We start from the raw sequence: 137,992 nt of genomic DNA, 5'->3' as shown, positions 1-137,992 counted from the left end.
TTTTCCCGGACGAAACCGGGTTGACGGCTCATCTTTCGAGCACGGTTCCGCAACACAAGTTCCGTAGTCGACCCCGACCGCTTCACACGCCGAAAAACCGTACCACTCGTAAACTAGTGCTATTTATATGTGCCACACTGTGTGCCCGAGAGTGGTTTTCCGCGCACTTTTTAAAAGGAGTATCGGTCGAAAGGATCATCCCACTCTCGTTTCCGTGGTTTAGTCTGCCAAGTTGTTCCAATTTCTATTGGCGCACACCCACGGGTTCGTTTTAAAGTATCACATTTCACCAAAAGATGAGGCCGGTTTGGGGAAGCGACAAAATGAGCGCCATCCAAGTTTCTTTTACCTTTTAGAATTTTCCGTCGAATTTTCCCCCCGTTCCAACACGGTGTGTGTATGCTGCAACCACTTGGTGGCGGTTTCGACGTTACGAGAGAAAACAGCATCCCGTTCTAAGCCGCCTACGCGTTCGTAGCTGCCTTCGTGGCCATGCCTGCGATACATAGATAGCACATACAACGGAACCAGATCCGCAATTGAAACGCCGGCTTCCGATGGGCATGCCTGCAGAACGCCTACAGATTCGCAACTCCGTTTGCTGAGGGCAAGCACCTCGAAGCAATCGAGTTCCATAATCAACCTGCTGCTGTGTCCTGCCACCGGTCTCCATCCAACCAAGGAATCGTCTTGTGCGCGCGAATCGCAAAACCGTACCTGCTCGTCGAAGTGAAATTAATTCCAATCCAGCTCAACACGCGCCCTGCGGCTTTGGGCCAGCGTTTTCAATCACACCTTCGAGGCTTCGAACCGTTCGTTCGAGCAACGCCAGGGAAGGTGGGCCAAAAAAAAAAAGATAACACTCCCAAAACATCTCGGGCCCAGATGACACGCCGTACGGCGAGTCCTCCGGATGCCGGCACGAGTAATGGAACGGTATTAATCTGCATCTCCCGAGTTAGTCCTTCGAAATGAACGGCACGACACGGCAACGTTCGTGAAGGACCGCAGGTAAAATGGAAAACATGCCGAACCATCCTCAAACTAAGCGCGACTATCCTCGGATGTTAGTTCCGGGAAGCGACTTCATTCGATTCTGCGAATCCCTGCTGACTTGCGGTACATATCCACGGTCAGTACTACATTGCGGGAAAACTCGCAGCGTCGTTATATGGACCGATGTTTTTCGAGTACTATTCAGATGAAATCTAAATATACGCGAAGGGTTCTCGGAATGCGTGAAAACCCGTTAAAAGCAACAGAACCATTAGCCTTTTAAAAATTCATAGCTGATCAACAGCTAGCTGAAGATTTGCCACATTATACACCGGCCTAAAACACGCGACTTACGGAGTTGACACAGTGTCTTTCTAAATGACCTCACAATCATTGGACGGTTAAAAGCTTTCCGTAGTTTATCATAGGTGGAGAGTAGGTCCTGCGTACGCGCGACTTTCAGTCGAGATTTAAACTCGAAACCATCATGTGTTTCGTGACGAATATCTTTCGGCTATCGAGCCCTCTAAAACTGAGCATCTAGTCCATGGACAATCTGCTACTAGAGTTCATGGATTCATGGGCAGCGGAACGATGGTGTACACATTTCTACGACATTGCCGAATCTCCCGGTCACGTATCGCGACATCAAAAAGCTCAAACAGCTCAAAAAACAATTTGAAAACATTCCCATCCAATCTGCGAAACGCAAAACGCAACATCTCGTCCATAATGGTTCATCAGCACCATTCCGTAAAGCTCTCTCCTTCTCACACACACACGGTACACGCACACGAGTTACGCAATACCGCGTTAAGCACAATCCTTGACACCATCCAGAAGTCTCCCCTAAAAAAGACGGCGACCATTAACGAGCTGGCACAACGAGCGAAGGAACCCGAGATGCCACATTCCCCGACCGTCGTCGTAAGTGAGACGTTCAATTGCTTCCCTCGAGCCTCGCGCACCAAGCGGCCTGGTAGATTGAGCGAAACCGGAACCCAGCGTTCCACAAGAAGCGAAATGGATCGAAATTGGAAGCGAAACTAGCGTACGGCAACACCACGCGGCCCTTCGATGCGCTAACAGCGGCGACATCCGAGATTCGCTTTTCGGGTTCGCACATACTTTCTCGCTTCGCCCGGCGCGATGAAGGTCCTCAGGAGGAGCCAATCCAGCCAACGTTCCGATGTGGGCGTAGTGCCGCCGCCTTAGGGTCCCGCGTATATCCTCCCACCCCGGGGGAAGCACCCGCGAAGGGCTCTCGGGCGACCCCTTTGCCAGACGCACGCATGCTTCAAATTCCCACCAGATATCGATTTCGCGAGAGGGCAGGTGATGTAATTAAATTGTGATTGAAATGTTCGCTGGGGAGACCTTCTCCGGTACCTCTCGATCTTTTCTTCGAAATAAAGAGAGAGAAAAAGAGGACAAAAAAAGCGCGACAGAGAGAGAGAGAGAGAGAGAGAGCGAGTGAATGGGTGGGGTGTGCAAGGTTTTCTCATTGAAAAAAAAAAGGAAAACGCGAAAAGCGAGCTTTTTGGGCAACTTTCTACGCATCGTTGTAGAGCCGGTTCTACGGTTCAGCAACTTTCAGAGCGATTATTTTGCGAACAAAAGCACCACCGAGAGGAAACTCCACCCCGCTGGGGAAGGAAGGCGAAAACTTGCCTTCTTTCTCGATGAATAAAAATAAGCAATAATACTGCTTGTTTGAGCTGCGCAATCATAAACATAAATCGAACGCCGCGGGAACACGCCGCTTTTATTCCAGCACGCGTAATGAACCGTGAAGTGGCTTCGTTTCAGGTGACTTCGGGCGCACGTTTCCATCAAAAGGCAAAATTTTCCGAGCGTTCCCTTGCCAAAACTCAAATAAAAACCCTTCCCCATCCGCGATCAGTCGCTGTGAAAATGTGCCGTCTTTACGTGTGTGTGTGTGTGTGTCTGGAGGCGGCTACTACTTTGGTTTTAGTAAAACGGCTCAATTTAAAAGTAACCCTTCGACTCCCATTTGCCCGAGCCCGAGACACCCGCCACTCCGTTGGAGCTAATCAACGAGAAACATGAACTACCCGGGGCATGAATTAGTTTATCCTCTGAAACGACCCAAGCACACGCCGATGGGATGCTCTCCATCGTACTTTCGAGAGCCAGTTACCGGTCTCCCCTAAAACCGAGCCCCCTGCGCACAAATAAGCAGCTTATCATAGCCGCCGGGGGCGGATTCGGGTGTCTTGCTGAAAGCGCGTTCGAGCATAAGACGACCGGGCTCTGGCACTTCGGTCTTATAGCACGCTCCGAGTCCGCTCCGAGCCCACCAGAAAAACTTTATTTTCCGATTCATACCGGGCGGCCATGTTGTCCCCGGCAGTTGGTCGGCGTTTTATCCGCCAACCGGCGTACAAAGCAGTTTCGGAGCTTTTGTACTTCAAAACAACTGTGGTGGTTTTGCTTCCACCGATTGGACGACACACAGCTGGAACGGCCAAAAAGGCCGCTAAATCCGCAACACTTCCCATCTCGATGCCTCCAAAAGGCCTTGGATGGAGCATTAGGCAGAGACAAAATTAGCAAAACGAGCTTCGGAAACCGTTCCGCACCAGCAGACAAGAAGTAAAAATCAGGATACGCGTGAAACAAAGCGCACAAGCGGATGAAACGAATTCCGCACCAAGCTGCGGCAACAAATCGTGCCCTCTCGTTCGAGGCTTTTTTTTTCAACTCTTCGAATGCTTGGTGGTGACATTAATCCACCAACATTAGTGAAACCCACGTCATTTGAAAGTCGATCCCAAATGCACATCCTCATCACCGCCTAGGCCCTCCCCAAAGGAGGGTTCAAAAAAGGATACGGTCGGTTCAATCAAGCCGAAGCACCGGAACCGCTATCAAACCGAGAGTGCGCGAGCACGTTCCTTTGAAAATGGGGAGGCATATCGTCCCCAAATGGCGCCCGGCGCATTGTTTCAAAAGACCCAAAAATCAGTTAATGGTCAAAGTGAAGGGAACTTTGTTTGCAGGGGAATTGTCACGTGGACCATGCATTTGCCATTAGCCTCGGGCCTTTCCATCGGGTCCCTTTATCGTTGATTCGGTAATGTGTGTGTGTGTTTGTGGTGCTTATATTTTCTTTTTCTATCTCATTTCAGATTGCTGCGTCCCAACTTCAAACCCACCCACAAAACACTGAATCTGGCTTCATATTGGCTGGCTGTTTACATCGATCTGATCTCGCGTGCCCTTTTCAGGACTTCCACACGGTAAACATCAGGCTCCATTAGGTCGCGTGTTTGCCTCGGTTCCTCTCGTCCACCGGATTGGGACCTAGTCGTACGCACGAAGGACGTGTTTGTTTAGCGTAAACGTGATTCTCGCATACCGGTTCAGGATTTGCCACCGAACGAGCCCAAACGTTGACACTATTTTGTTTAATTGTTTTCTGTTATTTTAGATAGACGTAAGAAAATGATCGTTTTCTCTGATGTGAAGTAACATTGCGAGACTTTAATGCGAAACCCATAGTGGGGTAGCATTTCAAGTACGTTGTGCTAAATTTAAAACGTTGATTGTTTCTTGCATCATTGAGCCCCTAAAGCTCCAAAGAAGACGAGCTTCAAGCTGTTTTATTTTTACCTTACTTCAAAGCTGCGTGGTATCATTCGACGTACATGGCGCGCCCTCTGTAGGTGATGTTTTCCTTTTAAAAACACAAAATCCATTGCGTCTATCAAACACTAACATTTATTCACGATTTGATAGCTATGCTAACATAAAAAATATGATAACATGTACGTCCTATAGTTAAGTGGAAATGGTAGGGGTGAGTAATAAAATCACAGATAAGGTAATCTTTACACAATGCCGGATCCCCTAGCATTGATAATAATGTTTCCCTTGTATAGTATCGTTCCAGTATAGAAGTCATAAATTGTAATTCGATGGACTACATATTTTTGCACATTACTTTCTTTGCAGGACGATATTGTAGGACCAACTACCAGAAAGCCATGCATATATCTTGCCTTGCAATCCATGAAAAACAATCTCAAGAAATATTTTATTTTTAATATTTTCTGCTTTTTTTCTTCACTTTCTTTGGAAATGTCAAAAACACGATATTTCATTTTTTAAGTAATTTAGGGTACGCTCGAAGAATTTGATTTTCTTTAATTCTCAACAACCGTTCTACGGCCAAAGCTTGCCTTTGTACGGCTTTAAATTTTCGCGGAACTGGATACTCAGTCCTGCGTGCAGGGCAGCATAATGGAGATTCGATACCACACGTGTAATTGTACCACACGCTAACGCTTCGGCTATCGAGCTCGTAGAATTTTACATAACTGTCCAAAAAAATCTGAGGAACATTCTGAGGAAACAATCAAGGAGCAAATGCCCTCAACTCGACCCACGGTCCGGTGGGTTTATTCAACTACAACCACACACATAACCCAAACCCCCAACGAGAGGAGGTGAAAGCAAAGCCAGAAAAAAATACGACCCAACGAACAGCTCGCAAAGGCATTTTATCCTTTTCAATCGTTTCCGCCTCTGCCCTTTTTTCCTCTTGGTCTGCCCGCACCAACCAAACGTCGTGTGATCGATGGAAACATGTGTATGCAATGTGGGGATGGTCAAAGTTTCCCCGGAGCGCCGCTCTACCTTGCTCATCGATTTGTCGTTCGATTTTTCGTACCCAGTTTTTCTCCGTGCCGGGAAATGTCCCATTTCCAGAGCACAGGCAGGATTCCAAACAAGCCCGTTTTTTGCTTTGTATTCCAAATTGGAATGCACGTTCCGAAATGGGTTATTGGTAGGGTAAGATTCGATGCTGCGAATATACAAAAAATACACAGCTTTCTGCTTTCCCCGAAAATGCTAAATAGAATTGTTTTCATTGGCTGGCCCGAAAGAATCATCCTCTAAAAAACAGAGCCCCTTCGCTGGACGAAGAGTATTTCCAATGTTACCACATCCTCAACGAGGTGGTTGAGCCTTTAATCGTTTAATTGAGTGTGAAAACCGTAATCGAAAAAAGGCTTCACCCACAAGCTAAACCGACAGGAAAAAAAATCGACTAGATATCTGCTAGAGCAAAACTGCCAAATTATGATAACCAATAAAAACGGTACCACTGCTCGGACCAGCCTGAGATGGGCACCCTTTTGTTATCGGTCATCAGGATTCATCTCCCTTCGCTTATCCCACACACGTCAGACCGCCGTTACATTCTGGCAATCGGGGGTCAAACCTTTTCCAGCCCGACCGGAAACCGGCAGAGTGACCGAAGAATGCGAATCCAACCCACCCACGCACCAAAGGAAGCATAGACCACGCTCGAATCCTTATCAGGATCACGCCAAGAAATGGTAAAGCCGAACCCACGACTATCGCATGATTGACAATCGCTGCACATTCGCTTCGCAGGCCAAGCATTCCACGGGCCACCGGAGGGTTGCTTATCGTATTCAAATAAATCTCGCCCATCGATGGACGACACGGAAGCGAAGGAGACCAGGCGCCAACATCGCTTATCTGCTGCCCATGTGGCCACAGCCGCCCCGTGGAAGGTCAACATCGAAGATGAGATTTACGGTGAACTATTTTGGAAAATTTCGTGACAAACTCCCCGCTCGAAATCCGCTGATTTGGGTTCTTGGTTCCTGCAATTTATGAGCTTCCAAGACAAGACTGACGTTTTTATGCTTTGACAAACTTGGAAAGGTACACTGGGGTAAAACTTTCTCCCAGAACAAGTCCCGCATCTGGAGGAACAATTTGATCCACCCGAAACGGTGCCCCACAGCGGGTGATTCTGATCTGTTTTATCCCTCCACGGCAGTTCCCGGGTCCGCACCGGGCTCCTGTACCAGCTCTAGGGCCGTTCCCAGGGCGTGTATGGCTTTATTTACATTTTCTAATCTCGATTCCGCTTCCATCGTCCGCGGACAAATGTCATTCCGGAACGCTGATGGTCGCGTTGGATGCTGCCCCGAGAATCGAGGACCACTAGAACGAACCGACCAGGGGGATCACGGTGAAAAGGCAAGACAAGGCAAGGGAAACAACACAACCAACACCACCACCACCGATTTGATCGGCTCTCGAGCGCACTTGAAAAGCCTTCAACACGCGCGCGCTCTCGGTCGCAGCAGCATCCGAAAGGGCCGAAGGGTGCGAAAGCGAGACGGCAAGCGACTCGCCGCGAGCTGCGCTGGAGCGAAAGGAAAGAGCAACAACCGCAAAACCCGTGTACACACACGCAACCAGCAGCTCGATGGGGTGACATTTTTCGGGAAGCAAACGGAACCGTATGCACGGACAGAGGCATCACTCATTTGCACGGTGGCATAAGCAGGATAATAACCACGCAATACTTACAATTTTGCGGCAGTAAAGCGACTCAAAAAAAAAAACAAACAAATAGATACAGCTCTAAGCCTACTATTGTTGTTCCGTCGTCACTAGGCAGCTCGTTCTCACGGCAAACTCTTCACTCACACTCGCTTCGCTCCGAGCGCTAGATGCTGCGGGAGGACTTAGATTCTGATTAACTTTCTTTTTTTGCCTGCTCTCTTTTATCGATTTTGACCACAGAACGGTGGCGGGTTTGTTTTCATCTACGTAATCGTCCAGAACAAATCGGCTGTGTTGAGGTGTTACGGGGCCTTTTTTAACATTTGTTGAGAATTTTACGCTCCATACAACCAAACTAACCGTTGCCACCGACGAGACGCATTAGTAACACGCTTGCATTTAGAATACAACTTTGTTTTCGCGGTGGTTTTGATTTTTTTGCGCGATGCACCCCGATAATGGTATTAGTGTTGGCTGGCAAGGACCAAGAAATCGCATACAAATGAAGAAACAAATGTTATATCCACCCCACAGCTAATCGCGAAACACAAACGCGCAATCGGACTGGAACGGATTATTCCCGTCAGGATCAGCGCCGTAAAGAGGCGGGTGGGACCAAGGAGGCGGCAGGACGACGCAGTGCCCGAAAAAGGACACGCACACACGTAAACGAGCGCGGTGATACGAAGCCAACACACTGGGGGAAGCGAAAAAGGACGATACGGACGAACATCCTGCCACTTGCACTAGCTCGCTCACCCATTCGCGAGTCCGCCCTTCGAAGGATTCGTTCGATCGATGGAAAGCACACACATACGCATACACGCACCAAAGCATACCATCACCGCTAACGAATCCAAGGAGGCACAGGCCATGCTCGAGGATGTGGAACAAAATAACGTGGATTTATTTGCTGGCGTTAAGGATTTTTCTAGGGAAATAGGAGCTTTGGGAAATAGGACACCCCTTCGCACGAGATTCGTAAGATCTTCGAAAAGATATGATTGCTATGAGAAAGTGTGGCTACTGCCTCGATAAAATCGGTTGAGTAAAATGCATCGATCCCGCCCGTGTGTACAGTCGTGTGCTTCTTATTCATAGCATTCACAGCAGCATTAGAACGATGTTGATGATGTAGTGGTATCGCTTGCGAGGGAACACAACACATGGCACTGGAGCGGGTCGCTGCAATGCCCGCAGCATAACGGCGATGTTATTATGCAGATGAAGGGCTTTCCTTCACCTTTCCCCCGTGACAGCTTTCTTTCCCTCCCGAACCCCGTTCGATCTGCGGCATTGTGGAACACTACCAAAAACACTTTTTGAAGCTAAGCCACCGTCACCACCCATTATAAATTACTATCGATTATTCGAAGAACTTACGGGATCGTTTTGTGTCAAAAGTTGCAACTTGACTACTTTTAGACATAGCATGCACGGGATTTCTTTTTAGCGCATTGTGTGAACTTTTGCGAGTGATTACGAAAAGGGCATTTCAGCGCGCGCCACAATCAATTTATATCCGTACTATTTCGATGTTTACACGCCAACAACACTCGAATGCAGAATCGTATTTAGCAAATCCCATCGACCTCGTCGGTAGGAACTTGAGCACATCACAAAAACAACACAGAGTGTAACATTAGCGCGGGTCAATAGTGTACCAAGTTTGTTTTATATACGAAGATATGAGAACTAAACCACACATCAGAAAAATTATTTACCAGCGAGGCGCTAGATAAGCACAACGCGACGCTGTATACGCTCAACACAACACTTTGTTCAACGAGTTAGAAATAATCAAAAGGTACAGCGAAGCTAACGCAACGCACCTCCGCACTCATCAGCGACTAACACAGTTTTGACAGTTTGCCCATGTGTCATGGGATCTGTCACATGGCACAAACTCCTGCTGAAGGCCAACGTACACGTTTGTTATTAGCTGTCAAAAGCGGATTCACTTAATTTGCGCCAAATGTTTGCGATAAGATAACACGTGTACATGGTGAATCGGTCGAACAAGTCTAAAAAATTAAAATTTTTATTGCAAAATTAACAATTTTGCCAAAGAAAAAAAATACAACCAATCTTTTATGACTATTAGCAAAATGTATTAATATAACAAAAGAAAGGATCAAAGCTTAACTGGCGTTGGACACATAAAATCGCATATAAACAACTAAAACAATAGAAACCAACATGGTTTATCCGCGTACTTCTTTCTCAGTATTTTTATTTATTCAAACCTTCAGTTCACTTTCGTTCCAGTCAAACGACCGCTATCTGACCAGGCAAATGTCAAAAGTAGTAGGGCACGGCTATGCAGTAAGCACGGCGTGAAACACCGGGGTATCCCCGGACACGTTGTCCCGTTCTTGCCCCATTTATTGAGGCAACGACCAACAGCTTAGCTCGCATTTCTTTTCTGGCCAACTTAACTAACAATGAAACTTAAATGAAGCTGTTTACTGTTCTCAGCTGATTTACCCTTTTTTGCAACACTATCATCAGACTTAGCCCTAGATACAATCTTCTCTCTTTCTTTTTTCATGTCCAACGTTTAAAATACTGATAAAATATTGATTTAACCATCCTTCGGATTTTGCCAGCATAATGTTTTGAAGTATTTAATACCAGTACTTATTGTAGCGTATCTTACACGTTTAAATATGGAATTATTTCGTTGAAATTTGCCCAAGACGACACTATACAAAATGGAACGAATACGTTGACATTCAAGGTTCCAACGTGCTCTTAAAAAACTAGGACAACAAACGTTTAAAATTAAATCTAACACCGCTACGCAACAATCATTTACTAATGGTGATGGTTTGTGTTTTTTTTTCTCGCATCTTGGCACTCGGATTCAGTCTCCCGCCACTTAAGCAACATGCCGCATTTAGACAAATAAAACAGCTTACTTAAGCCCGCTTAAGTAACCACCTCCGGTCAAACTCGCAAGCCCTCCTTGGACTTGGCCGACTTATCGCGTTCCTTCGATTCTCGATCCTCACGCCGATCGCGCAAGTTCGAGGCCGAACTGCCCCGGATGAGGCCCAGATTCAGCGGAGGCAACGCCGTGCGCAGGTTCATCAATCGTTTGCTGCGTTCCACGTTCCGCGAACGACCCTTCGCCAAGGAACCACTGCTCAGCGACAGCGAACCACTACTTCCCCCGTCATCCGATTGACCTCTCTCAACCGCATCCACACTGCGGCTGTTCGCTCGATCAATGCCAGCCACGAACAGATCCGATTTGCCGTAGTACCTTGGCATCGACAGGTCGTCCGTCTGCGACTGTCGGTTGATCCCGGCCGTCTGAATCGAGTACAGGCTAACCGACTCCCGGTACTTCTCGATGACGGGCGTCTCCAGGTAGTTCTTCGGCAGATTCGAGTACGAGATGGCAGGCACCTCCGGTGTCATGCTGATGGAGTTGTACGTGCTGCCACCGGCTGCACCGACGCCACCACCAGCACCCCCGCCAACGCCACCCCCGACGCCGGACGATATCGTGAAGATGTCGTTTTCGCTGGCCGGCCGAATCGAGAAGTACGGCAGTTCCGCCTGCAGATGGCTCAGCGTTTTATTACTGACGAGCGATTTGGAAAGGCTCAGCTCGGAGAAGTTGCGAGGTGGCCGCAGCACCACTTCGCCCTCCTGCGACTGGTCGTCCGAACCGTCCTCCTCCTCGACGATGGCCGGAATCACTACCTTCCGGCTGTCCCGTTCGTCTGAAATGCTTCCTGCAAACAAAAAAGCAACCATTTTAGCGTTAAAAGCTGCTTGTGAGAAAGTGTCCTTGAGGAGATCCTGCAAGGAGATCTCCGCGGGAAAGCTTAACTAGTAAATGAGCTTTTTTGTTCCTATTGAATGAACGTGTGTATGTGTACGTATGCATGTGTTCACATCAACCCTCCAAGCACTAAAGCGCTAGTACGGAAAGTACGAAGCGATGTGGTCTACGGTAACGTAAAACAAACGCCAACTAAAAAGTAAAAAGCAAGCGACATAAAAAAATACTTTCCACTATGAAGCGATTATTTAATACAGCAGTTCGACTGGGCCAATAAATATTTTTATTCGTGGACGGAAAGAGAGCAGGGGTGCCTTCTCGCGGAGCCTCAGAGAAACTGAGGGACCTTAAAACAACCTTAACAACCTTAAAGGACGAACAAAAAGACGCGTCACCCCCACAGCAATCAAATACGAAACAAAGTGCACAGTAAAAGGGACACTCTCCGGTAGGACATGATCCTTTTTTTTGTCGCTAGGCCATCCGACGGAAACTGGAGTCACAGAACGGGGTTTGAACCGACAACACATAAATAGGATAGCTTCGCCGCTGAACCGTAAAATTGAACGAAAGAACAATCCAACCCATGGTGCTCTCCGGCCAGGCAACCGTGTTGCACTTGCGCACGTGGCCAATGTCACGGACGGATGGATCGTTCGCTTTTCTTTGCCACGATTTACATCGCAACGTGATGCGTTTGCATTTTTACTACCTACCTAGCTAGCACTACATCGGGACCGGACTGATGTTTTTTCGCAACAGCCTTTTCTATGACACCACAAATCACAAAACCGTTGGTGGCGCAAAAAACACCCCTCAAGGAGCGTCGCACGGGTGAACTGTCAAAAAGGTAGTAGAAGCTTTCGAGCCAGCAGTCTCCATGGCAACTCACCATCTTACGAACCTTGGGAAAGCTTCATGTTAATTAAATTTAAATTAAATAACTCCTTTTCCCGCTGCTAACTGGCTCTAGCTAAGCGAGCCTTTGTACTGCAGTTACTTATTCACAAACGTCAAGTGTGCCTCGGTGTTGACCGGTAGGGATTTGAATAGGGAAAGCAATATGCAATTAAGGATATAATCAACAAAGCATGAAACAACAACAGAAAAAAAAACTAAAGGGTTAACCCGGCACACAGGCCAGGCCAGCTAGGGAAAGTTACTACGGCAAAGCCAAATACCAACGCAGATTTTTTTTGTTAACGGAAGGCGCCGAACATCACTTACCTGTACCGGCGGCCGATCGTCGCCTTTTCCGTTCAGAATTTCCTTCGAGCACAACCACACACAACCACTCTTTCCATACCACACCACACAATTTGCTAGTAAGGATCTACTACCTTGTGCCTTGTTCCGTGTTTCGCTCTCCCCTCACCCTGCGGGTTAGTACACAATCGCGGACGGTTAATATCGGACTGCCACCTGCGGAGTGTGTGGCCTTAAAGAGTGTGTAGGTGTTAGAAATGTCACGCTCATGCATGCGTATGAGAATGCAGGTTGCGCCAATCATCAGCATACACGCCCCGGCCGGACGTCCGGTTTGAGTTTTCCATCACTTTTCCGTACGGCACCGGTCACCACAAGTTCGTCGGTTCGCTTTTGTTCGATTGCGTTTGTGTTCTGTGTTATTGCAAATAGCAGCCCCCTTGTGGAGGGTGCGATCGTTGCGTCACCTTAATACTAGCTTAAAACGTTAGTTAGCATGCGATTAGAAAGTAGTTGGTACCGTAAATGCGACGTCGGTTTCTTCTCGCCCCGCAACACACCACCAGCGTCGACCAAGGCATGCAGGAGCCACAGAAAAACCCCCAAAACCACCCTCCCAAAATAGGAAAAAAAAACGATCCGGAATCCATTCAGCTAACCACGCTGCACGGAACTATTTGACTAGCCGTTCAAACTCGTTAAACTTTATGCCCGTCGGAAGAAAACGCTCTCTGCCCTGACATGGTGATGAAACTTTTTTGACCCACCCAACCCCTCACCCCGCCCACCCATAACCAGTTCCGGTTCAGCACGGGGTGGTGTATGGGACGCGCGAGAGATAAGGGGGTGGTTTTTGGCCAATTGTTCAGCGACGGTGCGCAGCTCTTTGTACAAGAATGTCCCGCTCGCGCGGGGTGGCCTCCATTTCGCCTTCGCCTTCGAGTATATGATGCATTTTGTGATCGCTTTGTTTGTTTGCTTGTATGTTCGCTGCCCTCACTATCGCATTCGGGTGATCAGGTCAATCAGGTGAATCGAGTGTACGGACATTCGAGCTTCTAGTTACCTTCGAGCCGCTGCAGGAGTTTATCGGAGCTCAGCTCCCGGCCACCGGCGTCATCGGTCACCGGTGGTTCATCGACGGAGCGCTTGCCGGTTACGGTTGGTGGTGTCACCTCGATCGGTGAACCGGAATCGGAAATGGCAAACTTCACCGACGTCGGTGAGGTCGCCTTCGACGTGGGTTGCTTCGGGGGCGCGCTGGACTGGAAAATTTGCGAATTAGCGAAGATGGCCATCACTTCCGGTGCCAGCATCGGCACGTTGGTTTGGATCTCGCGGCGTAGGTCGTCCTCGTGGATTTTGGAGCTGGTGACAAGAGAGTGAGAGAGAGAGAGAAGCGCAAATTTGTGTTAAATTATGTTGTATACACTCCCACCGGAAAGAATGGGTTCAAATTTGACAAGAAACGGTAGAAAAATGTGCTAAATTCCAATGGTATTTCCATATATTGCCTATGAAACTCCGCAGCTACATTCATAACCTCAAAAGAGCTTAAAATTAGCTACATTTACCTGATGTTGGACATGTTGCGACCAATACCAGCACCGGACGGCTGCCGACAGATCGGCGCGTTGTTGTTCTCCGCCGAGTCGCCGATGTTGCCATAGAAACCATTTTTGTTCTTGTTCTTGGCCACATGCTCGTCCTCATCTGGATCGTAGTTGACTGCGGTGCAAATAAAGGACGACAACAACAAGCAAAAAAAGAAGAAGCTTTAGAGCGGATATAAACGGAACGATAGAAAATCGGTCGTTCAACTACGATAACTAGAACATCCTGCGCTGCAGGACCTTCTCGATGTTTCCTGTTCGTGTGTACGTGTGCATGGTGACAGTTTGGTAACCGTCGCCGTTATCGTTGGTGGCTCCCGTTGGTTTCGATCGCGCTACAGATTCGACCAGTTGCTGCTGGACATTCTTCTTACTTAATTACGTGATACGAATGTAATTACGGTTGCTTAAACGCTCGCAAACCGCACTGCGAGGGCAAGAAGTGACTATCCTTGTCCAGGACCGAACAACCGAAGGAAGACCAAAAAACGAAAGAAACTTTCCTTTCCACCCTCGTGGCGTCTTTGCGGTTGGAAAATCGGACACAAGCTGTCCGGATCGATTCGTCTTCGCCGTTTTCGCCGAGCCACGAGTCCTTGCTCTGCAGGGATGCATCGGTTCGATTTTTCGCCGGCCACCAACTGCGAGGGTTTTCTCGGATTCTCTCGGTCCTAATTGAAAGCACCATGCACCGAAATAATTATCTCAGCCCTGTTTTCCACCGCCAGCATGCTCCACGGCCAATCTCACGTAATTCTTCTTTCCGGCACCTCGGACCGAAACACAAACGCAAGTGGAATTCCCGAAGAAGGATTGCCCTCGGCACAGCTGACCGGTTTCCCGGTTCCGGCTGCCCGGAGATTCGTTTGATAATGTCCCCATTATTTAGCCGAAACTAAAATAAAACAAAAGAAACTCGAGTGGAGCCAGCACCCGGTGCCAGGCTCGCCAGCAACCGGAAGGAAGCTGGCCGCCTTAGTTCTTCCCGTCTCCTGAAATTCTTCCCCCCACCCCCGCCGGGCTGGATCGAAGGGTTCATAATTTAGCGTCGGTTAAAGCCACCGCCGGCAATGGAGGGAAATCAATTTTCCACCCGAAAGAAAATTCCCCACAAACGGGGATAGATCGGCTGTGAAGAGGTTTAATCGACCGGCAGTGGAGGTTCGGTTGGAAGTGCGCATGGTTTTCCAAACCGACCGTACACCACCATTCCCATTGAAAAGCAATTAAAGAGAACTTTAAAAACACACCCTCCGCATCGGGATGAGCTTTCATGCTTTGGAGGACATGAACTTACTCAATGTTCATTAAAGTGTTTCACGGGCAATATTATGCATATTTCATCGTACGTAAGCGGGTATCATTCGACAACCGACAACGCGAGCAATATAATCCCTTATGGAAAGGTTTAAAAATCTCCCCGAAGCAAAAATGTGGTTAAGTTTTTGAAAAAAGGATAAAAAAAGTCCCAAAACCGCTACAAGAGCAAGAGCTAAATGGCTCCGAAAAAGTTGGTGGTTTGGCACAGCAAACGTGCAAAAAAATCCAGCGAACGTTTCAACGAGAGCGTTTCATTGATTATAACATTTTCCAAACCCGCAACTAAGGAAGGAGCAGCGATAGATAGCTGAAGAAGAGCACGACCGAAAGCCGAGAGAGAGAGAGAGAGAGATCCGAGTTTGCACGCCCCACAGGCACCTGGCTGGCGGATAAAAAAGTAGAGCAAATTTATCCTAAAACCACCACCGTCCCATGCCCGGCGGCTCTTCTGCAGCCACTCCCAGGATACGTCGCCAGCTTCAGAAAACCAGAAGGGAACAGGGCCGTGACAGAAATTAATAAAATCATTACCACGCTAACCGGAGAAAACGGTGCGCTATATCTATGTCATGCTGCCGCATGCATGTTTCGTTGCATGCGGTCGAAATGCGATCGAAAGGGACCGACTGAGATCCACCGGGTTGTGCGAACAGAAGCAAGAGAATAATTTCCACCGCCCTATCGTCATCACCATACGCACCCTAACCACCCCCGAGGGCTTGGCGCTGCACTTTTAACACCCGCCACTGCACTGCACTTTGCAACGTGCGCGGTGTGGTGGTGTTGCACCCGTTTGAGCTGGCGTTGCGGGATAAAATTAATTATCAGTTCAATTATCGTTGTACGGAAAATGTGTCCCGGGCGCGAGTGGGCAGACTCGGATGCGTCCGTGCAACCATAAACGGCCCAGCAATCCCGAACCGAAGCGTATGGCTCTCGTTGGCGAACTCGCACACAACGCCTGCCGGCTGCCGGTGACTGGGGCGCATTTTCGGTTCAAAATTAAATATCAACAGCATTGATCGGGAATTTCTCCACATCGCACCGCATGCGCCTTTGCGCGAGCGAGCAAATCGCTCCGCTGCACCGCAAACAGCTGTGGTTCGGAATAGGCAGCACACGGGGCGGCCAGCAATAATAGACAAAACAATGCAACGGCACATCAAACGTGAATGTTTGATAAACTGAGCACGCGAACGGGGGAGGGTGAACGTGCTATGCAAAAAAAAAACGGCCATGGAAAAGCCGCTTCAGATGCAACCCGATCCTGGGATAGCAACGATCACCGCGGGGCCTGAGCGCTACCAGCCAACCCAGGGATTGTCGGGTATCGGGTGTATCAACATCAAATGCTACTTCTATATCGATCCGCGTGCAATACCGGCGATGAGAGAATATGCCGAGCGCGCTTTACTGCGCGATAAGTGAAGGGAATAAGGTGGGTGAGAGTTTAAAATAACTGGCTTGCAGTTGAAAGTCTCGCTACCATTCGATCAACGCCCAAACGTCCCCAACGGCACGTCGTTCCAGTACACGTGTTTTGTGATTGCATACTTGTAGGCGTTTTGCAAGCTCTATCGCCAACGCGAACGGCGGATATTGTTTTTCAGCACCGACCTGTCTATTTGTTTGCGAGTGTGCTTGTCTAAAATGCTATCACCATTCATTTTGCCAATATTCCACCTAAATTCGTTGAAAATTTTCTTTACCATTCCATCGTACAAACTGCTCAATTACGTGGATTATTTCAAAACGCTGCCCCGGAATCCGAGCGCGCTTGTCGGTGCGTTTAGATGACGGTCTGTGCAGCGGTAGACCCGCGCCAGCACAGCCACCAGCCACAAACCCGGCAAACGTTGCCGAATTTCCCAATGGTACACTACCGCTCGCCTAGCCTCCTCATGCCGTTGGTGCAGGTCCGCAGAGAGTCTGCGTTAGCTGAGGCGTTGGTTCGATCAATTTTGTCATCAATCGATAATTTTCGGTAGGGCCGGCGCTGCTGCTGCAGTTTGTTGTTTCGGTTGCACATTCACGCACGGCAATTGTTTTTGGCTGGGTCTATTTTCTGCCCGCCACACACCGGTTCCGGAGGCTCTTTATCTGCTGCACAAATACCACCGCCACAAATACGTCTCCCATCCTGGTGTGGGCCAACTATTTCGATAACGTAATTTAGCGACCGACCCAGGGCTGAAGGTAGATGGTTCGATTTTTTTCATCTCCAGGACGAACACAATGATTTTATTAGTACCGCATTTTTTTTTTGGCGCGCACACAAACGCACCATGCATCCCTGAGAATTGCACCGTGTGCGTGCGTCATGATACCGACGATGAAGGAACAAAAAAAAAGCATTGCTTCAATAAGCCACGTTCCCAACAAACGCGACGGTGCATGAATAGCATAAATTAGGTTTACATTCATCAAGCTACTGGAACTGAATTATGCACCAAAAAACATGTTTTAGTGAAACCCTTGTAGTAAAGGGATACGAGAACCCCACCATAGAACAGCTTCTGCGAGCTTAAGCGAATTCCCAAATTATCTTTTATCTACTCCGTATCACGCTTCATCATGTTACCGGAGCAGAAAACGAGCGAAAACAAATTCGAAATTCGAAACATTTCAACATCGGAAAAATCGGACCGTTTTTATCGTATCAAATTTTCCAACCCTTCACCGATATAGGGCATCCGTTCAGGGCTTTAATTCCTTTGTCAATAATTGCATTAGCTCTAGCATTGACTTGAACTTCTTTCCACTCGAAAGCCATGCTAAAACAATGGACCGAACGAACAAAGAACGAATTTTTTTTTCGTCCTTTTTTCTGATGAATTTTTGGTGCGGGTTAAACAGCTCAACATCGGAGCTCTGGCCGGAGAAACACTGCCGCACTAATAAGAACTGATCAAATACTGTGCTACTTTTTCGACAATTCACCCCAACCTGCGGAGAAAGCTTGTCTGGCACTGGGGCAAACCGGAATTCGCACAGCTATACCGCAGTGTGCCAGCAGAACGATTCAGAATCCGCCCCGAAGAAAAAATCGATCAAAAACGAACCTGTAGAGAATATATATTTTTTTTCGTGTGCGTACTTTTTCAAGTGGCTTCAAGTGATTCGGTGCCATTCTGGCAAAAAAAAACTCACCTAACGTTTCGTCGAAGCAGAATTTCTCCTCGATGCAGTTCCAGTAGAAATCTTCCCAGCAGCTGAAAATACTGAAAAAGCATGACGGAATATTAGGTGCGATTCGAAAAAATGAACGATACCGACAAAGAAGCGAGTGTTACAAATTGTAAAATAATCTTACCATTTGCAGCAATTACACATTTTCACTGATGTGTCGCTTTTGCCAGAAAGCGTTCTCGTTGAGACTAATAAACTCCTAACTAAACACTGGCAGGAACAGCAAAAGCTTAGAATAATAACTGATCGGTGGTTGCAAGCTGCACTACGCTAATACTACGGCACTAATACACACGGTTGTTTGGCACGGTTTTGGTTACTGGGAAAAGGTACACGCAGCATTCAAACTTGCACACTTAGGTTTCGCGTTTTTCGCCGTTTTATCACAGCCCTACAGGACATTCACTGACTCACTGAAGAGGGTGCCTCTCAAACACACAAACCCCGGGGCGGAATATATCACTTTCTGCGTTTTCTTCGCGATCGACTGTACCTCATCCTTCGCTCTCACGATGGCGCACGACGAATATATGAGCCCTACGTAGCGTGGAAGAAAAACACGAAAAAGAAGATGTACCATTAATGAGCGATAACCAGCGTTACCTGCGTGCGGGAAATAAAATGCATCAGAGAAAGTGTCGCGTCATGAACCAAAAGTGGCCGGTCTGGTCTTTTTGCACCATTCTAAACCCACCTGTTGGTACCCTTTGTACGCACAGTCCCCAGACGCAGTAAATCAGTCACATGGCCTTACGGTCAGCCACAAGAAGGCGACACAGCCCGGAAAACACGCGTTGACCGACCCTCGAGTATCTCGTTCGAAACCGGCGACAAAACTACGCGCGCAGGTTCGTCGTGCCTGGTCGATATTGGGACGATGAGGTTTCCGTGTGCATGTTTGAGTATGCGTGCGAGTGCAATGTGGGCGACATATGTCACATGTACCACAATTAGGGGTGTGAAGACGTTCGAGTGAAATTCCATCAAGCAGGGGTGGGTTCCGTAGCCACCGGAGTCGACATTCATACGGCACGAACACACACGGGCGGTGGTATGTTTTTTTATCGACACCATTGGGTTGACATTGGCATGTGCTGCTCCTTTATCATTCCACTGGCGCAGCCCATTATCGGACGACGCCAGTTTCCGAGCGTATGGTGATAAGAGTCAGTACCCAAAAGGCACAAAGCACTGGGCAACAACACAAAAAAGTACAGGTGACGTTCGATGATCGTGCCAGAAAGCTGGCCCTTTTAAATATTTGATACGGCATGACGATGGATCTACGTCCTTTTACGATCGCCTTTTTGCGAACGATGCTCGCGATGGTAACACGCCACGGCAAACTAGATTTGGGCAGGCAAACGGAACGCAAATCCGATAACCATCTCAATCACCGACGAACCGTCGACGGACGGAAGAAATCCTCCCGTGACCCGGTGTTACACGGTTTCTGTTTGCAGCTAGATTCCTAATGGATAATTCATTCGCACCGAGCCCGAGTGCGCCATTTTTATTCCCTTATTTTCCCATCCAACACAGACACACACACGCCGCTCCATGCCATCATGCTACATCATCATCATCATCCGTGAGTGCTGGAATGCTACGATGAACATAAAAGTCAAGCTCGCCATCGCACCGTCGCCATGGCAATCAACGGAGTGTCCTAGTGACGTGTTGTCGGGCTGTAAACTTGATTCCTTTAATTACTGGCAACTGGCGGGCGCGAGCTCGAGGTCACACGCGACGACTCCGAACGCATATTCCAAGCAGGCCCGAGAAAAAACAGCCCAGTTCCGCCAACATTTCGCATGAGGAGTGTCGTCCTGGCGGCGCATTATGTGGGTCGGGTGGGTTTGTGCGAGATGCCGCCAGTGCACCGAAGTGCAGGGTTGTCTTTTTTTTTTCGCGCATAAGAGGAAACACCACCCCTTACCAGGAGATGGGGCGGTGTCGGGAAAGCGTTGTTTGTTCGTTTGCAGCCCGCAGTTAATTTGATTAGCGGTGCTCGGGGCCATATTTTTTGCGAGACTCTTGCTCACGCCAGGTTGAAACCGGAGGGGTGATACGGAGTGTGAAGCTGTTTACACACCGAAATCATGGCATTTGCGTTTGCTCAATGTTTGTCCCTGCTGGCCTGCAGTTACATTGACCAGGACCGTTTTTTTTCGAGTGGGAGGTACCGAGTAGGAGAAGGATAAATATTGAATTTAACAACTGCTTTCTGGAGGTTGGTTCTGTTCGATCCTCCAGGAGTCGCAAATGCTACTACAAGCCATTGGAAATGGTCCATATTTCGGTGAATAAAATCACACAAATTTATGAAGCTTCAAAACAATAAGCTCATTCCGATTGCTTCCACATCCGGTGTTTGATGGTTTCCCACAACACAACCCAATATCCTAATGCGCGTGAAATTCCACTACTACTGGCCAATAGTTGGGTTTTAAATAGTTCTCCAAAAATACGTCCCATTCATCCAACGGCAGCTAATCGTTCGGTTGCTAAATGCCGTAACGAAAACACAACGTGCTAGTGCGCGCCCTGTCCGGCTACGCGGGTCCACTCCAGAACGATAATAAAACCGCACCAAACGAGCTGACGCGATCGATAAGTAGTCTTGCACGACCCGCGTATTTCCGTTCTCCGCTACGATGGACACTAATTTCCGTACCACGCTCATCGTTCAAGGTCCGGTCTGAGCTCAAAACCAGACGCCAAAAATCTACCACCGCCACACCGGCACCGTTTGACATCGCACAATTCGTTGCTAATCAATCACACCGGGGTGGCCAAAGCCCTCGCGAACTATCGTGCGGACCGTACCCGTACGCGATCAACTTCCACGTAAGTCACGTGAGCGTCATTAGCGCGAGAAGAGCTACCGCAGGATGAAGGTGAGCGAAACAAAATCTCGCCCCATAGGAGGCTCGTTACTCGCTGCCTGGTTGAGGCATCGACCCTCTGCTGGGAGGCATCGAACGAACCGTCACCGGATGTGCTACGTGATCATGCCGGCTGCTTCCGGTGCGATTCTGGGAAGCGTGGAACGTAGGCCGCCTTTGACCGCGCGATCCGTTCTAATGGCTTGCTGTTCGGTTTGGTTATCCTTTCGGTTGGGCCGGGATTCTGGAGCGTTTGGGCGTGTTTGCTTATTTGCTCATTTATTTTTGCTAACCACGAACGGCATCCCACGCCATCCGTTTGGTAGCTTCGGAAGGTGTAACTGCATTTTCGCGGGACCAACGGTCTGAGTCAGCGCGCCTAAACGAACGATTTTTTTTGTGAGTGTGCCACAGAAATCACCTGCCGCCAATAAAGGAGAAGTTTGGTGTTTTATGGAAGCTATATCAACTGCATCACAAGGTAAAAAAACATAATGTTAGTTGCAATCAAGCCTGGGAAACGAATGCAGCAAATCCCGAGCGGTAAACTTGGGATAATAAACAGCTCTAGCATTGCTTATTTCGATTGCAGTAAAAAAACCCAGCCGTGAAACGATCGTCGGAGTTAATCATCGATCAATGATTGTGCATCAGCGGCCCCTAGTGACTCATGGCCGCCTTTGCTCATAAACGACAGCACAGCAGTTCGAACCAACTCGCTCGCTAGCATATGCTTTCAGTGTAACCTTCGGCAACATGCACATACGCACGCACCGCAGTTGGTAGAGAAATATGGTTCTTCCCGCGACTTCCCGTGCGCTCCCGTGGCACAAAAAGTATGAATATATTAATTATTATTATTAATTATGCATGTGAAATTTTAATGCTTTCATTAAACCCAGCAGCACGAGTGCAATCACCGCAAAACGCAAAATGCGAGCGGTGTCCCGATGTCCCGGGAAAGCCTCGAAATACGAAAAACGCCCCCCCCCCCTCCCCGCCGGAACTACCCTCAAACCCGCGAGGACAGTAAGGGGAAAATTCATGATTTCGTACCGGGGCATCACATTCCGTGTGTCCATGCGCAATTCTACAATATGGCTGTACATTTCCGCTTCCGGAAAGGGACTCCCTCACCACGTGCACCCGGTTTGTCGCCCACACGCACACAGAGAGACAGCATGGGGTCGCAGAAAACGGTGCCAAAAATGCTGGCGGACGCGTTTTCGCGCTGGCGTATAATTGCACACCGCACCGGGCGCCAGGTACGCCAGCGCAAACACGAATTAAACGGGCGAAAACGCTGGAAAACTGGGCTTCGATTAACCGGAAAAGCCTCCCCCTCCAACTTGGAACGCCAGGCCAACCCTGACGTAGCCGGAACCGGGGTGTATGATGTATATTTTAAAATGTTCACTGCGGAAATTACTCCCAGCGCGAGGACATTGGACGTGGCACGGCGAGCGCACAGCCATCTTTTTTTTTTTTTTTTTGCTTTTTGCATGCGTCGAAGCTCCGGTACGCGTTGGGAAATGGCCGGAACGTTTCCGGTGGAGCACAACGGGCAGTGGCACCAAACCCCGGGAAAAGCCGCTCCCTGTTTTGGTCGTCGGAAGGTGCAAAATAAACAGATATGACCGAGCAGAACGAGAACGAGTGCACCCACATTCGGTAGCACACAAAACAATCGCGCAAATCATGGCCTACTCGGCGTGTGTTCCTGTTGATTTTAAGCCCGGTGGCAGCGTCTCTATTGAACTCGCGAAAACACACTCCTGCGAAGCCGAGGTGTTTAATTAAAAGGATGTTGTATGGGGAGAAGAACTCTCTCTCTCTCTTTATTTTTTGAACGATAAAAAGAGGAAAAATTATCATCTTGAAGCTTGAGCATTTAAAATGAACGTGCTTCTCATAATGGTTTCAATTTATTTAATTTGAGTAACAAATATTCAGCACTTGGGGACCCCCAATTGATAACCGAACATATTCAAATTTAAATTGTTTTATTTCGAAAGCTTCGACCATACAAAACAGAGCTAACAGCATAACAAAATCAGGCCCATCTCAACAGCAGCCTATCGAACGTTCTTCAACCATCCCACTAGTAGTATGGCTCCACCGATGTGCCACCGGAAAACCGGAACTCCAGCAGCACTTCATCGCAACACCACGCCGAAGCCAAGTGGTTTCACTTTCCCGATTTTCCGATGCCAGCACAATGCTCCCCACCATACTCATTAACGCACAAGTGATCTCGCCCGAACCGAGAGTCCGTGTGCGGGCCAAAATCAAAACTCCACTCGGTGCGGTACTTCGCGTACGCTGCCACGTGATTTTAATGATGTTGATTTAATGGGTTTGCATTTTTTAGCTCAACCGGGCTCAACCGGGCCGTGTCACTCTGCCAGTGTCGCAGGACGAACGACGCACTCGTCCTGGAGCGGTGAAAATTAACACATTAAAAATAAATATAAACCTGCCCGCGGGAAATGGTGTCGCTTTTGCACGAGTGTGCTTTCATTTGCATGCCCCACACACATGCGTGTTCACGATCCACTTCCGATGGGAAGGGGTCACTGGGATAATGAAACGTTTCTATTCCGCGACGGTGTACCGACGAAACAGGGCGCTTCCGAAAATGGTGCGTTTTGTTAAGCTCCTGCCCACTTTCCGGTGGTTCCGCACATGCAAATAATTGTCGCTGGAAACTAGAAATGTACCGGGCGAGCCTTCTACCGCCCGCAATGTAAACGATTCTTCGCCCTTTTATTTGCTGCACCAGCGCGCGATCGATGGCTGGATGCGTTACAAAACCATCACCATTCCCATGGGATTGGTTTCCCGCCTGCCCAAAGAGACCAATCCACCATCACAACCAGCAAAAAGCAGCTCAAGCAAACCATGCACACGGTCACCACTGGTAACCAATGGCAACCGCACGAGCATCCGCGAAAAAGCACCATCATCATTTTACCTGCCGGCGTGGGAAATTTCCGCACAACATCGCTCACGATCGGGCCCACGTTATAATGTTCCGGTTTGCAATTGCTGACGCTTTTTGATTTGCTTTTTTTTGTAGTGTTTTGTTTGTGTTTGCGCTTTGCCTTCACCTCCACCCGCAATCCAATGGCGCAACCGAACTTGAACTTGGATTTTGCACCGCACCTTCCGGTGCTAATGCATGAGAAACCCACGCGGTTGCTGGTGCCCTATGGGCAGCGGCTCTTGTTTTCTGATCGTGCACACAAATATTAGCCGCCCGCCTCACGATTGTTCACGAAAAAGGGGAGCATTAGGGATGGGGTGGCACGGAGCTCAGTGGAGCTGGGTTGGCTCAAATAACCGCCGAGACCGAGGCGCACGTGGAACTAATACGAATTAAACGGCACCAGTGCGTGGCACCGTTGCCCGGCGAGCCGTAATTGTTGACCAAGGAAACGACCGAAACGACGCCCTGTTTTCGTGGGAGGGAGACGCGACTAACGCGGGAATAAGTAGCACGTGCACCGGAAATCCGGTTTGGATTGGATTCGGAATGTGACATTGATTTTGTGCCAGACGTTAGTTTTGTATGGTAAAATTACGCAGGAAGCCCAATTACTTTTTCAACTGCCAAACAAATTATAAACGACCTTAGTAGCTGGTTAGCAGACATTATGGAGTTATTACCAAATACGAAAAGCACAAAAAACTCTCTCAAAATCAACATCAAGCATGTTGATGAAAGTAATTTAAACTATTGAAAACATGTCACCAAACATGGCACATAGGTTAATGGTAGGTTTTTCGCTAGATTCTTGAATTAATTTCACCATATCAAATATCAACAACTGTTGTGAAATTGTACTCCATACACCGAAACGGCTCGGCGATCGCTTCCAAAAACCTTCCTCATGGCACACAAAGACAGCACACATCTCGTTTGCGATTGCCGGCGTTGCTTTCCCAAATGCCATCCACCCTGAAGGTCAGTTGTTGCTTGCGGAAAACGCAACCCCATTCCACAAACGCACGCACGAATAATGGCAGCCATAACACTGACGGATAGCGCCACCTCCAGGGCTTTGTTGCAGCGCTCGACCACACTCGATCCTGCAGCTGCAGGCACAGGTGCATCGGTAGGAATGTGGCACATTTTGGTTCGGCGAAACATGCCCGTCGGCATGGTCGGTTGGCCGAATTGTTTGACGTTTGGCAATTGCACGATTGCGAGACGTAATGCGCCCACAAAGCGGCATTAGCATTGAACGAGCGTAACCTTGGAAGAGGCCAACGGGCTTAGAGCTTGTCTCTTCGAGATCCCTGCCACCGGTAGGCGGTCATGTTGAGCTGGCTGCATGCAGTCTGGCTGCTCTGGTGGTTGCGATCTCGCAAACCCACGTGCCGGTGAATGACTTTCAGCGCGAACGAACGGAGGACGTAGCACTCGCCTGCGACGATAATTATTCGAAGAATTCATGAGCATCGTTCGATGCTCTTGAAATCCGCACCCGAGACACCGGTATCTTGTGGTTGAGAGAGAAAGAGAGAGAGAGGGAACGCTAAAAATGGCCCTGAAGATGGCTTCGCTATTTTCGGTTGCAGAAAGCGATTTGTCGTCTAGGTTAATTGCTGGCGTGTAGAGCATAATGCGCCAATTGAGACGCGCCCTTGTAGGGCTGGGGGGGCAAACGAGAAAATACCACTCAATGCCCTAAAATCGAGTGAAAACTCATCAATTTTCCTCGCCTGCGACCAAGTCCCAGTCGCAAAGCAGCGTGCCTCGGAAAAGGCTAACGATTGAACGCCATAAGGAGTTTAATCTCGAATCGGGAAAGCTCGGAAGGCTTGCGGGCTGCTGTCCCGATTGCCCGGTAGGCATTAAAATTCAATAAGGCAGTGCTGCAGTGCTGCTACGGTCAAACAACCCGGTCCAAAACCACCCGCACAACCGTCCAACCGGGGGGGTTTGATTGCTGGTGGCAATTTTCCGACCGTCCTGTCGGTTTGATTCCCGGCGGAGTCCTAAAATCGAACGCACCACCCACGCGAACGTGATTATTGCGCCCCGGCGTGGAAAAGTGGTGACGTTGCTGCAAAATTCACCTCACACCCCATTCTCCGCCCCCCCGCCCAGCATCTTTCAGCCACCAACCTTGCCGGGTTTTCGAGCCATTTCGGCTCTGCCAAATTGCCCGATCGCACGGAAAGTAACGAACGAGAGCATTGGGGTGGCACCTTGGGGGGAGTTTTTCCTACTTTTTTTTTGCAACCACCCCGCTCCCTTCCTGTCACCGAATGCTCCAAACGGTGGCCTTCCTTGAACCCCGCCGGTGGAATTAAATCGCGGAAATAAAATTCATTTCTCCCAAAAAAGCACTCCAAAATAAACGTTTCCCAAGTGGGTTCGCTTGGGGGTGCGGCGCACGAGAACCAAATCGTTTATGCGATTGGGTAACGAAGGGAAGAGGTGGAGGGGGGAACACACATACATAAAAAAAAGAAAGAGGAAAAAAAAGCGCACGCTTCAAATCCATAATCCAAACCTCGCGCACCATTTCACATGGCAGATCGCGGTGCAAGGTTGGACAAAAAAAAAGAACGTGGTGGCGAAAATCGGCGAGAGAACGAGAAAATGCGACACACACACGCACACACAAAGCTCGGCGCCGTGAAAAGCTTCCCCGAAACTGCCAAAGACACATTCGCATTCACGAGCGATTGCGGGCCAATGACTTCAGCATTAAATATTGAAATAGAACGCCGAAGAAAAGCAAAAGGGATTGGGGGAAAAGTTTTTAGTTTTTCCTCCGTCGCGAGTGGGGAAAAGCGCGCGAGAGAGAGAGAGAGGGTGTCTTTAGAGCAGGCACATTAACGGAAAATTCGAAAGGATAAAAAAAAAATAACATAAAAACGTCGTCCCAAACGTCGAGCGCAAAACGCAAAGCGAGTGTTGCTCGCTCGTGAGGATGATAAAAGGCACGATAAATGTGCTGAAACGCGAGCAAACGTCGAACATTCCAATTCTATCAACGTTTATCAACCCACCCCAAACTCAAAAGGGGGGGCCACCAGCACGCATCCGCATATAATAAATGGAAACAAATGATCATTGGTACAGAATTTATTCGTGTTATAGAAATTTAAATTTATGCTCCGGCGCTCGTATTTATGTTCGCATTCAGTTTCTCCCCACCCAGGATGCGATGCGATGGCCCCGGGGGTGGGCTGGCTGTAATCTGAGCCAGCCCCATTTGCCCCGAAACCGCCCGATTGGGGAGGTTTAAATGCATCACCCCCCCATCGAATCCCCTTCACGAAAGCTGACACGAGCAGTCCCTGGCCCTGGTCACATCCTTGCACACAAGCGAGGCGGTTCTCGTTTGCATAGAAACGATTTTTACCCACCACGAGGGGTGCCAATGCGCTTTGCTGCACACAATCGCTTCTGCACCAGTGGCCAACCAATCGGTGACCCCCAGGGAGTGGGAAAAAAACCAAAAAAAAAAAATACCCCAATCCCAATGCTTTTTCCCAGTTACGCAATGGCTCCACGAGCGTGTGTGTGTTGTTGTTGCGTTTTTCATGGGGCGAAATTATGCAATAGTTTGTTGAAATTACCCCCCAAAAGCGATAATGCGCGCAACGATGCATTTTTTGCGTGTGTATGTGTGTGTATGTGTGGCTTTGCCTATTGTCCTTCCTTGCCTATTCTTCCTGCTCCACGATCCACGATGGTGAAGCGTTATCGTGCCACCCGGCAATGATTATGCATCGAACCGCGGCATTTCCCGCGATCGCCCCGTGGAAAACCATCACCAACACCATCGCTTATGCATTCGGTGGTCCGAAATGGAGCCTCATTTGACTCTAATCCTGCTCGGGGGCTCCAACAACAACCCACCTACCCCCTATTTTGGATTGATATGTTATCGATCCAGGGGGGCAGGCGTTTTGTTCAATTTATTCACGCGCCAAACGATAACTATGCGGTTGAGATCGAAAAATGGGACGAACGGCGCGTATTTTATGTGCAAATCACTCGCTATTTTGCATTTCTTTCTTCTTTTTTTTTTGACCACAACCTGGCGCCGAATAGAGAAGACGTGTTTTCGTAAGGATAAAACTGGCTGCGTTTTAATGCGCAAATATTCATAGCGCCAGGACACCGAAGCGCTGCACCGTATTGAGCTGCATGAAAACAGATAAACAATCGAGGACTTGTTGTTGCGCTGCACGGAACTAAAACCGTGCCTCACAAATTCGCAATATTGAGCCACAATTGATTAACGCCTTGGTGGGCCTTCGCGCGGTGGGTGTAAATATTTAAAATTCAATCCCACTCCTCAGCGTTTGGCTGAAGCCGGAATCCATTCGAAACGATTATTGACAAAAAAAAACAAAAAGGTGCCGATGCCCGAGAGGCCCATCAAAACAGTTCTCGGGCGATTTATTTACATCACACTTTACCTAGGCGCGCTCGCTGTTGCTCCTCTCGCGTAACAATATTATTAAAATGTAAATAATTCTACTCGCGCACAAACCAACGTCCTGGCGAGTTCTGGGAAAGTGGAGAGAAAAAAAAACGGCCCACTGATAATGCACTGGCGCTTCCGTGGGCATTCGCCCGTAAATAACGCCCACGGAGAATCGCAATGCACGCGCTGAAATATTAATCGATGTCAAACATGACAAATATGCTGGCTGCGCTGATTTTCACGGACACTGCATACCGCAAGGCAAGCAAACAATTAAAATGCGGCTGCGGCAGAAAGCGAAACACACGCACGTACACGGACAATTGCAACAAAAAAAACACCAGGCGGCTCCACTCATCAGCGAACATCGTTGGGGGCATTTGTGTGGGGGGGGGGGGGGCTTTTTGGAGCGGTAGATGGCCTTTTTCGCAGCCTCCGAAACACACCCAACCGATGGGAGAGAATCGTCGGTGCATTTGGCTCAATTAGAGCCACGGGTGAAGGTGCTTTTTTGGGGGTGCGGAAGGAGACGAGAGAGATTTATTAAGTTGTGCAATCGACCGATCAACTGCGAATGGGATTTGCATACCGATTGATCAGACCCGCGGAAATGGTGCACATTCCGAATAGAAGATGTATGTTTGCACGTGGAATGCCGCCGGTGCGTTGGAAGGCAAATAAATTATTACAACCAAAAAAGGGGAAGCAAACGTTTGGTTTTAGGTAGCGATGATGGTGTTTATCGTGAAAAAAAATGTAAAATCAATCAAAAGACTGCTCACTGCAGGACCAACGAACATTCCAACCCCATTTAACACCATTTTAATTTCATAATCCACAGGCGATTAAAAAAAAAACATTAATTTCCATCAACACCCGTCCCGCTGGGGGTTACGAATTCCAACTCCATCGAAGATAACATTACCGTTTTATCTCCCTCTGTTTTTTTCTTTGCTTTCGCTCGCCCCAAAGGCGACCAAGCGATGCGAATAATTTGCACAAATCAGCATTTTTTAGCCGCTCGCTTATGCGACATATGGTGGTGGAATGCTAAATTAATTTTACACCACCATAAGTCATGATCAGACCTAGATTCACCAGGGAGGGACGGACGATATCAATTTAATGCATGGCTGCGTTCCAAACCAAACCAACCATCGAGGAAGTCCCAAAGCTTGCCCGTGGCACGAGTGTATGTAAATTGGAAAATGAGATGTTGATAAAAAAAAACAATCTGTTTAATGTATTTATAAGTGTGCCGTTAAGTTGTGCCGTATTTCGGTTGACCTACGAGCAAACGATCTTTAACGTCCACGTCGAAGTCCATAACGTGCTTTAAAAAGCCTTGCATGCTATCTTTCCATGGGTACGTTACAAACCCGGCAGCATAAAAGGGAGACAAAAGGTCGGCACCACTTGCGAATGCGAAACCGCGACAACAATCCACCGCCAGGGCCATTGTTTATGAATTAGTCAACCTTTTCCCTGGGCCGTGGCGAGCGAGCGAGTTGACGAACTGGTTGATGATTTAAAGCGATTGATTAATTTCACCCCTTGCGGGGTCCCGTCGGCACATTCCCCCCCCCCCCCCCTCTGGGACCACCCCATACCCCCTCGATCGTTCACAGTGTTCAACCAATCGTGACGATCACGGTCGCGACCGTCACGTCTAGCAAACGCACTACAAACGTCGTACCCACACACAAACACACACGCGCAGCTCACTGTTTTCTGGGACACTCCGTGGAAGGCACAGCATCACCGATGTGCCATTTGCACCCTACTCACCCTCTTCTTCGATATGCGTCCCCCCCACCCGTCGAACTCCCTCGAACAATGTGATAATTGCTGACGCCCCAAGAAGGGGTGGTGTTGCAAGTGTCTCGTGGTAACTGACGACAGGCGGCCTGCGCAATTCACCATCGAGGGTGACAGATCGCGAGATTCAAAGCTTGCACCGCATTTAATGCCCTTTTTGACGAGGCAGCATCACGTGATACTGCCCTTTTTCCTACCTGGAGTGGAAGATCTCGCTCGGAATTGGAGCGTAAATAGCGTTAAACGTCAATCAAATTTATAAAAATTAAGACGTGACACGTTTTGGGAACCTCTTCTTGGAACGCCTCGGAAACACGTTAAAATTCCGCCAATTTTCTCAAACGCCAAACACGCCCGGCAATACTGCGTTACATAACGGGATGAGCCGGTCACGCTGTCGTGAATAAAACCCCCGCGTGTAGTTCTAATTACCGGCGACATGCGATTCGTGCATGAAAGGATTTACCTTTTTGCACCCCATCCAGCTCCCGGCGTGTAGGGTAGTAAATTTGGTGCTCCCGCAGCGAAACATGAAACTTAAAACGATGCAAATACAATTATACCTCCCCCGAAAGAGGAGCGTGAGGCGCATGGGAGCGTTATTTTAAGACCCGTGCACGTTGTCGGGCACGTTTTGCGTGGAAATTGATGTCAATCGAAGTGGGATGCGGGAAAAAATGTAGCGCAATTAGGCAAAGCAGGCTGTGGACGATCGTGAAGCGGGAATAGGAAACCCGCCTACTTGGATGAGAGAGCATTTCATTTCGAACATGTATACAGGTGCTCGAATTTTTATACCACTACACGATACAAAATGTCAGCTCTTAGGCCGTTAACCTATTGAACGATCGATAAATGAGCTAAAAAAAAAAGATGCACCAAAATGGCGCAAAAAAAACGATTTCCCGACGCATGCCTGTCCGGTGTGTTAGGTTTCCAATTATGGTGCAGCATCCAATTCCACTGCAGAATGCACTTGCCGTCAAATCCAGTGCACACACCGCTGCACCAACTCCCAACACGTGATCCCATTGTACGTTTTATGCTAGTTTCGTATTGTGTGTGTGTGTGCATGGCCACCTCCACATGCGTTGACAATTTTTATCCTTTCTATTTTCAAACCACCCACACCCTTCCCCATACACAACGTGGTCGCGTTTTAATTTAACCGTGCATTATCGTGCCCCATCCCTACCAACGGCCACCATCATTAGCTCGTCATCATGATGCGAAAGTGCAGCGCCCCAGTAGCGCCGGAATAATTGTGTAATTATTTATAAATTTTCTGATTTCCGCCGGAATCACCTGGTGATGGTGGTGGTGGGGTGGGTTTTTCCGAGCAAACCACCAACATCAAGGGGTATTATCATTACCTCAACCCCGCTGGTTCTCCAACAAACTCGCACCCATCCACCCTTAAAAACGCATCAAATTGCACCCACTCTCTTTCTCTCTCTAACAGAACCAGCTAAGCCGTTATCCCAGTCACTGGCCCACTGGGGAGGGTTTTGCTAAATGGAACCGAACGCCACCGTGTGGTGGCCAATGCTGTTGTAACGATAGTGGTTGCGGTTCGGTGTTGACAGGCGACGGTGCTTATGGTGCTGGTTTTGCAGTTAGCATTGCGACGACATCGGGTGTTGGGCCGATTTTGGAGGGTGGTTTCCTCTCCGCCGTGCGTCCCGTGACATTTGAAATTTTAACCCCAAAACCGAGGCCTAATAGCGGCGCTCCAATTAAATGATTCGGAAATGTTTCGCATACTGCCTTAAATCAGCATCCCAGACGAGACATTCATGTACCCTCTGTGACTCATCTTATGCCATCTCGGATGAATAAATGCAACACACTCGGCAGGCATTAACAACCCACCGCAAGGAAGGCCCTCAATTGGCAACGGATGTTCTTCCTTCTCGTTTTTGTGTTTCATCATAAACCCAGCGCACGATTGTTTACAACACACAAGCGTGATGGCATTCTGTGACGCTTTCTCCTTAGAAGTAACCAAAATTCGCACCACCCAACGCAATCGCGCCACGTTGCAGTTTTGGGTGCTAAAAATAATACCGCATCATTATCGTGCTCCACTCCTTGCACAAGAGGTCACGATCGCGTGTTTTTTTTGTTTCTTTTCTTCAGAAGCACTGAAACAAATAGCAGAAAAAAAAGACACCCATCGAGAGAGCTTGCAACTGGCAAGAATTCACTCGTAATGTTCGGTTCGGTCAGGATCTCGAGCGACGTACAACATTTTGGCCGGTTTTTTCGCTCACTTAGCACTGCATTCAAATAATTCACTTTCGATTGCATCATACGCGAGGTACATTGGGAAGCGGGGTGGTGCTCGGGCTGAGCGAAATGTGGTGAATATTTGACCGATTAAATAAGCGACCCAACCGAAACATGCCACCATGCAACGAGCCTCCCTTTTGCACGGTGTAATCTCTTTCCCACGTGGTGCGTGTTTTCGCTTGGTTTCGCCTTCGATCGTACCATTCGATCGTAAGCATAATTATCGCTAATGCGTGTTATTGCATCCGAGCCGAGCCGCGTATCGCACAAACTGTGTCAGTAGTAATGCGGGCAGAAGACACCATTAAACCCGCCCATGGTGCTTGTCTATCGCGATTTTGATTGGCGGTGTGGTGTTTTTTGTTTCCGTTCATGTTTTTTTTTCTTTCGATCAAGCCCTCCACCATTGACGCAATCGATCAGCTGTAAGCCACCAGATCGATCGCATATCGGTTAACTGGTGAACGAGTACGAATGCACTTGCTATGCGAAAAGAGAGAGTGAGTGAGAGAAAGAGAGACAACAAGCAAAAGATGGGGTGCACTATCAACGTTATTGTGCGCCTCGCTCTAACGTATTTCGTGAACCTGATACGTGGGCTCATGGAGAAAAAATGGTAAGCAAAGATGGCAGATTTTTTTTCTCCTTTTAGTAGGACGGGCGACAGCGCATTTTCTACCCCTTTGCTGTCCGTTTTTCGAATACGGTTCAAGGCACGATCAACCAATGTTGAACTCGGGATCAAATGGCTATTGGTTGACGCGCATTTCAATACCCACTGCAAAGACTTTACATCATTTACCCATAAACGATCACGGGCGCCTTTTTCAGCACGCACGCAAGTTTGCTTTTCAATCGACAAATAAGCCCTTTTGAATTCACTTTGCACGCATTCATTTCCCATGGAGTGCCGTGTGTTCGTCCTATGGCGTTGTTATGACAACACACATGACAGCTTCCTTGATGGTATCTTTACCATTTACAGCAGGCATCGACATCGCTGTTTGTGATCGTGCGTTTGGTTTTGTTCACTTTTTTTTTGTCTAATTCAGCCCTGTTTGGCAAAACAGCAACTTACCCGGTTACGGTTTGATGTCCTTTCCGGCAGGGGGTTGTACCTTAGACACGAATCGATGACGAAAACACGGCAAAACACTGGTTAAGCGAACGTAAATTTGGTTTGGGAAGGTCTCCACGAGTTGCTTGCAAAGCGACTGGGGAGGCGATTTAACACACTTATTCACATGGCACTACGGCTGGCGGCTGGTAGAGAACCCGGCACAACAACAAACAGCAACCCGAAAAAAAGAAGGAAAGAAAACGATATATTAACGCGCAAGAACTGGTTTTTGGTTGGTTCGCTGGCACTCTTCTCGGTACGCGCCCGTGGATGACAGCTGCGTAAACACCGGAATCGTTGAGGAAGTTCGACCGGTGTGGAGGCCAAAATGGTGACATCGATCCGCGATCCTAACATGCCAGCTAGAGAGTCGCGAATTGCGTGTTTCTTTATTTTTTACTTGCGCACACACCATTCACCATGCGGACGGTGGGCTCTCTATTGCCCTTCTGCGTGGTTTTGAAGGTAAAACAACGAAAAACACAAAGCAACCGAGCCGTTTTCGAGCGCACTCTCACACGACTCAAATTGCTTTTGCGCGTAAACTTCGAATGCATCCCTCCCCTTTGATTCTCGGACGGCGGACATTCCTTTACGAGGGTTACTTTCTCCGCAATCTGCCCGGTACGCTTGGGACGATCGGGCGAAGGGAAAACCTTCCGAAAGGAGCACCTGGCACCGTTTTTCTCTTCTTCTTTATCAAATGTCTCCACCCGACCGCCCAACGTCATCCGGGGCCTGGCGGGACGCACACGTCCGGAACAGTTTATCAAAGCGCACACGCGTACCCACACACGTGAACCGCGAAAGAAAACGCGTCTCCGAGGGAGAAGGGGCACAACACACGGCAAAAAACAACAACCGGGAAACACGATAGAACGGGCGCCAAGGCGGAGGAACAGGACAACACGATCGCGAACGATCGATGTGCCTCAAACGCCTATCTCCTTTCGCGTGTCAAACGAACGAAACAATAGATCGATCACGTACACTTATCGATCACGAGTTCACACGTAGTTTGAGGGAGGTTAACACTGATAACAGATACCATTCGGTATGGGACTAGGTTCTGTTTTTAGCACAACTTGGGCTCGGAGGCTCCAACGCACACACACACACACACGGGCATAGACACTTCCCCCATCGAGTGGCAATGCGCACTTATCAAACGTTTCCATGACGTGATGGCCACACGGTTTGGGTCACGCGGTCGGTCGAGAGTTTTGCTTGTCACTGGCACAGAACGGTAATAATAGCGAAACCCCCGGGAGCCACAACTCACCGTAAACTAAAAAAACCCGTAGCCACGCGGAAGCCAACTTACATGTGTCTACGGACAGGTTGGAATTGAAAAATACACGGCAATTGCCGGACTAACGCGGGACTTGCGTACCTCGTGAGCAGCAAAACAATACAAATCGGTGGTGAGAGCGACGCACGCCGCGAAATAGCATGATCGCCTGCAACCGTGCAGTGTTCGCCTCTTGATCTGCAATCAATCGATCGATTGGACAAGTTATGTATAGAGTTGTTTTCGGTCATCCTCGTTCTACATGGATCATTGTCCGATTACAATTAATCAAGGCATTTTAAAAGCTAAGAGACAATGATAAAAAATAATCTTATTTAATTACGGCAGGAGTTGAGGGCAGCGAACCCTGCAGTAAACCTTGCTCGCGTGATCGTTCAGCATAAATTTATACATCTCTTACTATGCTCCCATTTTTTTCTCTTCTCTCTCTCTCTGTGTTTTTCGCTCTCAGCTCACTGAAGGAGGTTCATGTGATCGCGATCTCCACCGATCGCCAGCGGGTGATCGCCGGTTTTCCCGCGGAATTTTATCACATCCGCACGGGTGGTTATTTGCGAGGCCGTGATTGGTTTATGACTAATGGCTAGAAAGAAGATTTACGATATTTATAGACATTGATTCGCACTGTTGTGCGAAGTCTAGCAACCGAAACAATACGAGATACGAAAAACAATACTGTTTCAATGTTTGATAACGAACATGCGAAAAAATTAAATGTATCTGTTAAAAAACGGTTAAGCAACGCTAAGATAAAGCGCTTCAAGCTACTAATTAATTTAGCGATTCCCCTTGATTAATCAACGATAAAAGTTGTAATTCTGTCAGATGCATTGTGGCATGAATGCACCACAATGCATTCCGTGTTACGAATAGCACCGAATGTCTTTCTCTTATCACCGCCAGGCGGGGGTTTTAGATTTGCCGAACCTCTTCAGACCACTTGAGGACCTCTCAACACAACATTAAACCAGCGAATGATCGTCGACCCCACGGCCCACTGGCACTCAAAGAGCCTGCAATCGTTGGCAAGCCAACACACAGGTTTGAAAATGATATCAAGAACCCAATCGAGCGTCAATACGGAAAATTAATCCCAACTCAACACTCGAGTCCAACAGAAAAGGACCAACCGTCGATACTGTTTGTCCGCGAATGTTGGCACAGATTCACGCACCCGTCTGGTCGCGAGAGGACGACGTGACTCGTGTGGGTGCTCTTATCAGGCCGCGTCTCCTAAGTGACGAGAAATGATTGAAAATCGATTAACTTCCCACCGAGGACAAGCTAGCGACAACCTGTGTAGCGTTTGTAAGGGTTTTTTGGAAGACCATTCGTTGTATCACTGTTCTCTCTTTCTATCGCCCATCTATCTCAGGCGGCGATAAGGGGGATTTTTTTTTTGTTTTTGCTCTCACAATCACTAACCACCCCAAGTGCATGAATTCGATCGATTTGACAACGATCCCGGACCCCCAGCACGCGGCAGGTGGACAAGGTACCTTCCGGTTCAGCTATCAGTCGGGGGTTTAGTCGCTCTTTACGCCATGCTCGAACAGCATTCATCTAACGCTTCGCACGGCCAACGAAAAATAGGCAACGTTTATAGTGTTCTCGTTTTTAGTGCTGCCCCGCGAGTGCTGTTTAAATTACTTATTTCAACTACGCACAGTTAGCGAACGGACACACAAACGAAACGCACATCAATCGATAGGGAATTATTCCATCGGTCGTCGAGACCGAATGATTGCGTTTTTCATCCGATACCGCGGATTTCGGGCTGCTGCATTTAAATGACAGCCTTCTAGCAAGCGAACGGAATGTGATGGCGTGACAATTATCTACGGTATACTTGCTGAACCGGTGCAGTGAATAAAAAAAAAACAAATCCGCACCACGTGAAGTGAACCCCTGAGATCGGTCCTTTCAGGCGCAGCAGCAGCATAACTCCCGTAAACAGAAAAAAGGGCAGCCTTCCAACTACGCATCATAATTTTTATCACGCCTCCCGGTGCGCGTGTACCGTTCGGGCGAACAAACAGCTGCTTAATTGGGTGGCTGTGTGGAAAGAGTTGGGAAAAAAAGCCACCGCAATACGAACCATATTTATGCACAATCCGTTGACCTGCACAATCAACACCCAGTGCCGGTGGGTCTCGAGAGGTTTGGGGTGGAAGTGATAAGTAATTCGGTTCCACATACACGCACAGGATCAGCGGGCCAGTGAAAAAAAAAACAGGCCAGTTAAATCAGGCAACAATCGAAACATTACGCAAAGTGGATCAATTCAAAAGCGACAGTTTTTTGTTGGTTTAAATACACGCCGCGCATATATTGATATCACATCTCAAAACCCCCCAACCCGGTTCGGTGCAGTGGTGCAATAAGCCAATCCACTTTTCACCCGCATTGAATAGTCAATTAGCACCATAGGTGTATTTTTTTTTGTTCGTACCTTCAATTTGCATCCTCCGCTCGGCGCGCAAAAATCGCGTAATGTTCCTCTGTTGACTGGCGTTCTTTTTTTTTTAATTTTGTGCACGTGTTTTTTCATCCTCTCGTTTGTGCGTTTGTGTACACGCTAACGTACTGCGTGCGTGTGTTTACCCCACTGGGAACTATTGCACCCCGGAACGCGGTTTGCCACAAACAAACGGCAACATGTCGTGGGTATTTCACCTGCTGTGGATGTTCCTGGTGCTGATGCTGTTCTTTATCGTGCTGGTGAGTTCTATAGCGGTTACTGAAATGAAGGGAAACAACGATCATGAGATGCATCTGTGGGAAAATTCTCCACGTGGGATTCTAATTTTTTAACACACGATACATGTTTGTTTTTGCGGAACATTGCTATGTAGTTTTTTTTTCTCTAACTTATTCGAGCAACAGCAATCGTGCTTAGTCATTAGCTGATAGAACATTGATGCGTTATTGATATTTGAACCAATTAACAAGTCATAAAATTGAGTCAAACCCACAAATCGTAGAATTCATTCAACGCAACGTCTTTCCCAGTCAAGTATGTCGGTCAAATGGCACACGTGACGGGACGAAATTTCAATCGATTATTAAAAGCAATAAACGTTAAATCTCGCCTTTTAAATTTAATTTCAATCGCCACGAGCTGAATTGGCAAATAATTATAGCCACATCAGCTCATCGTGAGCACATGAACACCTCTTGATCGAAGCGCAATGATAAGGAATTCTCTTCAATAAGGCCAACATTAATGTATAACCCATACGTACCGTCTTAATTCTCGTTCATTGATTGACTCATTCCAGCGACGGATATACTATTTCGGCCTACACATGAACCGGCCAGCTCATCCCTCGCAAGTGACCAGCTTACGCAACCGTAAGAATTTTCCGCCCATCAACTTGCGACCAAATTTCGATTTACTCTCTGCCATATCCTGTGACTTGTTTCAGAAACAGGCCAACGCTTCACGGTGTTCACCATCTACCAGAACGATCGCACGGCGGTTCCTGCAGCTTCCGAGCGGAGTCAACCACCGGAATGTACGATAAAGCCAGTGGCAGGGCAGTGATACAACTGGCTTCTGACTCTTTTTATAACTCTCTTTCTCTTTTCAGACACGGAACCGCCGCCACCTCCGAAATACGACGATGTGATAAAGTCACCGAATCAATTTCCAAAACCTCCACCTTACGATGCGACTCCACCGGCGCAAAGCACGGCGTAATCTACTGGTTAAAAATATAAGCTAAACAAATTTACATCAGCCAACGAATGCGTTTAGTGGGTTAGTTTTCATTGGTTGTATTTTTTTTTGGATTGTCTACGATAGATTGATTGAGATGATGCGAATTTCATCGTACGGCTTGTCGGTTTTGGGGTTCGTTTTAGCGTTACATATGTTCTGCACCACTTCCATGCCTTTTTGCACGCGTCCGAACACAGTATGCTTATTGTCCAGCCAGGGCTAAAATGAAAAACAAAGTCACGAAAGCATTATAAACCGTGATTCCCCTTCTCGACCCGGTGTAGGGACGTACCGTTGGAAGCACGGTAATAAAGAATTGACTGCCGTTAGTGTTCGGTCCCGCATTTGCCATGCTCACTGTGTACGGTCGATCATGTTTCAACGTCGAGCAGAATTCATCCTTGAACTCGCCACCCCAGATCGATTGCCCACCGGTACCTGTGCCAGTTGGATCGCCCGTCTGGATCATGAAACCCTTGATAACACGATGAAACAGGTGCCCATTGTAGTAGCCGTTCTTGCCGTGCACGCAGAAGTTCTCCACCGTTTTCGGACACTCCTTGCCGAACAGGCGAAGATGCACGTCGCCCATCGTCGTATGAAGAACGGCATTGTCGTAGATCTTTTGCACGCCTGCCGTGGAAAAGAGAGATTAAAAGCGTGGTGAAAATCAGTATCAATTCAAGTAAATTTATATCTTCAAACGCAAACGAATGACAAACAACAGTATCTAACGAACAAAATAACATATTTAATTTTATATCTAATTTACCTTCTCCTGGTGGTAATGTTTGGCAAAATTAGCAGGGTATAAATATAAATGGGGATATGTTTAAGCACTTTACTGCATAGCAATACGTATGATTAACAGTAATGATGCGTAGTGACTTACCTTGACCTTCGGTAACCGATATAATATCTTCCTTCGAGGGCTTTTCGTTGAACACATCGCGTTCTATGTCCTGCAAGTCGGACGGCAGTCGTCTCGTGTAGAGGTAGAATCGTTGTTTTCTAGAAAAATAATATCATTTAATGCTGCGGAAAGCGTAACTAAAATTCGGGGTGAGTCCTTACTTGTACGCCGTACAGAACAGCGTCGGATCGTTTGGAATGGCTTGAGCAGCTTTGTTTTCGGATGCTTCCTGCTCCAGAGTTGTTGCTGCCTTTGAGAACTTCACTTTTCCCTAGAATTTAACGAATGATGGAAAACGATATACTCTTTATATTCTCGTCCTATAATCACACGAAACTTACCTGAAATAAGGCCACATTCAGCGGTCGCAAATTATCGTTCTTACCAACGATCTTCATACACCGATTCGTTTCGATGTTTACCACCTTGATTCCGAGCATCGTCGGATACAGTATGAAGTGTCCGCTGTAGTCAAATGCAACGTTCATGTTGGCAAACGCATCTGATTTCTCCAGATCGCGCTCATTGGCCATCCGCCGGCCAAATTCCATGTTCGACAGCGTTTGCGACAACTGTTGGCTCTCGCTGTAGCGGGCTAAGCTTTCGTCGTACACACGCAACAGTTTCCCGCTAAGGAAACCAAACACTCTCACCTGTCGATCGGTGGACATGGTAGCAAACTTCTTGCCATCGGGCGCGAAACTCAACGAGGTGACCGTTGTTTTGTTCTTCGCAAACTCGTACAAACTGGTGTCGAGTTTCGATTCGAAATTTACCAACTTAGAGGGGAACTTAAAATCGTGCCGTGGTCCGTACCAGTACTCCAGTATGCCTGCCTTATCGATAGAGACAGTTACTTCGAAGATTGGATTGTAGCGCATCATCACTACTGGTTTGGTGTGCAGCTTCTCCAGCGTATGCAACGGAGTATTTGTCCCCTTTCCATCGTAGATTCGAATAACGGGAGAATCTTGGTCCGCCCTGGAAGAGGCATAAAAAATTTAAGTTTATAATTATTATTTTCTCCCCCAAAGCGAGTTTTTGATGTCTTACACGGCCAGGTAACTGATCACATCGCCCATCCGATGAATCCACTCGACTCGGTACGGGACGTACTCTAGCTTCAGCATGTTGATCATATCGAAGTTAATCACGTCGAACACCTTGATGCTTTTGTCCACCGAGGCTGTGCAAAGGTATGTGCCGCTGCAGTTTGCTGCCAGATAACAGATCGGGGCCAAATGGCTGCGGAAATGTTTGACGAACTCGATACCCAGTTCCATCTTTTTCCAGAATTTTACATGCCCATCCACGCTCACGGTTACAATGAATTCTGACTTTGTCACAACCAGATGGGTGATGGTGTCACGATGCATGAAAGACTTTTCGTAACATTCCGCGTCGGGAAGATTTTCGACATACAACTTTTCAAACTCCAGCACTAAGAAATTGAAATTGAAAAATAAAAAATATTTTGATATGCTTTCACCAAGGATGTAGTAGATGTGTATCTTTACCTTTCCGTTTTTTGGGCAGTGCTGCTGCTGAAGGCATCGGTCCGATCCAACCACCTTCATCATCATCATCACCATTGTCTTCCTTGTTCTCCTCCGGTGTTGCTTGTTCCGTTTTTTCCTTGTGCGAAAGAGTGTTTTCTTCCGCTTCAGGCTCACTCGAAGCGCGTTTTCGACGGGATTTTTCCTTTTCACTCATCGTTCAATTGGAATACTTATCTATATTTACCTAACGACAAAGGCTCGTAGTAGAAATATCTACAGTAGGAAATAATCTGCAAAACAACATTAACTATTTACAACAACTCTAATTCGTTCAATTCGTAACAGAGATAGTTGGAACTTAACAAAAGTGATTTCGATTCGGAAAAACAACCGCTAGCACCATGTGGCACATCTTACTCACGATAGAATGGCAACAAGATTATTTCAATTTGACGTTGAAATACGCGCGGTGTTGATAGAGGAACCACTATACCAATGCGTTGTATGATAGCCTCACTGTTTTACAGCGATTAACCTTCGCTAGGTTACATTGAGCAAAATAATTGATTGAAGCCGCTAGCTTTATACAGAATGCGTACGTTCCATGAGCCCAAAAACATAATCCGGAAGCAAACTAGGAGTTGTTTACCATTAAACTAACTTCACTTTCTATGTACGTCTTTGCAATCATTAATAACTAAAGATGGACTGGTTACCTGCGTATACATACCTTTCAGTTAATTTGTTGGTGTTAACGTTATAATCCGGGATGAGAAAACAGATATTATTGAACTTCCGAAAGAAAACTATGCTTGCTTACAAGCTAACAACAATTCAGGACAAAACACTCTTCCAAGCCGCGCTCACGCTCAGCTAATGTCAAACGCAACGTGTCAGCCGGGTATGTTGATGTTTTGCTGCATGGGACAATCGATTTTCGATTTCACCGTTATTTCCTATTCCACAATGACGGTTTCAATTATTAAATTAATTTATATATAATAATCGAATTATACAAACTCAATGATAACTTATTTCAATATTTGATAAAATGCAAAAGCATCCAGATAATTTACCTTGAATTTATTTGTAATATCTACCTACGAATCAATTTTCCTCACTTATTCGATTCATTTAATAGAGGTATCAAAATGTACTTGTTACTCAACATCTTTGAGAAAAATGCATCTAAAATTGATTCCTCCGTATTTTTTACTCTATGGCACGATAATAGCATGATTACCTTATCAGTACTTCCGCTTCATAAGTGACACGTTGGGATGCTTTTTGAAATGCTCTTCAAATGAACCTTTCACATAGCTTTGAACAAAATTCAGCTCATTGAAGCTACACTCGATCAGACGGTTTGTTTCTAGTTGATTAGCTCGTTTACGGCGTTCTCGTTCAAGCGATGCCGACTTAATTTGTTCCTTCAGCGAATCTCGGTACTGCTGCACTGCAGTCTGTATTCTGTAATCGGCATTCTCGGCATCTAGGCGGTTCTTTTCTTGCAATTCGCGCTCACGAAAAGCTTCTTGTTGGCGCTCCTCACGTTCGCGTGCCTTTCGAGCTTCCATCTCTGCGATTTGCATCCGCTGTCCCTCGTGTGCAACCGATGCCATCTGTAGCCGCTTCTGTTTCTCCCGACGGCAAGCTTCTACCTTTTCCATTTCGAATTTTTCCCGCGTGTCATTGATCAGCTTATCGAGTTTGCCCTCGTCAAGTTGTCTTTGGCGGAGCACGTGTTTTGAATACTGGTAAAATTGATCCTTTTGCTTTTTCAGTAAGACATCTTCCGCTTTGCGAACTTGTCGCTCTTGTTCAAGTTCTTTCGCGGAAGTCTCGTTGATCATTCGAACAACCTTCTGATCTTTTTCGTCTCTTTGGCGTTGCAATTCTTTACGAAGATTAATTTGCTCGTTTAAATGTTCAGCAAGCTCGGCCTTTCCGAGTGACTTCAATTTTGGATCATGATCAGGAAATGGCAAAGAGGAACAAATAACCTTTTGCAGATCAACCTTGTCCTGGGCAGTCTTCAGCGATTTTTCCTTAATTTGAAGCTGAACATCTTGGAACGTTTTCTGTTCCATAAGTTTCCTTTCGTTTTTCTCTGTCAGTTCCTTTTGTAGCTTTAAAGAAAGTAAATTTCATTGCGATAACATAGCATATGGGATGCAAAATGAGCGAATTTACCTCCATTTTGTACTTTCGTACGTGCACTTCTGTCCACATGCGTTCTTCATCCATTTTAGCTTGTTTCAGTTTGATCCTGTCCTCTATTTGGGCCAGTTGACACTTTTTGGCTTCTTCGTGATACTTTTGTTGCAGAAAAGATCTGATTTCATCGCAATTATTTCTAGAAATTTATCAGAAAAATGTCGATGTCAAAGACCTACCACGTGGCCCACCGTTTTTCGAATTTAAATACTTACAACTTAAGTTGAGTCATTTTGTTTTTCACAAATTCTACCCTTTGCCTTTCCTCGTCCTGTTTAGCGGCGAGCAAAGCGTTAGATTTTTCCCTTAAACGCATTTCTTCTTCATCATGAAGTTTTTTCATGATTTCCTGCTCCTGTTGCTCTTCCTCAGATCGCAGCAAAGCTTGAAGCCTTATGTAACGGACGATAGAACATGAGTTGAGTGGTTATAATTTATGCTATAAAATTAATACCTTTTACGCTTTTGTTCCAACTGGTGGTCATATGCTCTATCAGCACAAGACATCTGAAACCCACAAGAAAACAAATTTAGACGAATATATGCCATCAGCACTCACGAGCGTATTGCTTACTAGCTTTTTTAATTCATTTTGAATACTTATTTCTGGATAGAAAAGCATGTTGATGGCGTATTGTACAATAGATAAACTAAATAAAACAAAATTGAATGCTTTCAATGTGAAATCTAGAGGAATTTAACAATTTCCGAACAAGAACAACCCCACTGCAATCCGAGCCGATATGAAAGGAACAAATTCGAAGTTGTTTACTTGGTGGTTGCTATGTTTTTGCTGCACGACCATCGGTTTCCAGGGGCAACGCGAAAGAAATGTACTTGTTGCAAGAACAATGTAACAACCGATTGTACGATGTTTTTGAACGTAAGCGTAAATTTATGTGTCTGTTCACGATATTAAGAAAGCCAGCATAATAATTAATTAATTAATAAAATGTTTCCTGTCTCGCAAACCAACAAATCACAACTGTCAAACCAAAATTCCGATGCCGCCGACTCTGTGCTGCCTTAGCTGACACTTGTTTTCATGTCGCTGCGACGTCAAACTAGTTTTCTCTGCTGCGTTAAAAAAAAGCCCAAAGCCAAATAAAAGAAAAAGCTGCCCTCTCCTAGATTAATGGGCCCAACTATAACCATTTTGCGTTGCTAAGTCCTGCCGCCCGCACTTATCTATCTTGAACCTCCATCCGCTTTCACGATAGTGCTCTTTGTTCGATGTGGGCCCTTGTCCATTGTAGTAGCGGATTGTGTGTAGCTGGCCCTCGACCTTATCCGAATGCTGACGTCGTCGTGCATCAAAATTTTGCAACGCTAGAGTGCGAAGGCCACGCAGGTTTGGGCCAACAGTGAGTGTTTGTACTCGTCGCGTAAATCCAGGAAAGTGTTCAAGAAAAAGCGTCATATCGCCACCCTAGAAGTGGCATCAGGTTGTGCGTTTTCTCCGATGGTTGGTGTTCGAGGGCGAGAAATATCCACTCTTGCACCACGAATGCCAGGCGCCAGACGACGTCGGGTACCTGCGACGGTCAGCCGAGCAGGATAGCACCGAAAGAAGGAAGAGAAGAGTTCACAATAAGCAACCACACAGTGTCTCATGCCTTTCTTTAGTTGTTTCGAAGCATCATATACGTCTTTCGGTTCCGGAGGCCCAAGTTTAGTTTCATTTATCGTTTATTTTCCCACACCCCGTGATCCTGCTGCCGTGTTGCTTCCTTGAGATGAGTGCAGTGATATTCGTGAAAATATCATATGTGGCACCGTAGTTGGTGGTGAAGTTTCGTTTTTTTCCCATCTTTAAGAAAGTGCGTGTGACGTGAAATCGGAAAATTTATGCAAACCGCACCCGTTCCGGAAAGCTCGATCGTACACCTGCCACTAGCAACGGTGACGGTGTGCTTAAAATTTCTGTGGGCATAGGGCACCGGAAACCACGCGTCCGTTTCAATGAATACCTCCGCCGTGGTGCTCGGCCTCGCCGAGTCGGAAACGGTCCTCGCCGGGGAAGGCAACACGGAATGGCAGACGCTACACTGCAGCAAGGATGCGCTGACGGATTTATTCGGCTGGTTCCTGCAGGGCATATTGGCCACTCTTGCCTTTACCTGTCTCATCGGTAAGTAGAACGTTACGGCGCCGGCTCATTAAGCCTTCAAACGTTTGCTAATTGGATTACTGACGAAAGAGAAGAGCGAACAAGAAACGCCCACTACCCGGTGCTAATTGAAACACGGCGCCGAAGGAGCACGGCATGTCACACAACTTTCGCAACTTAGCCTACTACTATTGCCTGTTCTGATTCCCTGTTCCTTTACGCGCATCCTCGCAAAGGATGATTGATGTGATCCTCTCAATCAAAGCAACATTGGACAGCTTTCAGTTACAGAATAGGCATTACCTATTACGCTTCATTATGGCGTTAAAATCCACCTTTTTCCTAGTACACAACTAGTGCTTTCCAAAGAAAAGGGAAACCCGAACTCCAGACGCTCTCTATGCCTCGGAATTGTGCATGGAGTATAGTTCTTATTACGCGCTATCGCACTTTGGTCGTGAGAAGAAACTCGCTGCCCACTCTACTGCTGGAATCTGATGAACGATAAGAGCACACGATACGGCGATCGATTAGCCATTTTGTAACGCTGTGGCCGAGCAGCTTGCACGGGGGTTATTGTTTTCAACGACGCTCCGTAGAGTTCAAGGGAAGCTTTTACACAGGAACATTTTTCCCGCATATCGTACTACTAACGACGATTACCTAACACCGAGTTCGTTCTTGATCGTAGCACATAATATGCAAACTAGTTAGCGTCGTTTTGAACCCATAAACCTTTGCCAATTTTATTTCACGCTACTTTTATGATACGTGAACTAGCAATTGAAGAAAGAGCGAATCATATAACTATGTATCGTGCCATAACAGCTAGTATTCGGCTTAAACTTAACGTATTACTTGCAGTAATTATCGATATCCGAAGGCACTGTGTTGCGAAAAAAAGCGAAAGCACCCGGAAAGTAATCACAGCTAACACCTCCTATCTCAATTATCCATTTTCTAACTGCGGGTTGTCTTTTGCGCTGCTTACTTTCAGCTAAACGCTTCTGCGAACCTCAGTACAACCGGCGTTCATGGGAAACCTGGTGGTACGATACTTCCAAGCAGGGTATCGGCGCCTTGGTGATCCACATGGCCAACGTTTATCTGGCTCCGCTTTTCCAAGGGGATCCCTGTACCTGGTAAGTGCTGCCTGAGAGGCGAACAAACATAAAAAATGCTTAAACTACTCCTTCAGAGGCCAATCAACACTAATGCTTATTTTCCTATGCTCCTTTGCAATGAAACACCGCAACGGATATGTAGGTATATCATCAACTTCTTGTTGGACTCCACCATCGGTTTGTTCATCATTTACATCGGCATTAAAACCTGTCAGTATTTGGCGCGGAAGAAAAAATGGGACGCCATCAACTTTGGTGAATATGGTAAGTCGAGTAGACTAAAAACGTTAGTTTTCCATCCCTTTGTTGCGGAGCCACGTGGAAATGGAATCTATTTTAAAGCTCCTTTTAAACACTCTTACCCCGTACGAATAGACGCATTATGAGGTCTCAAAAAACCATAAGCGCGTGTGCTTCGGTATATCGGTTTTCCCAGCCATAACAGCATGTTCTTTGCCTTGCAACACGTGGCTTATGGTGGGGACTCTGTCGGGGTTGTTATCGTCAGTCATATAAGCGTCGCCCCAGACCGGGTTGTCCGGCATGTGTCCATAACCAGAGCGGGCCCCTAACGCACGGACTAGCGTCCCCCGGTGTTAAACCCTTCGGGGGTGATGGAGCCCGACCGATCGATTCATCGATCGTGTGAGGGGAACACGGGCGTATGCTTTGGGCTTTAATTACGCGCCACGGTAACAACGGCTGCAGTGGCAGGGTGTTGGACCATACGCCGAAGGTGATGGCGTGCAGACGGCGGCAGACCAAACCAAGCCGATGGGGGTAGGTTTGCCCGAAAGAAAGATGCATCGCCATTTGCAACCGCTGTACCGATTATGAAATAGAAAGTGGTGATTTTTTTTCTTTCTTATATTGATTTGGATCGCAAAAGGAGCTGCTCTCTTGTAGCGCGAAAGAAGCGCTGGTGGGAGAGACGTGCAATCGAACGCAGATGTTTGTTACACTGCTGGCCTACAGTGGTCTATCGGTGGATTATGATTCAGTGCATGGTATATTTCGACCGGTTACACTTAGAAGTATAATATGCAACACTAAATAGCAAAGACTAGTGCAGACTCGCACCATTTTTTTGTACTTTAAGTACAATGGTTTGAATCACAGAATAATGAGCCTATCATTTTTACATTTAAACCCATCCATTGACGTGCGAGGGGCCGATTGCACCATCTAACGACGGTTATCGAGCAGGGCATTTTTGTTTCCCATTCTACAGCAGCTTATCTCTCGATCCAACCGCGGTCGTAAACCAAAAGGACGATGCGGCTGATAAGCAACTACCTTAACGACCAACCGCCGGCGTGTGTAAAATTGTTTTGCCGGAGAGCTGTTTGGACGATGACGCGTACATTATTTACATTTCCTCTTTACCTTCACAAGAGTGCTTCTATCGATTCGGCAGACGCACATCTCACGGGAGGAACAGATATTGTAAGAGTATTATCTGAAAATCATTTTTACGATGAATTGCTTTCGTTAATTCATACTTTTCACTAAATGTGAGAATACAGCCAGAACCCTAACAAAAAACAACTGGCAACAAGTGCGTAAAAATTAAAAAAAAACTTCGAGCTGCGCAGGTTCCACCGAGACTTGAACTCGGATCGTTGGATTCAGAGTCCAAAGTGCTAACCATTACACCATGGAACCACGTTGAGGATGGCGCGATTACGTTGAAACAAGAAAGTGTCATGTGGATTATCTACATTCAGGCGTTTTAACCGAAGTAGTTTGATCAGTTTAAATGTAAAGTGTTTACGATAGCATTTACAATCTTAGTTGTTATTCTGTTTCTCTTCGATAGGTGCACCAAAGTCGTGGTTCTATCAAACGTGGATATACGTGTGCCTGATGGTAGTCGTTAAGCTCATAACGACCCTAATCATTCAGTTCGACGTTTGGGACAACGTGAAAAACTTTGTCCTGTCCCCCTTCAAGGACCCACGGATAGAGTTAGCCGTGGTAATGCTCGTTATTCCCTTCTTTGTTAACGTAAGTGTTAAATTTATAAAAAATCACTGATAAACCACAAATATACCGACGATGTAACGTATTCTTTGCATTTCAGATTCTTATCTTCTGGGTCACGGATAACTTCCTGATGAGACACACGCGTAAAAAACGCAACACAACAGCCAGCAGCTCGCATCATGCTCACGGTCGGGAGCATAGCTTACTGCAAAAAGTAAGGGGTCATTTTCAACAAAAAACTAACGAACTTTAAAGCCATCTCTTGACGTTTACCTTTTACGTAAACTGCAGCTAGTAGCATAGCAAGGGTATTGTTTTAGTTGTATGTTGCAACTTCCGCCAGTAGAGTTAATTAGATCGTAAGTTTATATCGTCTTTCATACTTGTTGGTGCTGAGTATTATCCTTTTTTGCTATCGTTAAGATGTTGAAATTTCAAGCTATAGAGGCCTCGTGAAAAGATTAAAACATATTTCTGCCACGTATGAAACTATAATAGTAGTGTCTGTTGAACAATGGGTCATGATATTTTTCCTTAGGGTTTAATTGTTTAAGTGCCTTAGCTAGCTCGTAAGCCATTCGATACGTAGTTTACTGGCTGTTGCAGTGTGCGAATTTGATCTTTGGATAAACGAATTTAACACTCCCACCAAGGCTAAAAAAGACAGAAATAGTGACAGGGATAATGGACACATGTTTGAGGCAGAAGCTTTGTATGTCTGTAGAAGTTGCTAGATTGATTTTGAAAAAAGGGACACAAGACAAGCAGCAGGGGTCGGAATCTCTCACCCTTCTTCCTTGCCCAGAGTATTATATCTACTAGTTCGTCTAAATTCTTCATCAACACAAACGCACAACACACCACCCCAAATTCATTCAACCCCATCCAGTAAATAAATGCTCCCGCTCAATATCCTTGTCGCTTTCGAAACCTGAGTAACCGAGCTCTCTGACATGACCTCCAATCATCTTTTTGCAGGTAAAATACAAAATGATTCACAAAACCAAACCAAATGACTCAGAATCTGATACTCTTTTGTCAGGCGATGAAGAAATTTTAAGCTTCAGTGCGCCCAACGGTGGTGGTGTTGGTGGGGGTGGAAACAGGTCGGTCGGTGGGTCGGTCATGGCTCGCCACTATCACCACACCCATCAAGCTCCTTACCATCCACATCACCGTCATCACGCCCATCTGCAGACAACGTCGATCGCGGATGGTTCGTCGATGGTATCGATCGGCATGGGAGGATCTGGCAGCAGCAATAGCAGCGGTGCCAGCGGTGGAGGGTCCTCCTCTTTACTCACCCCACTCGATATGGACACGGCAATCATTATGACCTCCACACGGACATCACCGAGCTCGTCGAGCCGGCAGAGCACAGTTCAACAGCGCACCAGTGTCATTAACATTTAAGAACGTACCCACATTTGTGTTTCGTTCCGCTCACATACAACGTTAGCAAAACTAATGAGCCAAGTAGGGATACGTAGAGGATATATACACACACCATCACTTGTTATCTCATTCCTTATAATCCTCTCGCTCGACCGGGCGAAATTTCCTCCCCACAAGTTACATTGCCCTGAATTGCAACATAAAGTACCTTGAAACAACGAATGCAAATCAACAAGTCTGATCAAATAATAACGAAACCCCATCTAATAAGCCACCCAAAGAAGCCACATAATCGCGGGGAGCATATAGGAACGGTCGAGATCGGGTAAACGAAGTTGTTCAAACGACGATGGTGCGGACTCAGGGCTAAAGTTCTGTTGTGGGTGCGGTTCCGTGTTGTGGGTGCGGATAGTTGATTGTTGCTTATCCGTTGACAGAAACTAATTAAGACAGAGGAGTTGATGTTTGTGTCAACGATACAATATAGTAAATTGTGATAACAAGGAAAACGTAAGCTTTTCAAGTTCGTCCAGCAACCACTGGAAGTGAAAGTGTAATCAACGAAAGCGAGCAAGGCATAAAGAATTGATCCTTGCTTCAATAAAGCAAGTATACATCCCTCGAGAGTGTAATGGGGCTGCGTGGAGGGAGAATCGTTCGTAGACATGATATTTGGTGGAGGAGAAATCTTTACTAAACGCTAAGTCACTATCGAGACAGGTGGGAAGGCATTAGGGTAGTGAAAGGGATACGAATAAGAAACAACTACTTTCGCGAACATGATCAAAAGACAAGATTAAGGGACATGTTCAGAAGATAATGATATTGACATTGATACTGTTGCGGAAGTTTTTCAGCGATAGTTACGATGGACGACTGATGGATTACGATTCCTAATGTCGGCATGATTATGAGGCACGCAAGAGAAGGAAGTTGTAGCGAAAGGATGCATGCTTTTCGTGGAGGGTTTTTTTCTGCGCCTTTTAAAGACTTAAACGCGGCACAGGACAACATGGAAGATAGATCACGAGGTTGAAGCTCAAGCTGCATGAATTCCGTACTCTGGAAATGGTTAGAAAGGCTAATACTATTAAAGCTACTAGAGGAACTCGAGAAAGAGAGGAAGCAATATGGCAGTAGAGTTGCTTTTACCATTACTGCTGTTGCTGCTATTATATTATAAAACATATACACAAACACCCATACACTATACTATTGTTCTATTTTATACATAATTATACATAAAAAAACGAGTAATAATTAAGATGAGACAGGAAATTGTAGGCTACAGAATATGTATACACGGAAGGAAGTAAATCATTGGAAACGAATATCGGCTAGTTTTTCCATGTGCATTGAGATGACGCTGGCTGAGCGAACGGAAAATAAAGAAAGCTAGTGATTTTTATACCGAAAAACGTGCTGGTTGAGTATTTGCATGCTGCTCGTGATCCGAAAAGAGGCAACCAGATCATTTCGTTTCTATTGGCTAGAGATAAATTTCTAGATCAATAATAACGGTTCATTCGAAAAAGGAAATGGAAACCACAACGAAAGAACATCAGTCCTTCCGGTGAAGGGAAAAAGCTATTTCCTAAATTATCATTCAAAAAGACAATTTGGAGTTTTTTCGCCAATCTATTTCTATGCCATTTCCTAGCTTCGTGTTGGAGCAATATTTGAATGTGCGATTTAGCTATGGCACCAATTTGGAATTGCATCGTACGAAAAACAGAGATCAACAGAGACCCTCTGACACCAATTCGAGAGGGGAATCCGTCCGAGTGCTCGTTCTGCAGTACGCATAATGCATTTCTCAACGAATTCGTGGCAATGGAATCGTGCTATGGTTTGAAATGGTTGCATTATCGTTAGACATGAGAATGCTTAACGCGCCTGCCTAGCTTACGACCGATCTTTATTCCAGTTGCAGTGCAAACCGATGAATGGAAGCAGTTAGAAAATTACAAAATGATTACAAATATGTATGTAAAGGCACTATCCAAGCCTAAATTTGCACTCCGTTTCGATATGCTACATCAAAAAAGGGCACTCACAATTACACTTGTTTTGCTTATGCATCATCCGTGTATCGTTCGTGCGCGACGATCGCGAATGAAAATCAGTTAGAACAAAATGCCGGAGGCCACATTGGCACCATGTGCGTCATAAAACCGGATTCATCATTCTCGCTGGAATGTGTTTTTTTTCTCACTTTTTTTTATTGCAGTAATGTTTGCTCAACTGAAAACGATCGCTGTACAAACATTTGCGCGAGCAGCAATCCTCAATGCAAAATTGGACGATTTTCAAAGCATCAGAAATTAATTTCCCCGTCCACAAATAAGCAACATTTTGGTGTGATTTGTGTGATTGTTTCGCTTGGTTTAAAGTAGCGTGTAAAAGATTAAATCGACATGAAATTGCTCCCCCATTTACCGTCGATCATCGAAGGTCAGTAATATTCAATGTTTCCGCATAAAGTACACCATGATTCATCGCGACACTATTGCACGCAAAACTTCGCGCACACGTGGGTTGCCGATCACGCCTCTCCCGCTCTCTCGATCGTACGATCGTGCGAGCGACGGATACGGATGAAAAAACATCCCTTAGCTTCAAACCACCCCGAAAGACGATCAAGCAAAAAAATTAGACCCTAGCGGTACCGGCCGTCCCCAAGTGATCTCTCTCTCTCGCAATGCGCGATGGCGACGATTGGAGCTCCAGCGACGAAGAATGGAAGATTTGTGCGATAGCGAAAGCGGGCACCTCCACAAACCAACTCCGGCCCCCACGGTTCTGGAAGCGTCCGGAAGTCAGCGGCAGCTCAGTCGTGAAGGTGGGGAAGAAGGAAACCCGACGCCAGGATGGTATGGCATGGCGGGGGAAAAACCTGTTGGGTCTTCTTCATTCCGTGCTCAGCCAACGGCCACGTCGGTTGTGCGTCAGTGTCAGTGCCCAGAAGGGAGTAAAAGACCCGTGGTGCGCCCTGAAGCTGCTGGACGCCCTCTCTAGAGCGGTACGTGCCGGGAACAAAAGGGCAATTTGGTAGGAGGGCCGCGATAGGAGGTGCTTGTGTTCGATTTGCGGCAAAATTTTTCACCCAGTTCCTCGATAAACAAGGGAAGCGTGTTACCAAACGACAAGTGCATTAGCAGAACGGTGTCGTGTTATCTCGAGAAAGCAATCGAAAGCGCGGCGTGCGCGTTACAAGTCCCTAAACGTGTACGACACGCATCAAACCGCGTCAATATCGCTCGAAAGTTTGCGAGGATCTACGGTGGAATTGGTAAAATTCTGGATGCCCCATCGCGAGTGAACAACCCCGGGGATGGTCCATTATTTTCCCAGTCGGAAAATATGCTCTCGGTCGATCGGGATGAGCTGGTTTCCTCCATCGCATCATAATAGTGTGAAACGCTAACGGGGGTCTGGGTAACGGTTCTTCATGCTGTGGAGCATAAAAAGTGGCCCACCCGAGGGGGCCACGGCGCAACAGCAACCTGTTCTGGGGGATTTTCATCCCCTTCTTCTGTGGATTGTGAAATCACCCCAAATGCAGGAACCCGCTACGATCGGATTTATGTCATCGAACGACTGTTCTGACAAACGTGGGGCTGAACTTGCTTGACAACGTGGCGTTCTCGTGCCCAGTATAGCCTGGTGACCTTGGGGGAAAAAGGAGGGCACCTTACGCGCGTTCAACCCACAGCCCATTTCCGTCCGTCGTGTGCAGTAGAAATTGATAAATGGCATTCGCGATGGATGGATCTAACCTTTTAACAGCAATTCATCGTGTGGCGTGGTGTGGCTTACGTAAAGCAAATGCAAACATTTTCAGCGGTGGCTGGTGTGACCTAAAATTCGAAATGCCACTGCAAACGCGGTCCTCGAACGGAATCCGGTTTTTCGGGAATAGGCAAATGCCTTCATTTGCATAGACCAAAACTGGAACGGTTGCTTGGGGGGTGATAACAGCATTTTTTTAATTACTCCCATCTTCTTCTGGGAACGGTTCCCAAGTCGTGCTAATTTCCGTTCACAAAGAGCACGGGCACACAAAGAACTGATGATTAAATGCGTGAATCTTTACATCGATTTAAAGCTAATGGACGTACAGCACGAAGGTTCTTCTAACATCCACTCAACTATCAAGCATGCTTGAACGAAGCACATAACCTACGGTTGCAGCCACAGCAGGCCTTGACTTTGAATTGAACCGTCTCTGATATCCGGGACATGGTGATGAATATTGCATATCATACAGGGACTTCCAGATCCAGCAGAGAACGGCTCGGTATCTCCGTGGAGAAACCTTCTAGAAGCGTAATTACCGCAGATCAGCTTTCTTCGAAATGCTGAAAGGAGAAGTGCAACGCTCGCTTACGTAATGCCTCGCCTGGTGGAACAGAAACGCAATCACGAAGCTCAGCTCAATTACAAGTTCATTGACAACCAGGTTCACTGGACTTGGTCAATCGCTCAAAAACCTGTTTCTTCACTCCCGGAGCGTTCTCAAGTCATCTGTTGCGTGGTACTAATTAGTGCTCCTAGATTAAACGATGTTAACACGCGCATTTGATGATTTTTGGATAAAATGTCCGACAAAGTTATTGAGTTTCGTAACATTAAAATGCCCGTTGAGCAGTAAACTCAATTCGGATCCGTTGTTCAAACTCACCTTGCAGTCGAGCAATGAACATTGTTATGCGATCATGCGCAGCTTTTCTTTTTGTGTTACCAGCGGTATGTCAATGCCACAGCCACCTGTTGAATGGTGGTGCATATAAAATTCAACCACAAGTGGGGTCGTAATGAGCCTACAAAAGGTCAAAGGTCAGGAGTTATTTGGTGTTGTTGAACATGTGGACCATGAATTTCGTAAACTAGCATTGTTTAATCGTTCATTCATCACTTGAATGTCATGGACGATAGCACATGTTTATCAATCATCCCCTCTATGCTTCATTTCAGATCGCTCGTTCCCAAAATGGCAGATAGAAAAGGCACAGTCTTGGTGACCGGCGGTGCCGGATACATCGGTTCTCACACGGTCGTGTCGCTGCTCGAAGCCGGCTACAGTGTGGTGGCTCTCGATAACTTCACCAACTCCGTAAACTCGGGCAAGAATGAGTCGGTAGCACTGCAGCGTGTCGAGGAAATAACCGGCACGAAGGTGGATTTTTACCGGTGTGATCTGCTCGACAAGAACGCGGTCGATCGCGTCTTTCAAATGCACCAGATCGATTCGGTGATACATTTTGCGGCCCTAAAAGCAGTTGGCGAATCCATGACGAATCCTCTGCTGTATTATAAGAACAACATGATCGGCATGATCAACTTGCTGGAGGTGATGGACGGTCACGGCATCTACAAGATGGTATTCTCGAGCTCGTGTACCGTTTACGGTGAACCAGAGCGGTTACCGATCACCGAGGAAAATCCCACCGGCAACGTGACAAACGTGTACGGCCGAACGAAATACTTCATCGAGGAAATGCTTAAGGATGCCGTACGGGCCGATCCGAAGTGGAACATCATCGCACTGCGCTACTTTAACCCGGTTGGCGCCCACAAATCTGGCCGCATCGGGGAGGACCCGACGAAGCAGTTCACTAACCTGATGCCGTACATCAGCCAGGTGGCAATCGGCAAAAAAGACGTGCTGACAATCTTCGGGAACGACTATGACACGGCCGATGGTACTGGCGTGCGGGATTACGTGCATGTCATGGATCTGGCAAGCGGCCACGTGGCAGCGCTCAACAAACTGGACCAGGAACACCTCGGATTGAAGGTATTGAATAACCGGCGCACGCTGGAATCGATAACAGACAGGACAGATGTGATAATGGGGCTCAATTTACTTTACCTCTAGATGTACAACCTTGGCACAGGGAAAGGTATATCGGTGATGGAGCTCATACAAACCTTCGAACGCGTGAACAAGGTAAAAATACCGTACGTGATTCAGGAGAGGCGTGCCGGTGACATCTCGTCGATGTTTGCTAACGCTACCCTAGCCGAACGGGAGCTCGGATGGAAAGCAGTACACAGTGTCGAGGAGATGTGTAAGTGATAAAATTAATTGTTGGCGCGATCGGTCGATTTGGATGTAACATGCTTCGTATCATGCTTTCGTCCTTCGCAGGTGAAGACTTTTGGCGATGGCAGACCATGAACCCGAACGGCTACAAGACGGAACAAGCTAACGGGTTCCACCATTAGCACCGCATGAGAGCCTTTTCCTGGTGGTGCTATCATTTTACAGAAATTCGTATTTATTCAAATGCAATCAATCGTTTTCATCGTCTTCCATGGCCAGTTCGTACAGGCGTTTGTTTTGCAGTTTTAACACTTCCATTCCGTACGAGGTGCAGCCAGAGTAGAGGCTGCGAGCAAATAGTTCTAGGCAGTTTGCACTTTTTGGTATAAATTTTGATGTGAAGAAATCTGGGGACGAATAAAGTAAATAAATAAAACAAAACCATGCCCAACGTTCGTCAGCATCGATACGTACCTTGAAGGGGTGGTTTGTGGGAGTGCAGTGTGCTCGGCACGGAGTACAAGAACAGTTCGCGGGGAAACGTGTTCGCCATCGCGGAAGCGGCCGGAAGACCGATATAGATACGTTCATATGGTTGTTTTTGCTTCGGCTCGTTGAATTTGCACACCGGCTGGCCAGCCTTAGTGATCTTTATCCAATACCAAACACCTACCAATTCGACGCCCCACTTGGGGAAGAATTCCTTCGTAATCGCATCGATGTGCGTTTGGGCGTTGGTGCACCATACGACCACAAACGTGTCCCGGTGCAGATGCTGCTCTAATGGGATTTTCTTAATATCTTCATTCGCTAGCATCCGGTAGCCAATTTTGGCGTTGGCTGTCTTCACACGTCTTATGTATTTATTCCACCACGGAGGATCGAGCACCATAAGGTCGAACGTTTCGTCCTGTTTAATGTATTCGCTAAATCGATCGATTGTCGAGTTGACAAACGTTACCCGCGGTGGTATGATGAAGCTCTCACCATCCATTTCAGTGAGTATAGTGCTCTCGGTGGCGTTTTGGCCTCTGAAACAACGTTCGTTATCATAGTTGGAGGCATCGTTAAATGCATCAATAAACTCCAATGATATTTTGTTGTTTGTAGCATGTGGATTGGGATTTATGCTCAACTTTTCTTGCAACCGTGCATGGTTATCTGAAATCTAAAATAGAAAGATTTAGGCAAATATATAATTTAAACTAGCGTTAATTTTATAAACCTTTTGAGTGGTTTCATCAAAAGCTCCCACAGTTTTCAATCGTTTACGCTTCTTTCCAAGTTCTACATCATCTTGGGACTCTTTACGATCGTAAGGCACATCGATACAGAATAGCAGGCCATTCAAATGAGCTGAATGTAATTTTTGATCCAAGAAATTGTTATGGTACAACTGTTGCACGATTTTTGCATGATCTACCAGATAGGAATCATCACTGATCTGTTCAAAACCCCCCATCGTACAGGACAAAAAAGATATTTTACCAATCAATTTTTAAAATATGTTAGACTCCGTAGCCCATCCTCTTATGAATCAGCATTCGCGCCGAACTGACTGTAAACAAACCGGCCACCAGTATAAAAAAAAAATCACGTATGTTTATTTCTCCAAATCGACTACTGTAAACTGTTGCTTTGCAATCATTTTTTTAGTTATAAAGAGCATTATTGAAACTTTTACTTTACAAAAAGGTTTCAACAGTATAATAAAAATGTTTTTGATCATTTTAAATAGCATTTTAAACGCAAATATTTGCATATGCGCGATAAAGTACTATCTGCCGAAGTTTAATCGAAATCGATGAAACCTGGTCTGATCTGTCAAAAAAGAATCGAGCAAATTTATTAATTTAGCAAAAAATCACGTATTTTACGGGAGTAAATCAAAATGATTAGCGTTTAGCATAACGATTACGCAAAGTTTACAGGTAGAATATATATTTATTCCAATAATCGAAGTGCATTTAGCTCAATCTGTAAAGTGCCTGCGGAGGTAGTGGTAGTTGCCCTGTTAGTACACTTATTGGCGGTCATATTTTTGCCGGTGCATGTGTTATTGCAACGTGGTGCGTTTATTTGAATGCAGTTCAAAATGCAACACAAGACGTTCTACCGCTGGTTGTTTAATGCAGGTAAGAAGGGCACATGTGCGTTGTATGACGTCATTTTTAATTTTTTTTAACCAGAGAAAATTGAGTATCGATCTGTAAGCATGACTTGCATGATCGTCGATATCGTAATACCTCAATATATCTTATCTGATAAGCATCAACGTGGTGCAGAAAATGGTGTTAGTTGTTAGTCGTTATCTATTTCAATGGGACACAACTCCACATAACTTCTTGGAAGACCAGCTTGCAATCTCTAAATTAATCTAATGTATGCTGCTCTTCTATTGATGATTTTCGCTTGTGTGTGTGCTTTGCGGTTCAAGGCTAAATAAAAAAAAATGCCTCTGCCGGTGAAAGCATAAAGATGCTATTGGCCTCAATAGAACGGCTAGATGGGCGACTGCCATGCAAATTTAGCCCATTTGGAAGCAAACCGACCGAACAACGAATTGCCGCTGGAGAAAATTCACAAACGATTTTACCATTCGATCATTCGTCATTCGTCCAGCCAACCGGGAAGAGGGTATCCATCAAGATCGCGTTTCGTTCGGGTGCTTATGAGCTTGTGGTGGTTTGCTGGGCAATTAAGGTGGCCCCGCGATCGTCCGCTCTGTGTAACCCTGGTGTACCGAACCAGATCATCGAGCGCTTACATTGAACTCGAAGGCAAATGATCCGTATCTAAGGTGCTTGATGTGTTCTGAACGCTAGGCTAAAATACAGCCAACATAATACAGTCATGAATCATGTTAAGGAATTATGATGCAAAGTTCAAATCATTTCGAAACATAATTTTGTCGATCACTATGGGGTGTAATTTAAATAAAAATCAATTCTAACATTTGCTTTGCCTGCTTATATTCATCATCATCCTCCCTGAAACACACGGCTTTCTCCTCCTCTATTTGAATAGTTTAGATTTATTAGACGATCTTTCAGCATCTCGTTTCTATTGTTTTCGGTTTCAAACCATCTCTCATCATTCTAATGGCGTCTTTGATTTGTTTCGTTTATGAGATTACAATGCAAATCTTTCACCTTCCTGTAGGTCCAGCACGCTAGCACGTTCATAAATCGAACGCTTCGCTTCGATCGCTTCCAAACGGCGTTGGAAAGCAATCACATTTCAAATTTACAACCCTCTCGGGGGAGGGAAATAAATTGACATGGTTTATCGTGCGTACCGTCGGGCGTGGAAGCGCATGATTCAAATTCGTGGCAGCAGCTTGTGTGTCCGATGGGGGTTTTGGAGTGTTTAACGACGGTTCGTCATCCGCGCCTATTAGCATCATAAATGGGCATATTCGAATGGTCATTCCGGCTACGTGACCACAGCATAACCCAGCAGGAGCGACGCTATTGACAGAGTGGGGCCCTCCCGCTGGGTGGCTAGGTTTCTCCGGTAACACCAGGAACAGGAAATGTGTCACTTTCCGTACAAGAAACTCATAAACATCAAACGTTGTAGATCGCGTGGTCGCGTGTGTTATAACTCTCCCTCTGCTTGATCAATACCTTCCCCAATCAGTGCACCAAGAGCCTCAACTTGGCCGCCATTTGCCAGTCATCTCGACTTATCGGTAATGGGTTTTCGATAGAATATCGTCCGAACGCGTCTTCTGGCGTCTGCTTTCGAGTGGGTGCTCGAGCAGATTCTCTCGAGGGCTGAGAGAACCGGGCAGCTAGATAAACTATCCGGCTAACAAGCGCCGGTTGCGATTAGTAGCCGGTGCTGGTGTTGCAGCAATTTAATTATCCTAACCCATTTCCTGCTCGAGTGTGGTTGCTTTTTGAGTGCGGCAATTATGCTCTCAGGTTCCCCCTCGTGGAAGGGCGTACCCGGGTGCATCAGTGGTTGGGAACAAAAGATCTCCCCTTTTTCTCCACCCAACGCTGGCTGCTGCATCGTTGATTAATTTAATAACTCCGGGCTCGGTTTCGTTCGCTCGAGATATGTAACCCGACGCTCGTCAATCGATTTACAGGCGCTGCAATCATATGCTTTCGAGGGCCCAGTAAAGTGCACATCTTGCTGTTTGGGGCTGATCAAAGGCAGCAACCAAGAGGGGTTGCAATGTGAAAGGTTTCTTCGGCTCGGTTTGGATATTTTGGACTGGTCGTATTGAATATTCCACGGTATTGTTACGAACGAACCCGAACCCGATGGATTAAGCATTACAAAAGCAATAACGGGCCGTTACAAAATGGCCCATTAACAAACAAGCGTTTTATTTTCCGTGGAACACATATGTGCTCTTTTCAATTTTCAGCAGTGTGAAAATGGATTAATCCCCCAAAAGGTTTTATTTTTACAATCATTAGACCACGCTGCGGTTCAAAACCGAGCGAGTATTGCAGCAAAATGCCCGACGATCTGTTTGTTTTCTCGCAAAGAATAGCACAAAAAAACAATGTACACACGATCGTATTGATTGACAATATGGGGGCTCATTTTATTGCCGGTTTTATTTGCCTTCCAGCCCTACGGCTGGTGGTTGTAATCAATAATGCCCCGCTGGTATTACGAAACAAACCACGGCCAAAGAAATCGAGCTTCACGTGTTCCGTCATCAGCAAACTCTGGCGTTTTCATTCCGACCTCAAAAGGAGAGAGTGAGAGAACCTCGTTAAGATGCACTGAGACCGCCTTTAGTAAAGGCTGTGAAGGTTGTTTTTCTTTGCGCGCGAGAAATTAGGCCAACCAACAGTTCTTTACACTCGCATAATTTACTCCTCACAATTAGACGCTTAGCCTACTTTGTTCTGGGCGATGCTTTCGGAATGATCTCTTCAGCTGACGTTACTTCCCAGCTGTCAAAATTTGTTTCCGAAAGATCCGTGTCGGTTTCAATCGTGTAATATTAGTATATCCACTTTCCACTGTTTTGTTAGTACGCACGTTTCAACTTCTATTTCGATTTGCATGGTGACAAGCTCCTCCTCCTACACAAGAGATTGAGCCGGGATTCGGGGTACGTCCGTGTCGCGACATGTCCCTTCGCTTGTTACAAGGGACAACGCGAGATCACTCCAGCACTCCGTAACAACGATACACACACACACGCTTTTCTCATCCCCCCAAACCCCCGGGAGAAGGTCGAGCTCGGGATGAGTTTATTTTAATCACGAGAAAAATGTCTTCGTCACCATGCGTCCGCAATCCTCGACGTGATCCTCGGCACGTCTGGGGTTAGAAGTCATGCCACCCCGGCTAGACCCTTATTATTCCATTACGCCACTGGCGGTTTAATTGGACCCCGAGCCCGCTAACCCGGGTCGACCTTTAGGTCGGTTGTGGCCAGGATTCCGGACCAACGAAACGTACGCATCAAGAGGACGTGTCGGCCATTCCCGGCAGTGGCAATTTGTTTGTGGCGTCGAGCCGGCAAGGCGACGATAAAACAAAAAACCAACAATCGGCTACACCATTTCTTGCCGGACCGGACCAACCCCGATAAGCATCCGGGAACCGGCACCGAGCGGATTACTCGCTTAACACTCCGCTCGGTTGAAAAAGGGCGCCACATTGTGGGGTACAATGTAGGGTTCGTGGAGCGAGGCGGTTTTAGCTTGTCGCCCGGCTCTTTAGCACTCGTTTTTCCACGCACCCCCGAGTGGACAGGCTCGAGAACGAGATGGGCTCGTGATGATTTCATTTCAGCTCAAAATGTATTGCCCCCCTGGTTGATGAATGCACGACAAATTCGTTGAACATCGGGAGCGATTGTGTACCTTGCTAGATTTGGGATTTGGGGGAAAACAATACCAGATGACCGGAGAAAAAAAAACCCATAACACGACACACTACAATGGATGCTTTAGGCGGGTTACATGGGAAAATGGGTGATTTCGAGTCGCTCTCTTTCGTCGCGCTTCCGTTGGGTTTTGATTTCCATTTATAATGAAAAGTTCGTAAGAGTTTCATGAGTCGGTTTGAGCAAGCTTCTGAATGGCATTATTAGTGGTCAAATCCGTGTACCCAACGGGAATTATGGTGATTTTTATTTTACTTTTAATGTGTTAATTGTTCGAGCAACCGGCGCGGTGTCTTTGAAACGGCGATGTTGATAAGTTCATATTTGTATAATTTCAACCTAGCGAAAGGGGAACCCTTTTGCTTCTTAAATGATTTAATTCCGTCTGTCGGCCGTTTGAATACACTTGTTACGATATGTGCGCTTTTGGGTTTATTTATTTTTATGCAATTAAACGCAACCATATCGTAAGCATACCCTGCCGTTGCTTCGGGTTCGATGTATATTTTATAATGATTGTTACAACCCATCAACGAATGGCGTTTGCATACTGCATTCAAACCCTGCGTAATGCATTGCTGTTTCAGCCGGCCTTCAAACTAATTGCGGCCCCCGTTTTACGACCGGACGGTTCCTTTCAACAGATGGTTTTCCCTGGCGCCCCATTTTACGAGCCGGGATTATCGATTAGCAGCCACGTCCGATCGCGCGATCGCTCCATTGAGCCGTACGAGTGCTGAAATATTTTCCAGTATGGTGCCAGCTTCTATTAAACCCATCCTGAGATGCACTTTTCCACCCAAAGAAGCCCCATGGCGATGCATTTCAATTCTCGCGAGAGCTTCCACGCGATCGCCCCCAAATAGAAATCACATTCCATTGCCGATGGAACGTCCGTGAGGGCCCTTATGGGATTTATCTGGACCGCCCGGGGCTGATCGAGTGGATATTTTCCACTTTAACGCGTTCGAAACATTTTATTGAGAGATATTTGCGTTCTGAAGCGCAGCGCAATGCACGACATCGCTATGAAGGGTGTCAATGGCGATAGTTTCTGATCCCGTGTCTGGATCGGTTAAAATATTTATACTTTTAATTTATCCCTTCACCTCCGCATCACGGGTCTCGTGGTCTGCATCGCCAGCAAAAAAGTGCATCGCTCGCATGCAGCGATTGGAAGAGGGAAGAATTAAATAAAATCGATGCATTGTTTACCCGCGAAGCTGATGATTATAGGAATGGATTTTTATTATCCCGGCACATTCGAGCGTGCCAGAACGCCAACGACCGTGTCGATCGGATCGGATGAGGCAGTTTTTTTTTGTTTCGATCCCGTCCATTCATTTATTACCTCGTATCTTAAGCTGTCCGTTTTGATTCCACGCCCGTTCGATCCGTCGCATTCGATCATCGCTGAAGGAAGGAAAGCTCGACGTTGTTATTATCCCGGTGGATTTTGGTGCCGTAAATCAACCTTCAACGAGGCCGAGGTTGGCCGATGCAATCGTTCGTTCCAGAGATTTTTGATGATTTTTAAGTCCCACCTTCCCGCTTCCAGGACGCCTGAGGAAGCGTCTTAACATCATGCCCCCATCGCTCGAAACCCTCGGCAACCCGTAATGACATTCTTGGTGCTTGGGATTTTCCACCCCATTTTCCTTGTGCCTACGCTTCAGCCCGGAAGAATCCATGACGGGTTCAAGGGCGCAAGGACGACCGGGCCATGGGAAAGTCAGTGAAACGTTACGTGCAATAATAGATCGAGTAAAAATGATCTCTCCTCAAAAAGATGATTTGTTTTTTTTTTGTGTGTGCTCCTCCTGTTTGTTATTTTCCCTTCTTGGGCTCTGTTCGCATCGGCTTTACGCCTTGCGATAATCGCAGGTCAAAGAAGAGGTTCAGGTAGTCTCAACCCTGGCATTCCCTGCTACGGGAGGAGATCAGAACAGTCTGTTTTGGCAAAGGGATCTTTTCGGAGACCTTTCGAGCTGGTCCATAGTTCACGTGGCTTCGCAGCTATATCAGCGTATGGTAGACATGCGCTAACAGCTCAAAAGTTTTGCCCTTCATTAAACATACAGCCACAAAGGACGCGCTCTGCTCATTCTATTCAACGGTGCAAGTGTTTCGTCGATGTCGCAGTTGTGCCGAGTCTGCTTCCTTGGCATTACGTGCAGGCTTTCAAACAGCACCTCTAGATAAGCCTGCATCAGCAGGTATTAGAGCGGTCGTCTCTCTCTTCGACTACCGTTTTTTATTGTCTGCAATGGAGACGCAAACAGCACGAAACGTGTTTATTGCATGATTACATAAAGTGAAGGGTGATCTTTGTCGTTTTAGTCAAACGTGGAATAAATATTAGACTTTTTTATCCGAAAAATTTATATCAGTCTAGTCCCACAGCAAATACTAGTGCTTTAAGTAAATCTTACGGACAAAGATGATGGGGCATTATTGTGTCGTTTTGTGTGCGCTATTATATCCATAAAGCAAACTATGAATGGACCATAGATCTCGAAGGAGCTTGGAACCGAATGAAAGCCGACGATTCACAGACGGATGCAGACGTGTCAAATTCATATTCGATTTAAAATTGATTTTTGATGAATTTTAATATTCATTATATCAAATAACACTAACTTTAACATTATCTTATACACAGAAAATAAATATTATTTGCTTCAAAACAGAGTGTGATGATGGCACGCGAGACTTTCGCTTTGCCACTCCTGATCAGGCCACATATTAGGTGAAATCAAAAGCTCTCGCTATTTTCAAATTACTTTGATGCCAACAAATGCGAATGTATCAATCCGTCTATTCCAAGAAAATTATTAAAGTATTTAATTGCACGCTATATTATTTGAGAATAAAGCACAATTTTGTACTCAGCCGCAATGCTAGAGTGCATCTGGTAAAAACTTTCAGTCAAACCCAATAAAACTTCGGCACTTCATCGTGCCATCGGTGTCGAATGCACCAAGGGTAGTTTTCGAGCAGTTTAAGGGTTTAAGCAGTTGTAAACGAAACGTCCGCGCAGTCGGAGCTAACGTTGCGTGTGTCTCGTGCAGGATTTGAAAATAGCTCCACGTGAACGTGTCGTCCTAGCGCGTCAACCGTTTGTTTGGTACGAACGATACGCTTCATTACGCTTGTGACCGTAGCTGTTGAAGCGTTAGCTGTTGATCGCAAGCTATCGATTAAATCAACCGATAGTGGACGTGTTCGATTTGTTTTTATTTTGTGTGATCACCGGGACAGTCTCTTTGTGTGAGCGCGCGCGCGCGGAAAAGAGGACGATTTTAGTTCAACAAAATTCAAACACAACCGAGCATGCAGTACCGGGAAGCGAGTGGCTAGATCGAGCGCCGGGTTATAGATTACGGGAAGGTGATTAGTGTGAATTAAACTCATTTTATGGTCATCCAACGGCGGACGAAAACAGCGCAATCGAATCCCATTCTGCCAGCGTAGACGGATCCAGGAAACGTGGGGCGGTGGAGAGAACAACCTTGCGTTTTTTTTCGATAATTTCAACCCCCAAAAACAAAGGAGAAGACCCCAAACTAATCGGCATGGGCCTTGGAGGATCAAGCTCCATCAGAACACAGCCAACGAGAGATTAGCTATTTTGATCACTCCGGGAGGTTGTCGTCATCAGGCGGGCGCCTTCAATTGGATCCCGGGAAACAAACATTTCGTTAATTAATTAATGCCCTGGCCCAGAACCGGCAATTGAGCTGAGCAACAGGCACAAAAAGTAAACCAAAAAGCCACCGTTTAGCCGCCATTCGCGCGCAGCGTAAAACAACAAAATCATGCAGCGAGGATTTAAATTGATTTGAATGTTGTCGGTCGGCGAGATACGGCAGACCCCGGGATTGCAGTGTCCAGTTCTCTCGTTGACCGAGGGGGTCTTTAATACCTAATTTCCGTTAATCTTGCAATTGCGGGCCAGGCAGCTAATATACTGCGGGCCAATTGGTGGTTCCGGTATGCGAACTGGTTACCGCGAGCTGGAATTACTTTTGTGACAATTTGACCCCACGGTATCAAGTGCAGCGAGTAAGAGGAATTGCGCTTTGTTTGCTTGCCTTTTTCAACTCCTGCCCATCTCCCGAGTGCAGTGTACCTTGAGTTCCCCTCGATTTCGCGTACATCGTCAACACGAATAGACACCCCGGCCTGAGGGGATTGTGTTGTTTATTGGCGCAATCACAACAATCTGCGTGGTGCGTTTCACAGCCTCCTACGAAACACGGGTCCCCAAGCTGTCAAGCTGTCAGTTGTACAGTCTGCCGCGTGAGAGTGGATTTTTAGTGGATTTCGTGTTCGTTAATTTCGGTGATCGCGCTTGCCAAAAGGGAAGTGCTCGATTTGGGCGCGATTGTTTCCGTGTTGGCGTGGTTGATTGTGTGTGTGCGTGTGTATGTGCACGGTGTTCGGAAATAGGAGCAATGTGGCATGATAACGCCCAGTACCGATAGTGGTGGTGTTGCACTTGCGAAATCTGCGTAGTAGGCTAAGCGAACTGTCAAACCCGTGCGGTGTGAAACTTCGAACTTCGAGAGACATAACACCCTGCGAACCGAAAAAGTGGCCGAAAAGGAGTCGAAGATGGCTGACGTTGAGTCTCAGAAGATCTGCGGGAAGGCGAAATCCAAGATCACGCTGCCTGTGGCCGTCGACGGAATGATCCTGGTGCTAGGTAGGTGGTTGCGGGAATCTCACCTTTACGAACAGAGGGGAAAAGAACCTTTACGAGGAGAGAAAGACCGGAACCTTTCCTCCGAACGGGGTTATCTATAACCCACTCGGTGTTTGCTCTCGATCGAACGCGTGTTGAACCACCAGAATCGGCCAGCGATCAGACCGATAAGGATCGTTCACACGCGTTCAGAGGAGCATAGAAGCAGTCACGCTTGTCGATGGAACACCGACGGAGAGGGTTCCGGCCAGTGGCTGCCGTGCCGGCGGGAATCATAAACGGTGTGGGTCGGAAAATCATCAACCCCTTGCCGGCTGGACGGGCTCGTTAAATGGTGATCGCCAGTTTTGGAACTATGGCTCATCAAGAGCACTTCAAATCGTATTGGTTGAGTTGGTTGGAGTGATGAGTTTTTGTGCGTGGATGAAAAAATAACAACACCGAATTGATAATGCAATCAGGCCGGCGGGCTCGACAGAGCAGGAAGCCAATCCATTAACGGTGTTTTGATCTCGGAAAATCGTTCCGGTTAGCTGTGGAAGCAGCTTGTTAGCTTGAAGAGGGATCTCGTGTAGTAGGGACTTTGTTTTTGGTCTTCAATTATTTGTCTTGGAGTTTGTTTAGTTGAATTTTTTAAGCCATTCTTGAGACTTTCTATTCATTTTATCTAATTTCTATCAAACAATCAGCTCCATAGGCTAAATAGGCTTTTTTGTACAGCAAAATTCTCCTCGAATGGGAAAACCTCCACGTAATACTCCACGAAACTCGCACGCTCGAGCTGCAGCTCGGAACATTCAGGAGCCACCACCGTAGGCTTAATCTTATCAATGACATTTTTTTGAACACCCCAGCCAAAAATAAAGATTCATCTGTGACAACGTGAATCACTTTGGGGACGTGCACGCGCGCGAGGACATCGTTCGATCTTTCGTTCCAGATTCGTCCGAAGGCTTCTGGAGGCGATTATTTCGTTCAATAAATTGTCCATCCCACAACGGGCTGGAACGGCTACTGACAGCGACCTGTCAGCGGACCCTGATGCCCGTTTTCTCGATGCACATTACATCTTCTTCCGCTGTCGCAAGCACGTTCCGCATCGACAATAACAAATTGCACAAATTTTACATACAACCCATGGCGGTGATTCTTTCGTAAATGGGAAGACAGACAAACCATTTTTGCTCTTCGAATCACCAGGGTGTTTCGTAATGGAAGGATTCGCTTTCCACCCACCGACCCGAGTGGGATTTTGTCTTCATGTGCCCTTCGCAGCCATGGCAGTCGACTATCGCACGCGCACATAATGTCTCTTACGTCGCTTGTAAGCACGGTTGGGTGCTCCGTTGTCATGTTCGCTTATCATCATCGGGCATGCCTTCAAAAGCCCCCCCTTCTTGAGCTCCACTATCAGATAGCGCTTTTTGCCTGGCATCTTTTGATGGATGATACGCTCGGGGTCGTTCCTCGTTCGTGGCTTCTTTTATTCTTGCGCTTTTATGCTTGAGCAGCTCCCCCCCAATCGAATACTTTAACATTAATTATTTAACCAAACCTGGCAATCGGCCGGTTCGGGTCGTGTTTGTGCTAATTTTTATTACGATTGCCATCGCTCGCAATGTGTACCGTTTTTATGAGGAAAAAAACACTCCCTGTACACTGCCAAAAAAAAATCGTGAAATCAATCCATGTTCAAAATTTTACGATACGATCACGATACTCCTTTGCCTCAGATTTTGGCCCCGATCGTGGCGGCATGCCGCAGCTATTTCGCCTCATAAAACACTTCCCATCTTTCGCTCCCGGTCGGTTCGGAATTGTTTATTTGAATCGAGCCGTTTATTGTATCGTCATTCGTCGCCCGGAGTCAAATGGTGGCGCGGAATCAACGGAATAAGACATGGGCTTGTCAGTGGCCGGTTCCGACGGAAGGAAAACAGGGATCGACTTCTTGTGCTAATTCGCACCGGCACTCGTTGACGCGGCATTTGCCGTTTCGAGAATGCCGTGGCCTCTCGGAAGCATCCCTACCGGGAAAATGGCATTGTTTTGGCCCCTCCGAGAGGCTGTGTTAGAAGTCGTACATCTTCTCGCGGAGGGATTGCATGAGGTGTTATTGTTGTTTTTTTTTCGTTTCGCGTTTTTTCTTGGCTCCTTTTATTTCCACATTTTATTACCCTACCGATCCGTTGCTAAATGATTTAGGTGCCTCGGGTGGTAACAAAAAAAAATAACGACAACCAGGCGGCAGCACCCAATTCCTGTCCGGGGGCCGGATCGGATGTGATTGGAAAAGTCATGTTTTCGATTTTGATGCCATCTTTCTCACAGCCGGAGGGATTGTTTTTTTTTATTTGAGGAGGAATGGGAAGAACCGATTCCAGCCCGCGGTTGGAACCGTTTATGGCCTCGAAAATCGCACCCAACTCCTTTCGGGAACTGTGTGTGCGCGCGCGTGTGTGTATCGGTTTTCCCTTTCGGAAATCTTTCCCCCAAAACCTCGACTGTGGCCGGGGTTCTGGTTCTGTTTTTATCGCGCACTAGGGTTTGGACTATTTTCGTTCCATTTCAAACACAGCCCCCGGTGCGGGTTAGGCTAGGTTCCGTTTTGCAACTTTACGACTTTCCTGTGCCCGAGAGGATGCTGCCTTCTGCCCACCGGCGACGTGTTCTCGGACGCGTGTAAATCATAGCCACCGCCATTGGAAACCACGTCGAAGGAAAGCGATCATATTTTACAACCGTCGTTCCTCGACCGCGTTCCTTCCGCATTTGCCCGGTGGCCGGCAGAAGTCAAACATTTCTTTTCCGAGGGATTTTATTTTTCAGGCCACGACGAGGCGACGGTTTCATTGTGCCGACACCAAAACAGACCCATTTGTTATCGTCCCCGTGGCCCCCGGGCTGCATTAGCTGCAGTCTTTTAGCCTTTTGCCTGCGGAAGATCACACCCCAGCGCCAGAAGCTGGGTAATAAGTCTCCCTCGAAAATCTCTGCCCCCGGGCTGCCCGAAAATCTGCCCGCTTTCGATCGGTATCTATGCTAATTTCGTTTCCGTGTCGGTTGGACAGACGAGCCGGCTCGAAAAGAGAATCGAACAAACAAACAAAAAAAACTTAACGCCCACCGACATTTAATCGGCCATTTATAATTTTCCACCCTCACAAAATGCGTGCGTCCACCGTTCCTGATCTCCGGTACTGGTGGAAAGACAGAGGAGGAATAAAATATATCATAAAAAGTTTAACTTCAACGCCTGAGACAGTTCCTGGCAAAGACGTGCCACCTCACCGGACGTGCCGTTGGTCACCGTTTGTTTGGTGGCGACTCGAAACCGCCGGCGGATTTACTTCAAAAGAATCGAGAGAGAGAAAAAAACCACTCGCGATAGCATCGCGAGGTAGTTTGTTCGAACGCCTACAGTTGGCACACCTGAGGGCGCCATTTGGGGCGACCATCCCTCCGTATCTCGCCCCACCCACCAGGTGCGTCGGAATTAGCGTTCAACATTTGGCTTACCTAATTGTTCGCACTAGAATCAAGGCGGGACTGATGGACGGACTGAAGGGTGAATTCATTGTGGCGTTGAGCGCACGCAGGTCGTGCCGAAGCGTGAAGGTTTGTCTATGAGTTTTGTTATTTTTTTCTTGTTTTTTCCCCGCGCACTTCATTGCATTTTGCCGCCCGGGTTACGAAACGCAAGAAGAGCTTCCTCACCGTTGGAAGGACAAAATGCATACGAGGTTTAGTGGGTTTTGTTTTAACCCTTGTGTGTTGCGACGATTGTGCACCAAGAGGTTCGCTAAATTCAAGCGAAATGCTAAAAATGTTCAGTTTTCATGTTATATAAACGAAATTTAAAGATCATGCTAACGTTGATCGTCCAAAACCTCTAATTCGCTCCTTATGATAAGTGCTGAAGAGAAACAAAAAGGATCAGACGCTCAGCCTTGATCTCTATTTTGCTAGTGATTCTGCAAAATTCAAAATGTCAGTTTTTTTACTGTTTCTCCCCTTAATAAGCCGCTTCATCCGCGAACAACCCCCCCGAGGGGTTTAGATCTAACTCAAAACGACCGAAACAAAACAAAACTCGCGAGGCTCTCCCTGCGACAGTACGCGGCTTTTGTTTATGCTTGCCGGGTTCTTACGCAAACGGTGGTGTGCATTTCTTCTTTTTGTTTGACCAAACAAATCCAAACCCCCGGGGATGCAAAAGCAAACACCACGGGGACACGCTCGCTCGGTAGCCAACGGGGTGGCCAAGTGACATTGGGTGTATCAACAACGCTTGTGGCAGGCTAACAAACGAGACCAAGCGTTCGCTTTGGTGTCGTACGAAACCGTCGACGTGTAATCCGAGAGACGCTTTCTTGACGGTGCTCAAGCTCGGAACCCGATACACCCGCGACCAGATCGTTGTAATATCGTAAAAGTAGTGAAGAAACACCACTACGCGAGAGGTGCTGCGAAGAGAAACGAAAAACTCGCGATCGCGAAGTCGTTTTGCGTAAATGAGTGGCGATTAGCGCGCGTCGGGAAGCTTCCCTTTTTCTTTTCGCTGATCGGCAATTTTATACCGCGCTCTTTCATCTTTTCCCGGTCGGCGGGTGAACAAACTGCAAAGGGCGTCGTGAAGCCCTCCCGAGAGAGCAGGGAATAAGTCAGAAGCTGGACCAACTCAGAACGCAAATGAAGCGTTACGAAGCGCGTGTTTGTCACTCTGCGCCAATGCACTCGCTGCAGAAGTAAACGACGAGGATACGCATGCACTCGGGAAGTTGGCCCCTGTGCCTTGACGCACACACACACACACGGGTGCGTCTTATCAGGCCCCGTTTCGGACGACCAACAACGGCGTGAAAAATGGCAAAATGGTCCGCCATGTTCCATGCCCGGCGCGGCTAGATGTGGTTGTCGTCTAGCCGGCAATTAAATTTATGATTCTTTCAAGCGTTCCGACCGAGCCCTTTTCCCGAGTCGTCAGTACCTTTTGGCTCCTATGCTGCCATTGTGCTGGAGGAGCGATGAAAAATGGTCTGCGGAAACAGGGCTTGTGTGCCGTACCGGTGATGCCGCGAAGCAAATGCGGTTCCGGCGATTTCATGCAGTTTTGCGTGAGCCTTCTACCAGGGATAGGACTCTTTTTTTTTATTCGCTCACCCAAGCCCTGCTCGATTCGGGCCCGCCGGGTGGCATTGTTATGTGGCCGGTGAAAGGCACTCCAGGGCTCCGGGTTGCATTTATGCAGCAGTGCAGCACGCAAAAACCCACGTGACTAATCGTCACGAGGGGGTTTGGGCTTTACTTGCAAATTTTATTTGCACCTTTACACTGCAACCGCTGTAATGGTCTCGGGAATGTAAATGACGCATTGCTCATTTACTCAAAACCGATTGAAATGGAAATTTCCATCTCCATAGCAAGTCGTCTTAACGATGGAAAGGTATATTACAATTTGTTTCGTTTACGTTTTCAATCGCGGTAATAAAATTGTCACCAACAATAAGAAAGACACACACGCTTTTACTGCACCATTCGGGCCATTGTGCTTTGTTTTGTGATAACTGCATACTTTCCAATATCCGGGACCTGGGGTTTTATGGGTAAATCGTTAATCGATCTTCGACTCCCCTTCGATGGTTTCTCTTATCAAACGTGGGCTCGCCCCACGATTAGACCTCGACGTTCAGGCACATTTATCGGCGTCTTTTCCTGGGCCGGGTCGGATGATCCATCCATCATAAGGGCTTGCGGAAGATTGAAAAAGTAAAAAGAAGCACAACCCTATGTCGAAACACGCCGTTTTCGAGGCATTAAATGGTGATTAGAGACGGAACCGCCAGTTCTTTCCTTCCACATGCCACATCCTCGATGCTCGGGGTCCAAATCCCTAGGCGCCGTCACCGGAGTAAATGCATTTTCCATGTTAGAAGAAGTGGCTGCCTCCGGATGCCACCGTTCGGCCTAAACCCACTGGATGGCCATCATTAGCGACAACCGCACTGGAATGGCAAAACACTAGCCAAACAGGAGGGGTTCAAACGAACCACGTCCGCGCGCTTGGTTTGCTGGAAAAATTCCCTCGCAGGGAAAATAGCGGTATGTGGAAAACCGGCAACCCAAAACCCCGAATGACTGACGTGTCAGCAATTCATCAATCAGCGCCACGGAGAACCGATTGTTTGACCCGCGTCCCATGGGGTAATGATGCTCGTTGACACGTAGTCGAGTGCTACTGCTATTTTGCTGCTGCAGCAGGAAGAAAGAAATGCATTCCACGTGCCAGAGACGTGCTCGGGCTACGAGCGAACGCATCGATTCCTCGGAACAAAGTGGCTCTGTGGCTGCATGCCGTGGTGTAAACCGTCCGTCTTGGGATCGCGGGGGCTGGAATTTCCTAATACGCGGAGTCGATCCCGAAGCGGTTTACAACCCCTTTCAAGGAGGCGGGGATAATTAGCTTGTACGGAGTGTGTTCGAAGCAGCAGCATCGCGCTCTGGTGACATTCTTCAGCTGCTTGGCTGTGCCAGTGGTTCTCCATCGGTGCTTTAGCCCAAGGTCTTCTGATGCTCACCTCATGAAATATCCATTATGCAAGCTTAAGAGATTATGCTCCCAAAGGACATCGAAACCCCTTTTGTTTGTTTTCAAACCAATTCCTAATGATCGTTTAATGGGGAGTTGCTCTTACGGCGTGCTCTGGCCTGGTGCTAATCAGCGTATTTTATTTTGAAAGATTGTAGCTTAATTTACTCCATCCAATGGTTCTTATGTGCAATGCGCAGAAATTCTCCACAACGAGATAGATTCGGCTCCGAACGGCGAGTGGTTAAGATGCGCTGGAAAGCTGTGCCGCAGAAGGGTTAAAAATCCCTTACCATGCTGCGGGTATTGACAAATAAAGCATGTGTCTAGCTGAAAGGGCACATGTCGGCTGCGAGTCCCTTTCAGAAAAAGAGGTAACCAACGCGCGCGTGCGCCCGGTTCCGGCTGTGGTATGCACCGGTGCATCTCGTTGCAAGGAAATGCATCGTGATGGTGCCTCCGAAGGGAACAAACAAATAGATATGTTTGATTTGTTTGTTTCTTACCAAGCTTGGCTCACCATTTTTTTTCTCTTTCTGTCTCTCTCGCTGGACGAACACATGCGTTCACCCGGGTGTGATCGCGTCTTTCCGCGTCCGAGAGATGTTCGTGACGAGATCAGAAGTGCTAGGATGTCGCCAGCAGGAGCAGTGCCCTACCACGGGGCTCGATGATTCACCGGGTGGCTGGCAAGTGTGCTTTTCTTCGATTATGGCTCGATTAGCCGTTGGAAAACGCGCGTGCAAGCGATCGAGCAGCACCCGCGACCTCGAAGCGCCACGTCACTTGCGCCTTCCATCCAAACCGGCATCACGATCGGGAAGATCGCGTATCACCCGCGGGTGTGCGCATTTTATCCGGAATGGCGCGTGAATCAGGCGGTGACGAGATTCTCTGTTACTTTATCTTCAACCCCTCTCCCCCGTGACGACATTCCACGACCGCAGCCGTTCCGTGTGTGACTTCTAGTGTTACAATGACGAACCAACGCATGTGTGGTGGATGGCCATTTCGATGGCAGATGGATCACCCTGTTGAACCAGTTTGGTTTGGTAGTGGCTGCCACCGGGGACGGGCCGGGATCCGAGGCGATATTGATCATGCAGCGGTGAAATTGATCCACCCCCGATTTGTGCGATGCATACTGATTTGATTGATCGAGCGGAGGGGCAAATAGTTTTATCAACGCAACGAACCTTGAAAGTAGGGCTTTGTTTCACAACTCCATACCGATTCGAGTTGTGGTGAAATGTTGAGCGGGTTTGTACGGAGAAGCGCACCACCGAAAGAGATCGGTTTCATGTGTTGAAATGTTTTATGGATTAAAATATAACGAACCAGTTGATGGATCACCCTGTTGCGGTCGACTGTGTAAACACGCTTTTTTCTGTTTTGTTTTCAAGATGGGGCATACTTAATCGGATTCGTGAATATCCTTCTACAAAGGTTTAGATCATACGAGAAAACTGTGTTGAAAGCACCCTTTAGGTTTTTTTTGCGAATCATTTCAACCCTTCACATCCCGAAAACCTTCCCTTTTCACGCTGCTCTCCAGAGAATCGTGCGCATTTATGACGACCCAAGACAGTGCAGGCAATTGTTTATGGAAGATGCGTAATAATTCCCTGATGCTGCCACCTGGATCGGTTTCTGTTCTCACCCCTTTATTCAGCCAAGGAATACGGTATACACACTCACACACACAAAGGTCCTAGGGACGCACGAACGAAACTCGATCTTAACTGGGAAGAATAGGAAGGAGATGAAAAAAGGCTCTGTTCTCCTCAGGGATTGGCTCACGGTTCTCGTCACGCTGAGCGTTTCTTCGGCGGGGAAACTCTAGACCGGCGCCGTACCGGAATGATGGCCACCGAAAAGGGGTTTGGTCGTATTTATTTCCTTCAATCCTAACCGTAGTAATACGATGAGCATGATGTGTAAGCTGCTTTTATGTGATGTAATGGGATGATTGACCTTTCTGCAGCATGTCTCCCGTTTGGCTACGTAGCTTTGAAACTTAGAGCAAACTTTTCGTGTCGTTTTCTGGACGATAATTAGCGAGATTGGACGCCAAAACATTTACTCTACGTTTAGTTTTATAGTGTTTCAGGTTGGTGCTCAAAATTTTCCAAAAGAAGCTATATTCGTAACTGTATATGATCCGTTTTCGGTCCTTGATGCGCCGCAAACTTGTTGAACTAGACAGAAAACATGGCATTCGTTTCTTGTGCTATGTCTAGCACCGTGAGGCTCTTGCAAATATTTGTTTTTCCCGTTTTCCGTAATTAACATGGTGCGGCTAAAAGGCTAATTCCTCTACCTGTCGGCGCTAATTTGACGGGGTTCACATTCCACGGCAATTAGGAAAACAGACGGGTTGTTGTGTACTGTTCTGGCACATGTACAGACGTCTAGTTTGTATTGATTGTTTTCCGCTGATAGAATGCCAAACAAGCGAACGCTGGTCATAATGGCCCGAGAGCTGATGAAAATGTTAAATTTGAAAACGATTGCCTAACATAAAGGGGATCGTTTAAATTTGTAAAACAAAGTTCATCGCTTGTTCCTCGGGGTAAAATCGGGCAGCATGATAATCGACCATCCTTCGGGGTATAACCCAAGCTCACTGATCAGGCCGCCCCAATCGAAGGTATAGGGTTTATGATCGATTGCCATTTCCTGCGCCCATGGCGGATGTTCAACTTTCGATGTTACAAAAAGCCATCGAATCCTCTCCAATCGAATCTCTCCAGGTAATTGCAGCGAAAAATTCTCACGATCAAAGTCGCGGCATCATAAAAAAACAGCCTACCGCTCTACCGTATGTAGACCGGCAGGATATCGCGCCGATCAAAAGAACCCGTGTGATGTTTAGCTGTATGGAGCAAAATTATAGGCTTTACCGGGAAGGCGAGCATAATGGGGCATGAAATAGCACGCTGAGCGTGTTCTTTAATGTGTCGCCGCGAAACAGTACCAGTCGGCTGGGTTGTGAGTGTGGAAAAATTCGCAAATGGGCGACATATTTTTTTTTATCGCACTCATAAACTGCAAGCTTAGTCGGCATCGAACCGTAGGTGGTTGATGTTTTGTAGCAAGAGTGAAAAAATATACTATTATAATGTTGGCTTAACTTGCGGTGGCATATAGTTTATTTGGATTATTCGATGATGCAAATGGTGCGGGTTGGATTTTCGCACGAAACGAGCGAGCTCATTCGTTGGGATTTAATTGGCAACGAATCGGCGACACGATCTTGATCCTTCGCAGGGTTTCAAATGTGTTCGCCAGAAGCACGATAGAGCTAACGGGCGACTGATTTCATTTCATATTTTTGGTGTCATTTCTTGGCGTCAGCACCTGGCCATGCAAATGCATGCTCTGGGGGCTGAGATATGCGACGGACGTATCGAGTTTTTGCTTCGATATAATTCGAAAAAAAACCTAGTGGGTACCATGTGGAGATGAAAAGACATAAAATCGAATCAAAATTTATGAATAAATTAAGCATTGATGACAAATTATGACTAATTTTATATTTTTTTCTCTCTCATAAGCGCTCGTGCAGATTAACCAAAGGGGTCGCGCAGATTGTGTTGGTTTTTTTTTTGCAAATTTAAATGCTAATCCTCGTAAAGCAAATTATGCAAATAATTTTGGGACTGCAGCAATGCTGTTTCTTATATTTTCAACATACTTTTTTCGACCATAAATTTTAAAACTGACGATGTATAAATTCTCTAGCTTAGCGCTCGATCAGACCATTCCGAAATCGCTCCACAATATTCACAAACCAGAACATCTCAAGTTGCATATGAGCCCCCTGAGAGATGCCTCGAGACACATCGGTATGATGGTTGCTACAAAATTAAATGCGTCCCACCTGTGGTGCAGGGCCAAGGTTATAGCACAGCGCCAAGACATCGAAACGCCACAGGCCGTTTCGTTGCGTACCTATTTATTTTGCTTATTATTCGAACAACTTTCCCGCCAGAATTGATACCGTACGGTAAGGTGTGACACTTTGCTCGAACTTCGTCATTATCCCATCGCCCCTGTGGAGATAATTAAATGCTTGGTAATTTCGATTCCGCTTGCGTGCAGACACGGCACCAAGTGCGAACCGCGCGTACTCATTAGCATCGAACTGGGTGTTGCAGCTGCGAGAACACACGCCCTGCATGTGCAATACAATTATGATTTATTTGACGGTTTTTACGACGGCATAATTAACGACGTGTCGTTTGAATGAGTTAGCCGCTTAATTGTTATTTGATTTTTTTTCTTCATTCTCCTCGTTAAATTTACAGCACATTTAGCGGAAGGCGATGGGGTTGGGATGTTGCTCTGGTGGCATTTCAATTAAAACAAACGAGAGTTGCTTTGTTTTTCAGTTCAGATAAAAAAAATCGCATACTTTTTTGCATCCTGATTCATACCCACATTAGTTGCGATGGTGCACCAGTGAATGAGTCACGACGATGCATTAATGGAGTGTAATTCCTTAGCGCCGGAATGAGTCAGTGGAAAGTTGAATCCACTCCACTCGCGTGACATAGCTTCTCCGAGGCGGATTTTAATAAATGCTAAAAAAAACCCCGGGTTAAAAAATCCTTTCAATGAATCTTCCATCACGTGAAAAGGGCGTTCGATGGAAAATAAAACCGTATACAATATGACAACGCAACTGCCGAACATCATTCATGCACCCCGAGTGACTCCCGTAACAGTGGGCAAGCTGTTTATGAACCTCCGAGCGATAATCGTAAATTATTTGCGCAAATGAAAACCAGAAGCACACCCGTTCGGTGGCAGACAAACCCGGGTGATGGTTTTTATCCTTTCCGCGATAAAACCCGTCAAAATATGCGTTTCACCGAGTCGGAGAACGATTTGCGAAACCATCGCCTGGGTTCGCCTGGCTGTTTGGTTTCATATGGGTTCGTCGTGTGTGTTCCATTTCACCCCCTAAAACCTACGTTGACAGTATCACCGCGCCGGAAGAAAGCACGATCGTGGTCGGGTGAATAATAATAATAAAAAATGATTATCAAAAGCAAGGCCTAGAGCGTTTAGCACATAAATCAGGCCAAGCCCGTCACCGGGCGTAGGAATGCCATAACAATGTCCGCTCGCCAAAACGCGCGCCAAAATTAATGCCACACCAGCTTGACCTACCGGGACCCCGGACGGACGAACCGGCGATCTCGCAGGATCATTTCCCAACTCCATGTGCGCATTCCGACGATAGTCGTCGTCGTCTTCGTCGCCGGTTCGAGTGCGTAAATAGCGGTATACATAGATTCCATCTCCCCGTATGATCGAGCCGCCGATCGAGGGCGGAACGGCGCATAAATCAGTCATCGTTAAATACCATAATCGCGGGCGATGTCGCATGCGTCCGGCATCTGCTTCTAATTTCGAGCTCATTCTTATGCAGCCCGCGAACGGAAGAGGTCGCGGACGGAAAATAAATGATGAGCCGTCCTGTCGGGCCGGTGATGAACGTGGTGTTTGGGAGGGTAAGAGAAACCAACGCGGGTGGTGAGATGAAAACACTCCACCCACCGCATGGGACAATGGGAGGGTTTTTTTTCTTTCGACATCCGTCTTGGATTTATGTGACCGATCTGATTCTTCTTTGATGGTGATGGTTTTTTTTTCTTTTTTTCGTGCCATTTCGGAAAATCCCCTCCTGAGCCGAACACGATTGATAGCGTGAGCATGATCGTAGAGATTTGCTTTCGGAGTTTCTACATCGAAACATAGAACTAAACCCGGGGTGGGCTTATGTTTCGGAACGCGTTAACATTTACCAATGCCTCCGGATGGGGTGTGTTGAAATGACAAAATCACAGGCCAAACTTCGGTACGTCTTCATTAGTGCATATCCTCGCGAACGATCGGGCGGGTCTGCGGAGATCGTCGATGTGATTTAACATCCCTTTGGACGAGGCCTTCGATCCGTTCGACCCGTAACCCGATACTCGTTAATTATCCGCGAGTTCTCGCCGCAAAGGCGACTGCTTAATTACGATCATAAATCGCGTTCGTCGGTTCTCACGCAGGACGCGAGGAACATGGAATTCGCACGCAGGAAAACGATCGCCAGCGACACCAGATTGAGGCGATATTTTGCTTCCTTTTCGTGGCCTCTCCACCGCCATAATCGAAATATTTCGCGAAGAGATCATAAATTCTGCACGCCGTTTTGGTGCGGCAAGCAATCCTTGAATGTCGCATGATAATAAACCCGGCAGGGTTGCAAAAAATGCCATCTGGCGAAACGATCATCATCGATTTGTTTTTTTTTTGTGAAACATTTATTGCTCGTGGAGCTGGTAGTTTTGCAGGGTTTTTGTTTCTTGTTGGCTAGTGGCGCATAATTAAAGCAAACATTTCGAGATGTATCAGGCAAGATAGTTTTCCGATGGCCAACGAAATGAAACAAGCCGTTGTACAAATGTCAACTATCAATCAGTGGGTTTGAAAAATTAAAATCGAAACCTATAGAATATTCTTTCCCACGGCAGAATATACTTCACCCGGTCGCATAATTGTGGAACGTTATTTAATAAGCTAACATAACTGCGTTGCTGTGTCGGCTCACGTGAAATGTTTATCAAACACGTAACGAACTAATCCTCCACATGCCTCCGGCAAACAAGGTCCTGATTTTGTTGCAAGCGCGTATTTTTCCTTTTCGTCCCTGAAGCATCGAGGAAATCCTCACCCAATGCCACAGGCTTCCGCGTGCCCGGTGTTTCAGAATGCCCAGCTCCCGTTGGTTTCGCGCTTTATTACGAAACCCAACCGATAGATAATGCGCGAATGCACGTAACGTAACACGTTTCCAATGTCACCATGGGGAACGACATCAGCGGCAGCTGCTGGAACTGCGCTTCCATGGCTTTTCTCACCGTTTTTCCGGCCCGGGTGCCATCGCCAGGTGTAAACCTCGCTTGCCACGTCCGGTTTGGCGTGAAAACCGGTCAAGTTCGTTGTGGTTGCGGACACGGGGAAGATATTACATATATTTTTGCTGCACTGTGACGCTTCGATCGCTAGAAGTCCTCTGGCCTTGGATGGACAGTTTTAAACTCACCGTCCCTTCCATCAGCGGTGGAAAATTATGCAAGCAAAGCGTGTGTGTGTGCCTTTTTTAAGCGACAATGTGTTCAAGAAAACCCCCCTTCAAGCATTGAGTGCTTCGTCCTCTAATCAGTCGTCACGTCAGTGGCTCTAGGCTCTTGTGTTCATCACGAAGTGGCTTTATTTCAACTAGCCCATTTATCGTCCGCCATTGCTTATCTCTCTAGATGTTCACGTGAAGCAGAAGCCACAGTGCCGTTGGAGGCATGACTCAGCCCAACCGTAAGAAGACGACTAAATTGAAATTTTCCACACCGATCGACCCCCAACCAATAGAGCTGAGATTTTTATTTTTTTTCGTATCGCCTACTCTCGGGCGCATTGTGCGAGCGATAGAGGCAACGCGTCGTTTGTGATGATTGTCTTGTTTCATTCATCGTTACCAGGATAAGGGGATTGTTTTTAAAACATTACCTGATAAGGACATCAGCTCCCGTACGCCTACGTGGTACCTAGGAGCTGCTCCAGCAAGCACCAGAGGTCGTTGGCTTAGCTGGAAAAAAGGAGCTTCGGTACAAATCACGCACCACCTTTTTTGTGTGATGGGCCATTAATTGACTGAGTTTAAACGATTTTACAGCCCTCACGATTGGCGGTGACAAATTAGAATTCCGACACGATACACCCATTTTAGTTCCCATCAGTAGCCTCACCTTCCCATAAACATAAGCGGTTGATCGAATTTGGGCATTTTTGACGGAACAAAAAAGTCAGTCAATGTAATTTATTCCACACACACGCAACGGAAAGGAATTTAAATCGATCTTATCGTGTTGTTTAGAGCTGGCGCCAAACCGCCAAAACTTCCATGTTTGGTGGCCATTTCTTGAGACATTTCCTGCGGCATTCCAACCCAGAGTTTCTTCATCGGTGGGTGTTGTGATGTACATATGCAATCGTTTGTTTTAAAACCACCCTCCGATCGTGAGCGGAACACAAAACGCCGCTTCTGCTCGGTGACGGATGGGCTTTCGGCATCCCATCTGTGCAAGGGGAGTTGGATTTGGGCCGGCTTCCCGGAACAAGCTGCAACCCGGCTGGGAAAGAATGTACGGCGCCATCGCAGCCTGAAAGGGCTATTTTCTGGTCCATTTAATACGGCGGATCACGCCACGGAAGCGCGTGGATAAATCATGCAATGAAAAATCGATTCCCGCGCAATGGAGAAAAAAGTATGATGCAGCTAAGGGCGTGGAACGATCATCGAGCAGCTGTTGCACAACCCGAGCGTCGGTGGTGCGATTTTATGAGACCAAAACTAGAAAGAACTAACGTCAACGGCCAGCCACTTGCCCCACAATGTTAGACAAACACTGTGGGCAACTGGGTGGAGACTGATTGCACCATGCAACCAGATGCATTCAATGTACGTGAGGAACCTAACCGAACCCCTTCTTTTTTCTCTCGCTTTCTTCCAGTCGCCTGCTTCCTGATACTGACCGAGCTGGGCCTGCTGCCGCAAGTGGTGAAACGCGGGTACTACTGCAACGATCAATCGATCCAGCACGTGTACAAGGGTGACACGATAACGACCGTGACGATTCTGCTTAGCGGACTGGTGCCGATTTTTATGGTGAGTATTTTCAGCATTCCAAGCCAAGGTGCGGCAGCTTTTCTTTTCCGTATCTTGCGTGAGGTTACTCGTTCGTTCTTCGAACCACGCGGTGAGCCAAATCGTGCGATAAAACCACGATAAACGTAGACGTTTGTAATGACGAACGGCTAATCTAACCGCCTCCCCGGGGGTTTCGATAGAAGCGTATGGAGCTCGATGTTTTTCAAATTTAGTGGTGTGTTTCTCAAACTGCCCCGAAGCGCCAACGCGGAATGGTTTCATTTAAACATGATCCTAAACGATGGGCGGCTTGGAGGGAAATTGCCCAACAAACGCCCGATCGACCAAACGCGCAGCTTGGACTATGAATATTAATTTAAAGCCGCCCGTTCGGCTCAACACGTTGGGTGCCTAATTATAATAATGATGATAACCGGTAGGCAAAATTTTTCAAACCCGTATCCCTTGTGGCCATCGAAACCAACCGGCAATAATTGACAGCTTCACTGATCCAACTAAATCCACGAGGGCTTATCAACGACGTGCGACAACAAACAACAGGAATCGGATCGCCTATCCGGCCAAACGCACAATAGACGGCCAATCTTGTGCCACCCGCTGAGATGTGAGGTGCGTCTACCGGTTGCAGATGCAAATGCTTTAGGACAACTTGTCCGACAACCATCCGCGGGTTGTCTGGCGTTCCGGCTTGTAACATTGATGTCTCCGTCAGCCCACGGTTGGTGTGGTTGAAGCTTGCTTTTTGTCACGGGATCTTACCACGGACGGGTGATGAGGATCTGAAAAACACAAATCCAAATCCAAAGCCTAGGCGTCGCTGGCACACGTAAATCAACCTTGATTTGTGGGCGCTTTTCTCAAACCAGGGTGGCTTAAAAAATGCGCGATCCTCACGCCCCAACGCGGTTAGAAGATTAGGAGATTTAGCCATCGAAAAATTGAACCTTTACGCGCGCGATATGGTGGCCATAAAACTACCCCCATATCGGTAACGGAGCTAAGCAGCCCAACGATTTCGACGCCCCGGAGGTGCTGGAGAATTAAGATCGTTAGCTGTCGGTTTACGAGGACGACCGGCGATGAATCCGATCGCTTTGATCGATAAAGGGACGATGGGCGATGAATTAATTAAAGGCACCATCGACGGCGAGGCGGGCGCGTCTTGGATATATCGTGCTCGATTATCGCTTTAGTCAAATTAAAGACGAACGGGTTGTAAATTAGACTTTCCCCGCGTGGCCGCTAATGGGGATGTTATTCCGTGGTCGGTTATTGGGCATTGATAGTGATACATGCACAATTACTATTTGGGTGGTAACATTAATTCGATCGTAGCCGTTTATGGCTATCGCTGGACGATTCAATGCATCTTCTTGCGATGATCTTGGGTGTGTTGGGAGAATTTATGTATAACAGAGTCCATCAATCGTTAGGTTGATCATGATCGCAGTCCTGATAGCTGTAGAGGGTTTATGCTAGTATGCTCTCTAGCCGTCCTGCCAAACTCCCTAGGATGTCTCAATTCGTTTCGACAAAAACCCATTCGCATGAATCACATGTGTGATTTGAATTCCACTTAATGGATGTGAAAAAATTTGCATTTTAATTAAATTTATTTTAGTTATTTAGTCCCTGCCCTAGAGGTGTAATTTTTCAATTTCCACGTCACTCCACTTAAGCTCGTAGCCACCACTTTTGCAAATCATTGTTTGCCTAGCGCAGACGGAAGAATGTGGTTTTCACGTTGTACCGTAGTGCGGACTCGAGAGTGGCCGCTGGCTGATAAAATCAGATAAAGAAAACCCACCCATAATTGCCCTCATCACTCGTCTAGAGGCTGCTGATAAAGGCAGACTCGGTTGCGTAAATTGACCGCGCACAACGTGCACACTTTGATTTATCACGCGCTCCGTGTGGACGGGAAGGTCCATTTGCGAAGATGTTTCTTCATGCTAGTTGCTTAGAAGGAAGGTGTCGTGCGGAAGAATAAATGGCACCAAGAAAAGGGCTAAATACCTTTCCCCTTGAGATGCCAGCCATCGGGGCTATCGTCGCGGAAAAGCGCTCTCAACTATCGCCGTCACCGAAGAGGGCATATTAATCAGCCATCAACCGGTTGCTTAAGGGTGGCGTGGGCTCGAGGGTTAGTCGGGCTCCATGGCGTCGTCTCGAAGGGTGCCGTTTCAAGTGCACACGTTCGGTTATCAGTACACCGTGTATAATTCATATGGGATTTTCTCCACTCCTCTAGATATGGCTGTCGGAAGCGCTCCTCTACACGCCATCGATCAACAGCAGCAAAACCGAAACCGAATCCCGGTGTCGCGGATCCTGGCGCGAGGCATGGTACTGGTCGAAAAAGTATGGCCGTGGCCTCATCACCATGCTCGTCATCATCGGCACCGTTAAGGTAAGCGTCGCGTCGCATACACACAAAAACCCAAACACATCCAACCTAACCGGGTGTCTTCCTTTTTCACAATCCGAACAGATTTTCCTTGGCGAGTTGCGGCCACACTTCCTGAACACCTGCCAACCGGACGTGGAGTGCAAGGGCACCGAGTAAGTATCGTTCGGTGGCGCCCACACGCTCAAATTGAGCACAAACAGATGATGGAACTTTTACATCTCGATCGCGCAGCATCAGCACATGCTCTCGCTCTCTTTCTCCATTGACAAACACGTGTGTTGTGCGGCCTAATCTGCAGGCCCTGAACTACTACGTGCCGCAGGGAGTGCACTCGGAGCTAACCCAGAAAAGATGCTCCAGTTCACGGAGAAAAGCCGTAGCGCAGCTGAATGCACTTGTCGGGTTTTGTTTATTGGGTTCCGTTTCAATATTTAACACACGCGAAACTCAAACAGGAGCACGGGCGTGTAACAGCTGACGAAAAAAAAAAACGCCCTGGCATGGCGCATAAATTGTGCCACATGGGGGGTGTGTTTCTAACCGTATGTGCTGATGTGAGAAAAAAAGAACCAAAACCCAGCCTGGAATGAAGTGGATGATCGCTAATATTTAGCTGATCCTCGTTAGCAACCCCTAATGATGCACGGCAGCCTCGATTGTGGGGGTTTGTACACATCCGCATCGTCAAGCACGGTTAATGTAGCCAACCGCCATTATTACACGCGATCGTGGCTCATTGTTTTCACTAGCGCTCTCAACGCACTGTTGTTTGCGTTCGTCTCCAGCGGGTAAAATTCAATATTTAACTGGCCGGTTGGGTTGGCTCGTCGAAAATAAAGGTGCCCGCGGTTATTTGCGCAACAGCGCGACCGCGAAATTCCTCGCGGCAACACCTGAGACCCAATTGGGAGGATCGTTCTCGAGGATCAACGGGCGCGACATCGCAAGCAAGCGCCCCGTCGGTTCCGGGTGACAATAATTCAAAAAAAATGACGGCTTACAGCGAATATTAATGTCCCGTAAAAGGTGAGCATCCTCGTGAAGGTGCGGGAATAACAGACAAAAAAATCCCAAACAGATGGCCATGTTCCTTAGGATATTAAACAGCGCATCATCTCCCGAACCGGACGACAAAGGATCTTGGATCGTGGTGATTGTAGTAGCTTCATAATTGATGATCAAGACATGGACAAAGAATGTGCTGTCTAACATCTCCATCAGTTCTTCCGCGTTTCCAACTCCGGTTTATTTGGAAAGGAGTGGAACGATGGTGCAAAATTTATAATCCCCATTCGCTTTGAGAGCGATCATAAAATCGATCCTTATTAAGGCCACCCCGAATAGATGCTGATTGCTTGAAGCGGCTTTGCGCCGAAACACGCCGCTTGATGATCGTGTCTCATTGATGTGGGATTTTGAGAGAATTATGCTTATTAGAATCCATTTTCGGATATTTTAGAACCCTGCTCATTTTTGTGGTTACACAAAGTGCACGAATTATGACAACGTACCTGTTTTCTAGACCACCGGAGAGTTGTCAGTTACTATGGAAAAAGCTTAAACCAGCGCTATAAAGAATATATTCGCAAAATGGCACGTCATTTCGTTTTATGGATCTGCTTCATTGTAGCTCCTTGTGAAACCAGCATCCCCTTGTTCAGGGTATCGTTGCCCACGAGTGCGCGTTCAGACTTAACCTGTCATAATGGATTTAATAAAGCCATCCGCCAACATGCTTGCAGCGAGCAATAAAACTCCACGGTTCGTCACAATGCATTCACCTCCATTTTGCCAGCATTGGGTGTTAAGTGCACACGGAAATGGTTTATCTCGATCCGCTCTTTTTGTCGACCACATTCGAAGGGGGTCTGTTTGGGGGATATGAATGGGATCATACCTAGGTTGCGTGGCATTAATACGACGTATAAAACGTATCTATGGCGACGTAGTCATTTGAGGTCATACGGGATAATTCAGATCGGACGTGACGGGGCTCCAAGCAGACATTTTCCCAAAGATAGGCTACTTTTGTAAGCGTGTTTCGTGTATTTCTCTCCGACTAGGTATGTCACCGACTACACCTGCACGAACAGCGACGAAAGTCTGTACTTTATCCGCGATGCCAGCAAATCGTTCCCATCGGGCCACGCCGCCATGTCGGTGTTCGAGTCCATCTTTATGATATGGTACCTGGAGAAACGCGTGCCACGATTGCGCTCGCTATTCATCATACCGCTGTTCCAGATGCTGCTGATGTGCTGGGCCGTGTTCTGTTCGTTATCACGCATCACCGACAACCGGCATCACTGGTGGGACGTGTTGGCCGGATCTATTGCGGGTTTCATCGCGACCTTCATGACGGTACGGGTTTTTTCGATGGCGGTTGAAGAGCGTTTTGATTAACCCTCCATTTTCCTGCTATCTCTGTATCTGTTGCAGTGCCGATTCGGATGTCACAACTTCGACGCGAGCAAGCGGAAGCGGAAGTCATCGGTGTACACGGATCACGATCACAAGCTGATCAACACCGGTAGCGGCGGAAACACCATGGGCATGGGAACGCCACTGCACAAGGAAGAAATTAACCTCAATAACGTGATCCACGCCTGACCGCGCGAGTGGAGAAAGATCCTCGGGCAGGAGGCCGCCCTTGCTGTCCGGCATATTCCACACAATCAGTATTTTGCGCTATGTATTGTATGACGACACGTTGGGTGTGTTGAGAGTTAGTTCTAGCATTTTAGGTATTAGGGTTTCGAGAGCGAGTTCTCTGGCTTGCTAGCTTTAGCGCGCCTTTTGCAAACAGAAGGTAAAGTAACACGTTACGGTACGTAGCGAGCCAGGAGGAACCGCGCCTCTTTCATGTCCTTCGCGGGTAGAAACACATCCTGCGAGAGGAACCCCTCCTGTCGAACGGTGACGGCAATGTGATATTATTCCATAAGTAATGAGCGTACGTGCCCAATCCGGAAGAAAATCGTTTTCCAACGGGCCACAGCGAGTGGTGTTTAATTGAAAATTAAATTGAAGTATAACTATTACCGAACCCTTCAGAAGCGGAGGTCCGCGATGAAGCAAAACATGTGCCAAAGCTGAGGTCTGGCAAGAGGCATAGAAACTCAGCAAGTTAGCATGAAAAGTGCGACGAAAATTAAGCGTTGAATAAGGCTAAATTAAATTTTTCATCACAAAAAAAAAGATGATTCGAGATGCGTTTATATAGACATATACATACTTGAAAAGTTTTAAACCAGTCACTTACACCGTTCTGGGTAGGGAGCACGGGACCGAGGTTATATTCTATATTTGCTAAGACGAATCATAAAACAAGTAAACTTAAGTTTTATTATTTATAAACATAAAACGGCATCTGTGTTTTTCATTGAAAGAATAGTTTAAAAAGTAACAACAACCAATTCACAGATGTTTGGATCTTTGGAAAGGTATTTTTGTAATCCATTTAAACCAAGAAATATATAAAAAAAATTGAGAAAAATTAAAGGAACCTTTTTGGTTCGTTTACGGGTTTGGTTTCGTTCACCGGTCCATCGTTGCTTCCATCGATTGTCATCCGATAACGTAACGAAAATACGTTGTATTTTTTTGGATCTTTTTATAAACAAATATTTGTTTCCATTTATTGCCCATAGCCCCGGAATTGTGATTCGTGTCTACAACATGCCAACATGAACAATACCACCAATTAGTCGCAGTAATAACGGTAAAAGAAGAAAATGTGTTTTAAAAACAATACGAAAAGACGAAAATACTTTGCTTGCTGCATCGAAAAGCCATCGCTTTCGTCGCTCGCTAATCAGCTTATCAGTGCAGAGTACAGTAGAAAACGCAAATATAAAATGTGTCCAGTCACGCAGCACACATTCAATCTCCTGCTCCGAGCAGGAAAGCTTGACGTGCGCAGTATGTTCTTGCGTGAGTACGTTTTGCCGTGTCCCTTCGATTCTTTCGCGGTGTGTGACACGTTCATCACCATCCTAAAAACGTAAGATTACTTTGGAAATGTACGCACGGATCCCGATGTGGTAAACGGATCCCAACCAGCCGACCTGAGCGCTGGAAGCTGTATTACAGCTTCGCCTCCGTCTTCAGCAGCGGAGCCAGCTTCTGGGCCAGCATAATGTTGCCGGTGATCTTCAGCTTGCCCTTCATGAAGGCGGTCTGAGGCTGCAGCTTGCCAAGAGCCAGCTCGAGCATATCTGCATCGGCTATCGTCATTGTTGTGTCAGCCTTTCCGCTCTGCACCGGTCCCTCGTACACCTTGGCGTTCTTCAGGTCGAGCACTGCAGTGAACGTGTGCGCGTTAGAACCATGCGCTTGAAGCGATCTTTTGGTGACGACTTACCCCACTCCTTGGCCACTTTGCCACCGCTCGTGATCTTGTACAGGAACACGGCGTTGATGGCCTTCGCCTTCGCTTCGTTCTCCGCCACGCGGTCCTTGATACCGGCGAAGACGGCATCGCTCTGTAGGTCGGTTGCGGAAGTCATGTTCGGTTTCACGACGATCTGCTTGAAGTCCACGTACGCACCTAGACCGTATACGGCAAGAAAAAGGCACGGGAGTTAGACGGACGGAGCGTTCCTGAGTCTTTTGTCCTGCCCCAACGGGTGCTGTGTCGAATCTGTTGCCCTGGCGGATGTTGATATCGCACTCGAATGCATAATCGCCACCCATTCCCTCGTCAACCCAACCGGCCAAAGGTTCCCCCCACCTCCCATTGCTAATTCGCACTGATACGGAGCCGTTGTCAAGCCCTTTAACTCCGATAATCGTACCTTTGCCCCTCTACCACTTCTTATTGTGACCACCAAAACACCGGTTCCTTCGGGCACTGGAGTCCGCGTCGCCGGTGTGGTGGTTCCAGTCAAAAGTCGCTACTTTAAATAAATGCCCCATCACGCACAGCACGCAGAATGCCCGCGCGGTTCACTGCCCACAAACGCAAACGGATTATAAGGAGGGGTCTAGATGTTAGACCCGGAGCTCTCTTATCGGCCTATCCTGTTCTGTTCGGCTACAGCCAGCGGCAAGCACGAACGTAACCGCGTAATCTCAATGATTGCTTTATCGATTTTGTTCGGCCTCAATAACGCACAACCGCACCTTGTTCCCTCTTTCGTGGACGCCGCAATAATTGATAACCCGTCCACAAACGTACGGCTCACAGCGCGTTCTAGCTAGCTACTTATCAAGCAGCAACCCCCCAAGAGGAGTTCCACGAGCACGAACGAGGGGTAGTAGCGAATAAAGGTCAGGATCTATCCGCTGGACGATCAGACCGCCCGCCCATAAAAGGGAGAGACCGGTTGCATGAAATGCACAAAACAACCAAATGTATGAACATACCAAAATGAAATTGCGATAAAAACACCGGAATGGACAAAACTGTTAACTCACCCGGCACACAAACAGCATGAACTTTGACACGGACGGGAAATTAATGAGGTAGGAGAAAAGAAACCTTCCAGAAACACCGTTTGACCACTCGCGTTTGCTCTAGACTGTGCGAGATGTCAAACTGACAGTTGTTATGTTGCGCGAACAACATTGCACAACATCGCATGCTCTGGCAACCATGCTGTATACGACGAAAACATTATGATCTTCAGCCACAGCATGCCGTTTTTTTTGTTAAAGATGATATTAAACAAAATGGTTCGATACGAATTCATTGATTTAAACGTTTTTATACATTCCATAATGATCAAAACTTTGATCCAGAAAATTTTCATTAAACCGTACAACCATGTAAGCATGATCGCCTTAAACATGTTCAAATGGAAAGTAAAAATCAAAAAAAAATATTATCACTCAATAAACCCAATACTCACTGAGCAAATCAGTTCCGTGCTTTTTACTTGAGTATACAAGAGCCACTACGACGAAGCATGAGCCGCGCGTAATAGATCTCCAGCAAGCATCTTGACTGCAATTAATCCCCTCCACACACCAAGCGTCGTCGTAACCGTAAACGTATTGCAGTGTGAAATTGCAGTACGAAGCATTACACAACGCTGCTTACTACTCACGCGTACCGTGGATAGGTGGTCTGTTAAGCGACCTGTTTTGTAAGTAGGTATGAGATTCAGACTTACCCGATAGCACCTCCGTGTTCGTTTCCACGACAACCGTGCGGAAGCACACCCGGTTGTTCGGTTCCTTCCACATGTCGACTCGGAGCGTCTGGCCCGGCAGGACTGGTTTCGAGAAGCGCACCTTAGTCGCACGGAACAGGCTCGGATCGTCTCCGCCATACTGCTTCACGACCGCCTTCACCGAAACGCCCATCGTGCAGAGGCCATGCAGAATGGGAACCTTGTAGCCCGCGATCGCCGAGAAGCTGGGATCGATGTGCATCGGATTCAGATCGCCCGACAGACGGTACACGGCCGCCTGGTCCTTGTGGGTTGGCACCTGCACGGAGGCGTCCGGCGATCGCTTCGGATTCGGTACCAGCTCTTTTACCTCCGGCCCGGCTTTTGTTTTGCCGTTGAAGTTGCCGGCACCTACGACGAACGTCGAGCTCTGGTTACGGGCGATCAGCGTGCCGTGCTCGTCGTACGAGTCCGACTGCGTGATGACAAGCGCACCGGACTTCTTGTCCACTACGTCCAGCACGGTCGAAGTGGTCGTTAGCACACCCTCCGTTGGCGGTGGCTCGAAAAGCTCGATGTACTGTTCTCCGTGCAGGATCTACGGGAAGGCAAAGCAAAGATTAACCAATTTGAGCTGAGCGTGTGGGTAGCACCGTGAGATGCATACATTCGTAAGGTCAAACGTAGTGTGTTTGATAGCGGACGCGGTCAGACTCGATCCCATCACAGCCAGCAATCCCGGCAGAACGAAAAATGTCGGCAACACGGCAAAATCCGGATTGTTCTCGTACAGGAACTTCAGATCAGTTGGATCACTCACGGACGCTCCAACGCCAAGGGCGTACAGGATCGCATCCTTGAAGCCGTAGCGGAACGTTTCGGTGACGGAGTTTTCGTTGTTTTTCCCATCGCGCAGCTTTTCCAGCACACCCACCAAATTTAGGCTCGCTTCACCGATTGCGTTCAGATGGCGCGCTTCGGACATGTCCGTAACGCGGTGCCACACCTGCTGTACGTATTCGGGTGACACGCTTTCATCAATGGCCGTGCGTAGCACGCAGCCCTTGCCGCGCACGAAGTGAACCTTCGTGGCCCAACCAGCCGCACTCTCGATGATGGCTCCCGTATCTTCGCAGGACTCATGGCACAGGTAAGCCACTACCGGAGCAATCAGCTTGGGTTCTGTAAAATGAAAGTAAAGCTTGCATAATCAACACTCTTTTTGCCAACCGTACGTCATGGTAATGGAACTTACTTAGCTCGTTGAACAGAATGTCCGGCAGAATGCCTTCGGTCATTCGCGAAGCGGCCGTCGGCACGATCACATTGCAGTGGACGTTGTTTTTCGCACCCTCGATGGCCACGGTGTTGGCTAGGCCGACCAGACCAAGTTTAGCCGCGCTGTAGTTGGCCTGCCCAAAGTTTCCGTACACGCCCGAGTTGCTCGACGTCATGATGATGCGCCCGTAATTTTGCTTCTTCATCTCCGGCCAGGCGGCGCGCGTCGTCAGAAAGCTGCCCTTCAAGTGCACATCCTGAATCAGGTTCCAATCCTCGTCAGAGATCCGCGCAACGCTGCGATCCCGCAGTATGCCCGCATTGTTCACCAGCACATCGATGCGTCCGAAATTTTCTAGCGCCGTTTGGATAATTTTGTCTCCCTCGACCACTGAGTTGTAGTCCGCCACGGCGACACCACCGGCCGCACGGATCTCGTCCACCACCTTGTCGGCCGCGTTCGATTTGCCTTGGCCATTGAAATTACCTCCCAGGTCGTTCACGACGACCTTTGCTCCGCGCGATGCGAACAACAGCGCGTACTCCCGCCCTAAACCGGCTCCAGCTCCGGTCACCACGACGACCCGTCCGTCGTAACGCAGTTGCTGCGCGTTGTCTTTTGGAGCAACCATGGCGAAGAAGGAGATACGATTGCGGCTCACTTACAGCGATTGGCCTATTCGAAGGAAAGTTAATGTAAATGTGTTGTAAACTGCGATGTCTCAACAAGATTCACTTTCGATTGCAATTTGAATGGTAGTTGAGCTACGCTACTTCGTACGCAGTGGCGAGATGTTGATAAAACCGTAGGAACAAGAACAATAAATAAATCGCGTACTTATCTCACCGTCACTGATAACGGTTCATAACCGGCAAGAAGAAGCAAACCACATTTGCAAGTCATTCGCTTGATACCTTTCGTAGTCCATCAAGATACATATATAATAAGGCGGAGTTAGGTAAACCAACAAAAATTAAAACGCAACGATCTGATAATGGCCAAATAACTAAACAAAATACGCCTGCCTGGGGTAAACTTTACTAATTTACCTTCAATTGAACAATGTATCACAGCAAGCACGCCAGCTCCCCCAAAACGATCTTATTTGCGTAATTCCTTTGCATAAAACGTAGTAAACTGGAAAAACAAAAGCTCTTTCAGCAATTACGTTTGCACGACAAGAGTACAGAAACACGAATGTTGCTTTTATATGGTTATGCTACAGCAGAAGGGTCGAGAGCGGGATACGCAACCCTGAGATTCATTAATACATAGGAATATTGACCAAATAACTACTAAAGACTAACAATTCGTCGAAAATATTTAACAAACCTACAGAACTGCTGTCAGATTTTACCTATAAACAATAGTTATAACAAAATTTCTTTAAAATAACACTGATCAACAAAACCGATCACTAACAAGCACTCTCTGACACATCAAATGTCTCTCATACCTGCTGCTTTTCAAAATTTCAAATTTGTTTATATCAATCAACTTTCGCCGTTAAAAAGCTTGTTATTTCGTATCATTACGTTTAAAAATTGTCATGATTCCAATTACAAAAAGCAGTAATGCATTACATCACGCCTGAATTTGAAAAATTTCTTGTTATTCGGGTTTACTTAATTTTCGAGTTAGCCATTATTCCGTCGATGGCGGTAGTTCAGAAAAAGGGCACACAAATCAATCTGATGTTTTATAATAATTTATTCTCACTCAAATGTAATTAAAAATGAAAATGATATTCTTTCATATCATCAGGCGCACGTGTATTTGGAATCAGCATGCATATGTGCCTACCAAAAGTCGATTTTTAGGTGTGCAGCTTTCATCTCTTAATCGTTTTCGTTGCACACAGTATCCTAACTCCTCGGCTCGCAATGCACGGTCCCGATCAATCACATCCATACAATAGAAGCCTTGGTGAGCTTTCGCCACATTTGTTCGGTCACTAGCCAAATCGTGAGTTTGGTCCGCACAATGTGCTATGCAAAAGTATTCCTTCAGCAGCAAATCGGACGCTTGGAAAAGTGTACTGCGAGGGAATGTAATATGTTCGATGTTGTACAGTTTCCCGTAACAGCAGGGACAGCTAACAAAGCTAGCACGTTGTGCAAAGCACTTCTCCAGCACAATATCGGTTGCAACACCGCACGCGTGCAACGACACGCCAATGTCGAAATGAGTCGTAAAATAGTCTAAATTGCACTGAAAAAACATGATATTCTGTAGTCCGAGCCTCGCTACACGATCCATTGCTCGTTGCTGCGATTCCTCCTTATTTTCCAATAGATAAACGGTGCAACCGGGCAGCAGGTATGCTAACAGTATCCCCAAGTGTCCGGTTCCGGAGCAAAAGTCAACGATTATCGCCCCATCATGCGCCAACTCGATAACTTCGTTTACCAGACTTTCTAGCTGGTGACGTTTGCGGAGAATACGAGCTGGCGGAAGATTTCCTCCTTCCGGACGAGCATCCAGCGGAATCGCGTCCCAATCGAACAGATTTACATCCCATTCGTTCTGCCTGCTACCGATGTCGATGGGGATACGTTCTACTTTGCGTAAGATTTCCAACACCTCCTGTTGGTTGGTCGTCAGTATTTGATCCCCTTTCAGGTTCAGTTTTTTCGTATCTGACTTGTACAGACTAAACTCTTGGGGAATTTTTATATCCAACCCAGTTAACTCTAGACAGGGCAGTCGTTTTAGCGTTATGCAGTTTTCCTTGGTAGGCAACACTTCATTGCACACTTGTTGCAATTTTCCACCGTCATCATTCGCAACACGTTCCAACCATCCAACGACGTGGGGGCACTTGTCTCGAAGCACATCCTTCGAAAGTCGACGTTCCACCAACTCGAAACAGATGTAGAGGATCAAATCCGCCAGAGTTTTCTCGTATCCCTCGGCGAACTTATGATTGGCATGAAAATCGAATTGCTGCCCGACATCAACCAGCTGACGATGCTCTTCGTCCGAAGAAATACGCACATTGTTCACCTGGTTGATCAGTTTGTAAATGTTGTGCGATTTTAGAGGCTGCTGTAGGTGACTTTCGAATTGACCGAGCTCATCTGGAAGCGTATATTCAATTAACGAAGGCTTCATTGTCTCATCCGAGCACATTTTTAGCATATGTTTCACGCATCGGATCATGTCGATTTCACAAAACTTCGTCCAAAGAGAAGCGTCTGCAGGGGCAACCAGTGTATTGCCCTTAAAACCGAGTAATTGATCCGATGTTTGCGAGGTTGCAATGTGCTGCTTCGTAATGCGCCGGCAAACGCCACACAACCCGGACACTATAGTACCGGTTAGTTCGATCGAAATCGAAGGCAACTGACAAGAAAGGGCTGGATCAATTTGGATCTCCGCGCTTTCGGTATCATGTCCATCCGTTAGGTCGTCACTAAAAAAGTGAGCTTTTTCAAAGAATGAAGGTGGAAGCGCAACCGTTAAAACGTTCGTAGTTGCTTTGGATTGCACAAAATGTACTACAACGCTCGATTGGTTAATTTCTAAATAGTGGTACAACGCCAACACAATATAGCTCTCCATTGGTACTTGCACATGGCGTTTAGCATCTGAGCAATGTTCAGACACGTTCGCTGGTGTATTCCCGAGGCGGTGATAATAGAGATACAGTTTCATCACCATCGTGAGGACGTATGAAAGCGAGGAAGACTTTTAGGCACCTAGTTCACGTTGAATCTTTAGCATAGTTCGACGATTAAGCGTTTTCTGGCGCAGGAACGATATCGCTGCCGATAGGGTACCGACGATAGTCAGCGATATTTGGAAAGACCAGAAGTGTCGCTCATCCAACCACGCAACCCGATCACAGCTGAAAACATGGATACCAAAGTATCAGTATTTATCCTGCATTCACATGCTGAATGAATTATACGCCAAACAAACCTTCTTGTTACGATCTCGCCTCCGATACACTTCAGTACTTCCTTGTTGTGCGTATGAACACAAACGCCTTGCGATTTACTAGCGATTTCGAAAGCAGTACACGGGTGGCAATCTTTGATCACTTCATACGTCTCGCGCATCCAACAGGTGGAATTATTCTCGATTACAAACTCCTGTCGACGAGAACCTGCTTTCATCCATTTGGATTCGATGATTAATACAACTATGGTTAGTCTGACGGAACAGGACGGGAGCGTGGAAATATAAGGATATGGGGATGGTCAATTTATCGATTAGTCCCCATGTAGCACCCGCAGAGATCGAATCCACTCATTGTTTTCTCAAAACTTACAATATTAGACAACTGATGCCAAAAACCATACGCTTCTTGGACAGGTTTTCAATCATGATGAAATCATGGGTGAAAGTAAGATGTATCACGAAATTGCCGGGCGTGCACTTATTCTGCGATAGAATGCAAAAACTTCTTCAAAGCTAGTTAGAATAATTACTAGAAGTCTTTATTCCAGGGTATTTTTCTGTTGTCTCCGCTTCTAAAACTGAAATTGGAACTACTGCGATGTGTTTTCGTTGTTATATTCTTTAACCACGTGTGACGTTTCGCCATGCTCAAGGTATGTGCACGTGCATCGTGAATCACGGTTAATATAAAGATTTGAAAGAATCGTTTGCACAATGGTCTTGCCTATTTTTGAAACATGCGTTTAGAAAGAACATATTTATTATTTTTCATGTATTGCAGCAAGAATATTGACAAAAATGGGTAATGCATATTATGTATAGGTACGTATTATGTAGAGAATGTCGAGATTTATCAGTCGACACCATCATGGACGACAAAATCATATGCCTGTTGCTTCGATACTGAGCCTATTCGACTAATTCTATTTTGATACTTCACTCCGTAAAATTTGTTTGCATGTTCCAGAAGCTCCCTGCGAAAGGTAATTGTAATAAATTGAGAGTGTTCACTCAGCTGTTGTATCATAGCAGCAACAGCTTTGCGGTACTGGCTGTCCAAAGCTTGATCTATCTCATCGAACAGATAGAATGGTGCAGGATTGTACTTTTGAATAGCGAAAATCAACGCGATCGCAACTATTGTCTTTTGACCTCCGGAAAGTTGCCTCAACTCTTGCAAAGATCCTTCAGTACCATTAAATGATACCTCTATGCCAAGCCCCACGTAACGATCCTGATGGTCTGGGTGGTACTCGGCATCGACCTCATGAGCTACCACGTTGGAATCGTCATTTGTGTGCAGGATCAACTTACCGTACCCTGCGGGAACAAAGGCGCGGAATATTTCACTGAAGTTATTATTTACACATTCAAAGGTAGTTTGAATGCATGCAGTCCGTTGCTTCTGAAGATCCTTGAAATTAAGATCGATATACAGCCTGCTTTGCCGCAAATGCTCCATTTCTTTAACAGTCTTATCATAACGTTGCCGCAGCTTCAAATAATTGTCGGTGGCCTTTTTATTCACGTTACCATATTTGTTCATTTGCTTTTTTGTTTCTTCCAGTTCCTTCGTAAGCTACGATTAGAAATAAAATCTTTTATATTCTCCACGTAGTTATAAATCAGTTTAATCATCACTTACAGCCGCTAAAGGCATTGTCTGGTATATTGGATCAATGGCTGGCAATGTGCCGAGATCATTAATTTTTTTACCATATTTGTGACATTGCTTTTCCCATTCATGCTTTTGCGCCTGCTGTGATATCATTGCCGGATCTACATCCGTTATCGCGTTTTCTACCGTCTTCAATTTTTGCTGCCAGTTTTCCAGCTCTTCAGATATTTTTTTATCCAATTCCGTAGCTTCATTCAACCTGCAATAAATATATTGAAATTATAGTTTATTGCAAGACAATTTATCCATACCTTTACCTTTTATCAGTTTCATTTATATTTCTAAGCAAATGAACTATTTTATTGGTAAAAATTTCCTGATCTTTCTTAAGCGTTTGTAACTGCTTGCTCCGTTGTGCTATATCCGACCGTTCATGTGCTGCGACAAGCTCTTCTCGTTTGGGATATAGATTAGTATGCAACATATTCTCCAACTTGCTCTTTTCTCCCCGCGCCTTCAGACACACTTCAAACGTCTTATGCTGCTGCACACGCATATTTCTGATTTCAACATCGAGCTGTTGAATGGCTACCTGATCATCTACCGACAACTCGTCGAGAAGTTGCGAATTCAATTCCATACTCAAACTGTTCTTTTTCCTTTCCAACAAGTCCAGCTCGGTTCTGTATCTTCGTATCTTGCTTTCCATTTCTGTACAGTCCTCCTCAAGCTTGCGGCATTTCTCCGGCAAGGTACGACGAGAAGAAACAGCAGTTGATATTTCTTCTTGTATGTTCAACAGCGTGGCTTCTGAGGACAAGATCTCTTGCTCATGGGAGCTTACTAATATATCTGTCTGTTTTATATCGTTTTGCACATCATCCAATTTGTCTTTAAAATGCAAAAGTTTTTCGTTAGCTTCAACCCAGCGTAAATGGAGTTTCATCACTGATATTCTAGGGGCATGGTATCCTCCCATTATTATCCCAGTACGCGTCATATCCCCATCAGGAGTAACGCAGGTTAGTCCATACCTTCGAGTGGCCATGGACGCAATTTCGAGATCAGTACAGACTAGTATCTTGCTAAAGATCGTTCGCACTACGGGTTCGTAATTATTGCTGTACTGAAGCATAGAGATGAGAGGAGTGATCTCTTTATCCTTCGGGTATCTGAAAACGGGCGGCTGCAGTCGATTAAGTGGCATAAAATTAAATTCCCCCGGTAGCTTGTGCAAGTTGCACATGGCAATAATGTCATTTGCTACCGCATCCGTTTTTACGATGTGATGGTATAGTCTATTACCCGCCGATGTTTGTACTGCTCGATGAATATTCTCCTCGCATTGAAGAACTTCCAATACTCTCCCATAGTAGCCCTGTCTTATGTCTTCTGATTCGATCATGGACAACGCTTTGAGTATTGATTTCCAGCCCTGGAAGGTCGCTTTGCCAAATTGTTGTTGCATGCATATTTCCAGCCTGGATACCTCTTCCTCGGCCTTCACCAATGCATGCTGAACGTGATACCGTCTTTTCAATAGAAATTCGCGTAGTTCAATGCTATCTTGTACTTTCTTTTTTTTGTCCGCAAGATCGCTTTTACATGACTGCTCATCCTGAATCAATTTGTCGAATATTTGTTTCTCCGATTGTATACGTTTTTTGCTGTTTGCTAATTTTTCAGCAGTTAGCTCTAAGTTAGTCATTGTCTCACGCAAGCTACCTTTTTTGCTACTGATTTGTTCGCTCAGTGTTACTATTTCCTGTGTTAGCCACTGGTCACGTGCCTGTTGATTAGAAAATTGCATGCCACGACGCGTTTTATCCATACGCTCGTTTCGCATCTGTTCCTTCTCCATGACATTGCTGATCAGTATGTCTTCCTCTTCTCTAAATTTATTGCACTGTTTCGAAACCTTTTGCAACGCCTTTTCACGTTCAGCGATCATCTGGTTTAGCTTTTCCAACTGTGCACGATCATGTAACTTTCGTTCGGCTTCACCGTTCAGTTCATCCATCATTGCTTCCACTGTCATGTCGAGACTCGCTTTTTGTTCCTCCAAACGCAGATGCTGTTCCAAAATTTCATTTTTGCGTTCGTTCAGAGTGTAAACATCCGTTTGGTTTTCGCTCAACTTTTCCTTCAAAGCTGCAATTTGATGCAACGAATCTATTTTTTGTTCTAGTAACTTACGCTGCTTTTCTTTCCACACGTCGTTGTCACGATCAAGAGAAGCCAGCATTTTCGATGCTTCTAGTTGCCTTTTTTCAAGTACTTTAAATTGGAGCACTCGCTGCTTTTTATCCAGCTTCTCATACTTTTCCAGCTCCGTTTTCTCCTGGGCTAATTCCTTCAGATTATTTTCCAACATAGATCGCTCCTTCAATGTCTTCCCAAATATTTCCTCTGAAGCTTTTAAATTTTTCATGGAAATGGATAATTGCTCATTGTACACGCGAATACCAGCAACTTCAAATAGTACATCCAACAACTGTCGAGGCTGAGACATTGCGAGTTGGTTAATTTTACCCTGTTTGATTATGTAATAGGGACTGGAGTTGGATAGCCCAACAGATTCTAAGAACTCTTTTATCTCCTTCCGAGAAACGTTATGTCCATTGAGCATATACTGATCACGCTTAGTAAATCCAATAGAACGACGTACACGTGCTATGTTCTGTGATCCACTGGATTCCTGCAAGAATACCATAAGAATCGATCCATAAAAGCAATAAAACAGATCTAAACATGAATGCTGGATTTCATGTTACGCAACACAAAACCTCGAAACGAACGCTGTTGAACCCCATCTTACCGCATTATGCGACATTTCCAAAACAATTTCCACATACGCAGTTTCCGATCGAGATTTCAAGCCTTTGTTTATCAGCGCAGCGCGTTGCTCCGAGCGCAAATTATTGTATTCATCGCTTAGGACGAACTCGATAGCTGCGACCAAACAGCAAAGAAAAATAAAAAAACATTACAAACTTATCGGGTTCGAAGTGCATTTCAATATCCATGCAAATAGCCACACAAATGGAATTTGGATGACCTACCGCTGAAAAAGTTACTCTTTCCAGACCCATTCTGACCAACTATGACATTGTGCTGTTGGTGCAGCTTCTCAACGACTATTTTCCGATGATAGCTCTTGAATCCTTCGATGATTATCTGTAAAACACATGATAAACCATTTTGAAGTAAATAACAATCGGCAAAGAAGCACTGTAACAGAAGGCACCTACTTCCTTGATATACATTGTAACAACACTTAATATCACTGCTTCACGACCACTCCGGCCCACAGATCGAGAAGATGTAGCATTAACATGGCGGACAGGCACAACAGAAAATTTATGAATGAGAATTTTGCCGCCTATTTCCTGTCAGCCTACTAGATTGATTACATAATGACTCAAGAGGCACTTCAAAATGCACTGCGGAATAATGGTTGCCGAATCTCATGAATGAATTTTACACAGTTTTGTATCATGATCATATAACACAAACTCAACTAGGAAATCCAGCAAAAACCAACGGTCTAGAAACATGAAATATGGATTGAAACCAATAACCAATCGTAGCATAACTTTTTATTTTGTTAAACAATATTTTATTTTGCATAGCTTTTCATAAATAAATACAAATTAATATTGACATCTATTAAGTTTATCTTTTTGAATAATTGACACGTACCCGCTGTACTCAGTGGCAAAAACCCTCGTTGGAACATGCCGAGTAATTATTTGATTCCTTACGCATTCCTCCACTTTTGCCTGGATTCTAAAAATACAAAAAAAATACCATTGCACTATACAATAGAAACATTTTGATTGTCGGTTAAGGTACTTGTCGTGCGACTGGACTTTGATTTTCCTTTTGATCTGCTGCCAAATGTGTGGGGTTTGAGGTTCATTGCAGCTCATCATGCTACGCACAGCTGTATTTAAACCACACAATGCCAGCTGGTCATGCTACAAGGAGAAAGTGTAATTATAATCAATTTTGTTCAGCCAGCGTAGTATGCATATCATACCCAGTATGTCTTCATGATTATATCAACCAGAGCAAGGGCTTCAGCCGCGCGGGATACATTTTGTATATTCGAGCATCTGGTTATGTAATTCGAATGAAGCATCGATACCACAGTCGACGGTTGAGTCATAAAGTTATCCGTAATGCTTTCCGGAGAATGCAGAAATCTGACCTCTTCCGCATGTTGTACATCTAAGGAACAATAATGGTAAATATCTTTTCTTGCTGATATATAGTAGATATACGGCACGTTTCTGATACGTACACTTCGGATAGAAAATTCGTCCAAGCCAATGCAAAAAAGTTAAATTTTCATTTAAACCCAAGCCCACTTTAGCATTAGCTGATTTCGATGTGGCCTTCTTTCCACCCTTGCTGATGCTACTATCGAGACATGGACGCTTTGGTAATGGTCCAATTGAACATTTCATGCAAGAAAATAAATAGTTTAAGCAACAATTTCTGAGATCTCCTTGGGAAGAAGTTATTATGTCATCTTCGATTGCTTTCGAAGGAACGATCTGATACAACTGAGAGATTTGCTTGTCTTCCTTGATAATGCTAGAGATTCGCTTTATGGCTTTCTTCATCAGCGTTGTTGATACCGCATTAAACTTGATTAAATGGATTTGAAAACTATCCATAATAGCCGACGGGAACAGCTTGTAGGCGATGTCCAACGATTTGCTCGTGCTATCGGTTGCAATAAATACAATTGGCGTAACGCTATTGTCCCGAAATCTTTCCAACGAATCATGGAACTCTGTCGGCGTTGTGAGCATGGAATTAGGAAAGTCTTTTACCAGCAGCAACTTGTCGTTCGCCGTACTGAACAAGGAGCAGTAGCGAGACGTTTTGTAAAGAAAATCATCGAACAGTGTTTTTTGCGTATGGCGTCTTTTCTTTTCTTCGCCAACTTCAAAATCGTAGTTATCGTCGAAGAAAAGATCAACATCGACGGGTGACGTCCATTCAGAGATGCCGTACTTCATCTCTTGTGCAAGTGTTTTAAGCGTAATACTTTTTCCGCTGCCCGATGGACCCGTTATTAGCAACATCTGCGTCGCTGGTTTCATCTCTCGGGCAGCTGTGAGCCATTGTTTGATTTCTTCGATCTTTTTCACATGTATCGCAAGATCTGCCTTCAGCAATGGTTTGAATTGTTCCAGCAAATCGGCTTCAGTTCCGCCGCTTCCTCTCTTTGACATGTTTGCTAGCTAAATAGCTTCAATATAGTAAAAAATGTACATAATTTAAAATTCCAAACTCACCTTCGAGAGACGAAACTTCAGTGTTTTAAAAGCTACTTGTTACATACCTGGTGAATGGCTACTCATTTATTGAACTAATTTCAAAATAAACTGCCTCGGTGTTTGGCAAATGTGTTTCGATAAAATGTCACAATAAAAACAATGTCAAGGTGTATATGTTACGATCGCAGGGTAAACAAAGAGCTACTGACCATACGGCCAAGCCGTCATACGTTACCAAAAATAAACAATAGTACTATTCAGCTGTATTGAAGGGAATTTAAAAAGTACTTTCAGCACATGTGAGTAATTATATTAAACTTATTTGGCTGAACTAAAGAGTAACCGAATTAAACTATAATCATTTTTATTAGATTGAAAGTTTCCTTGAAGAGTCCTTGCTTTGCCTGGATATATACTATTGGAAGTGTCTGAAAGTTACACTTAGGAAGACTTGTTTTTACGATGGGAATTCGTTATCTGCAAACTTTTATGGATCGTAAGGTGAAAGGTGGTATATATAGCCTACGTATAGAGAATGAGATCAAGTAAGGATTGTGGTTTAATCGAAATGCGAAAGCTTCTAATAATGCTGATTGGTTTCCTTTTATTTAGGAATGCTCTGAAACGAAACCAAAAACCATTGATAGTCATTGATCTGATGGCATTGTTCGGTCTGTTTTCTTCCGACAAACAGAGCCTTCTATGCGGCAGTCAGGTATGGCTGATGGAACGTAAGGCAGGCGAATTTTTTGAGCGCCTCACGAAAGCTGGTGCCGAGTTAGTTTTTTTCTATGATGGCTCCGTGCAACAAATCAAGTATGAAACGTGGGTCAAACGACAAAACGATAAGTACGATCGAATGATTGATGTTATCGATGCAATTAATCGACGGACACCTCTGGCGCAAATAGTAGAACAATGCGTTCGCAAGATCCACAATAACACACAGCTCAAACTGAAGCGAGTGGCTATGCAGCATGGCAAATGCATCGTATCGATGCATGTAGAATGCGACCAGGCATTAGCGGCATACGCGACGGAACACAATGCATTGGCGGTTATTTCGCATGATACCGATTTTCTAATATTTCCGGGTGAATGGCAACTGTGGTCCTCGGATCATTTGGACTGCAACGAACTGACCACGCGCGGATACAACAGACCAGCGTTGGTCCGAACTCTTGGGCTTCGGTGGCCTCAAATGGCCGTGTGGGCAACGCTCGCTGGAAATGATTTCTTTACGTACGAGGAAGTGCAACCATTCCACCAGAGTCTTGGCCAACATTACCAGATATATTACAAACTTGTTGAGTACGTGCGAACGCTGCCGATTAAGAATAAGCTACAAAAGGCTGCCATACCCTCCATCATCGCACGTGTTTACAAAAACAGACCTATTCCGGCGGATGCCACCGAGTGTTTTACGTCAAGTCTAACATTCTACCAAATTGTACGTATGTTTTTTTTATATTACGCTTGTTTTTTTTTAATTTACTTGTGCTTTTCTGTACTATGTTGTAAACACAGGACGAACAATCGTTAAACGCAAATCCACCGATGGAACCGATGAAAGCGTTTCTTCTAGAGGCAGACCATCAATTTGTGTATAACATACTTACTGGGGCTCGGCATCACTTTACGTTATACTATTTCGATTACCGTTCCACCGAGTTTGGGAACTACTTTGAAATTGTCAAGCCGATTATATCCCGGATTGGTGGTATCATCCTATACCACCATCGCGATGAAAGACAACACCTGGTGGTCGCAGCACAGCGAAGCCATGGTGAATCACACTGCGTCGGTGATGTTCCCGCCACGTTCCCGAATACCATCACACCGCCTCCTATTATGGAGCTTCTCTCACCGGACCCCGATATACGGGCCCGATTGCTCGACGTTAAACTGCAGCTGCTGTGTTGGGTTTGCTCGGACAATCTGCTCGATCAGCTGCAGGATTTTTTGAACGTGCCCAGCTCTCTCATGGTGACCGTACTAGTGCTGTATCGCCTGCGTCAGTATGGTGTCTTGCGCATATTCGAAGCGGATCTGTTGTTGTTAATCGCTCATCAACATTCAACGGGCGAGTTTGATTCGTCTCAGGAACCGCAACCAGATAGCTTGTTACCACGCGCTTTTCGATTATGTTTCCTTTTTCAGAAAGTGTACACACATTTCGCTCGAGTGGCTAAGGCGATTGGACTTCAGCGGGAGTATCGACCCTCAATGCCGTACGACGGACACCGGTTCCACAATCAGTACCGTGTGTGGAATGGTACTCGTATAGACGAGCACCAATTGGCTCCGATTGCGGCGTGGCGTTTGTACACGAAGGCCGAAAAAGCAAAAAAAAATAAGTTAAAATCATAGGTTGTAACTTTTTTATCTTATAGAAATTACTTGGCCATTTGGAATATCGAATGATTTATTTTAAGTTCAGTGGCAGATGCTGTAAATTGTTTTACACTAAGGTGCTGTAACATAAACCAACTTATCTGTACTATATATTTACAAATAAATTACAAACGTGACGCGCAATTCATTTGCTTACTTACGATTAACCAAAAGCAATTGGATGCTTAACATATTGTTTCGCCTTTTCGCTTAACGAGAACAGTATTTTATATTTTGCCAAAATTTCTAGCTATTGGAAAACCATCAACAAATTAAAAATCACACGAAAAGTATTCAGTGGTATTTCTACGCATAAGCTGTACACTAAATGAGTATAGGAACGAATATCAACACTATAAGCCAATGGCGTTAAATATACTATAGCAATACAGGGACCAGATTTGGATCGATTCATCGTTACCGATCGGCGGCCTCTAATATTAAGCGGATGTTCTCGATAACGTCCGCTGGAACGTTGAGCGGTTTCTCGCTCAGTTGCCCCGTCTCCGGATGCGACACGTAAATCTCGTAGAACGTTTTGTTCGGATCGACAGTGTCTTGACTTTCAACCAGCACCAGCGAATTGATGTCGATTCCGTCCAGCGAAAAGCCACCGTCTTCCTCCTCATCGTCCTCGTCCGACTCGGTGGGATTGTGTTCGACATTGTCATACGCATCGTCCATATCAGGTGATTCGTCGGCGGCGGATTTCATCGGAATCTCAGCCACAAATTCATCCTGATCAGCGGGTTCAACGACGCTCGTCTTCGGAGGGTTTGGTATTTCATTTTTAAGTGACATGTCAGGCACAATCTTAGCTTCATTTCGATCCAGCGCTGATGGTTCAGCGTAGCTTGACTGCTCCGAGGATAGTGACGGCGATGATGCCCTATTACCAGGCGGTTCATTAGGTTGGTGTTTAAGATCATGCTTTCCGATCTCATTCTCAACGGGTTGGTCGGACGCCTGTTTTTGCTCCAACAGCAATGCCTGCGATGGTGGCTGTTGGTCGGGAATAATGAGAGTGCCGCATGACGAACCGTACGTATTGAGCGCCACGACGATGGGTAACGGTTCCGAAGTGGTGCCCGAATTCGATGGCCAACTTATTAGTTGCACGTTAAGCGGTGCATTGCCTGGGTTGGTGTGATCATCTCCACTATCTGCCACTTGGTTCGGTTTCGCAGCGTATAGTTGTTCCTCCTTAACGGAGCTCGCTTTGGACGGTTCGTCCGGAAGGAAGACCAAATCCGACTCTGGTACGTATTCGTCGTATTTGATCTCAACCGGCGTCAGTTCATTTATTACCGTCGATGCCAACGGTGCCGACACATCCGTGCGAAGGCATGTCGTATGACTTTGATCGTCTAGGTTTTGTAACGTTATCACAGTTGTTGACTCATCCTGATACTGCTCTACGATGGCAGTGCTGTTCTGCTCGTCGGCAGTTGCGTTGCTCTCCGGATAAGCATCCTCTTCATCGTCTATGCACTGGTATTTAACGATCGACATGTTCGTTGTCGAGGGGTTATCATAACTTTCAGCCGATTTTTCATACACGACGAACGGTGCATCGGGATCGTCCGCTTCGGAACCAAAAGGCTCATCGAACGGACCCATGGAACTGTGTGGTATAGGTCCACCGTTTAAAACTACATCCGCAGTCGCATGACCACTTTCGGGCTTGTTCGCATGCTCGAACGGCTTTGGTGCAGCATTCATACCATTATCCAACACAATCTTCGGCACAACATCATCATTCGATACCATCTTTGATACACCCTCGTCCAACGGCAAAGCATCCTCTAACGGCACAGCATCCTTTATTACCTTTGGCTTGACGATACTTCGTTTTCTTGAGGGAACCTTCCGCTTCGTCTCTTTCAGGTCTTCTATCGTGAGCTCCATCTCGTCCGTCATAACTCGCTCCGATCTGCTGAGCCGTCTTTGCGGATTGTTGGTTTTCGTAAGCCGCTGCAACAATCTGCAACAAAAATAAACCACGCATTAGCAGCGCAACCAACTGTTGTGCAAGCATGACCAAATATCGTACTTTTTCTTCAGTATTTCTTTGTCTTGTTTCTCACGCTCGTCCTTCCGGCGCTGTTGCTCTTCCTGCTTTTGTAGTTCGAGCATCGCATCTTCATGGGCAAACTGTTGCCGCAGTTCGTCGATATTGAACTGCTTCGGGTGGAGGAGCGCTTTATTTACGAGCTGCAAGTTCAAGCGTTCCTCTTTTTTGAACTGAAACAAAGATTAAACATCAAGGTGGTGTTTGTCAAGGTGTTTCCTAGCCGTCTCTAATTACCTTCAGTTTGAGATCGCGTCGTGATCGTTTTGGGAAGAGAGTCAACATCATTGAAAAATCGGTCCCAATGGTGTGCAGACAACGATAGAAGCGAACCGTCTCATCATCATCCCAATCCTTTGTTCGCCGGATGCGACTGTAGTAGCCGGAATCTGTGGAACAGAATGGGCCAAAATGTAGTATCAAAAACGCCCAAACTATCACCCATTACATACTGCCACTAAACTCGTCCTGGTACACGATATCCGTATTCGCAAGCGTCTCTCGCATTTCCTTCTCGCGCTCGTTCTCGATCACCAGGCTAGCTTCATCCAGAATCATCTCCCCGTTTGGGCCAAGCTTTAGCTGAGGTGTCAGCTGGACGGGTTCCGGTTTTGGAGTCGGTGGCAACGCCGAGCTAGACGGGGCTGGAGTGGGCGACCGGGATTTACTTACGCTGCGGCTTCGTGTTCTACCCCGGTCTCGCCCTTCGACGGATTTGGGAATGTTTTCAAGCGAACCACGCTTACTAAGCGCCGGCGGGGTCATGGGGTTGTTCACTGGATTGTAGTAGATCATGTCAAACATGGTCAGATTCTGTTTGTCCACGTTTTCGATGTTTGTCAGCCGCTTGCGTATCTCCTTTTTACTGTCGAGGGTGCGCTGTGACTCTTCTTGCTTGGTGGCCACCTTACGGGTGACTTTGTTGACCGTCACACCTTCCGAAAGCGATTTGTTCGATGTTAGCGATTCGGTGCGATTTCTTTTGCGACCGAATGGCAGGGGAAACGGGGGACGTGTTTCTTGCTTCCTTGGCGATTGTGGCTCGTCGAATGTGTGATTTACGGCGACGTGAGTATTGACTGGACTGGAGAATGCATCGATCCCCGTTAAGCTGGATGACGCAACGGATCTCCCAATGTCATCTACCGGTTCTGCGATGCGGATTCGAAAAATACAGAAAATAGGCATGATTACTCATTTAAAACACACATTTTTTTTTGGGCAACCAAAACACACTCACTTGGAAGTTTGAATTCCTGCATTTGCTCCTCACGCTTATCCGGCCCCGGACTCGTAACGTTCGTATTCGAATCTTCATCAGGGACAGAATGCAGGGGTTTAGGCGTTGAGTTCGCCACATCGTCGACCATAGATGGGGCATCGGTTCGGTCATTCGGTACGGAAACATCAGCCTCCGGTTTTGCCTGCTCACCGGCACACGCACCGGATTTTGCAGGCCGGCGTGTGCTGAGATTGGCTGCAACTTTTACGCGTGGCCGACGGGTAGCCATTATGCAAAGGTTCCTCCCACTGTTGCCACTTTCATGCGAGAGTTACTGCGGTGTTTTAATAGATCTTTTTTCGCTTCACCTATCCGCAGTTCGTCTTATCACTTGACTGGTTACCGATCCGCTTTGCATTGGTCAACGTTTCCCACGCGTCAGTTGCAGCGGATATGGTAGAGCTCGTATTAGCACTTCGGAGCTATAGCCCGATATTTTTCACAGTTTTTCGCGAAACTTACGCAAACTTTTCAACGTGCACGCGACGAGATTCGATTATCGGCGAACGAAGAGGTGTTCTTACGCGTGTTTTTGGCAATATTGGATGTTTAGATTCGTGACATTTACTGCCCGGTGAAAAAGATTCACAAATTGAAGCGTACCACGACGGACAAGGTGCTTACAACAGCCGAATCCAAAACAAGCTGAAAATGTTGTTCGTATAACATATTTCAAGAAGTTTCTATACTTCTACTGCTAGTAGACGGCTAAAGGTTCAATTATTACATGCTATCTAAGCGCTCGTAATGGAAAAAAGTACCATGCTGAGGAAATGAACGCACTCAACGTCAGAGGGGTGCCCCATGGGCTGTCACAAGCATCACGATTCGTACAGTGCCACCCTGTGTATTCCGTGGATTGAACCACATTATAATTCGTGTTATCCGAAATGTTTGTTATGATTGGAAAAACTGTAGTAGAATATTGTACCCAGCGCATGGCAGAGTGAAAAAAGGTCACCACCGAGAGCCCGAGATAACCCGTTTCCCGTAATCGTCGCCCGTAAACCCGCCCGAGAGCGCGGTCGCGAGAGCCAAGTTAGTTAGTGTTCAGGAAGTGTGTGAAACGTTCGGAAAAGAAAAACGTAGAAAAATGGACAAATTTTCTCTGCAGTGTGTGCATAACATCTTCTCGGGTGGCAAGCGTAGTGCAACAGCAGTCGACGGTACGGTTCCCCAAACGAGTACGCCGTCTCCGTGCCATGGCCACCGACCGCAGGATGGCTGTTATATCTGGTCTACCTTTTTGGTCCAATTTTCCGATCATACCGCGCACCGTACTTGGGGGTTGAAAAATTAGGTGCTTTTGGGGGGTGAGTTTTCACCCCGCGGATACGACTAAAAGCTCCTGCTGCCGTCCGCAGGGTTAGTTTAGTTGGTTTCGATCGTGAAAACTGTGTAATTTGAACCGTGAAGGCTGGTGGAAGCAACAAAAAAAAATACCGATACGGAAAACGCGTAGAAAAATTGCCTCCCACTTTCCGCCACCCCTCGCGTAGATGAAGCGCAAGTGAGAGAGAGAGAGAGGGCGCGCGAGAGTGAGAGATGAAGAGAGAAGAGCAATGAGAGTACATCGTAGTCGCAGCACCGTACGGGGCAAAGAATGAAACGAATTGTGTGTGTAGCCTTTCATCCGGGACTGTACTTTGCGGCAATAATAATTCGTTCGATTCCTATACGGTGCCGTTATCAGCTATCAGCGGACTCGTAGTTGTTTTGTTGTTGTTCCTTTTCTTTCCTTTTTTTTTCGTTACTTCAATTCTCCCTCCGCGTGATACGCGCCCGCGAGCCGCCCGAAGCGGGTTGAAAATTATTGGGATTAGATTTTTTGTTCGCTCCCTTTTCTCGCCCTTCCGCGTAGTACTAGCCTGAGAGGAAGGGGAGTGGGGGTGGGGGAGGGTGGTTTGCGTGGGGCGCCTCCATTGCACCGCACCAGCTCTCTCTCTCATTCTCGTTCACTCGGCCCGGACGGCACCGCACCAGCTGCTTCCTTCGGTCAACACAACGCCACCCCAACCACCCACCGACCGACCCACCCGTGGCCCACCCACCAGGGGGGGAGGGCGCGTATAGTACACAGGCGGCCGCGCAAAGATTTTAATGGCGCTGTGGTGCGTGGTGGAGAAGGTTTACAGGCGAACGCGCGCGCGAGATACCCCACGGTGTAGTAGTTATTTCAACAGCCAGCTCCCCGAGACTGCGGCCAGTGGTGGGCCAGCGTAAAAAAGAGAGCAACGAAGGGGATGGGGAAATAGAAACGAAACGAAATGAATAAAAAAAATCATCCCCATCGTTTGCACGGGGGTGCCCGCGCGCGCGCGCGTTCGTCTACGTGTGTGAGTGTGTGTGTGTGTTTGCCGTGGATCCGCGAGATCGCGCGGTTTCCGCGGTCCATCCGCGTGAAATGGTGTGAGCGCGCACACAAACCCCCCCCCCCCCCCCCCCCACACACACACACGTACACGTGCGCCCACTGGGGGAGCTCGCGTTGTGCAATCGGCGTGATATGTTTTTCCTGGCGATCGGTGCCGGATCCAGTGCCATGGTGTGCGCTTAGATCGCTCTGATCCCTACACTCCTATTCCCGTCCACTCCATCCAGTTCCCCGTTACGACCCCATCGGTCAGTCGGTCGGTCGGCGCCAGTTCTCGCGGTTTCGCTGCTGCTCCTCCTCGAGTTGGCCAGTCGCAAGGGGTGGCCACCAACGGAGAGAGCAACGCCATTTGTGCGCCTCCATCGGCCGTTGCGTTTTCGTGCCACTCCGTTTCCTGTGGCATCCCTGTGGTGCAGGCGGCCCTTTTTGGTCCTAGCATTTTCACCCCGTTTCCTCAGTGTGTATTTTTATTCCTTTCTCTCTCTCTCTCTCTCTCTATCTATCTCTCCGTCTCGTGGGTCAGTTGTTTGGTTGGCAAAGTTGTGCGGTGCGTTTGAGAGGTTTCTCGACGGAGATAGCACAAACAAAAAAAAAGCCACCCCGGTGGAAAGGAGCGTGGCGAAAATTGTCCCCTAAGCGGCGTTGCTGCACGAGGACGACGCGCACCAACAGATTGGAGCATAAATTGGATCGCAAAACGCGTGTGTGCCGCACGTCCCACAGCAGGCCAAGCTGGCTTGTCCCGGCCTGATTGGATGCGCTTTTGTTTACCATTTGCTTCTTTTGTGCGAATCCTCCCGCGGTTTGGTGTCGTCTTTTTCCAGGCACTGAATGAGAAAAAAAATGTCCCTGCAGTGCAATGTGAAGGGAACTGGGCGATGGGAGTGAAAAAATCGGGCCAACATGGCAAGGATTTGTTGAACTTGGCACGACTTTTCTTTTCGCATCGGGAAAAACACACACAAAAGGGGGACCCATTTTCATTCGTGTCCCTGCACGGGGAGCACAGCTGCAGGAGCAGTGAGAGAACGAGAGAGCGAGCGAGTAAGTGTGTTTTGTGTGGAAAATGCTAGAGCTTACGCTCATCGGTAGCGCGTGGTGTGCGAAACAAGAGCGAGAGAGCGAACCGTTTTCCGATCCGATGCGTCCCCACGGTGGAAAATGTGTCGGAAGGGAGGCTTGGAAAACTGGTGAACTTTTTCGAATGCAGCACGGAAAGGTTAAAGCAACAGCAACACCGGGGGATTGGGGTGGAAAAACAAAGCGAGCGCGATTTTCCTCGAGTGCTTTCGTGCGGTTCCTCGTGTGGTGCGGTTCGGGAAAAGAATCATCCTTTTTGTAAATGCAAACGCAGTGTGGCTGAAATTGATAATTGAAATTAAAGGAAGCTTTTGTGGCGTGTGTGTGTGTGTGCGTGTTTTTTATTTGTTTTACAGAATGAGGTTGCCACATTGATACAGAAGCCAGAAGTGGTGCATAAAACTAGTGAAAACGCACCACCAGCATGCGTGCATTCATTGCGCCAGTGCATTCGGGGTAAGAAGAAGCGATACCGCTGGTGAGCTTTTCCTAGTGCATGTGCAAGTGCGTGTGCGTGTGTGTTTATGAGCAAAAATAAAACGGTTTGAAAAAAATAAATAGAAAAATAAAACCCAGTGCGTGTTGCAGCGTGTCCTTGCCAACGATGCTGTTGCAGTAAAAACGACGTGGCGTGAAAGTGGAAAACAGGTGTAATTGCAGTACGCGGAAATAAGCAAACCAAAAAGGACGAAACTGTCCTTCGTGCAGGGGCTGGGGTGAAAAAGTGAGAGAAAAAAAAGTCGACCAAAAAGCACGAGGCACACGTGAAGGGCTGCCCGCAGGGGGTACACGTGTGCGCAACGGTGCTGCGGGGAAGAGAAACAAAGAAAACACCAACAACAACAGCAACAAGAGAGAGAGAGAGAGAGAGTAATACGCCGAACGTGGAAAACTAGTGAACCGAAGCACCGACCACGGCAACGAAGATGGCGAACCCGCGGAAATTCAGCGAGAAAATTGCTCTACACAATCAAAAGCAGGCGGAGGAGACGGCCGAGTTCGAAAGGATCATGCGGGAAGTGTCGGACGTCACGTCGAAGGTATGGCATTTTTGGGGGTGGTTTTTTCGCGGCTCGCGGTATTTTCCTTCCAAAACCCCCGTTTGTTTGTTTATTTGCGTTTTTTTTTCTCCCCCTCTTTCTCTCTCTTTCTCTCTAAACTCAAAACCGCCATTTCGTTTGGTTCTTGCATTTACGGAACGGATTCACACGATGCACCGTGTCAGGATCACCCCCAAACTAGCGTGTGTGTGTCATTCCGAACATGTATATGCGTGCTTATTTTTCACCATTCTGGATCAAAGCGTGCCATTGTTTTCGATTTCCCCGTGCACTAATGAAAAGGTGACGTTTCCGAAGCCGTTTATAGTGGCTGTTAGCCGGCCTCGGGTGGCATTTATTCCGCGTTCCGAGTATCTGCAAGGCTCCTGATGGCTCAAATCGCGGATATATTACGCTACGGTATGAAATAAATATTTCTTTTGCCAACCCTCCAACAGCACGACGCTGCCGCCCAAGAACGCGCGCGTGTGCAAATAATCAAAATATGATAAAATCAACGATTGCTTTTTTTGTTTGGTTCGCTATTCCAAAGCCATAAAATGTTGCAATCGCTCCATTCCCGATACCAATCGAAACGATCGCTGGTGGTATAGAGTGAGAGGGAAGCGCCTTCAAATGGGCACGCCTTCACCACCTTCTCGGGCGGCTTTTTTTTACGTGGTACGATTTAATAATGTTAATTTATGCAAACGTCATCGGATAATCATGAGGCATTAATTACAACCGATCACCGGCATCGGTGCGGTTGGGAACGGCACCCATTGTTGCCGGTGTTGGTGTTGCAAGGGGATGAAAATCATTTCCCAGTAATCGCTTCGATCGTGTGTGTGTGTGTGTTTTCCACCCATTCGCCATACAACGCCATCTGTTGGCGTGGTCTGTGGGCATTTTTCACCCAAATCGCGAGCTCAAATCGAGAGGAAGACCTTGCAGTTGGTGTAAAAAATTCCACAGTTGCACCTCGCGGGTACTTCTGAGCGTTGCAGGAATGCATGCAAAATCCGACGACGAGGACTTTTGCACCCCTGCTAGGGTAAACTACAATTCTCCTCCCCCCACCCCGTGCCCACACCACGCCACACTGCTCAGCTGACTGATCGTGTTTCGTCGCGATCGTGAGGATCGATCTGGTTTTCTAAACCCTGTGCCTGTGTGCAGCAACCCGTTTTCATCCCGTGACCTGGGACATAGGGATGTGGGTGTGTAATGGGGGGCTGCTCCTTCTCCGCCCGATACCACCCCCCTTCTTTGGTGGGGAGTAAAACGTAGGGTGCGCGCGCGTACAATTCGTGGGGCTGTCTCGGTATTTATAAATAACGTGTTTAGCAGCAGCAGCAGCAGCAGCACCGGCAGCAGCAAACCAACGGGAGGACAACTCTGCCATCCCTGTTTTTCCCGCGCACCCCCTGCGAACCCTTTCGATGGGTCCCCACGATCGTTTTGTGCACCTGCCAGCTAGAAAAAAAAAACTAACCGAAACACATACACACGTGTGCGGTGGGTGGTGCGACCAAATTGCAACTCCTTCCCGAGGATATGCTGTCCGTTCATCGATTTTTGGAACGTGGTTTTTTTCCCACCGTAAGCTCGATGGTTGGCGTTAAAAAAGCCATCCCTGAACCTCGCAAGGCCCCATCCGCGTGACGTTTTGCGCTACTGTTGTCAGAAGCGCGCGCGCGCATTCAAACCGGCCAGCTTATTTACATGCCATGCGAGTGTTCCACGCATGGCGCTACGCAAACATCAGTCGGAAGGGTGGCCGTACGATCAAAAACGCACACCAACGATCCGATCGATCGCCCCTGCACCATGAGTTCACCGTTTGAGTGGTATTTGTTTGTTGTTCGCTCAGTTTCGGTCGATTCGTTGGCATCTCAGCCGCGCGCGGACGATAATGCGTTCGTTTGATTGGGTTCACTTCACCCGCCGGGTACTGGCGTCTCACTTCAAACCCTCGCCCGGGCATTTTTATTAAATGGCGTTTCGGGCGTTTCAGGCGCGACACGATCACCCGGTGGCCGGTGTGTGATAAGCCCGTAGGGCTCGAACCGACGCGGCGGATGATCGCGTATCGCTCGCACCGCATTGATAAGACACCCCCGGCACCAGCCAAAGCAAACCAATACACAAGTCTTCTCTCACCGCGTGTTGATGGTTCGCGCGCTCGGTGATCGTCGTGTTGACCGACCGTTTTGCGCGTGTTGTTTACGTTTCCATTTTGCCTGGAGGGATCGCACTTTCATTGAGGCGGCACATTGAGGTTGGGAAATCAGGGGGGGGGGGGGTGAGGGGAAAAAGGGGAAGGATATTTACGGTGAAAAGCAAACAGCAGCAGGAATATTCTCGCAATTGATAAACCGTGCGTTGAACGAGGGGGTTTGATTGGGTGCTAAGAAAATGGCGCTAAATCGTTGTGTCATGGCGTTGTTCCGGCCGGAGCATGAAGGGTGTGTTTTTTTTTGGAATGAAATGAAGTAACCAAATTAAGCGCCTTTCGGTGGATCTTCAGAGCCCGCCCGTGCATGTTTGTGCAGCTAATCCAACCCGGTTTTCGTCTCGCGATTTGCGTAATACACCCATTGCTGCCACTGCCACACACGCAACCGTTCTTCCACAAACAACGGGTTGTTCTGGAAGCCTTTTCTTTGGTTGTTTAGTGTGGGTTTTTTTTTTGGACACAACCTCCCCCCTTCGACGTTGAAAACAAAAAAACCCACCCAAACCGGTTCGCACAGGTACCGGTAGCATCGCAGGTTGATCTCATTAAGGGGGTTTCCTCTTCTTTTCTTTTTTACCACCGGAACGCGGACACGTTGTACGGTTCTAATCCGGTTCTTGTTAAAGCTCTCGAGACACGGCAAAGAGAGGGCGCTAGATGCGGACGTGCGTTCGAGCAAACGCGTGATTGCGTGACACTTGCGTGCCAATAAAACGCTAGAATTCCCCATTTACCGCCGGGGTGGTTGAATAGTGTACGCAAATATTGTGCGCCTTCTCCCCACACACCGCGGGGTTTTTCTTTTTTACAGCGCCCAAAGCGCTAAGAATAGACGAAGATGTAATGTTGACAAACGAATCTACAATCTGCCACCGGCTGGAATCCATTAGAAAGCCATGGTGGCATGAAATCATTAAATTGTGTACTATTACCATCCACCGATGGAATTGATTGCGCTGCAAATAAATAAAGAAAAAGAAGCACAATCGTTGCCCTTTGTGACACCCAAAGCCACTTAGAAATGGGCCGTTAATCGTTGCGATAATATCAATAAAAACCATTCCATTTCGGGTCGGTTAGTGCTGGGTTTTTGTTTCATTAGCCCATTTGCTTTGCGTTTGTTCAGTGATGGCCCCATGCCATGGCACACGTGCAACACGTAGCGTCACTTTGCGGTCTCTAAGCCAGCATTCTGTTCGCATTAACGACCACCGAGATTTCGCTGCTTCCATTTCTTAGCCAAGTGCACCAAAACACTGGAATCCGTGCTGGAAGTGGCGCGACCTCGAGAACGAAGGAACACAGGAACCGCCGGCAGGTATCAGGTGTGCGTGTAATTTTAATAATTTATGATGGCCTTCCTTTGCCAAGGAATGGATTAGCAACATCCATCAAGACCCAGGCCCGGTCAAGATGACTCACAAGTCGAGGGAACCCGCCACGAGGAAAGCCTATCAATTTGCGATGGGGTTCCATTTTTATATCCCCCTTTTTCTCTCAACCACCGGCTTCGTTCTCTCCTTTAGGAACTTTTCGAACTCTCGGTTCCTCCTCCCCCCAAAGGTGGCGTGTGTATTGGCGGGGAAACGGGCCAATGCAGGGGGTGCGATTTATGGCATGCAGTTCCGTTTCGTTGAAAAAGGGGTGGTGCATATTAAACGGGTGGTGGTTTTCCCTTTTTTTGTGTGTGTTCTCACACCTTCCGCCTGCTGTGGAATTGCATCCGGTTCGGGGCGAAAAAGGGTATGCGCTCACAGGGGGAAGCAAAACCCTCCTTTTCGCGACCGGAAGACCTACCTCGAAACCGGAAGTCGTGGCATATCACGCGGGAAGTGTTCCTTGTGCAGGGTTGAAAAAGAACTGAGGCGAATTTTCATACATTTTGCAACCAAAACCATGCGGTCTCGAGGGAGCGTTATTCTAATGAGGCGTTTGTTTTAATATTAACCTAACCTGCTTGCTTTACCCCTATCGGTTGCAGTTGCACCATGCTTTGCGATTGTGCGAATGTTCTGGATGCAAAAAAAAAATAAAGGAAATGGCCACTAATACACCTCCAGAGAGCGTATTAACAACCCCTTTCTTGGAGGGGGCCAGCATCTTGTTAGCGTGGGGTTGGATGCCGCAAAAAGAGGAGTGTTGTAATGTTGTGCTTTTTTTCTGCTCCTGTTGCTGCTCTCTCTCTTTTACCATGTTCCTTGGGGGGTGCGAGAGTAACCACCCCGAGACAGAGAGAGAGAGAAAGTGTGTGAGTGCGCCTTAGCGTTGGCATTTTCTTATCAATCGCTAAGACGAACTTATCGCCATTACTCGCTGCTAGCGGTGTCTGGTAAGGGCTTCACCGCTGGTGCAAATGAACTCGCCAGAAGGGGAGAGCGAAGGGATTCGTGTTTCCTTTTCCTTTTTGTAAGCCGAAAGAAAAAAAAGAAACAATTCGGCCTCAACACTCCTGTCGAAAACGTGTTGTTAGCAACGCTTGGTAGCCTTGGCCTGGAGCCGCTTTGGATTCGACGCGGGGTTTGATTCCGTTCGAGTGATTTCAAAGGCGATGGAATGTGAAGCATAGGGAATAGATTCATGCGGGGTTAATAAGCGGGCGCATTATGACGAATGGATCAAAGCTTCTTTCGTGCGGTCAAAATTGAATTTGCTGCCTAAAGCTCGTATAGAGGTTTACTAGCTAATTGCAACTGTGCAAAAATTTAATTAAAATTAAAATTTGAAGTTTGTTTAAAGCATCTATTTTATGTTTTCCTTAAGAAAAATATTTCCGATCTACGATTAAAAATTTTCTACAAACGTTTTATCATATTCAAACACGTTACCCTTACCGAATGCCCTTCGTATAACAGCCTCAGTTTTGGAAAGCCCCAACGCTGAACATTTGAATGTTTCGAATTTGTACGCGCCCTTATCTACGTGACATTCGTGTGAGTGATTTTTTTTTTGACCCATGCATATAAACGTGGCTTTCGATTTTAATAATCCTCGTTGGGTAAAGGGCGCCACACTGTGAAGGTCTTCCTTCTTTGGCCTGACATTGGGTTGCTAACTACAGCTAACAGTTGACTAATTGAGACGAATCATTTCCATTTTTAACAAGCTTTGTCACTCTATAGATCACTAGTTTCTCATCCCCCCTCCCCCGTAAGGCGGAAATTCATGCCATTTGATTGTAATTTACTGGGGTTTATTTTTTGCTCAAATAACGTTGCATCGAAAGCAAAAAAAAACAGCAACATTTGTCCACACAACCGATCGTCCGATCGTCGTGTTGGCTGCTTAAATATTGATCCTCCCTTACGCGACACGGAATGGCGTCAGCAAGGGGGTGTCAGCTCTTCTCCATCACTCATTCATCCCTTAACCGTTCGGTCGAGTGGAGGGTATGATAAGTTTCGGTTGTCTTCTTCACTCATCGAACGCCCATGTATATACATTTTCTCGGCTCCTAATTGCCACCAAATGGGTGTATCCGCATGGAAAACCCAACCAACTCCAGGAGAAGATCGTGAATTAGAATGGAACCCCGACGATGGTTCACAAATACGCGACCACCACCGACACACCTGCATAAGCTCACGCGCCCCTTCGCAAACGAACAGCGATGAGTTGGGGTGTTTTTTTTTTTGCTGCTCCTTTTCGTTCCATTGGAAGGCTACCAAAAAGTTGAGTTGAAGGAGGCCAACAACGTCGTAGAGGCTGGACGACAGAAAAAAAAATATGCGGGAACCCAGCAAGAATGTATGTCATCGATCGCGCGCGCGAGTGTGTTTTCGTGATCACCGATCGCACCTCCGTTCTCACAGCGCGCGATCACTCGTTGCAAGCTCCGGCAGATCTTCACCCGAGAAGCCACGCTTGGTCACTCGTCGCGTGAGTTTGAGTGACTCGCGCAAAAGTTCTCGCTCGTTTCCAGGCGCGCGTGCGCCAGCGACTCAATCCAACCCCTAGCGCTGAGTTCTCGTTCTCGCGGCAGCTCCCAAGACCCCAGCGCATCGCGATGGCGTTCAATTTCTGTTCTGGCGTCTTCGCGAAAGGGTTCCCTTGAAGCAAACCCACCCCCGGGTGTGTGTGTGTGTATGTGCGCGTGCGTGCGTCTCTTCAAAGTTAGTTGGTTTCTAACCGATCCGAGCCGGTGTTCCACGGTGGCATTTCGATTACGTTTGCGTTTGCAGCGATAAAGAACCACGAATCGCGTGCTCTGTAGTGTGGAAGCTGCAAACTGGTGTGGAGTTGCGTGTTGCGCTGTGTGTTGGGTCGATAGTGTGAGATTGGCCTCAAAATTGCGTCCAGTGTGGTGGAAAAGGTGTTGACCGCCAGGTGCGCCGGTGGTGGCAACATGACGAACCCGCGCAAGTACCGCGACAAGATCAAGATCCAGGAGGAAAAGATGAAGCTCCAGCAGCAGGAATTCGAGCGGACAATGCTCGAGATGTCACCGATCTACGCCGGCCGGGTGGGTAGCGAACGTCCGCGTGGCGTCACCCGCAAGTGCGTGATCATTCGTCGAACGCCGTGGCGCGTCCCTTCGCGTCGAAATTCTAAACGACGTAATCGAGCTTGACCTTCAACGGCGCAAGTTCTTCCTTGAGGGGGGGACCGTTGGGGACCGGTTTTTCTGTGGGCAACTTATCCGCCGATCATGAACGCTCTCTCTCTCTCTCGTTCTCGCTCTCCTTCGTGTGCCCATTCCCTTACGATCGCAACACAGGGCGCAATGTTTCGCGTGGTTCACGCGCCTCCACCTGAAGTGTGTGTGTTCTCCCCCCAAAAGTGTTCTTCCATCGATTAAAGACGTGACACACCTCTGAAAGCTGGTTTTTGGCATTCCCGCGATAGAGCGTTGGGCTTTCCTGTTCAAGTTTTTGGATTCGGACGAACGATTTGGTTTGGGGGGTTTCCGGAGATGGGCTTATCGTTTGACGCAGTTTATGCGAATTTTCGCTGGGCAATACGACTAGCTTTTGGTGGGCGTAAAGCATCAGTACAAATTGTGTTTTGTTGTGTCCAAATGACTTCATCGTGTGTGATGGAGAGTGGGAATTATTTTACGTTTGAATATTTTACATAAATTTCGCATGGTCTCCCTCTGTCTCGGATCATGTGAAGGACCCACCTCCTGAGGACGAAGGTCATCAATAATGATATGTAGTCAGCTCTAGGTCAGCTGTCAGGCTACGTAAAGGGTTGCCGTTTCTTTTTCTATTGCTGCTGTTTGTCGTTTTTTTACCGTGTGCATTGCAGCAAACAAAATAAAACAGGAAAAAAAATCTAGCACCACCACACCACAGGATTATTTGGCGTTCGCGCGCTGTACGGCAGCTAATTGTGTTTCCGAACCTGCTGCTGGTGCTGCGTTTTGTTCAATGCTAAAGTAAATTTGCCCTCGGCAAAACGCTCAAGACAGCACCAAGACCTGTCCGTCAATGGCATGGGTGGCATGATGGTGGCGTTCGGTGTTCGAGGCAGACGAAATAGAACCGAGCGGGCGCAAAGTGGCACGTGAAGCAAAACAAGAACGAAACAAAAAAAAATCTATGGAGACGTGAGACAGGAGTCGCAAAAAGGAAAAATGGCGAGAAACAAAACACTCGCACCCAAGATCCGGCAGGGCTTCGGTCGCGCGGATCCGATCGATCGGTGGAGGGATGGTTTTTTTTTTCGTTTTTCCAAAGTGGTGTCGCGGCGTCGTCGTCTCTGTGCCTGTTGACGAGGGAGCTTGTCAGCTGGGAAGAGGTCGACGAGTGGCCGTGAAGTGGAAGCGCACCAACAACGAAAAAAACAACAGATGGAAAGGATTTTTTTGTCTCTTCCATCGTCTCATCTTCCCATCGATCGTGTTTTTTTGCTCCCGCGCAAGTTCAATCTCCCAACCAGCCACCCCAAACGGGGCAGCACTTTTGGACAAGTACACCGACACCGAGTGCGCCAACCCCCACCCTTAAAAGGGGGGTCGTTTTCGCTACGGTGCTGGTTTACCTTCGCTGTAGTGTGCGTGTGCGGTGGCCGACATTGTTGTTTACGTTGCGTTCTGTTGTGTGTTGGGTCACAATGTGTTTATTTATAAACTTTTCCGCCGCTGGCGCTGGGGTCGCTGGGTGACGAAGGGAAAATGGTGGCCCCGGGAAGGGCCACCGATGACGATCTGTCCATTATCAATCGCTTGGTGGGGTGTACGATCGATCGTCTGCGCTAGAGCGAGTGCAAACTGTACCATTTACGATCGCAAATCAGCTTCGAGCGGGTGGTAAGTGGACAATGTGGACGGGAGAAAATAGGGATTTGCGTCGGAATTGGAATAAATTCCGACACGTCACAGCCAACCGCTACGGTTAGGTGCAAGAGTGCAAAATGGAAGAAAGCCGATTGCGCTCTGTAGGTCAGCAGCACTATTTGTTCATCGACAGCTACGTTTTCGATCTGTCTTAGAACAAACTCACGCCCAAGGAGGTGTGGTACTCTGTTTGAACCGTTGTTCGATCTTGTTTCATCGTTTTCGGCATATGCTTTTGATTGTGGTGCCCCTGCGATAGGTCAAACGATTCGATGATAGTGAACATTAAGGCGATCCATTAGTTGGGGTGCGATTTCTCTTTTTAATTATAGCAAGAGACGGAGGAAAAAATGTTCATCCTCCATTTTTTATTGTTGTTGCTATTTTTGTTTCTAGCACGATTCTTCATTGTGCCGTGCACTTTGAGCCCGCACCAAGCCCCGGGGCATGATGTAGCGAAAAAAGGGGTTCAGACGGGCAGCCGTCTGAACAGCAAAACGCCATAAGTTTAATGTTCCGCCAGCCAGCCAGTCAGTTCTTTCGCAAACGAGGCTCAAACGTTTCGCCTTTTTTTTGTGGCTGTTGCATCATTTGTCATTCCACTCTTGTTTATTGCGCATTTCTTTTGCTGGCTCGTTTCGGGCACCGTTGCGCTGATTGATGTGGAGGGGTTGCGTCTACAGCGTGGCATGGAGAGAATGGCCCCGTGAGGATGGTCAAAGAAAGAAGGTTTTAAGAGGCCCAAATTATTTCTCTATCGCTTTGCTGCGAAGGCCCAATCTCGCGGCCTGGGGATGCTTTTTATTTTATCAGTGCTTAGGTTAATGTGCTTGAGTGTCTTAATGTAATATTATTGTTGGCCGTGCTTGAGGTACAAGAGCTTCTGTATTAACATTTTGAAAAGGAGATCAGACAAAGTGATTTCAATATGACGCAATAATAGCTTGCTTACATTCAAGGAACAAAAATACAAATGAGCGATGGAAATAAGATTTATACAAAAAAAAACAGCTACATTTAATTATAAAGGCAAATAAGGGTGACATGGAGGCGCCCAGTGTTTTTTGCAAAATAATGAAATATTTCACTCGAAACTCGAGTTATTGTTTTTTTTGTTTGTATTTTGTTTCGCCGAATGGATGCAATATAATAAAACCCCTTCCCGCAAAGCGTAATCATTTTGTTTGCTCGTGTGGTCAATAAGAAAAAAAGGTCCGTGTAATCCAAATAGGGTTCAATTAATTTACTTCGGCACCCTGAGCGCGGTCTCCAGATAAAAACCCTCTCCCGCCTGGTGACCGGCATGCCGAATGAGTGTGCGATATGTTTAATTAATGTCGTTTAATCTAACCATCCACCGACCAAAACCCGGCAACGACCATGGACCGTGTGTGACCTGTTGAATAAAAGTGAAACGCGTCGACAAATACGCACACGGTCTCACACGGGCCGTTCCTTATCGGTTGCGATGGCCCCCAATGTGCAAGGGAGGATGGAGAAATCAATTTCCATAGGGAGAAGGCGGGCAAAGAAGCCGAAGAAAAAATAAAACCAAAATAAACATGCACACCACCATTTCGTTGTTCGTTCCGCTTCATGCCGTGCGTGTGTCACTCATTTCACGCTCGCGTGGAACTCGGCTTTCGTCACGCTGAATGTTCGCGCTTTCCGATCGATCTAGTAGCCGTTTTTATCGGTTGCTTTTGGCCCAGGCGACGCGTGTTTCGACTGTCAATATATTCGGTACGCGTTGCATTTGACAGAAAGCGTCTCTTGTTGCTCAATGCTTGCTGCGTTTTTTTTCTCCTTCTCTCGTTCTCGCTCACTCTCTCCTCGTGCTCTCCAAGTGTTAAATTTTCTCATCGCTGCGCCTCCATCGCAAGGCACACAATGGCCCCCGCCGATGGTAGGGAAAAACCGCCGCAAGGAACGAGTTTCGGGAGACGTATTTAAATAATATCTCGTACACGCGGCACTAGTACCGTACCGTTTGCATGTGTGTGCTTGTTTGAGTGCGGCAATGGGGGGGTTGAAAAAAAAAGCTCACCCTCAGCACACGAGCACAAAGCGACGGACTGGTGGGAGGCAACCGGTGGGTGGTGGGGGTGAACGCAGAAAGCGCGCGCGTCGGTTTTTGTTTACCTCGACCGTGTGATTGTGTGCGGTTGATTTGTGCCGATGTGCGTGTAGTCGAGAACTGAACCCAGGCTAGCAACCGTACCGTAGAGGAAGCCGAGAGTGTATAGTAACCGCCGAGCCCTTGTTTTCGTTTCCGAAACGGCCTACTGCTGTAGCTCTTTTTCCAGCCCCCAATACAACCGCAAACAGGACTCGTCTTTTCCTTCGCTGGTGGTGGTGGTGTGATGGTGAAAGCGCTCCATCACGACCACACACCACCGGGAATCGGGGGAGGGTGGCCTTTGTTGTTAGTTCCGCACACACGAACTCGCGGGATGCAGCGAAAAACAAACTGCATTTGTGTTTGCCTATCCTCCCCCTCCCCTCCTTCCTCCTACCCCACTCGGCAGTTTTGCTGCTGCGTTGTTTAATTATCCAATTTGCGGAAAAGCGCTGCGCCGATCGCGCGATGATGGTATTGTGCGAGATGGGCACGAGCGGCGGATGATTGTGTATTTTTTTTTTCTGCTTTCGTTTGTCGCTTGACGGGATGGGGCTCTTTTTTTTGTTGTTGTTTTAGTGTGTCCGGATAATCAATTGCGCATTGGAAATTCCCACGCACCGTGGACGGACGCTTGAAAATGTATCGAAAACTGTAAACTGCTTCTCTCGACCCCGTGCTTTATACTCGGCGAAGGTCGGCCGGTTAGATACGCGTCCACTAATTAAACGAATTATCGACATCGAAATGCAATTATCGGGCGCAGCCCTTGCTGGATGCGAAATGGGGTGTAAAACAAAGAAAGGCTGCGTGGCCGGGGGGGTATGTGTTGATTTTATATCAACACAGGAGCACCTATAATTATGAACGTGAGCAAACGCTCATACGACACCGAGAAAACCCGACGAGAGACCTGTCCCGAGCGTTTCCATAACGATGGTTGTGTTTCTAATTTTCTCGCTGATTATTTTCACAACAATATCGCACGCCTTTCTTCGCTCTAGTGGCCGTCCCGTCCCTCCTTTTGGTGGCGTTTCTCCTTCCCCATATATCGGCAGCGGAGTGAACATCAATCAACTTTTCCGGCGTATGAAATTACTAATGAAGTTGCGTTGGAAACTGTGCGCCCGCCCGGCGGCTGCTCCGGGAAGCTTGTGACGAAAATAAGCTCGTTCCCTCGCATTTCGACGACAAAACCCCCGTGGGGGTGTTGGGGCGTTGAAAGCTAATTAATCTTTTGCCATGCTTTAAAATGTCATCGCCGCTGGCGGAGTTGTTGGAGCGAAAGGAGAAGGCTGCAAAAGGGGGTGGCCATCGGTGGGGTTTTTTTGGTTTGGCAGACGAGTTTGATCCATATATTCTGTTGCCTGCCGGGGTTCGGGTTTGTGCTATCTGCTGTCAACGCCGCTGTAGTTTTCGAGTCACTGACACACGACGTCGTTGTCTCTTGAAACACTCTTTGGCAAACACTCGGCCCACAGGGTGTCGTGGACATTATACCGGTAATGAGTATGCCAGAGGCACTATTTAAAGATGTAGCTGGAATCCTGGGCGGACTACAGTTGTGGCTTTATTTCATGTGTTTTTTTTTAGAGTTTAAAAGACAAAGCGATTATTAATATTACATCATAGAAAATTGGGAAAATCCAATCCAATTAGCAGAGAACTCAAAACTGGCGTATGATTAACACCTACCTCGTACCGAATGCCTTCCGTTCCGTTTCTGTTTGTGTATTGTTGATCATTGATTTGCTTTTCGATTCTCGCCCGTCTTGCGTCACGCTGGCTTCCGGAATTCCTGGGCCGTCCCATCAACACCCATCCCATGTCGTTTGGGGCGGATCGGCATGAATCAACAATTTGAACAACCAAAAAAAAAACCATTCCCAACCCATCCGTGTTGGGGGCCCGGGTGTCACACCTCTCTAAACTCACCAAACACACCCGCTTCTTCGCCGATCGGCCGGCTCGTTTGCGATCACCTTCGTACGCGTCATCATTATCACGATCACCACCACCATCATCGTCATCTGCGGTCGCATCGTGCCGTCATTCCTTTGCGGTGTGTCTCAGGCTTCGAAGAGTGCCAATCTGTCACCGACGACGGGTGGCCTGGGCACGTTCCGGGGCGGGTCCCTGCCCAACGTCAACAATGATAACAAACAGTACCAGGAAAAGGTTTTTATGATTTCCATAGCCACGAGCGACAGTCTCGCCGCCTGTCGTAGTTGTCGTTGTTGGTGTTGATGTTCGCCAATTGTTGTTAGTTGTTTCGTTTGGTCGAAACGCGTCTGTTTACCTTCCTGTTACGTTTTCGGCTGGTTTGGTTGTTTTGTTTTTTTGCGGACCCTGTAGAAGATGAATGTTAGCAAACACGAGTCACCGATTCGTTAAGTAGTGTGCCGCACGTCCGATGATGGGTTACTTAACTTTTGTTCTTTTGTTCTCTTGTTGATTAGCTAACTCATACCGATAGATGAATGCATGCATTTGTTACTCAAATCGTCATTTTGATATCACGTTGGGAAACGTTACGTTTCCTTTTACCAAGAGACACTTCCCTGAACGTTGTAAATCGGACACCCATTTTTGTTTGAAAGAAAAAAAAGCATATTGCTAGCGATTTATCGATTTTTGTTTTTCAATTTTCTACCGAAAGTGATTTTTTTTGCGAAAGCATGTGCTCATGATAAAAAAAGCCAATTATTTTGTTTAATTGGAGATAGTATTTGATTTTTTTTGGTGATAGGAAAGTGTTTCTTCAAAGCGATGGAGGCGCATGGTGGTTGCTAGATTTTTGCCCAAAACCTTTCAATGTGGTAGATATTTGTTTACACAACAAATGATACTTTTGCATGACGAAAGTAGATAGACCCTAGAGAACCTAGAGACCCTAGAGAATGATTAGCATTCGAATGTTTCTATGATGTTATGATCACTTCTTCTTATCTTGAAGGCTCTCTTCGATGGATTGTTCTTGCTTTGTGAAGCGAACCTAAGGAACGCGTTGGCTACGAAAAAGAGCGTCTTGACTAATTGATGAATTCATCTCTATTTCAGGCTGAAGATGGTTCTAATTTAACCGAACTGAAACCCTACACCCAACCGGAGACGATAAAGGTGAAAAAGGAGATATCACCCAAAGCAAGTACGCCCAGCCACACGAGGGAATCGAGAGGTAATGGTAATAGTTCTCCTGTGTTGTGGCACTGAATGATTGTCTAACGCTTTCTCTTTTTCCCTTTCAATCGCCCGCAGGACGAACACCTGGCGGTCCCATGCGTAATCGGCAGGCGAGCCGAAACCATGACACGTCACCGTATGGAAATAGCACGGTCCACTTGATTCCACCGATAGAAAATAACTGGCACCGGTCGATCTCGGATTCGGCTATCCATCAGAGCCTTTGCCAAAATCAGGTAGAATCAAGCGAGCACCATTGCGTCTGGGACCGGACGTTTCACACACGTTTTGCTCACTTTCAGCAACAAGACGCCACCCATCTGTCTACTCACTCACCCCTAACGCTAAGCCCGACGGTGCAAAGGAAGATTTCAAATGCTCAACACATTTCGAAAGTACACAACAGCCACATGACCAACAACCACCACAGTCACCATCATCACCATCATCATGCTAGCAGCAATCACGACAACGGATCGACGCAGGACATACGGTCACGCTCCTCTACGGCGCTGCCGAGGTTACCCGGAATCAAGTGAGCCATCCGTTCGCGAGGATCAGCTTCCAGATGGGCTAACCGTTTGCTCCCCGTTTTAGCATCTATCCGTCGCAGAACCACCCGGATAGCATACAGATACCCATACCGAGCAATACGGGCTCGCTGCCAGATCTAACCTCCGTCGGTTTTCCCTCCATGTATCCGGCAACGTTGGACCAAGAGTACGATCCGAACGGACAGAACCACAGCTACTGCCCGGTAGGTGTTTCTCTGCAACATGAAAGGAACGTGAAGCATATTGGTGACATTTGTACCCTTTTCGCAGAGTCCCCTGGGCACGTCGCCTTCGTCCCTTTCGCCAACCTCTGCCATACAGAACCATCACCATCATCCCCACCCGAGGGCGAACAGTTTCAGTGGTGGCGTCAACGTTGGCAGTGGTGGTGGTAGCGGTGGAGGCGGTGGTAATGGTGTGGGAGGGTACCCAATTCCGACCAGCCATTCGAACAGTGGGTCGGTTAGCCCGACGAGTAGCGGCATCAGCTGTAGTCCGAGTGGGGGGGCTCCGATCGCGGGAAATAACGTGAATCTGGTCAACACCGTCAATCACAGCAACAACGGCACCGCTCTTAACAATGGCATTAACAAGAGCAAGAAAGCGAAACCACAAACCATCTCTAGTCAGGTGAGTGTTGGGCGCGTGGCCAAAGACCGGAAACGAAACGAAACTGCATCACACCAAACATCAGAAAATGCAACAGAGGAACAATAGAAGGAACAGAGTGAGGGGAAAGGAATCGTTAAGGAATAGCAATAGCCAGCAGATCAGTGTCGATTGCGAGCAGATCTCGGGTTCTTCCTTGAAGCTTAGCTCTTACTGTTAAGCGAGCGTAAAAGCTTCTCGCTGCCAAGATTGTTTGCTCGCTGTAGATGTGCACCAGCATATACATTTTCCAGCCACTGCACTATCTTTCTAACGCGCAACGCGTTTCGTTAGAATTACCACTGTTTGTAATTTTGTTGGTGCTTTTCTTGCACTGTATCTCTCTTTTATTTATCTGTCTTCATCTGCCAACACGCTCTGTATCTGTTTTTAACTTTCTTATCGTTTTGTATCGCTTTGTTTGATCTCTTCTCTATACCTGTTTAAGTTTTAATTTCACTTACACCACCGTTTGTCGCGCGTCTCTTCATTTTTTTTTATTTTTTAAATCTTTTGTAGCTTCTTTGTCACTCTTTGCACAATCCACTCACGCTCACGTACCATCTCTGCCACACATGCATTGATCTTTCCTTTTACAATTGCAGCCTGCCTGTAAACGTGTTGTGTTATATTTACTATTGTTTTTTTTTCTTTCTTTCATCGTTAATTTTTTGCAGCCTTTTTTATCTGTACCAGATAGTAATAGATATTCGTTTATGTCAAAGGTATATAATTTTATTTATTATTTTCTATCCATTCATTTCGATATGTTCGTTTACCGCATCCTTCAGGCGTTTCGAGTTTTTCCAACCCGAAATCGAATCATATGAACTGCTAGATTGTTGTGTTTTACGTTTTTTTGTTTAGTTTTATATGATCATGTTTAGGAACATTTCATTGGCAAGTAATTTGTGCGCATATGATACTGTCGCTACAGTTTTCTTTAAATGCAAAAGCAAAACATATTATATTTTCTGACGCTGTAATCGTCCTCTCAGTCGAATATAATTGAACTAAACGCAATGTACGCTAGCTGCTAAACTATTTTAAACTAATCCAGAGAGTAACGTAATCGTAGATCTACTTTGCTGCCCGTATTTATGCGCTTTGCGTAACGATTGATCGAGTCAAATTAGCTAACGAAATACAAATTGAAAATGAAAAAAATAGATTGTCGTAACGTCATCGAGCAAGACGCTGGGAAAATGTTTTCTCTTTCCATTTATTTCGTATAAACCAGATGTGAACCTTTATTTTCTGCATAATAAACTTTTATCATGCGATATAATCCTTGCTAGGTCAACAATACTTATGACACTAGCCAACAGCAGCAGCAGCAGCAATCGCAGGCACAGTCACCGCAACAGACACAACAGCAGCAACGAATACCGACCCTAGATCAGATCAGCTACGACAGCTTCACCCATATCACCGACGGTTTGGCGTCGCCTAATCAGAACTCTCCCGAAAGCATACTGTACGGATCTCACGGCAATATGTCCCCGGTAAGTATCTCCCGGAATGGTGGTGATGTATATCCTCATGCATGGAAGACTCACGACTTTTGTTCTCATTGCAGCAACTAATGTCTGACTATCGAACGCGACCCAGTCCTGGTTCCAGCCCGGGACTTGCACTCGTGAATAATCCCGATTCCAACTCAAGTGCTCCTTGTAGTCCCGTGTCGCACACGGTGGGCAGTAACAATGGGTAAGCTGAACGGTGCTGTGGGCTCTCTACAGTGATATTAATTTGCTGCTTGTTCGCCTTTATGTTTCACAGACCATCCTATGAGAAGTATCCGACCAGTGACGTTTACGTGCAAAACACCTTACCACAGTATTTGGAGCACATAACATTGGTTAGTACGCCGAACGATGGTTACGCCGCTCTGTGCCTAACCTGTTTCTATGTCGTTGCATATGCGTTGCGTTCTCTGAACCACCATCCAACATCATCTCCAGCTACGTCTTTTCCATCGTTCAAGGGAACCATTTCAACATATGATCCTATCTTTTCACCTGTCCACCATATCGTTGCACTATCTTCATGCAGGTCTCTTCTGTTCGCATTCGTTCCTCTGTCTCACTTCTACTTCTTCTACCGATTGGCCGTATATTGTGCTGTCTTGTATTTTTATTTTCGTTCTCATCACTCTCAGCAAAATAGATCTTGCGTTGTGTGATTTGGTTTTCATTCGGTTTAACATCCAAAATTTGAACGCTTTACTTTCCTGTCTGTCGTACCTTTCCTCGCGGAATATATGTGTGTCTGATTCATTGCAGTCGCTGGCCACTTTTCGAAGCTAATTGTTGCGAAAGGATCAGCTGGTTGGAACTTTTACGTTATTCCTTTTGCCATCATCATTGTATCAGTTTTCATCATTCATTGAAAAAATGAAAATTCATAAATAGAATTAGAGTGGTGCATAGGAAGTAGGATACTAATCACCGGTTTTTTTTAGAGATAGGTTTGTATCATCTCGACAGTAGTGTCAATGGTGCAATAGAGGACGAATTATTCGTCTCCTTTTTTTTTTGTAAATTGAGCCAATACAAACTCGTGCTCGACCGTGCTACTCGGTGATCGACTTCTAATGCTTTCCAAGCGTCCCGTTCCTGGTCCTTTTTTATTGCTACTGCTTCTCCTACATCCTTCGGTCCTCCGAATTTGTGTGCAACTATTACTTTCCGGTTCGATTATACCCGCTCCTAACTTCACGTTCAACTGGCTTTGTTATTCGTTTTACTTTGTTGTCTAACGCGTACCTCGTCATCATCAACATTCCGATCTTTGTGAAAATGTACTAAACAACGCTTGATTAATGCAATGCTACTATTTATCGTCTACCCCTTTTTCTTTTGAATCCATGTGTGTTCGCCGAACAAAACGCCTTAAAAATAAACAAAACTAAAACGTTACAATCAAACCAAAATCGAACGAAAAAACTCGAACTACGAAAACGCACAACCTTCATCATCCTACTTCAGGACTGGACTACGCTGGTTCAGAGTTTAGTAGAGTCCGGATGTACATTAACCGCGCAAGTGCAGGTTGATACTTTTTTATTCCAATTTAACTACTTTTTTCCCATTATCAATTATAGAACATAATTTTACAATCTAGTTTTGCTACATTTTGTGGATTTTCTTCGCTATTCTATTGTGTTTTTATTCGTTTAGCGTTTGGTTTGCTGTAAAGTGTGGGAAACATTCGGTCAATGCTGTGCAGAGTGTGTTGGTCGGTTTCCTTCACAGGGCGTATGAATTGCAAAATAGTAAAAAAAATTATCTTAATACATTGGCAAACCAAAGGCAATTCATTGTTTTCGCCTCGCAGCTTAGCCGTATTCTCGTCCAAAGCGATTGGCTACAGCTGATTTCAATATTGTGTTGCTTCAGTTTTTGGTTCTTTTTGTACTGTGTTATTTTCTAACGTGCCTTCAGCTATGAGCTCAAAATCGTATAGAATTAACAACAATTTTTGGCTACCAGCGGATGATAGCTTTTTTTTGCGACAAAAAGGTTACTTTTTTATACATTGGTATATATCCGGATTCATAGGCGTGAGAAAGAGATTGACGAAGAAGAAAAATTATCAAAAAATCATAGCTGAAAGGATATGCTGTCTTTTTTCTCACATAAACATTCTCTTTCGTTGGTTTGTGGTTCATGCATGTTTGTTGTTCCATGTTTGTGCTCTATCTTCCGATTTTCGTCCACTTTGGTGATATTTTTTTTGCCATTTTGTTCGTGATTGTACATTTTCAATTGCTTTTGGCTATTCCTTTCGTTTGTGTGCATGCCTTCTATCGAGCGATCTCGGTTTGCCGCCCTAGAAAATGTAGTGCTTTTTGATTATTTTGAATTAACCTTACCATTTTCATCGCATTTGCTTCGTTTCGATGCTGTTCCATTGACTTTGCCTTTTGTTTTTAATTTTTTTTGTAACATTTTCCTCCTTGTCGTTGTTGGTCATGTATCATAAATATCTCTTCGTTTAGTTCCCGTTTTCTTCTAGACAATTTTTCGGCTTACAGTTGTTCGTTTATTTTCATTCCGCATATGTTCGCAACATTGCGCCTTCACTTATTTACGAACTATTTGCTATCGTTTTGTTTTTCTCGATTCTGTTCGATATTTGTGACTGATTTTCATTTTTCCTATCAACAGGGTGACACCGATTTTAACACGAATCAGATGGTCTTTAGTGGGGTAAGTACGGGCAATCTATGCTGGTGGTCCTGTAAGAGATCGAAACTCCAAACAGGATGGGAAGACTGGGTGGTTTTTCTCTTCACTCCATTAACTCATCACATTTCGTTCTCGCTCTTTTCCAGTTTGATGAAACCTACCTGACGATGAACAACGGGCTCGGTATACGAACACACACCGGGCTTGGGAACGGGCACAACCAAGGCCACCAAACGACGACATCGCAAACGACCCAACTTAACTCGCTCAACTGTCAGAACATGCAGAGCATGCAGAGCACCACCATGAACAACATGTTCAACGGGACCACGGAACCATTGCTCAGCCTGCCCAACACGCAATCGCTAATCGAACCGCAAACACCGACGATACCGGAGATCGTTTTCACAGGTACGTATGGGCACCCTACAGTCCCAATCTAACGCCTGCTCGTGCGTGCTTCTCTGTTGTATCCTTCCCGTCCCTTATCGTCACTGTATGCAAACTCCCTCTCATCGTACCCTCTCATCTGTAAACTGCTAATGATTGCTATGCATTCTTCACTCACTTCCAGATTACTCGACCAGGGGTAAGTACCGTACTGATGCACCAGAATAAAACGAACCCAAATCCCCTTCTCGAATCGCCTTTCCGTCACAATAGCATTTCGTTATGTTTTCCGAACATTACTCGCTGTACGTTCGTACATGTTCGTGCTAAAAAAAATCCACCACCCGTTGAAGGAAAACCTTATGCCTGTAGACGTTTTTATTTTGTCTACTATCATCCGCGCAAACACGCTCTGACTCTGACCCGTTCCCGTTCATTGCAGACGACTTCGAAGCAGATCTTGGGCTCGGGCATATGGATTTCCAGAGCATCCAGATGCTGTCCGACACGAGCACCATGATCGATCCGATGGACGAGGACAGCTTTCGGCGGGACTTGCAGTAGATGGTGCCGGCAAAGGACGATGTGTGCTGTCCGAGATACAGAGAGAGAGAGAGAGAGAAACACACTCACGCGCGTTTTGGTTGGAGCTATGGGGGCGGGTGGCGGGAACTAGTTTATAAAACCCTATTCTTGAGGCTGCCCGTGTGATGTGGTGGGAATAGGAAGCGAAACAAAATGCACGGGCTAGGAGGCGAAGGAAGCTGGCTCACGTGTACAGCTGCACCTAGTTTAGGATGATTGTAAATGTTTTTTTTGTACGTTATAAGGTTCCGCATCGTCTATCCTTTTTTTCATACCAGCCCGCCCGTACGCTGGCATTGCTGGCTACAAGTGAATGGAGCTGGTTGCTGGTAAAAATGATACATAACACAGTGTCCTTTTCTTTCTTGTTCATATCGGGTCGGTTAAAGTTTTTGTTTTTCCGTTTACTTCGTTCAGGATGGAGAAAGTTGGATGCCGAGGCTAAGCTTTATTTCTGTTGGGTCGTCTTTACTTAACGTTTGCGTTTCCACGTTGAACTGTTTGCTTGTTATATTGTGATGGGGATTTTAATTCGAACCGAGTGCATACTCGGGATGGCCAAAGTGTCTAATGGTCTTGTTAGTAATGTTGTTACTATTTTCGTTGATCGTTCTAGTGTTTATTCGCTAACCAATGAGCGGTATAGCATCATGTTTGGAAAATAATTCCTTGGAAGAATCGTTTCTCGTCTTCACCCTTGCTGTTTTCCGGCTCTGTTACGCATTGCTACTTGATACGACGTGTTGTTACATGCGAAGTGAACTACCGATTTTCATATTTTTCTAAAAAGTTTTCCAGCACACGTTTGTCGCTCTGTTCTTGTGTGCATTTCGATGTTTTCCACTTGATTATTGGGAGCATTTGGGAGCGAATAAAGAAAGGAAAAGGATGAGATGCTACGAAAAGCGATATGAACTGTTACCGGCAATGTGCTGCGAAGAAAAGCATGAGCCATATAGAAGATGCTTGTGCGTGCCGTGTGCGTGTTTGCGTGTGAGTGTGACTGTGTTACCGGCAAGGCATTTAGCCTGTAGTGGGAAAGTAGAAGCCTCTTTCGATACAAATAAAACAAATTAAATTCATACGAAAGGACGAAACAAAGCGATGGTAAAGCAAAAAGAAAAAAACGCTAAACGAGAAAACAAAAGTTGACAGGAACGTAAAATCTTTCATGCACGAAACAAACAAGTAAGAAGTAACAGGAGTCGTACCGAAGGTGCGAGCTGATAAGTAGGTAGCTCTAGCGGACAGTGGCGTTCTCTGTGTAATGCTCTGTTTCGATGTGTACCGTAGAATGGATAGAAATGACAACATTGTGCTATTTTCTGATAATAAGTTACGTAAGGCTAGGGTAAGACGTAGCTAAGAATTAATGCAAGTTTAGTTAGGCAACGAAAAAAAGGCGAAAGTACGGTGAAGAATGAAAGAAAAAACTCACACACACGCATACATGGTAAGAAAAGTAATAAAGTCTATTCAAAGAAACAACCCGTCGGGAAGGAAAATTTGCTGTTGGGAATGAGTGAGCGTTTGGAACCGCGGATCGATGGGAATGGAGGCACGTCATACTTAACTAGCATCGTTTGCGATAGGGATTAACAAGGATACCACGCCACTGGGACGGAAGGATGATGAGGAACATTACATTTGATTTCACTTGCTAATACATTTTGATGAGCTTTTGTTATATAAAGGAATCAGTGCTCATAGACATACATAAGCTTTTGCATTTGATTTGCGTTTGCGTTTCTTTCTCATTTCTGTAGCAGAGGTTTACGAGCACGTGCTAGAGTTGTGCGCCCGAGTTTAATTCGTCTTAGGAATGTTTGATGCTTTAAATGGAATTTGGAGGAACCAGGAGCAAACAGGCGAGATACATAACGGAACAAGAGAAACTGGCTATGGTACCGAATTCAGGAGTGACCATTTGTTTCTGTGATGGGGAAGCGGTTTGCTAAAGGAAGCGGAATGAACGGGCAAGCCTTGAACCGACAGTAAAAAAGAAATGAGATTCGCATGAAGAACGTGTTAAATGGTAAAAATATCGTAACATATCAATCTGTACGAAATTCTCTGTTAGCTTAATCCGATTTGCTCTTAAAACAACGTGGACGTGTAACACGTGGTGTATTTCTTTCGACCGAGAGACACAGAGGGAGAAAGAGAGAGAGAGAGAAAACATTAACCATTAATGTACCCCAGTGTCACTGAATTCAACAAAAACGTAACTTAAGCTGCGTGTTTTTTACGATTACTGTACCTTGATAAGTGCAAAAAAGCAAAGCAAAACTCCCAGCTGAGATTCCGCCCCGTACGGCTATTCGGTACGTTAAAGTACAAAGAAGCGAACATTTGCTTATCGAACTCTACGATTGGGCCTGACCATTTCCGCACCGACCTGTGCGCCACGGTGAGCAGTGTTTTCTTTACAAAATTTCGTTCCTACCACTTTAATTCAAGTGATACTACACCGTCGTTTCCTACTGTCGTCGTGTATGTTTCGCGTGTACTGTACTGGCGCGTGTACATATAAGTAAAGGAATTATCTCAGTGTCCTTCACCTGAATGTACCCGGGCAGTGGGCAAAGGCAGCACTGGGTGCTTGGGAAATTTAAGGCAAAGCTAACGAATAGAATAATACACCCATGTACAAAACAGTTTACCGAACTTCTTCTCCCAGCAATTTCCTTCTCGTCTCGCGTAAGTCAGTACTCTCTAGTGCAGGTTTTCTGCAGCAGTTATTCACTTTCCCTTTCTCTCGGGCCTCTAAATCTCTTTCTCTACCATCAGGAGGACGAATGTCCAGTGTATTTTCCACGAGCTCGCGGACCAAACTATCGCTCTATGTCGTATTCTCCCGTACCAAGATAAAGCTCATTGGGACAATGTACATTGTTGATCACTCTCGTTGTGTTCGTTCGAATTCTAACGCCTCTGAAAGCTATCCAGCCATCTCAACGGATCCATTTGACTAATCCCACAACATCCAGCGAGTGCGTATCGATAAAATAAAGAAGCCAATTTAATTTTAGTTCAGTTGCGCATTTTATTTCCGGACCATTTACGTTCTTATCCCGTCCCGTATTATAGCTGCTTGCGTTGCTTGAACAGACGTTAATCAAACAAATTCTCGTTAATTTGTCCTTAATGTTACACGCCGAAGGTTGACAATAGTATGAACTTGTAAATTTAATGCTGTATTAGTGCATTAGAATCAGCTCGAAAGCGGGCAGAAGCGATTATTGTAACTAAGGGCGTGTTACGCGCTACGGATCTGTAAACTGCAGGATAAAGAAATGTACATATTTTCCGTTTCTATACACGATTTATGTTGTTTTATTTTTGTTTTTTTTTTGTGTTCCACCTCTCCCCCCCTAACATTCAGGAGCATGCTGAAGCTTATCAAATGTGCCAAACCTAGCCATTTTCCTCGTTTTTACTTCCTCCGGGAAGCGATACGATGCAGGGAGCGCTGATCCGTACTGAGTTCACCTCTTCTCCGATGCGAGCATTTATCAAAAATAATACAAAATATCCCCAAAAAAAAAACACATTCACATTCATGCATCACAAATCGATCATACGTTTGCTTATGACTCCTCTAGCTCATTGTAGTTAGAGTGCATCGCTAGTCGGGGAAGCAGTTTCATGTCCGGTCAAATTCTTACATGCAAAATGTGACTATAACGAAAAACACAACATGGGCCACGCGTGGCCAGAAGTCTAGATGTTGAACTAATGAACCCAATCAGATTTCGCACAAGATGACGCGTAGGGATTGCGCCTTAGAGAAACGTACGAGAATGACGATCATCCCATGTGTGGGTGTTATTTGTATGTAACGTGCTAGGGAATAAGAGCAGGACTGCAGGATTACGCGGGAAAAAAACGGGGTGGAAAGTGAGCGGGCGACTAACGGCGAAAAAAAGCAGCATTTTCTATAGCTAGGAGTCATGCGTGTGTGTACCTTTTTTTGTACAGCATTGTTTCGAAAGTACAAGTATTTTATGTGACGTACTGTAAGCTAGGCTACTGTTGCCGCCAAAAACGACGACGTGCAAATAGATAGGCGTTTTTTAGGGTGATAAACGAGCGCTCCGTTCCTTTTCGGGGTGTGGGAGGCGGCACACGAATTAGGCGCAGACGTGTTTGAGCCACAGCTACCCCTACTTTCTTTTACGTGGACCCTATCCACCGTTACTGTACTCCGATGCCTTACTTCGCAAGCGTCCCCCGTGGTGTCAGCTCTCGTTTCTCGGGGTTTGTGCAAAATGAAATGAAAAATAATGGAGCAAAGAAAACTGTGTGATACTCATCGGAAAAAAAACGGAAGCGCTCGTTTATCGCCGCCCCTGATTGGACGTAATGGTGTGTTTTAATTGTGTATTTCGTAGGTAGCTATTGGGTGTTCTGGGTCGTGGGAGGATGGAGGAAGCAAATGCAAAAAAAAACAACAACAACCAACCATGTGTACAAGCCCGTTTTAGACCCATTCGCTTATTCCTTGGCGGTGAAATTTGTCGTTCGAGCGGGGAACTTCTGGGGAAAGAATGAAAAGGATAACCCCCCTCCTTTATTATTCGAACATGCATCTCGCATCGTACCGTGATTTATGGTTTGTTGATGGATATTTTAGCGATGCAGGAGAAATATATAGGGCATATT

The 137,992-nt window shown here is 46.6% G+C and overlaps 16 protein-coding genes and 1 non-coding gene across 21 annotated transcripts; 6 read left to right on the top strand and 11 right to left on the bottom strand.

Moving 5' to 3' along the window:
* Nucleotides 1-9,567: 9,567 nt before the first annotated feature.
* LOC128722625 (uncharacterized) lies at nt 9,568-18,873 on the bottom strand. Its single transcript, XM_053816299.1, has 5 exons — nt 18,602-18,873; nt 18,439-18,509; nt 13,930-14,083; nt 13,422-13,723; nt 9,568-11,099 (listed from the first exon to the last, which is right to left on the bottom strand). The coding sequence occupies exons 1-5, from the start codon at nt 18,619-18,621 to the stop codon at nt 10,303-10,305; spliced, it is 1,344 nt and encodes a 447-aa protein (XP_053672274.1). The 5' UTR covers nt 18,622-18,873; the 3' UTR covers nt 9,568-10,302.
* Nucleotides 18,874-37,946: 19,073 nt separating this feature from the next.
* Nucleotides 37,947-39,077, top strand: LOC128726645 (uncharacterized). The gene is made up of 4 exons (XM_053820465.1): nt 37,947-38,085; nt 38,646-38,718; nt 38,793-38,882; nt 38,958-39,077. The coding sequence occupies exons 1-4, from the start codon at nt 38,023-38,025 to the stop codon at nt 39,065-39,067; spliced, it is 336 nt and encodes a 111-aa protein (XP_053676440.1). The 5' UTR covers nt 37,947-38,022; the 3' UTR covers nt 39,068-39,077.
* A 55-nt stretch (nt 39,078-39,132) lies between these two features.
* LOC128727597 (peptidylprolyl isomerase domain and WD repeat-containing protein 1) lies at nt 39,133-41,714 on the bottom strand. Its single transcript, XM_053821526.1, has 7 exons — nt 41,519-41,714; nt 41,055-41,442; nt 40,343-40,982; nt 40,163-40,272; nt 39,981-40,099; nt 39,381-39,721; nt 39,133-39,307 (listed from the first exon to the last, which is right to left on the bottom strand). Exons 1-7 carry the CDS (start codon nt 41,712-41,714, stop codon nt 39,164-39,166), a joined length of 1,938 nt encoding a protein of 645 aa, XP_053677501.1. The 3' UTR covers nt 39,133-39,163.
* A 1,033-nt stretch (nt 41,715-42,747) lies between these two features.
* On the bottom strand, nt 42,748-44,339 carry LOC128726629 (trichohyalin-like). The gene is made up of 5 exons (XM_053820446.1): nt 44,292-44,339; nt 44,172-44,224; nt 43,933-44,109; nt 43,694-43,856; nt 42,748-43,629 (listed from the first exon to the last, which is right to left on the bottom strand). Exons 1-5 carry the CDS (start codon nt 44,337-44,339, stop codon nt 42,748-42,750), a joined length of 1,323 nt encoding a protein of 440 aa, XP_053676421.1.
* Nucleotides 44,340-45,679: 1,340 nt separating this feature from the next.
* Nucleotides 45,680-50,514, top strand: LOC128726319 (store-operated calcium entry regulator STIMATE-like). The gene is made up of 6 exons (XM_053820122.1): nt 45,680-45,848; nt 46,825-46,969; nt 47,094-47,215; nt 48,771-48,958; nt 49,035-49,151; nt 49,916-50,514. Exons 1-6 carry the CDS (start codon nt 45,680-45,682, stop codon nt 50,348-50,350), a joined length of 1,176 nt encoding a protein of 391 aa, XP_053676097.1. The 3' UTR covers nt 50,351-50,514.
* On the bottom strand, nt 48,545-48,616 carry Trnaq-cug (transfer RNA glutamine (anticodon CUG)). Its single transcript has one exon. It is a non-coding gene; the product is annotated as a tRNA-Gln (tRNA).
* A 2,741-nt stretch (nt 50,515-53,255) lies between the features above and the next one.
* LOC128723653 (UDP-glucose 4-epimerase-like) lies at nt 53,256-56,629 on the top strand. The gene is made up of 4 exons (XM_053817415.1): nt 53,256-53,354; nt 55,310-56,132; nt 56,214-56,406; nt 56,487-56,629. The coding sequence occupies exons 2-4, from the start codon at nt 55,326-55,328 to the stop codon at nt 56,561-56,563; spliced, it is 1,077 nt and encodes a 358-aa protein (XP_053673390.1). The 5' UTR covers nt 53,256-53,354; nt 55,310-55,325; the 3' UTR covers nt 56,564-56,629.
* A 1-nt stretch (nt 56,630) lies between these two features.
* On the bottom strand, nt 56,631-57,843 carry LOC128723654 (N(6)-adenine-specific methyltransferase METTL4). Its single transcript, XM_053817416.1, has 3 exons — nt 57,607-57,843; nt 56,856-57,549; nt 56,631-56,788 (listed from the first exon to the last, which is right to left on the bottom strand). Exons 1-3 carry the CDS (start codon nt 57,841-57,843, stop codon nt 56,631-56,633), a joined length of 1,089 nt encoding a protein of 362 aa, XP_053673391.1.
* Nucleotides 57,844-66,627: 8,784 nt separating this feature from the next.
* LOC128726901 (phospholipid phosphatase homolog 1.2 homolog) lies at nt 66,628-88,293 on the top strand. Its single transcript, XM_053820747.1, has 6 exons — nt 66,628-66,958; nt 82,118-82,272; nt 84,527-84,685; nt 84,767-84,837; nt 86,749-87,046; nt 87,125-88,293. The coding sequence occupies exons 1-6, from the start codon at nt 66,868-66,870 to the stop codon at nt 87,293-87,295; spliced, it is 945 nt and encodes a 314-aa protein (XP_053676722.1). The 5' UTR covers nt 66,628-66,867; the 3' UTR covers nt 87,296-88,293.
* LOC128726900 (peroxisomal multifunctional enzyme type 2-like) lies at nt 88,290-93,476 on the bottom strand. Of its 5 annotated transcripts, XM_053820742.1 has the most exons (8): nt 93,438-93,476; nt 93,130-93,217; nt 92,057-92,755; nt 91,469-91,983; nt 90,802-91,399; nt 89,049-89,234; nt 88,753-88,986; nt 88,290-88,680 (listed from the first exon to the last, which is right to left on the bottom strand). In XM_053820742.1, exons 3-7 carry the CDS (start codon nt 92,709-92,711, stop codon nt 88,772-88,774), a joined length of 2,169 nt encoding a protein of 722 aa, XP_053676717.1. In that variant the 5' UTR covers nt 92,712-92,755; nt 93,130-93,217; nt 93,438-93,476; the 3' UTR covers nt 88,290-88,680; nt 88,753-88,771. The 5 variants fall into 5 exon arrangements, with proteins under 5 accessions (XP_053676717.1, XP_053676716.1, XP_053676718.1 ...); XM_053820741.1 differs by having other exon boundaries at nt 88,290-88,986; XM_053820743.1 differs by lacking the exons at nt 90,802-91,399; nt 91,469-91,983; nt 92,057-92,755; nt 93,130-93,217; nt 93,438-93,476 and adding an exon at nt 90,104-90,198 and having other exon boundaries at nt 88,290-88,986.
* A 302-nt stretch (nt 93,477-93,778) lies between these two features.
* Nucleotides 93,779-95,737, bottom strand: LOC128723098 (glutathione S-transferase C-terminal domain-containing protein homolog). The gene has a single exon (XM_053816808.1). It carries the CDS (start codon nt 95,735-95,737, stop codon nt 93,863-93,865), a length of 1,875 nt encoding a protein of 624 aa, XP_053672783.1. The 3' UTR covers nt 93,779-93,862.
* Nucleotides 95,738-95,773: 36 nt separating this feature from the next.
* LOC128726503 (protein JTB) lies at nt 95,774-96,412 on the bottom strand. The gene is made up of 3 exons (XM_053820316.1): nt 96,357-96,412; nt 96,005-96,238; nt 95,774-95,930 (listed from the first exon to the last, which is right to left on the bottom strand). Exons 1-3 carry the CDS (start codon nt 96,410-96,412, stop codon nt 95,774-95,776), a joined length of 447 nt encoding a protein of 148 aa, XP_053676291.1.
* Nucleotides 96,413-96,839: 427 nt separating this feature from the next.
* On the bottom strand, nt 96,840-100,870 carry LOC128722624 (structural maintenance of chromosomes protein 3-like). The gene is made up of 6 exons (XM_053816298.1): nt 100,856-100,870; nt 100,667-100,781; nt 100,403-100,556; nt 97,922-100,294; nt 97,632-97,863; nt 96,840-97,565 (listed from the first exon to the last, which is right to left on the bottom strand). Exons 1-6 carry the CDS (start codon nt 100,868-100,870, stop codon nt 96,840-96,842), a joined length of 3,615 nt encoding a protein of 1,204 aa, XP_053672273.1.
* Nucleotides 100,871-101,257: 387 nt separating this feature from the next.
* LOC128722619 (cell cycle checkpoint protein RAD17) lies at nt 101,258-102,853 on the bottom strand. Its single transcript, XM_053816294.1, has 4 exons — nt 101,911-102,853; nt 101,647-101,837; nt 101,460-101,584; nt 101,258-101,393 (listed from the first exon to the last, which is right to left on the bottom strand). The coding sequence occupies exons 1-4, from the start codon at nt 102,851-102,853 to the stop codon at nt 101,258-101,260; spliced, it is 1,395 nt and encodes a 464-aa protein (XP_053672269.1).
* Nucleotides 102,854-103,360: 507 nt separating this feature from the next.
* On the top strand, nt 103,361-105,380 carry LOC128725571 (uncharacterized). The gene is made up of 3 exons (XM_053819324.1): nt 103,361-103,443; nt 103,511-104,348; nt 104,426-105,380. Exons 1-3 carry the CDS (start codon nt 103,361-103,363, stop codon nt 105,266-105,268), a joined length of 1,764 nt encoding a protein of 587 aa, XP_053675299.1. The 3' UTR covers nt 105,269-105,380.
* A 329-nt stretch (nt 105,381-105,709) lies between these two features.
* Nucleotides 105,710-108,874, bottom strand: LOC128722616 (uncharacterized). Its single transcript, XM_053816290.1, has 5 exons — nt 108,604-108,874; nt 107,816-108,514; nt 107,601-107,752; nt 107,346-107,536; nt 105,710-107,276 (listed from the first exon to the last, which is right to left on the bottom strand). Exons 1-5 carry the CDS (start codon nt 108,872-108,874, stop codon nt 105,710-105,712), a joined length of 2,880 nt encoding a protein of 959 aa, XP_053672265.1.
* A 717-nt stretch (nt 108,875-109,591) lies between these two features.
* LOC128727635 (CREB-regulated transcription coactivator 3-like) lies at nt 109,592-133,306 on the top strand. Its single transcript, XM_053821565.1, has 17 exons — nt 109,592-109,811; nt 112,456-113,139; nt 125,848-125,952; nt 126,835-126,958; nt 127,033-127,193; nt 127,260-127,492; nt 127,555-127,714; nt 127,782-128,141; nt 128,837-128,884; nt 129,458-129,664; nt 129,739-129,869; nt 129,942-130,020; nt 131,150-131,212; nt 132,332-132,373; nt 132,499-132,763; nt 132,927-132,941; nt 133,185-133,306. The coding sequence occupies exons 2-17, from the start codon at nt 113,026-113,028 to the stop codon at nt 133,304-133,306; spliced, it is 2,229 nt and encodes a 742-aa protein (XP_053677540.1). The 5' UTR covers nt 109,592-109,811; nt 112,456-113,025.
* The last annotated feature ends 4,686 nt before the right edge of the window (nt 133,307-137,992 follow it).

This window comes from Anopheles nili, chromosome 3, assembly GCF_943737925.1.
Source record: "Anopheles nili chromosome 3, idAnoNiliSN_F5_01, whole genome shotgun sequence".
NCBI classification, from domain to species: Eukaryota; Metazoa; Arthropoda; class Insecta; order Diptera; family Culicidae; genus Anopheles; species Anopheles nili.
This window is presented reverse-complemented; position numbering and strand designations above follow the sequence as displayed.

Coding starts and splice junctions, on each gene's coding strand:
- LOC128726900 (XM_053820741.1), bottom strand. CDS start 92,711: ATGGTTGCTCCAAAAGACAACGCGCAGCAACTGCGTTACGACGGACGG. Junction 91,984..92,056: donor CATTCTGTTCAACGAGCTAA/GTAAGTTCCATT, acceptor TTCATTTTACAG/AACCCAAGCTGATTGCTCCG. Junction 88,987..89,048: donor CAAAGTGGCCAAGGAGTGGG/GTAAGTCGTCAC, acceptor CGTTCACTGCAG/TGCTCGACCTGAAGAACGCC.
- LOC128723654 (XM_053817416.1), bottom strand. CDS start 57,843: ATGGGGGGTTTTGAACAGATCAGTGATGATTCCTATCTGGTAGATCAT. Junction 57,550..57,606: donor TTGATGAAACCACTCAAAAG/GTTTATAAAATT, acceptor TTTCTATTTTAG/ATTTCAGATAACCATGCACG. Junction 56,789..56,855: donor CCACAAACCACCCCTTCAAG/GTACGTATCGAT, acceptor ATTCGTCCCCAG/ATTTCTTCACATCAAAATTT.
- LOC128722624 (XM_053816298.1), bottom strand. Junction 100,557..100,666: donor AAAGAGTAACTTTTTCAGCG/GTAGGTCATCCA, acceptor GTTTGGTCGCAG/CTATCGAGTTCGTCCTAAGC. Junction 100,295..100,402: donor GTAAGATGGGGTTCAACAGC/GTTCGTTTCGAG, acceptor GCAGGAATCCAG/TGGATCACAGAACATAGCAC.
- LOC128722619 (XM_053816294.1), bottom strand. CDS start 102,853: ATGTCAAAGAGAGGAAGCGGCGGAACTGAAGCCGATTTGCTGGAACAA. Junction 101,585..101,646: donor TAATCATGAAGACATACTGG/GTATGATATGCA, acceptor TTCTCCTTGTAG/CATGACCAGCTGGCATTGTG. Junction 101,394..101,459: donor AAAGTCCAGTCGCACGACAA/GTACCTTAACCG, acceptor TTGTATTTTTAG/AATCCAGGCAAAAGTGGAGG.
- LOC128723098 (XM_053816808.1), bottom strand. CDS start 95,737: ATGAAACTGTATCTCTATTATCACCGCCTCGGGAATACACCAGCGAAC.
- LOC128726319 (XM_053820122.1), top strand. CDS start 45,680: ATGAATACCTCCGCCGTGGTGCTCGGCCTCGCCGAGTCGGAAACGGTC. Junction 48,959..49,034: donor TTATTCCCTTCTTTGTTAAC/GTAAGTGTTAAA, acceptor TTTGCATTTCAG/ATTCTTATCTTCTGGGTCAC. Junction 49,152..49,915: donor AGCATAGCTTACTGCAAAAA/GTAAGGGGTCAT, acceptor ATCTTTTTGCAG/GTAAAATACAAAATGATTCA.
- LOC128726901 (XM_053820747.1), top strand. CDS start 66,868: ATGGCTGACGTTGAGTCTCAGAAGATCTGCGGGAAGGCGAAATCCAAG. Junction 84,686..84,766: donor TCATCATCGGCACCGTTAAG/GTAAGCGTCGCG, acceptor CAATCCGAACAG/ATTTTCCTTGGCGAGTTGCG. Junction 84,838..86,748: donor GTGGAGTGCAAGGGCACCGA/GTAAGTATCGTT, acceptor CTCTCCGACTAG/GTATGTCACCGACTACACCT.
- LOC128722616 (XM_053816290.1), bottom strand. CDS start 108,874: ATGGCTACCCGTCGGCCACGCGTAAAAGTTGCAGCCAATCTCAGCACA. Junction 107,537..107,600: donor GACGCGATCTCAAACTGAAG/GTAATTAGAGAC, acceptor TCTTTGTTTCAG/TTCAAAAAAGAGGAACGCTT. Junction 107,277..107,345: donor AAAGAAATACTGAAGAAAAA/GTACGATATTTG, acceptor TTTTTGTTGCAG/ATTGTTGCAGCGGCTTACGA.
- LOC128727635 (XM_053821565.1), top strand. CDS start 113,026: ATGGCGAACCCGCGGAAATTCAGCGAGAAAATTGCTCTACACAATCAA. Junction 128,885..129,457: donor GATATTCGTTTATGTCAAAG/GTATATAATTTT, acceptor AATCCTTGCTAG/GTCAACAATACTTATGACAC. Junction 131,213..132,331: donor CATTAACCGCGCAAGTGCAG/GTTGATACTTTT, acceptor TCCTATCAACAG/GGTGACACCGATTTTAACAC.
- LOC128726629 (XM_053820446.1), bottom strand. CDS start 44,339: ATGCTTTTCTATCCAGAAATAAGTATTCAAAATGAATTAAAAAAGCTA. Junction 44,225..44,291: donor AAAATGAATTAAAAAAGCTA/GTAAGCAATACG, acceptor TGTGGGTTTCAG/ATGTCTTGTGCTGATAGAGC. Junction 44,110..44,171: donor TTGGAACAAAAGCGTAAAAG/GTATTAATTTTA, acceptor CCGTTACATAAG/GCTTCAAGCTTTGCTGCGAT.
- LOC128723653 (XM_053817415.1), top strand. CDS start 55,326: ATGGCAGATAGAAAAGGCACAGTCTTGGTGACCGGCGGTGCCGGATAC. Junction 56,133..56,213: donor AGGAACACCTCGGATTGAAG/GTATTGAATAAC, acceptor CTTTACCTCTAG/ATGTACAACCTTGGCACAGG. Junction 56,407..56,486: donor ACACAGTGTCGAGGAGATGT/GTAAGTGATAAA, acceptor CGTCCTTCGCAG/GTGAAGACTTTTGGCGATGG.
- LOC128722625 (XM_053816299.1), bottom strand. CDS start 18,621: ATGTGTAATTGCTGCAAATG. Junction 14,084..18,438: donor CTGCTTCGACGAAACGTTAG/GTGAGTTTTTTT, acceptor TTTGCACCGCAG/TCAACTACGATCCAGATGAG. Junction 11,100..13,421: donor ACTCCTGCAGCGGCTCGAAG/GTAACTAGAAGC, acceptor TTTTGTTTGCAG/GAAGCATTTCAGACGAACGG.
- LOC128727597 (XM_053821526.1), bottom strand. CDS start 41,714: ATGAGTGAAAAGGAAAAATCCCGTCGAAAACGCGCTTCGAGTGAGCCT. Junction 41,443..41,518: donor ACTGCCCAAAAAACGGAAAG/GTAAAGATACAC, acceptor TCAATTTCTTAG/TGCTGGAGTTTGAAAAGTTG. Junction 39,308..39,380: donor TTATTACCGTGCTTCCAACG/GTACGTCCCTAC, acceptor TTTTCATTTTAG/CCCTGGCTGGACAATAAGCA.
- LOC128726645 (XM_053820465.1), top strand. CDS start 38,023: ATGTCGTGGGTATTTCACCTGCTGTGGATGTTCCTGGTGCTGATGCTG. Junction 38,086..38,645: donor TGCTGTTCTTTATCGTGCTG/GTGAGTTCTATA, acceptor GACTCATTCCAG/CGACGGATATACTATTTCGG. Junction 38,883..38,957: donor GCGGAGTCAACCACCGGAAT/GTACGATAAAGC, acceptor TTCTCTTTTCAG/ACACGGAACCGCCGCCACCT.
- LOC128726503 (XM_053820316.1), bottom strand. CDS start 96,412: ATGATTGAAAACCTGTCCAAGAAGCGTATGGTTTTTGGCATCAGTTGT. Junction 96,239..96,356: donor GGCATCAGTTGTCTAATATT/GTAAGTTTTGAG, acceptor CTGTTCCGTCAG/ACTAACCATAGTTGTATTAA. Junction 95,931..96,004: donor GGCGAGATCGTAACAAGAAG/GTTTGTTTGGCG, acceptor CCATGTTTTCAG/CTGTGATCGGGTTGCGTGGT.
- LOC128725571 (XM_053819324.1), top strand. CDS start 103,361: ATGGGAATTCGTTATCTGCAAACTTTTATGGATCGTAAGGTGAAAGGT. Junction 103,444..103,510: donor CGTATAGAGAATGAGATCAA/GTAAGGATTGTG, acceptor CCTTTTATTTAG/GAATGCTCTGAAACGAAACC. Junction 104,349..104,425: donor GTCTAACATTCTACCAAATT/GTACGTATGTTT, acceptor TTGTAAACACAG/GACGAACAATCGTTAAACGC.